The 105,967-nt window shown below is 37.2% G+C and overlaps 2 protein-coding genes across 13 annotated transcripts; one reads left to right on the top strand and one right to left on the bottom strand.

Annotated features, from left to right (window-relative positions):
- Positions 1-6,620: 6,620 nt before the first annotated feature.
- TRMT10A (tRNA methyltransferase 10A) lies at positions 6,621-30,790 on the bottom strand. 12 transcript variants are annotated; one of them, XM_047855762.1, is made up of 10 exons: positions 30,345-30,576; positions 27,977-28,038; positions 25,679-27,674; positions 24,496-24,701; positions 23,250-23,412; positions 22,234-22,305; positions 15,265-15,339; positions 13,243-13,392; positions 11,246-11,351; positions 6,621-10,017 (listed from the first exon to the last, which is right to left on the bottom strand). In XM_047855762.1, the coding sequence occupies exons 4-10, from the start codon at positions 24,678-24,680 to the stop codon at positions 9,749-9,751; spliced, it is 1,020 nt and encodes a 339-aa protein (XP_047711718.1). In that variant the 5' UTR covers positions 24,681-24,701; positions 25,679-27,674; positions 27,977-28,038; positions 30,345-30,576; the 3' UTR covers positions 6,621-9,748. The 12 variants fall into 12 exon arrangements, with proteins under 12 accessions (XP_047711718.1, XP_047711712.1, XP_047711714.1 ...); XM_047855756.1 differs by having other exon boundaries at positions 24,496-24,712; positions 27,557-27,674; XM_047855758.1 differs by lacking the exon at positions 25,679-27,674 and having other exon boundaries at positions 24,496-24,712.
- Positions 30,791-31,095: 305 nt separating this feature from the next.
- Positions 31,096-90,313, top strand: MTTP (microsomal triglyceride transfer protein). The gene is made up of 18 exons (XM_047855754.1): positions 31,096-31,176; positions 49,289-49,476; positions 50,782-50,925; positions 57,175-57,282; positions 58,483-58,599; positions 58,928-59,067; positions 61,070-61,220; positions 63,393-63,550; positions 68,135-68,303; positions 69,595-69,702; positions 75,337-75,549; positions 77,037-77,248; positions 79,462-79,559; positions 79,665-79,786; positions 81,378-81,605; positions 85,460-85,584; positions 87,771-87,941; positions 89,689-90,313. The coding sequence occupies exons 3-18, from the start codon at positions 50,782-50,784 to the stop codon at positions 89,858-89,860; spliced, it is 2,436 nt and encodes an 811-aa protein (XP_047711710.1). The 5' UTR covers positions 31,096-31,176; positions 49,289-49,476; the 3' UTR covers positions 89,861-90,313.
- Positions 90,314-105,967: the final 15,654 nt, after the last annotated feature.

Below are 105,967 nucleotides of genomic sequence, written 5' to 3'. Positions count from 1 at the left end.
TCCAAATTTATCTTCATAGAATTGAGGCAGATTTGTCCTAATTCTAAATTCCTTGCTCTGTTTATTCTGAGATCTCATTTTAAGAAAAAAAAATGTTTTTAACGTTTATTTATTTTTGAGACAGAGAGAGACAGAGCATGAACAGGGGAGGGGCAGAGAGAGAGGGAGACACAGAATCTGAAACAGGCTCCAGGCTCTGAGCAGTCAGCACAGAGCCTGACGTGGGGCTCGAACTCACGGACCGTGAGATCATGACCTGAGCTGAAGTCGGACGCTTAACCGACTGAGCCACCCAGGCACCCCTGAAATCTCACTTTTATGTATTTGTATTTTTTATTCAGTTAGCTAATGACTTTTTACATTTTATTGTCATTTTCAAAAAAAATCAGATGAATTTAGTGCTTTGTTCCACAATGTTCCTATATCTATTTCATTAATATCTCCTTTCATTCTTTATTTTAGTTTCTTTAGGTTAATTACTATTCTAATGTCTTGAGTTGGATGTTATTAATATAGGTATATTCATTCATTCTCATGTATTAGCATAAGTTTTTAAGATGACAAAACTCAACACCCTTCATGATTAAAATAATGAACAAACCAGGGACAGAAGGAAACTACCTCGACATAAAAAGAGCCATATATTAAAAGCCCACAGCTAACATTGTATTCAATAGGGGAAACACTGAAATATTTTGCTATATGATCAGAAATAAGCCAGGGATGCCCACTCTCACCATACTTCTATTCAATATAGTATTGGCACTTCTAGTCAGAGCAATCAGATAAGAAAAAGAAATAAAAGGCAAAAAAAAAAAAAAAGAATTGGAAAAGAAGAAAATTAAAACGATCTCTGTTTGCACATGTCATGCTATTATTTGTAGAAAACTAAAGATTATATGCACACACACACACACACACACACACACACACACCTATTAGAGCTAATAAACAAATTCAGCAAAGTTGATGATACAAAAATCAATTGCATTCCTGTACACCAATAATGACCGATTCAAAAAGAAAATTTAAAAAACCTATTTACTATCCAATTTCAATCCAATTGAAATTGGATTGAAAAACAATATTGCTAAAATGTCCACACTATCCAAAAATACCTACAGATTCAATGCAATTGCTATCAAAATACCAAAGACAATTCTTGCAGAAATAGAGGAAAAAAATTCTAAAATTCATATGGAATCTCAAGGGACCTAAAATAACCAAAAAAATCTTGAAAAAGAAAAAAGTTGGAAGCCTCATATTCCCAGATTTCAAAACATGCTACAAAGCAACAGCAATTAAGATAGGTTCTGAAATAAAGACAGAAATATAGGCCAATGGAACAGAATAGAGAGCTCAGAAATAAACCCTTGCGTTTATGACCAAGTGATTCTCAACACATATGTCAAGACTACACAATTGGGAAAGTACTGTCTTCAACAAAGGGTGTTAGGAAAACTGGATTCCACATACAAAAGAATAAAGTTACTTTATACCATATACAAAATTAACTCAAATTTGATTAAAGACATAAATGTAAGACCTAAAACTATTAAACTCTTAGAAGAAAATACAGGGGGAAAACTTAAGAACATTGGATTGGGCAATGATTTCTTGGATATGATACCAAAAACACAAGCAACAAAATAAAAAAAAGATAAATAGGACTTCACTAAACTTTAAAACTTTGTGTCAAAAGAAACAATATAGTGAAAAGGCAACCTATGGAATTAGGGAAAATATTTGCAAATCATATATTTGATAAGTGGTTAATATCTAAAATATATAAGGAACTTCTATAAATCAATAACAGAAGACAACCCAATTTAAAAATGGGCAAAGGACTTGAATAGACATTTCTCTAATGAAGATATGCAAATTGCCAAGAAGCACATGAAAACATGTTCAACATCATTAGTCATTAAGGAAATGCTTTCAAATCCATAATGAGATACCACCTCACATCCATCAGGATGGCTACTATTAAAAGAGAAAATAAATGTTGGCAAGGATGTGGAGAAGTTGGACCTTAGACATTGTTGATGGGAATGTAAAATAGTACAGCCATTATGGAAAATGCCAGAAACTACTCAAAAACTTTAAAACAGAATTACCATATGACCCAGCAATCCCACTTCTGTCTATATATCCAAAAGAATGGAAAGCAGAATCTCAAAGAGATATTTGCATACCTGTGTTCATAGCATTATTCAAAATACCCAAGAGGTAGCGGTAATCCAAACGGCAATTGACAGATGACTGGATAAAGAAAATATGGAACATACATACAGTGGAATATTACGCAGTCTTAAAAAAGGGAGATCCTGTCACATGCTACAACATAGATAAGCCTTGAGGACATTATGCTAAGGAAAGTTAGCCAGTCATAAAAGGACAAATACCGTATAATTCCACCATATGAAGTATCTAAAGTAGTCAAAATCACAAAAGTAGAAAGGTATTTACCAAGGGCTGGTGGGAGGATGAAGGTGTAATTGGTTTTTAATGGATATAGAATTTCAGTGCTTCATGATAAAGTTCTACAGAGCTGTTGCAAAACAATGAATATACTGAACACTACTAAACTGTACACTTAAAAAGAGTTAAGATGGTAAATGTAATGTTTTATCATAACTAAAATATATATATATATATATATATATATGGAAAATATATGCCTTGAACAGCACAGTTAACGAGCTTCATAAAATGAGCATTCCCTCATTTTTAATTATCTACAAAGAGTCCGTAAGATGTCCAATTTACTGGGAATCCTGGGTGGCTCAGCTGGTTAAGCGTCTGACTCTTGATTTCGGATCAGGTCATGATCTCACGGTTTGTGGGAATAAGCCCCATGTTGCTCTCTGTGCTGTTAGCACAGAGCCTGCTTAGGATTCTCTTTCTCGCTCTCTCTATGCCCCTCTCCTGGTCATGCTCTCTCTCTTTTTCAAAATAAATAAACTTAAAAAAAAAAAAAAAGATGACTACTTTACTTTTGGTATGTCTCACAGATATGCCCATAAAACATTTAGGCCTAGATTTTAAAATACTACACCAGGAGTGCTGATTCATAGGGGCATATGTACCCCAATGTTTACAGCAGCACTATCAACAATAGCCAAATTATAGAAAGAGCACAAATGTCCATGAACTGATAAATGGATAAAGAAGATGTGATTTATATATACAGTGGAATACTACTTGGTGATGAGAAAGAATGAAATCTTGCCATTTGCAACAGTGTAGATGGAACTGGAGGGTATTACGCTAAGTGAAATAAGTCAGAGAAAGATGACATATGTTTTCACTCATATGGGGAATTTGAGAAACAAAAGAAGACCATGGAGGAAGGGAAGGGGAAAACAATAGTTTCAAACAGAGAGGGAGGCAAACCATAAGACACTCTTAAATACAGAGACCAAATAGGGTTGATGACGGGTTGAGGGGGCAAAAATGGGTGATGAGCATTGAGGAGGGCACTTGTTGGGATGAGCACTGGGTGTCGTATGTAAGCAATGAATCATGGGAATCTACTTCTGAAACCAAGAGCACACTGTATACACTACATGTTAGCTAACTTGACAATAAATTATACTTAGAAGAAAAAAAATTAAAAATAAAATCTTTAAAAAATGAAATACTATGCCAGTTTGAGTTAAAAATTCTTTGGGGTTTTAAAACAGATGTACATAGGGGAAGGGAAAAAGAGAGAGAGAGGGAAGCAAACAATAAGAGACTGAACTATAGAGAACAGACAGGGTTGATGGAAGGAGATGGGCAGGGGATAAGCTAAATGGATGATGGATATTAAGGAGGGCACTTGTAATGAGCACCGGGTGTTGTATGTAAGTGATGAATCACTGAATTCTATACCGGAAACCAATCTTACACTATATGTTAATTACCTAGAATTGAAGTGAAAAACTGAAAACAAAAAAATTCTTTGGAACTTTAATTTTTTTAGGGTTATTTTGGTAATTTTAATTTAGAACTTAGTTATTTCATACGAACTTTCAAATGCATTGACATTTAGTATTTTGTAATATCCATGTTTCCAATATCCACATTAATTTCTTTATATGTGTGTTCTTGCTCTCCCTCTTAACATTTGTTTTTTTTGGTTCAATTTTGCCAGAGGTTAACCTTTGCAGGGTTGATTTTTGCCTGGAGCCTCTTTACTGTGTTTATTGCTGCTATCTTTATTTCTTTCAACTTTGAATTTATGCTGCAGTCCTCCTTTTAACTTGTTAAATGCATAGCTCAATAATGCTTCCCTTATCTGACTTAAATATTTTAGGCTGTAACTTTTCCTCTAAATGTTGCTTTAGTTACATTCCACAAGTTTTAATCCATAGTTTCATTTACTTTTAAATATTTTCTAATTAAATATCTTCTAATTTTCACTTTCTCCTGTAACCAAGTTGTTTATTTATTTATTTTTAATTCTCAAACATACAGTGTTTTTCAAACTTGTTATATTTTTAAATGATTTAATTGCATTGTGGTCAGATAATGTGATCTGTAAAAATGACCAGTTGTTTTATTTTTTTTTTAAAGATGACTTAATCCTTTTATTTTCTTGGGGGTAGTTTTGAGGGTTAGCACATGGTCAATTCCATAAATATCCCATAAGACTTTAAAAGAAAGAGAATTTTAAAGTTGTTGAACACAAATGTGCAGATATATTCATTAGGACAAACGTTATTTGTGCTGTTCAAATTTTATATACCCTTATTTTTCTTAGTGTTTCATTTATCAATTATAAAGATGTGTAATAAAATTTTCCAACTATTTTAGAGTATATTTTGTAGTTCTGTTGGTCTTTGTAATTTTTCCATTTTGATTCATATATTTTGAAGTGATGTGTTAACACAGTTTAAAATTTTATAATGAAGTCATGACTAACTTTATCTCCAACACTAATTTTTACAATAAGAACCATCTAACATTGAAGACAAAGGTACTGGGTGGTAAGACATTCCTTCTATCTCACAAGTTTATTTCCTACTATAATATATTATGAGAGAAGTTCCTTATTTCTTACATTTGGAACTTACTTTCTTTTGTGCCCTCATATATAAATACTTCTATGAACATTCCATGGGCACTGGAAAACTACTTTCAGCCTGTAGCACTTGATATGTATCAATTATAAGTTTATTAATTATAGCATTTACATCTCCCATATATTTATCTTTTGTCCACTTGAGCTACTGTGGGTTGGAAAACGTGAATTAAAGTCTCCTTATACTAATGTATTTCTCACTATTTCACGTAATTCTCCAAGTCTTTTCTCAATGAATTTTAATACTATGCTACTTAGTGCATATTCATAACCATTAAATCTTCACTAAGGGTTGCATTCTTGAACATTACAACATGACTTTCTGTTCCTTAATTGTAATGTGTTGAACTTAATTCAATGTTAAAATTGTGACTTTTTAAAAAAATTATTAGCCCAATATGCCTTTCTCTATTATTTTCAACACTGCTGAGCAACATTATTTAAATACAACATATATTTAGGTTTGGGGTTTTTTAAAATTCAATTTGGGGGGCGCCTGGGTGGCGCAGTCGGTTAAGCGTCCGACTTCAGCCAGGTCACGATCTCGCGGTCCAGGAGTTCGAGCCCCGCGTCGGGCTCTGGGCTGATGATGGCTCAGAGCCTGGAGCCTGTTTCCGATTCTGTGTCTCCCTCTCTCTCTGCCCCTCCCCCGTTCATGCTCTGTCTCTCTCTGTCCCAAAAATAAATAAACATTGAAAAAAAAAATTAAAAAAAAATAAATAAAATTCAATTTGGGTGATTTTAGACATTTATACTTGCTGATAGATTTGGTTTTGTGTAGTTACTGTTTTATGTTTGCAGTGTTTTCACTGCTTTTTAAAACATCTCACTAAATGATCTGTGATATCCATATTTTGTCTAATATGTATACATTCTGATTATTTAGAAAGCTCACATTTAAAAAAATCTTATCTAAGTCTGGGTTCCTTATCAGAGTCCGAAGCAAATATATATTATGGGGGGGGGGGGGCAGGCAATGACAAAAAAGAATGAAAACCAAGGGAAACAAGGCAAGTAATGAAGAAATGTCAATATGAGAAAGATTATGAAATTAACTGCTGCTTGGTTTCAAACCAATTGATTGCTCAACCCTAAGAAACAGGATAAAAGGAATAAAACTCCTGTTTCACGAATGAGGACACAAGGACTATGAAGGCTCAAGTTGCCCAAAGTCACAACAGGTGGCAGCGCCAAAATTTAAGCCTACTCTTCCTACTAATTGCATTATCTCTTCATTCTGACGCCGGTTCTCCCCTTCATGTTTATGAAATGCCTACTCTATGTGTCTGGCTAGGAGGCAGAAAAACAGATAGGGGTGCCTGGGTGGCACAGTCGGTTGGGCGTCCAACTTCGGCTCAGGTCATGATCTCATGGTCCATGAGTTCGAGCCCCGCGTCGGGCTCTGTGCTGTCAGTTCAGAGCCCGGAGCCTGCTTCAGATTCTGTGTCTCCCTCTCTCTCTGCCCCTCCCCCGCTCATGCTCTGTTTCTGTCTCAAAAATAAATTAAAGCATGAAGAAAAAACTTTAAAAAAAAAGAACAGATAAACATCTCTAGGTCAACTGAGATCAAAGTTTAATGAGCACCATAGGCTACTGCTGTCATTTAATCTCTGCTTTCCCTTTTGTCTTCTAAATTTTCTTTTTACAACTATTGTCTGTACATGTTCTCAGTGCTCCATGGACAATTCTTGCCTTTTAAACTGTATCATCTGTGTCCCTATCTATAACGTGAAATGATCTTTCACTTTCCTTTGTAATTGGTAGTAATTGATGAGTCTCATCATTGTTCATTCACCTTAACATTTCTTCAGAATTGCTTCCTTTTTTCTTTTCCAATCTTAAGTATTTTCAAATGCTCCAAGATGGCAACACACTGATTTCTGGAGAATCAATCTGAAGAACACTCCTTCAAGAATGAGCTTGATTTACTAATATGGCAGGGTTTTTAAAGAAGCGAGAGAAAATTTTATTATTTTAGGAGACATATCTTCTTTTGATGTGTTTATTTAAGTACTAACTGAATTCCCCACCCTTATTATTTTCCAATACAGGTGACTTCAATATTACCAAAGTTTTAAATAAGGCACCTTCATAAACCAAAACAACGTTGAGAGAAAATAATACATTAAAATAAGAAAAGAGATTACTATTATTTTAAAAAAGATTTTTAAATATCTCAGCAATTACTTATTTCTAATTGTAATCTTACCCTTTTTAAATAGAAGGTTTTATCTCCTTCTTGTCATCAACAGCCTGATAGGGACTTGTAAGGATAGAATTGTGCCTACATATGAACATATGTTGAACGTGTGAACATTGAACATATGTTCAAGTCCTAGTATCTTGTACCTGTGGGTGTGACCTTATTTGGAAATAGGTTCTTTGCAAATGTAATCAAGTTAATATGAGGTCATATTGGATTACAACAAACACTAATCCAATGATTTGTATCCTTATAAGAGGGATACAGACACAGGTAAAGAAGACTGAGGCTAGAAGCCATGTGATGACAAAGCAGATACTGGAGTGATGCAGCTGTAAGAACAGTAAAGATTGCTGGGAACCACCAAAAGCCAAGAAGAGGCTAGGAACAATTCTTCCCTATAGCCTCTAGAGGGAAGCTATAGGGACCCATCTCGATTCTATGGTTTTCGCCTCCATAATTGTAAGAGAAGAGTGTCTGTGTCTTGAGGTGCTCGGTTTGTGATAATTTGTTATGGCAGCCCTAGGAAACTAATACAGGCCTTTCATAATTACTGAAGATTGTTATATAGTGCCTGCAAGGATTTTTCCCCTTTCAGAATTAACCTGTGCCCCATTCCATATCAAATAATTTAAGTAAAAGGCATAATACAGTTGACCCTTGAACAACATGGGTTTGAACTGCATGGGTCCATTTATATGTGAATTTTTTTTGATATAGGACAGTACTGTAAATGTATTTTCTCTTATGACTTTAACATTTTCTTTTCTCTAGCTCACTATATTGTAAGAATATAGTATAAAATACATATATAGAATATGTGTTAATACACTCTTTGTTATCAGTGAGACTTCTAGTCAACGGTAGGTTATTAAGTTTTGGGGCAAAGTTATAAATGGATTTTCAACTGTGTGAGGGGCTTGGTGCCCCTAACCCCCACGCTTTTCAAGAGTCAAATGGATTTCATGCTACTAAATCATATTTACTCAGGAATATGAGCCTTTGAAAAATACAACTTAAGACATAGCTTTGCTCTTCTAGACTAGTAGGGGGTTTTCTTTATTTACATACCTTGCTCACAGATCTTATTTTAAATGGATGACTACAACAGATTACTAAACTAAAGCAACCAAAAGTAAGAGACAGTGAACATCGATACTAAATCCAATGAACTTTCTACCAAATGTGTATATAATTTAAGATGCCAATGGGTGAAAAGAACAGAAACTTAATTTATCCAAACTCAGTGAAGGCTTCCAAAATCTTACTTTAGCTGTGACAAAGAAAAATCACTACTTTGAAAATAACTGCTCTACATTTGCTGGTAGAAAACAAAACATCTCCTTATAGTCCCATCTTCCCTTGCCAATATCCTCATACAAATTTTTAGTTACAGATTTTTGTACTTTCTAAAATCCAAATTCTTAGTGTTGTTCAACACAACCATTCATGCAATTAATATGGATATTTGGCAACTCAGTCCTGTTATCATTAATAACTAAGAATCATACATGATTGTGGACAGATACATATACATACAATTATATATTTTTTTTCATACATGCTTATATGTAGAAACATACAGTTACATTAGATTGCATATTATATGCTAGTAGACAGATGCACATATAAAGTTAACTTGTTTCACTTTAAGAACAACAAATATTTTATTTAATAAAAGTACATATAGAAGGGAAGGATAACTAAGAGCTGTTTCCTTTTAAATATAAAACAAAATTGAGACTCAACAGCCTTTTAAAATAATCTAGCCTGAAAAATTAAAATTTTCAATTGAAATAATTTACCACCATTATTGAAATTAAGAAAACATATTAAAGAGATTCTTAATTCTTTAGTGATTGCTTTAGAGCCACAAAAAGGCATCATAGAGGAGGAACTCCATAGTGCAAAAGAAATAAACTGTTGAGTTTATCAATCTAATAGTTCTTCCTAAAATCACTGTATTCCTTTGAAGTAACTGAGTTATTTTTGAAGTAACTTTGAAGTAACTGAATAAAAAAGCTGCAAATAGGAGATAACCTCCCATTTAGAACATTTTGGTAGATTTACAGGAGATTTATAAATATCTATCTCCACAAATAAGTAAACAATAAATCAGAGACACTTGATATAAACATAAAAAAAAACTGAAAGGTTTGAAGGCACATTCTAAAGAATATAATCCAGTAAATAAAAGAGAATGAAGGTTTACCAAAAAAGTAAAATTCTCAAGAAACTGTTATTTGAGGCTTAGAAAACTATTTTAAAAATTAAACATTTAAATTTTATGCAAAAACAAAAAATGCTTGGGCTTTTTATCATTTAGCTGTAAAGAACGTTTTAAAAATTAACAACAGAAATAAGAGGAAATAAAATTTTCTTCCAATTAGAGTATTCTATGAAGCACCTCATTTTTTCCTAAGTTCTCCTTAAACTAAAAAAACAAAACAAAACAAAACAAAAAACAACAGATGACATTAGTGTGGTATAGAGTTTACTGTAGATTCACTGCTATTTTCTTTATCTTGCTTTTCTTCTTCGTATTGTGAATCTAGTTCATTTCTGCTATTTTCCTCATCACTAGAATCACTGTCTAATCCACCTTCAACACTGGCAGAATTCTTGTCATGCGAAGAACTTGCACAGGCTTTGTCTGTGGGAACAGCTCCTTTCCGTTGGGGTAAGATAGTAAAAAATGCTTCTTGCCAGTCTCTGGTTTCCAGATATTCCAGAATAATCTCAAACACTGCAACAAACACAAACTCCATACGTTTCTTAGGTGCATCACAATGTTGCATACTGTATTTTAAATACATTGCTTTTGTGTTAAGAATATTAAAATGTCCTAATAACTACTTTGTTGGTATCACTTCCTTGCCCCAAGTCTCTCAGGCCTGTTAGCTCTTCTTTAGCTTTTCATTAATTCAGTTCATGAACACTCAAAGATTTACCATTATCTTTCGTCAATTATAATCAATAGGCAGGAGCCATTTTCATTTCCTTCCTATTCTTCTTAATCCCTTTCACTTCTTTATCCTTTATGTACTAACATAAAAACTAAAACAACAACGAGAAAAGGTCAGCATTAATCTAAATTTCTTCTGTCTTTCCTACAGTCACTCTGGGGAGCACCTTACTTGCTTTCTTTTTTTCTTGACTTTTTTAAAAATTTCACGTTAAAGGTAAAGAATATAAATACTGTCTTCAAGGTACTCTTACTTTAATATATTGCTGAAGGTCTTAATTTGCATTACTTTATGGAAAAGTAATTTCTACTATCTATCAAAGGTCTTAGAAGAAGTTCATTCCTTGAATCAATAAGGCGTGAATCATTTCTATAATTCCCTAGAGCCTGCTATAGACAAAGTGTTTAGCACATAAAAAGAGCCCGGTAAGTAGCTGTGTACTAACAAAAATCTCTACTAAACAAAGCTTAAAAAGCAAAACTCCAGGCAACGACTCAGGTCCGAGACTACTACAATGTTATTTACAAAAGGAAAAAAGAAAAAAAAAATCAACAATAGAATAGTTACATTATTGTATATTCAGACGACAGAATATTACATAGACATGAACAATGATTCAATGACATAGAAAAATATAAATGTGTGTGGGGGGAACACCCCAAATTTATAGCATTTTATGCAACAGAGTAAAAATCCAATTATGTAATAAATATGATATACGCATAGGAAAAGAACTGGAAGGAAATACACCAAAAAGTTAATACTAAGTATCTCTGGGTAGTGAAATTCTAGCTTATTTTTCTTTCTAGTTTTCTACATTTCCATATGAATGCATATTAATTCAGTTCTATAATATGCATGTATTATTTCTATATTCAAACAAATTATAAATGATTACATTTTACAATTTTGTCTCTAGCAAGGTATATATTTTCTACTCATCCAGAGGTAATGTTATTCTTCACATTGTTTACTCAGGTATATTTTCATAATTCCTTTATAGCTTACCATGATTAATTGCCAAAACTTTTCTACTATTCATCTTCACAAAATTTCCAAGGGGGAGCTGTGCATGATCAATTCCATGATCTGATGCTTGTTTATATGTGAGTCCCTAAAACAAAGATACTATAACTTGGACTAGAACATTAGATTATTATAACTTAAAGTCTACAACAAAATAAGTACTTTTTAGAAAAGACTTCAGTGAACATTATTTGATGAAGTGTGTGTGTGTGTGTGTGTGTGTGTGTGTGTGTGTTTAGCTTCTAATTTGGAAATGTTCTTTTGACAATAAGTATAATAGGAATGTTTAGGGCATTTGCTTTAACCACTTTACAAATGAGAAAACCAAAGATATTATATTCCCTGCCCATCACAAAGCTCCTCAGTGGCAGAACCATAGGAAGACCTGGCTCATGCTTTCTGACTCAGATAGCTTTTCACTATTCCACACTGCCTTTCTCTCAGTTTAAAATACTCAAATTGAATTCCTAGAGAAGCACCATCACTTTATGAATGTAAAAGATATAAACATAAAACTTTGTTTCAATTACATAACATAAAGGGGCACAAACGGTGGGGCACCTGGGTGGCTCAGTCGATTAAGCATCCGACTCTTGATTTCAGCTTACATCATGACCTACAGGTTTGTGAGTTTGAGCCCCAGGTTTGTGGGATTCTCTCTCCTCTCTCTGCCCCTCTGCCACTATGTATCTCTCTCAAAACAAATAAGTAAACTTAAAAAAAGGAAGAGGTACAAATGGTAAAGACAAAGTAAATGAAAACCTGAATGGAAAAAAAAATTTTAATTGCCTATAAATTTTATTTTTCCTATCAATTAAAAAAATGTTGAATATAATTTTCTCCTCAAAATTAAAATCCTTAAAAGCTTGGTTCTAAACAGAACTCAAGTAGCCAAAAGTACAGGAGAAAGAAGAGCTAAATTTCTTAACTAGTAGTTTGCATATTTTGGGACAAATAAAAGCACCTGAGGTAGGTGTTTTTTAAAACAAAATCATTGTAGTTCAGAGAAACATACAACATCAAAGAAAAAAATATGGTTGTACACAAATAACAAAATAGAATTTTTCCACTAAGAAAAAAATTTAAAAAGCTAAAGATCATTCTGATAAAAACTCCCTGTAATGCTATAGAGCTGCACTGCCCTGCTGTGGCCACAACTGTGACTACTTAAGTTTAAATTGATTAGTTTCTCAATCATTCTACGCACAGGCTCTCTGCTCAACAGCCACATAGCTACCATACTGGACAAGATGATACAAACTATTCCAACGTTGCAGACAGTTCTACCTCAGAGTGATACTAGAGAAGAACCATGAATTATTTCATATTATCCTGCTGACAGTATTTCACCTGACACTTGGTGAACATGTCTTTTCTGGAGATGGGCTGAATTTAGCATGCAGCAAAGTAGCTGGCAAAGTACAACATGATGTTTTCTTTTAGAAAGTATATTTCTAATTTTTCATCCAAATGAGGGTAAGGAGGTGGTGGAAGAGACAAAAGTACAAATATAAGAGAAAAGAAAACACAGCCCATTAAAATTATATATTAAAAAACTCGTATTACCATTCTGGTATACATTTTGGTGTAAATTGTTATAAATTTTACCAGTGGCCTAGAAATTGATCAGTAGCAGCATCTACTATCAATACAACACATTGTTTAAGCATGTGGGCTCTGGAACAATCTGTCTGGTTTCAAATATCTGCTTTATCACCTACTATTGATTTTAGACTTAGTTTCTCTGTGCCTCCAGTTCCTTATCTGTAAAATGTAGAGAATAGCACTGACCTCACTGCGTTGTAGGGAGGATTAAACAAACTAGTCATATATGTGAAATGATTTCTTTGTGAAAGACGACTGAAATATACAGTAGGCAGTCAATAATGATCAGTTATCATCAGTACTATTGTTACTATCAAGAATTGGTGTATCAATTTTAAGTATAAGCAAACACAAAAATAAAAACTTAACAGTACCTTGTGATGGTTGTGATCTACTAACCCTCCAATCACATAGGCCTTTGATTCATCTAATTCCTTCAGTACATTAGGTGAGTCTGATGTAAGATAAATTAGGTCTTCTTTCTTTATAAATTCACTATAATGCTCTGGTTTGATGTGGATATCCTTTAAGACGTAAGGATAAAGATATTAATTAATAGGATTTTGTGAAAATGGGCTGAAAGAGATTATTTTCTTTTCCTTAGACAAAGTCACCCAAAAGCATATGAAGTATAAAACAATATTTTACAATGTATTATTGGAAACCTACCACTTCCATTCCTTACCACCTTACATCTCAATTATTTAAGGTGGCTCCTACTGTTCCCTGTCTCTAGCTTCAGATCCCTCTGACTCACTTCCTAAAAACTCTACTTTCAATGTTTTATCTTTACCTATAGGATAAAACTTAAATCCCTTTACCTAGTGATGCTTTCCTGAATATGGCACTAACCTAGCTTTCTCAATTTATTTCTGTTCCAAAAAAAAAATGCATTTTTTTTTGGTCACATATCTGCTCAACCTGTTCTCCAACCGAAAAATGCCTTTTCCAATTACTTCCTCTCCATCTGCATGAATCATCAAAAGGAAATGGCTAATAGATTTAATAAATTCCATGCATCTGTTTCTACAAAGATACATAGTAGAAATCTTCTTCACCAAAATTATCAGGTCAGAAGTACAAGACTGAACTACAGTTGGCAGTCAAAATTTTGCGAACTACATTCATGGAATAAGGGATGATGCATCACCAAATTCAGATGCAGATGGCATTTTGAAATTTTTAAAGAAATTATTTTAAAGAAAAAATGAAGGAGACGTCTCACCTAAAATTTATATCCTGCTAGGTAATAAATAGCCACTTTTCTGGAAAATGGTATTATAAATTTGATCGCTATGCTTAATAAGGGCCCCTAGAGAGACCTCAGTAGAGACCAGTGATCTCCCAAGTCTCTAGAAAACCGATGGTGTATATAATAAACTTAACAAGCCACAAAATAAGTAAAAGTATGCCTATTTCAATTATCTTATTTCTTAGGAAAATAGGCATGAATATAATAAAACTTGGTAAATATATTGTACTTTAAAACTTAGGAAAGCTTCTGAAAATGTTTTACACTATAGGCTATTATCAAAATAAATAGTCATTATGGGATCAGTGAGTGTGAGAGGGAAAGTTTTTCACAGTAAAAACTGGTTTTGAGAAAGAAAAAAAAAATAGGAATAACCTAGTACTTCTCTGAATAGGGTAAGGTTCCTCAGGGATTGGTACTAAAGCCAATCTATTAGTCATCTTTGCAAATGAGAATGGTTTAGTCCAATAGAAAAAACAAATTTGAGCCACATATGTAATTTTAAATCTTCTAGTAGCCACATTAAAAAAAACGAAAATAGGTGAAATTAATTTTAATACATTGCACCTAACATAATATATCCAATGTTATCGCTTCGAGATATAAATATATATATACATATATATATACTTTTTAAATTTTGAGCAGGTATTTTAATTCTCTTTTTTGTACTGCCTTTTAAATCCAATGTATATTTCACATTTACAGTACATCTCAATTCAGACCAGTCACATTTCAAGAGCTCAATATCCACATGTGGATGGTGGACACCATATGGGATGGCACAGAGTTAGAAGAAACAGAATACAAGTACATTCCCAAATTTTAAAGTTACTTCATCATAAATAATGTATAGCCAGTGTGCTAGGTAGAGATTGTACAAAGACCTTTAAAATTCTTTCTGCTTTAAAAATTTGTTTTAAAGTTGGCGGTAAAATAAGTGAGATTTAATGAGAACAGATACGAAAAGGCATTTCAGTTTCTTTAGCTTCTCTCATTAGTAACATTAGACTTAGCAACAGTGATATAAAGCTTTTGGAGACTTGTTGACTCCTATATTTGCTGATATTATGTAGAATTTAGGTAAAAATGTAGACCTTTAAGCATAAAAATACTTAGAATTGTGTTAATCTATTTTAATCACCTTCCAGTTGACCCATCCTTTGTCATTTTCATCCATGTTCTTTTTCAACTGGCCTCCATGGCTTGTCAAGTAAAACTGATAGATTGGTAGACACAGAAAGAAAGAGCAAATGACTACTGAAGTCCAATATTTTATTTCTCTTCTATACCCATCTGATCATTGATGAAACATAAAATATATTCATTCTAGAAAAAAATAAGCTCATGACATGCTTTAAACATATAAGAATAAATGTCTGCTACAAGTGACATGTTTTATGTTTCTCATAACCCACTACTTTAAGTATTCCACCTACATTTTTATCCCATTTTCCAACCGCTATCTTTGGACTTTCCCTTAATGATCACTTTTCTGCAAACTCCCTGTTTCCATGTCAAGTTTTCATTCACTTTCTTTTGCCACCACTGTTTTTTTCATGAGTCCAAAGTCTTCATAATTTCCCTTTGATTCTAAACCCTGACACCTATTTCAAGTCTAATCAAGGGTGTGAAAAATATAAAATGTAAAAATATAAAAACACTATCACTTGATAGAAAGAAAATATCTAACCAAAAATAGATTAAGAGTTTCTGGTTCTTAACATCAGTGAGCCAGTGTTAATATTTAGGTCACCTGGAATTCAAATCAAGAGTAGATAGGGTAAGAAAAAGATCCTATCTACTCTTAACAGCAGCCAATTAGCCTAAGGAAGTACCTTTCAAAACAATCATTGACTCAAAATCCTTTAGGTAGAAGCAACTTCCCCAAAAGGTACCATGGTACTATTCAACCCGGATAGTTCCCTCACTCCTGAGAGGAAAGGAATTAAGAGTGGAGAAACAGGTATGAAAAAAAATATATATCCTTTAATGAAGATGTTCAACTACATCGGAATGAGGTCAATGTGTAGAAAACACCATCACTGTGCATCGTGTGACTAAGACTGACATGTGGAAAAATGTTTAAACTATTTTAGTTTTGTAGAAAATTAAAACATTTTTCAAATAGGCATTTTGTTCTCTAATGAAAAGTATCTGTAAGATTTTTTGAAAAGGCAATTGGGATTATCTATGCCTTTTCCCAAGTAAGTTATAAAAGGAAACTGGAGGGATCCTGGGAAGATGGTGGCGTAGGAGGACGCTGGGCTCACCGTGCGTCCTGCTGATCACTTAGATTCCACCTACACCTGCCTAAATAACCCAGAAAACCACCAGAAGACTAGCAGAATGGAGTCTCCGGAGCCAACCGCAGATGAGAGGCCCACAGAAGAGAGTAGGAAGTGGGGAGAGGCGATGTGTGCTACATGGACTGGCGGGAGGGAGCTGGGGCAGAGGGGTGGCCCGCCGGCCAAGCAGAGCCCCCGAGTCTGGCTCGCAAAAGCGGAGGGGCCGGAGTGTGTTCCGACAGCAAGCGGGACTAGACATCTGAAGGTTATAAGCTAACTGCTCTGCTCGGAGAATGGGAGGGCTGGAGGACAACGGTAGGGAGAGTTGTTGAGCCCCAGAAGACAGAGCGCAGCTTGGCGGGAAGCAAAGGTGCTTGCCAGCGCCATCTCCCTCACCCATCCCCCAGCCAAAATCCCAAAGGGAACCAGTTCCTGCCAGGGAACTTGCTTGCACTGCGCAAACACCCAACGCTGTGATTCTGCGGATCCATCACTTCAGCGGGTCTGACTCCCTCCGGTGCTGCAGGGCCCCTCCCGAAGCAGATCTCCAAAGGAAAAGCAAGCTGAGCCTGCCCCTCCCGCCCCTGTGCACCTGGCCGATCCACCCCAGCTAATACCCAGATCCCAGCACCACAAGCCTGGCAGTGTGCAAGTAGCCCAGACGGGCCACACCACCCCACAGAGAATCCCGCCCCTAGGAGAGGGGAAGAGAAGGCACACACCAGTCTGACTGTGGCCCCAGCGGTGGGCTGGGGGCAGACATCAGGTCTGAATGCGGCCCCGCCCACCAACTCCAGTATTCAAGACAGCACAGGGGAAGTGCCCCTCAGTCCAGCAACAATCCAGGGACTATCCAAAATGACGAAACGGAAGAATTCCCCTCAGAAAAATGTCCAAGAAATAACAACAGCTAAGGAACTGATCAAAAATGATTTAAACAATATAACAGAAAGTAAATTTAGAATAATAGTCATAAAATTAATCGCTGGGCTTGAAAACAGTATAAAGGACAGCAGAGAATCTATTGCTACAGAGATCGAGGGACTAAGGAACAGCCAGGAGGAGCTAAAAAATGCTATAAATGAGCTGCAAAATAAAATGGAGACAACCACGGCTCGGACTGAATAGGCAGAGGAGAGAATAGGCGAACTAGAAGATAAAATTATGGAAAAAGAAGAAGCTGAGAAAGAGATAAAAAAATCCAGGAGAGTGAGGGGAAAATTAGAGAACTAAGTGATGCACTAAAGAGAAATAATCTACGCATAATTGGTATTCCAGAGGAGGAAGAGAGAGGGAAAGGTGCTGAAGGTGTACTTGAAGAAATCATAGCTGAGAACTTCCTGGATCTGGGGAAGGAAAAAGGCATTGAAATCCAAGAGACACAGAGAACTCCCTTCAGACGTAACTTGAATCGATCTTCTGCACGACATATCGTAGTGAAATTGGCAAAATACAAGGATAAAGAGAAAATTCTGAAAGCAGCTAGAGATAAATGTGCTCTAACATATAAAGGGAGGCCTATAAGACTCGTGACCGATCTCTCTACTGAAACTTGGCAGGCCATAAAGGAATAGCAGATGATCTTCAATGTGAGAAACAGAAAAAAATATGCAGCCGAGAATCCTTTATCCAGCAAGTCTGTGATTCAGAATAGAAGGAGAGATAAAGGTCTTCCCAAACAAACAAAAACTGGAGGAATTCGTCACCACTAAACCAGCCCTACAAGAGATCCTAAGGGGGATCCTGTGAGACAAAGTACCAGAGACATCGCTAGAAGCATGAAACCTACGGACATCACAATGACTCTAAACCCATATCTTTCTATAATAACACTGAATGTAAATGGACTAAATGCTCCAACCAAAAGACACACGGTATCAGAATGGATCAAAAAATAAGACCCATCTATTTGCTGCCTACAAGAGACTCATTTTAGACCTGAGGACACCTTCAGATTGAGAGTGGGAGGATGGAGAACTATTTATCATGCCACTGGAAGTCAAAAGAAAGCTGGAGTAGCCATACTTATATCAGACAAACTAGACTTTAAAGGCTGTAACAAGAGATGAAGAAGGGCATTATATAATAATCACGGGGTCTATCCATCAGGAAGAGCTAACAATTATAAATGTCTATGCACCGAATACAGAAGCCCCCAAATATATAAAACAATTACTCACACACATAAGCAACCTTATTGATAAGAATGTGGTAATTGCAGGGGACTTTAACACCCCACTTACAGAAATGGATAGATCATCTAGACACACGGTCAATAAAGAAACAAGGGCCCTGAATGAGACATTGGATCAGATGGACTTGACAGATATATTTAGAACTCTGCATCCCAAAGCAACAGAATATACTTTCTTCTCGAGTGCACATGGAACATTCTCCAAGATAGATCACATACTGGGTCACAAAACAGCCCTTCATAAGTATACAAGAACTGAAATCATACCATGCATACTTTCAGACCACAATGCTATGAAGCTTGAAATCAACCACAGGAAAAAGTCTGGAAAATCTCCAAAAGCATGGAGGTTAAAAGAATGAGTGGGTCAACCAGGCAATTAGAGAAGAAATTAAAAAATATATGGAAACAAACGAAAATGAAAATACAACAATCCAAATGCTTTGGGATGCAGCAAAGGCAGTCCTGAGAGGAAACTACATTGCAATCCAGGCCTATCTCAAGAAACACGAAAAATCCCAAATACAAAATCTAACAGCACACCTAAAGGAAATAGAAGCAGAACAGCAAAGGCAGCCTAAACCCAGCAGAAGAGAAATAATAAAGATCAGAGCAGAAATAAACAACATAGAATCTAAAAAACTGTAGAGCAGATCAATGAAACCAAGAGTTGATTTTTGAAAAAATAAACAAAATTGATAAACGTCTAGCCAGGCTTCTCAAAAAGAAAAGGGAGATGACCCAAATAGATAAAATCATGAATGAAAATGGAATTATTACAACCAACCTCTCAGAGATACAAGCAATTATCAGGGAATACTATGAAAAATTATATGCCAACAAACTGGACAACCTGGAAGAAATGGACAAATTCCTAAATACCCACACGCTTCCAAAACTCAATCAGGAGGAAATAGAAAGCTTGAACAGACCCATAACCAGCGAAGAAATTGAATCAGTCATCAAAAATCTCCCAACAAATAAGAGTCCAGGACCAGATGGCTTCCCAGGGGAGTTCTACCAGACGTTTAAAGCAGAGATAATACCTATCCTTCTCAAGCTATTCCAAAAAATAGAAAGGGAAGGAAAACTTCTAGACTCATTCTATGAAGCCGGTATTACTTTGATTCCTAAACCAGACAGAGACCCAGTAAAAAAAGAGAACTACAGGCAAAGATCCCTGATGAATATGGATGCAAAAATTCTCAATAAGATACTAGCAAATCAAATCCAACAGCATATAAAAAGAATTATTCACCATGATCAAGTGGGATTCATTCCTGGGATGCAGGGCTGGTTCAACATTCGCAAATCAATCAACGTGATACATCACATTAATAAAAGAGAAGTACCATATGATCCTGTCAATCGATGCAGAAAAGGCATTTGACAAAATTCAGCAACCTTTCTTAATAGAAACCCTCAAGAAAGTCGGGATAGAAGGAACATACTTAAACATCATAAAAGCCATTTATGAAAAGCCCACAGCTAACATCATCCTCAATGGGGAAAAACTGAGAGCTTTCTCCCTGAGATCAGGAACATGACAGGGATGTCCACTCTCACCGCTGTTGTTTAACATAGTGTTGGAAGTTCTAGCATCAACAATCAAACAACAAAAGGAAATCAAAGACATCAAAATTGGCAAAGATGAAGTTAAGCTTTCGCTTTTTGCAGATGACATGATATTATACATGGAAAATCCGATAGACTCCACCAAAAGTCTGCTAGAACTGATACATGAATTCAGCAAAGTTGCAGGATACAAATCAATGTACAGAAATCAGTTGCATTCTTATACACTAATAATGAAGCAACAGAAAGACAAAGAAACTGATCCCATTCACAATTGCAACAAGAAGCATAAAATACCTAGGAATAAATCTAACCAAAGATGTAAAAGATCTGTATGCTAACAACTATAGAAAGCTTATGAAGGAAATTGAAGAAGATTTAAAGAAATGGAAAAACATTCCATGCTCATGGATTAGAAGAATAAATATTGTCAAAATGTCAATACTACCCAAAGCTATCTACACATTCAATGCAATCCCAATCAAAATTGCACCAGCATTCTTCTCGAAACTAGAACAAGCAATCCTAAAATTCATATGGAACCACAAAAGGCCCCGAATAGCCAAAGTAATTTTGAAGAAGACCAAAGCAGGAGGCATCACAATCCCAGACTTTAGCCTCTACTACAAAGCTGTCATCATCAAGACAGCATGGTATTGGCACAAAAACAGACACATACACAAATGGAATAGAATAGAAACCCCAGAATTAGACCCACAAACATATGGCCAACTAATCTTTGACAAAGCAGGAAAGAACATCCAATGGAAAAAAGACAGTCTCTTTAACAAATGGTGCTGGGAGAACTGGACAGCAACATTCAGAAGATTGAAACTAGACCACTTCCTCACACCATTCACAAAAATAAACTCAAAATGGATAAAGGACCTGAATGTGAGACAGGAAACCATCAAAACCCTAGAGGAGAAAGCAGGAAAAGACCTCTCTGACCTCAGCCGTAGCAATTTCTTACTTGACACATCCCCAAAGGCAAGACAATTAAAAGCAAAAATGAACTACTGGGACCTTATGAAGATAAAAAGCTTCTGCACAGCAAAGGAAACAACCAACAAAACTAAAAGGCAACCAACGGAATGGGAAAAGATATTTGCAAATGACATATCGGACAAAGGGCTAGTATCCAAAATCTGTAAAGAGCTCACCAAACTCCACACCCAAGAAACAAATAACCCAGTGAAGAAATGGGCAGAAAACATGAATAGACACTTCTCGATAGAAGACATCCGGATGGCCAACAGGCACATGAAAGATGCTCAACGTCGCTCCTCATCAGGGAAATACAAATCAAAACCACACTCAGATATCACCTCACGCCAGTCAGAGTGGCCAAAATGAACAAATCAGGAGACTATAGATGCTGGAGAGGATGTGGAACACTCTTGCACTGTTGGTGGGAATGCAAATTGGTGTAGCCACTCTGGAAAACAGTGTGGATGTTCCTCAAAAAATTAAAAATAGACCTACCCTATGACTCTGCAATAGCACTGCTAGGAATTTACCCAAGGGATACAGGAGTACTGATGCATAGGGGCACTTGTACCCCAATGTTCATAGCAGCACTCTCAACAATAGCCAAATTATGGAAAGAGCCTAAATGTCCATCAACTGATGAATGGATAAAGAAATTGTGGTTTATATACACAATGGAGTACTACGTGGCAATGAGAAAGAATGAAATATGGCCCTTTGTAGCAACACGGATGGAACTGGAGAGTGTTATGCTAAGTTTAATAAGCCATACAGAGAAAGACAGATACCAAATGGTTTCACTCTTATGTGGATCCTGAGAAACGTAACAGAAACCCAAGGAGGTTAGAGTGGGAGAGAGCCAAAGCATAAGAGACTCGTAAAAACTGAGAACAAACTGAGGGTTGATGGGGGGGTGGGCTGGAGGGGAGGGTGGGTGATGGGTATTGAGGAGGGCACTTTTTGGGATGAGCACTGGGTGTTGTATGGAAACCAATTTGACAATAAACACCATATATTGAAAAAAAAAAAAGGAAACTGGAATCTGTTTTAAATTCTTCAAACATACCTGCACAGGATGCAGTGCTCGTCGATTTTCTGCATAACACCGTTGAATCTGCTTATGAAGTTTCTTAATGTCCTATAAGAAAGTGCCATTTTTAAAGCAGCATTTTGAAAATCATCTATGGCCACGCCACAATCTTAGTGGAATAGAATAAGCCGAAGAGATGACTCGATAGGTATGTTTTTTTTCTCTTGAAATACAGGTCCTTTCTGATCTTTTCTATTCAACTTCTGTACATACTAACAAAATAATTACTATGATGTAAATACCCTATAAGTGACCAATAATTTCAATTCTGTATCCACTTAAAATGCTAATTCATGATGACATTTACTCTTCTTAAGAGACAACAAAAGGAAAAAAAAACTGGTAGAGCAATACTACTGCTATTTGCATAACTTACTAATGGTTTGGAAAGTAAGTAAAGCATTCACTAGCATTGTTCAGACAACCAGTTTTCTCAAACTACCATATAAGAAATAATTCTATTTACCAATCACATTTCTTACTTTCTTCTTCTGATTGCAACAAGTAACAAAAACACTCCTGGATCTATGATTTATATGCAGTTAGTGAGTCTTGTAATCTAATGATGGTGTCTCTGTTCTATACATATAAATGAGAATAATTTTATTAGCTTAGTTTAACTTAGGGAGGCACGATCTTGAAATACTTTATTTAAGATGCATCTTAACGGGTGCCTGGGTAGCTCAGTCAGTTAAGCATCCGGTTCTTGATTTCAGCTCAGGTCATGATCTTGCAGTTGAGGGACCGGGCCCCATGTCAGGCTCTAAGCTGATAGTGCAAAGCCTGCTTGGGATTCTCTCTCTCTCTCTCTCTTCCCTCCTCTGCTCACTCTCTCTCTCTCTCAAAATAAAGTTAAAAAAAAAGAAAAAAATTAAAAAGAAAAAATATGCATTTTAATATATAAATTTATAGCCAAGTGATATAGCCTATTAAATCAATAATTATTCAGCCTACTTTACCTACAAGATTTTTCTGACAATGATTCATGATACCTTTAATACCATCAAGCTGTCAAAACTGCAGTCAATGATAAGGCGGAGTGTGCTGTGAACAACATCTCTTCGAATACGTTTTCTGTCGTTTCCATCTGAGTTCGATTCCAGTTGACATTGTCGCTCTAATTGTTTTCTCTTGCGTTTTTCCTTCCGTTTTTGTCTAAAATTAGGAATTGAAACTTTTTGTTGTTATTCGTATATTCAGACATTTACAAGACTCTTCTAACTGACAAAGAAACAACTATTTTTTTAAATTAGCAGGTTGAACCACATGAAACAGCCATTTCTGTGGATCAAATATCAGCAATTTTACATAGTCCATCTAAAAGCTTTAGATAGAAAATGAATTTGCGAAGACAATATATTTTCTACACAAACTCTTACTACTAATAATTCACTTATTATTGTGACTTTTATGTAAGACTTTATAAAATACTGAATTTTAGGCCTATAATGAATTTTTACTTTTATCATTCTCCTACATAATTTTTTTTTTTTTAAATTTTTTTTTTTTCAACGTTTATTTATTTTTTTTTGGGACAGAGAGAGACAGAGCATGAACGGGGGAGGGGCAGAGAGAGAGGGAGACACAGAATCGGAAACAGGCTCCAGGCTCTGAGCCATCAGCCCCAGAGCCCGACGCGGGGCTCGAACTCACAGACCGCGAGATCGTGACCTGGCTGAAGTCGGATGCTTAACCGACTGCGCCACCCAGGAGCCCCTCTCCTACATAATTTTCAAGGAACATTAATAGAATATAGAGAAAAAAGCAAAGTAACATTGTTAAAAAAAAAAAACCTTACAAAGCTTTTTCTATAATCTATATCAACTATAGTTTATTCTCTCTCAATAAATTTTGGCATTCTACAATAACAGCTTCAGTTGAACTGCTCTTACCAAAACCTACAATGGCTTTTCTAGCAAAATCAATGTTAGGCCCAAATTTGATCTTTCTGAGGTGGCTATTTTTGTTCTATATCTAGGACATGGATGCTAACTATATCCCTCATCTAAGTCAGTTATTTCAGAAACTGTGCTGCTACTCACAATAGGTTCTGGGTGAGAAAAATTATAGTGTAAATCCATCAAGACTGAAACACATACAGTTTTAACAGCCAGTGGACAGTGCTGGCTAACAACATGCACAGCCCCAGTGTTAACACAATTACTTTTGATGTGTCACAGGACTGTGCAAAGTCCAACATTCCTGAATGGGGTTGCATATACGCATTTTGAAACATACTTGCGGAGTTCTCGTTGCTCTTCCCATTGTTTCTGTTTAATTAGCTTCTTCATTTGTCGTTTAGATATTGGTTCAAATCCTTCACCTAATCTTGGCTTCTGGCTCTTCTCTTGTTCTTCACTTAAGCTTTGCTTTCTTTCAACATTAGAAGACTCAATAAATGCTGGCAATGTTTCAGAGGACATTATGTGATGCCTCTGAAAAAACTGAAAAGCAACTTTTGACATGAATAGGTGATTTACACACACACACACAAAGTAAAAAAAAAAAAAAAAGACCAATACATGTGATTAAAATTAAGTCATATCAATAATGAATAAAAATATAAATTTAGACAATTGAATGTCATTTACTGGCAAAGATCATTTGATGAAATGGGGTGTTTGCATTTACTATTTGTGGTCACAGCACAATTTTTCCAGAAGGTACACAGATCTGACTTTAAAATGCCATGATACCCTTTGACCTGGTAATTTATTTCCTTAGAATAAATCTCTGTAAATAGATCAGAAATATACACAAAATTAATGCAAAAGGGTATGTGTACTGCAATGTAATTTTTAACAATGAAATACTAGAAATTACTTCAATGTTAGCAAAAGGTGGCTGTAAATAAATTACAGTTCATCTATAACATGGGCTGGGAATACTAAGCATGTTTCCCAAAATTATTTAGTGATAAAAGGAAATGGCTAAGTAAAAAAATAGAAACAATATGTACATTATGTCCAACTTTGTTTTAAAGAGAATACACACACACAAACATGTTTAATTCTTACCAATGGTTTTTTGCATTTTCTGTATTTTATATAATGAAAATATATTGTTTTATAAAAGAAAAAATGTTTTTAAAAAAGAGATTGGAAGCACTTTTTTTAGTTGTCATTAATGCTACAGTGCAAGGGACATGTTACTTTCATTATCTGGGCGTACACTCACATGATTTTTGACAAAAGATATGCTATAGATTTATATACTTTGGACAGTGCAGAAAACAAATTTGGTTGCCTCTCAGTATATTTCATTGTAAATATGTAATTATAGATATCCATATTAGTTATGGCTAAAAAACAACATGTAAGATGATCCTATAATCAGTCATGGAATACTTAGAACCATCTCAAACATTTTTAATTGGATTAACAACCCACATCCTTATATCTATGTCTAGAAATGAACTTACCTTCAGATTAGGAAAGGGCTAAAAGTACTGAGATTTCTTTTCTTTAATAGATTACGAACACCACAGCTTAAAAATTTATTTACTTGTCCCTACCAAAGACTAAGCATGAGGCTTGCAAATGTTCTCTTGGCCTTAAAGAAAATTCTATGATTATTCCTTCTTAAAGAAACAGCTAACAAGTCTATGCAGAAAAGCTAGTATCTAAGAGAAAAATCCTGACAATTCAGAAAAAGGAAAGTACTAAACCTTTGCAGAACATAATATGAACAGTAGCTTTATTATATGGTTCTTTCTTTCTTTAAAAGTACAATGTTGTAACAGGATACCTGGGGATAATTAAGCAAACACAAAGTTTACCAACTTTTGACTGAAAGATGAATTTTAAGATGTGTGCTTTAGGGGCTACAGCAAAAGCCCTAACATTTTGCTAGGTCACAAATTACTAAAGGTAAAGAATCATCTGGTAATCCAAGTGAGAGTTCACAAGTTTTCCTTATACCACGAACCAAACAGTATCCTTAGTTTGGGGGAAGTATCTCCTAGAAATGACAACCCAAATTTGATTTTACACTGGAAACTGCCTATGAGCATGGATGATGTCTGCTTTTACCTAACATTACATTGCCACATTAATTACATTACTAACACAGTGCCTGGCACTTAGTAGATGCTTATTATAAATTTGTGGAATAAATAAATGAGTGACTATATCACAAAGGATTTTAAAAATTAATGAAAGTGGTTATGATGAACATTTATTAAATACTGTGCTAAGTAAAGAATGTATTATCTAATTTAATCCTTAAAACAAACCAGTGAACTAGACAGTATCATGCCTACTTTGCAAAGAAAGAATTACAAATTACAAAGAAAGAATGCCCCAAATTACAAAACTACTAAATAATTCCCAAGAAATAAGGCACCTAGAACAAATCTAGGACAAAGCATGTTCTCAAAATACTTGCTGAATGAATAGACAACGAATAGACAAATGAAATAATGGAGCTAAGATTCAAACCCACATCCAACTCTACTCTCCCAGAAATCCAAAATCTTATTTAGAAAATGAGGGTTTCCAAGGAATGTAAAAAAGCTGTGTTGTTCCAACCCTGCTGTGGGAGGGCTCTGAGAACACTGTGTCACTGAAAGAGACAAAAAATAGCTCTAGTTCTATTCCTATGCCACTGAATATAAAAATGGGACAGACTTCCTAGAGATAATTGCCAGAAGTTCATGTCTTAAGATACCCCGTCTCTCAATCTTGAAATACATGACAATATTAGATAAAATATAGAAAGGGGAGACAAAAAAGGTATAGCCTCTCTCAAAACCAAAAACAAGAACTAGAACAGATATTGTTCCTGCTGGGTCTGCTGTGTAAAGGCAACTGGGAGTTTTCCTAGCTTTAAAGAAGATGGGAGAAAGACAGGAGCTAGTTGAAGATGAACCCTTAAACTAGTGTCAGGGGTGGGGTTCCTCTTTCCATGAAAAAGTCTGAAAACAGGTGAAATTTAGACTAATAATGGCTTATACCACACTGAATACTTGGGGGAAATCTGACGGAAGTAGACACGGCTTCTTGGCTACAACAAGGGCCAAACCATGCAATGACATATAAACTCAGAACCCTACAGGATTAAGGGGTGCCTGGGTGGCTCAGTTGGTTAAGCATCTGACTTTGGTTCAGGTTATGATCTCACGGCTCATGAGTTCGAGCCCGCATCAGGCTCCACACTGATAGTGTGGAGCCTGCTTGGGATTCTCTCTCTCCTTCTCTCTCTGCCCCTTCCCAGTACACACTTAATCTCTCTCTCTCAAAATCAATAAATAAATAAAAAAAAAAAACCAGAACATTACAGGATCAGAATTCTAACCCACCTATGTAAGCTGTGCTGTGGAATGAAGCACTGAACAGGGTCATGGGTAGAAGCAACCACAGAATCACCAGTAGATAGAGAGATGCTTGGGGGAGAAGTGATAATTCCATTCAAGAGAACTATGCAAAGTTAAAAAAAGAGAGAAATGATGAGGAAAAAAAACAATAAAATCAACAATCAGGAGACAAATTCACTCTTCACAAATTGAAAATAATAGCACAATGTGAAAATGACTTTAAAATAAGTCTGGTTGGAATCTTTCAGAGGTCAGATGAATAAGAATCATAAAAACAATACAGGAAAATGGAACACAAAAGCAGGCATAAAAAAATAAAAACCAAAATCCATGAAAAAGAACCTATTTGGAAACTAGGAAATGAAGATATAAAAATTTCAACAGATGAGATAAACTCCAGATTACCTGGAATCCAAGAGGTAATGGATGAATTAGAAGACATCATGACAATCTCAGAATTCAGAGAACTAGAATGACAAAATATGTCAGAACAGTTAAAAGACTTGAATAATAGGATGAGAGAAATACAAGCAAAAAGTTAACTGAAAATAAATGTATAACCTTGAGTGCGTTCATTAAAGAGTGTTTTTAAAAAGCTGTAAAATAAGCATTCAGCTTAAGAAACAGGAGACAGGGGAAACTCAGTAAGCCCCAAAAAATCAGAAGAAAATTTTAGAATATATATTGTGATTCCCAGAATCATTTTTACTTCCTTTCCATACATAGTGCATTAAATAAAAGCCAGCAATGCATATATGCAAAACGATACATGGTAGAGAAAACGTATAAGCTAGACCTGCCCAGTAAGCTAAACCTGTAAACTTAAAAGCACAATTAAAATCCACAGGAGACAAATTGCTTTCTTCATGAAACAATGATTAATATTACAAAGGACGGGGCACATGGGTGGCTCGGTTGGTTAAGCATCTAACTTCAGCTCAGGTCATGATCTCGCAGTTCATGAGTTCGAGCCCCGCATCAGGCTCTGTGCTGACAGCTCAGAGCCTGGAGCCTGCTTCAGATTCTGTGTCCTTCTCCCTCTCTGCCCCTCCCCCACTCACACTCCATGTCTTTCTCTCTCTCACGCGCGTGGGCGCTCTCAAAAATAAGTAAACATTAACATTTAAAAAAAATATTCCAAAGGAGAACATTTCTGTTCATAGTGGCATTATGTTTTGTGCTAGTTCTTTATTCTGTTAAAAAGCTGCAAGTGTTGATTGGCTCTATAATGTGAAAAATTTTAAAAAGCAATATATAGATAACAATGTTTTACAGCTCGCACGTACACCAGGGGGAGCTTTTGCCCTTCCTATCTAAGAAGTCTAAGTTAATTTTAACTTGGCCTATCATTGCATACTAATGTTTTTAAACAGGCTATCATATGCAAAGAAAGGTCATGAACTGGTCGACTTTATCATCATTATTTTTAAAGCTATTCGCAATTAAGAAAATGCACTGCAGCAAGTGAATTTTCTTAAGCTTTGATAAGCTACATATAGAGAGGCACAAAATAAAAAAGTAATGATGCTAGCTTAAGGTCCAATATATTACTGCTTACATCACACTTTACACACAAAGATGTGTACCAACTCCCACTTCCCATACAATAAGCATTTCACTATGTACTAGCTTGTTCAGGTTAGCTGATAAAATATGGCATTTTACTACGTATATCCGCTTTTTAAAGTTTTTTTGCTCGTTTAGAAGCCTCACACCAGTTTTGTGTTCTTCCCTCCAGAGAAGTGACACTCACAGCATATTTTCGTTTATTCAACCACGTTCAACAAATATGTAAGAACAATATATTGTAACCATTATAGAAATATTTGTGTGAACGTTAGTTTAACACAGAAGTTGTAAAAGGTTGGTTCATTTAGTCACAGAAATAGGTTACCAGGTGATCTGATAAAACTAAGAACTGGATAAAGATGACTAAGCCCATTTGGTGTGAAACAAAGAAGCAAAAAAAAGAAAGAAAGAAAGAAAGAAAGAAAAAGAAAAAGAAAAACGTCTCAATCTTCCTTGTATTTCCACTTCTTAGCACCGCTTCCAGCAGGGAACACAGATATCACACATCAGTGAATTGCCAAAATAAAAAATAAAAATAAAACATAAAAAACCCCACCAACTTTCATGGATTGGGCTAAATAAAGTCTTCATAATTTATGACACTGCCTCCCTTCCTGAAAGATACAAACGAATGTTGGAAGAACTGCAAAATGAAATTAAATGACCTGACAGTGACAGGGAAAGAAAGAATACCCTTTTTAAAATGCGCCAGCCTGATGGGCAGTATCGAAAGCGCTTGGTTCAGCTCTCAGGCCCCTTGGGAGGATTTGGCTGGGATAGGGAGTGGGGAAGAAATTACAAAACAACCCAAACAAAAAGTGAGAAAGTCATCTGATGCTATCCTCTTTATATCTCCAGAAAAATTCCCGCATTTTAACACTGAAAATATTTCACTGAAATCAAGTTAACACAGTTTTCTTAAAAACCATCCTCGGCCCACCACCATGGGCTTAAGAGCACTTGCAGCAACTCTGTCCTGGGCTCTCCACATTTCAGAGCGCTCAGCCACGTCAGCCCCTCGCTGGAGAAATGAGGTAAGGCCGATTTAAACAGGTAAAGCGACGGCTCACGGTCTCTAGCCACCAAGTGGCAGAAGCACAACTCGTTTTCCAGCCCTTCAGAGTCCAGATTTCCCTCTCCCTTCATTCTTTGGGAGCTCACACTCCTCCCGTACTAAGGACCGGATCCCGACCCCCAAACAAACCTCGGCCGTAGGCGGCCCCACTGGGGGTGGGCAGAACCTCACCCCACTCTCCCTCTCTAGACCACCCGCCTGCGGCCGCACTCGAGGAGGGATTAAACCGCAGCCAGCGAATCAGGGAGCTGCTTGGCGCCGGGGACGCGCTCTAGCTGACATCACTTCCTTCGGGAACTGGGTCCAGGCGCGGCTTCCACGGCCCCACTCCCCTCTCCGCCGGAAGCCCTGATGCTAGTCGAGGATGGCACTTACCAGAGCCCCTTTTGCGCCCAAAGGAGACCAGAGGGGAGGCAAGGGCCAGCTGCAGTACCAGGAGACTTACCGAGCTCAGGAGTTGTCAGGGAACCGGGAACACCAACACAAAGCCTTCTCTTAATGATCTTGATACTGCTCGCGAGTCTTCCCCGGGAAACTTCAACTCCCAGAGGCAGGGACGGTCGCTACGCGTAGGAGGCTGCGCGCTTACGTTTTAGCGTCATCGAACTGCGCCAACTTTGGACGCGCAGTGGAAGACAGGGGGAGGGAGTTTTACGTTGGGCGGGGTCTAGCGTTAGGGTTTTTGGAGAGGGACATGCTTATAGTGGTGTCTGTTTTTCCACCTCAAGGCAAATGTGTACTTGGCGGGCATGTATCCATTTATGTATTCCTGTGGGGATGGAGGAGGGGTGTTAAGGCATACCTAGTGTTACAAATTTTAAATGCGAAAACACTGATGGAGGGCTCTTAATTCTCTGCTGGAGATGAAAGGAAAGTGTAGCTCGCCTCAGCCATAATTTGTACGGAAGAAGGTTGCATCACATAATTTCACACAACTCAAATGGAAAATCACATTTAAAGAGTGAGTCAAATTCCCAGTAAGGTGCGTTTAATCTAGAATGTTTAAACTTATTTTCATCATTGTAGCCATAAATCTTAGTCTCCATTCATTCCTTGAGCTATTTTTCCTACGCTATTTTGCAAAATATCATGTGGCATTTCATTGTTTATAATACGTGACCTTATATGATCTTCTTTGCTATATATAGACCCAGTCAACAGAGGGAGAACTGAAACATAATCTAATAGACTCATTTTCTATTTAGTTTTGCTTTTGGCCTACTTCTCATAGGTGATAATTGCAGAATTTGAAGATAAGAATGAAGTTTGAATTGATGAATAGAAGACTGCCAAATTGGTATGGAAAGAATTGTGAAGTGAATAATTCTTGATATTTGAAAGCATATTTGAACATGTTTAAAGGTTTTAATGACCAGAAAATTAAATTCAGAATTTGAGTTTTCTAGTCACAAAACTGAAGTCATTCTTGCTTTCAACCTTCAAATTTTACTTGAAAAACTATGTCAGCTGCAACACTGCTGTGGGTCATTCCTTGTTTGTTCCTCATCTTAAATCGAAAAGATCTTTTAACTGAACATTGACAACAAAGTCTGGATCCATTTCTGATGTTAGTAGGGCATCTTTTTTCAGCTGCCTCTGTATCAGGGCAAAGAGTAGCTGAGGAAGGATTAGTAATCGGATATGTAGCCCTTCACATGTAGGTCATTAAACTCAGGCTGGCATAGTGATGTGCCAAATTTTTCAACAGCTGTTCAGTGCCCCTCAGGATTCTGTTTATGAGTAATTATATATTTTTTTCAGTGTTAATACCTGGCATCCTTAGCTATTTAAAGCATAACTTTTAAGTTACCTTAAAATCCCTTATATTGTCATGGTGGAGTCAATAAGTTTTCTTTTGATACAGCCATTTAACGTTACAATCATATGGTGCACAGTTTTAAATGATTCTGTTAATCCAAAGCAAGCCCCCAAAAAAGTACCAGCAAGAAAAAGGGGGGAGGTTCAATCTTTAACCAAAGATTGAAACATAATATAGAAAGTACAGGAAGGTAAATTCATGACATGAAATAATCTCATTTTCATTGATTTGTAAGATTCATGTATTTGTTTTTTGACACATTTATTGAGTTCCATGTTTTTGTCTTAGTACTGTTGATACAGAGATAACTAAATCATAATCGCTGCCCTGGTAAGGACTCCATAGACTACTGGGAGAGTAAATAAATACCATACAACATATAATGTACTTGAGATGGCTATACATGGAAAAGAGCAACTAAATGCTCCTGGACACAGGGGATGCAGTTTTAGAAATTGGATAATTTTGCTTCGTCTTGGAAAGTAAGTGGTTTTCCCAGATATAAAGAAGGGAAAGGTATTTAAAATATTGGGAGCTATAAAAGCAAAGATATGTCATAATTTGGCATATGATTGAGAAGCTGTGGGTAGGATGAGGAAAAAGGATGAAAGAATAACCCTAAGGGTTTTTTAATTTGGACAACTGTAGGAATATAATTATGTTAACTGGGTCATTTAAAGAATAGTGGAAGGAAATTACATTTTGAAAAAAATAGTTTGATATTGAATATGTGGGTTCTGGGGAGTATACAGGATGTCTAAGTAGAAACAGATTTAGAAATCATCAGCACATATCTGGTGGCTTAAGCCAAAATAAGAGTTTGAAATCAAAGAGACACTAGTTCATGCGTTGCAAATCTATAATGTCTATGAGAACTGGGTGGTAGTAAATAAGAGAAACTATCTGGGAGAAAAGTATCACAAACTGGAGACAATATTCTCTGTTTAGTCAGGGCACAAGTTCTAAGTAGGAATATGGGCTTAATTACACCAGATCTCAATTTTTAAAGAGCAGCCAGGAAACTGGATTTTTATGTGAAATCTGGTTTTTAAGTGTTGGCAACTCTTTTGTTTGTTCATTTTTTAAATAGTGAGCAGGCTAAACAGAACATGTGGACCACAATCAGATAATTGGCAGTTTGTTAAATTGGATTGTATACCATAGAGTGAGAAAGGGGCTACAGATAGAATTTTGTAACAACAATAACAAAATGGTAATAAATACAGCTATGAGCTCCTCCAAATGTTTGGCCTGAAAACATTGGGCAGTCATCACAAATTCCATTATTTTAAGCCTAGTTCTGGTATTTCATTAAGTCTGAGAGTATTCTTCAGCAAGCTGGAAGTGGGAAGGTATGGGAATAGAGTAACACTCTGGAGTATGTTAATTTCAGGCTAAGAAAGCAAAACAAATTAATTTTAAAATTACTTGAAAGCTATCTAAAAATCAGAATCAACCTATTATAATAATTTCAACTTGTATTTTGATTGATTTTGAAAATATAGAAAAAATTTAAAAACAACAACAACAAAACAAACAAACAAACAAAAAAAACTTATCCCCTCTCCCCAAGTAATACATGAATAGTGAAACTCTAGGAAGATGACTATGGAGGCATTGTAGTCTGAATTTACTCATAAAAACAGATAGACTGTCTTGGATAGCAAAACAACAACAAATTCAGGTCATGGCAATAACATAACTAAGTGAAAAAGAATCCTTATAAAGCTCAAAATGTGAGCAGGTGGGAACAAACCATCAACTTAGCATCTGTGTAGGAGGAAACAGTGGGAAGACCACAGAGCATCTGAAGGCCATGAGAGTGGGAGGACCCCCAAACTACCAACAGCTATTTACTGAAAAGCAAGGGAGACTAGTATGAGATCAGAAGTAAAACTGGTTGACTGTAATTTCAGGGTGAGTAACAAAGGGAGGAGCAGGAAAGTCTGAGAATGCTAGAGGGGTATAGAGCTTATGAACTCATCAAACTTAATAAAGCTGAGGTCCATTCTTGGACAAAGCCCAACAGTAAGAAATTTCTGGGAGTAAAATCCAAATTGAACAGGACAGGGACAATAGAGGAAAAGAAAAATGCAGGTCAAAATAAAAGTAGAGGGAAGAGACAGAGCTCAGAAATGACAATGATATATAAGTCATTTTATGAAAACATGAGAAAAGGAAGCTTTAGAACTATGAGGCTAGAAAAGCTATGATACCTGCCTCTCTTTCTTAAAGGTGAAGAATAATTCACTTAGCTTAAAAACATATGACAAAAGGATCATTATTGAATCCTTTTTAAATTATTATAATAGAATATGAAGTAGAAAAAAGCATATGAAAAATATAACCCAATATTTCAAAACAGGAAAAAAAATTTTAGAGATAAAAGGTAAAACAACATAAAACAAAACAAAAAACCCTGAGAAATAAAGTGATTGGAGAAGAGATGTGAAGAGTGACAGAACTCAGAAAGGAATACAGAATATTAAAAGTACACATATATATTCAACCATCTTACTGGAAGTCCTAGTTAGTGCAATAAGAAAAGAAAAAAACTTTTCTTAGAGACTACTAGAACAAGTATGCCAACATATTGGAGAACCTATAAGAAATTGATAGATTCACAGAAATATAGAACCTTGTAAAACTGAATCATGAAGAAATAGAAAAATCTGAATAGACCAATTACAAGTAATGAAATTGAATCAGTAATTTAAAAAATCTTTAAAAAACAAGGACCAGGCAGCTTCACAGTTGAATTCTACCAAACATTTAAAAAAGAGTTAGTATCAATCCTTCTCAAGTTATTCCAAAAAAATTGAAGAGGGAGGGATACTTTCAAACTTATTTTATGATGCCAGCATTACCTTGATACCAAAATCGAAGACACTGTCAAAAAGAATAATAATAATAATAGCAATAATAATAATAGTAATAATAGTAATACAGGCCAACATTTCTGATCAAAACAGATGCAAAAATTCTCAACAAAGTATTAGTAAACCAAATTCAATAATACATTAAAAGGATCATAATTCATGATCAAGTGGAATTTATTCTAGAGATGCAAGGATAATTCAACATCTACAAACAATGGAATATACTAGATTAATAAAACAAAAGATAAAATCCTATCATCCCAATAAATGCAGCAATTAACAAAATTCAATATCAATTTATGATAAAAATGTTTAACAAAGTGGATATAGAAGGAACATACCTCAATATAATAAAGGCCACATATGACAGACTCACAGCTAACATCATACTTAGTGTGAAAAACTAAAACTTTTCCCTCTAAGATCAAGAACAAGATAAGGAAGCCCACTCTCACCACTTTTATTCAACATAATACTGGAAGTCCTAGCCACAGCAATCAGACAAGAAAAAGAAAGAAAAGGCATCCAAATTGATAAGGAAGAAGTAAAACTGTCACAACCTGCAGATGTCATGTTACTATATATAGAAAATGCTAGCACTCTCAACAATAGCCAAATTGTGGAAAAAGCCTAAATGTCCATCAACTGATGAATGGATAAAGAAATTGTGGTTTATATACACAATGGAGTACTACGTGGCAATGAGAAAGAATGAAATATGGCCCTTTGTAGCAACGTGGATGGAACTGGAGAGTGTGATGCTTAGTGAAATAAGCCATACAGAGAAAGACAGATACCATATGTTTTAAATCTTATGTGGATCCTGAGAAACTTAACAGAAACCCATGGGGGGAGGGGAAGGAAAAAAAAATGAGGTTAGAGTGGGAGAGAGCCAAAGCATAAGAGACTCTTAAAAACTGAGAACAAACTGAGGGTTGATGGGGGGGTGGGAGGGAGGGAAGGGTAGGTGATGGGCATTGAAGAGGGCACCTTTTGGGATGAGCACTGGGTGTTGTATGGAAACCAATTTGACAATAAATTTCATATATTAAAAAACTGCTAAAAGTTTTTTTGAGCAAAAATCTTTTAAAACTAATAAATTCAGTAAAGTTACAGGATACAAAATTAATATGCAGAAACCTGTTGCATTTTGTACATTAATAACTATCAGAGGAATTAAGAAAGTCTCATTATAATTGCATCCCCAAAAAAAAGATACCTAGGCATAAATTTAACCAAGGAGGTGAAAGACCTATACTCTGAACCCTATAAGACATTGATGAAAGAAATTGAAGATGACATGGATAAATGGAGTGATATGCCATGCTCATGGTATGGAAGAATTAATATTGTTAAAATGTTCATACTACCCAAAACAGTCCACAGATTCAATGCAGTCCCCACTGAAATATCAATGGCATTTTTCACAGAACTAGAACAAATAATTCTAAAATTTGTATGGAACCACAAATGATCCTGAATAGCCAAAGCAATCTTGAAAAGGAGAACAAAGGCAGAAGTATCACACTACCTGATACTACAGTACAAAGCTACAATATTCAAAGCAGTATGGTATTGACATGGAAACAGATGTATAGATCAATGGAATTTAATATACAGCCTAGAGATAAACCCACACATACATGGTCAATTAATTTATAACAAAGGGGGCAAAAATATTCACTGGGGAAGAGATAGTCTCTTCCATCAATGGTGTTGGGAAAACTGGACCACTATCTTACACTGTATACAAGATAAATTAAAAATAGATTAAAAGCTTGATTATAAGCCCTGAAACCATAGAACTCCTAAAAGAAAACACAGGCAAGAAGCTTGTAAACATAAATCTTACCAATACTTTTTTTGGACCCATCTCCTGGTCCAAGGACAACAAAAGCTTTAAAAAAAGGGGGGGGGGGGGATTACATTGAACTAAAAACTTTGTAACAGTGAAGGAAACCATCAACAAAATGAAATGGCAACTTACTGAGTGGGAGGAGATATTTGCAAGTCAAACATCCAATAAGAGGTTAATACCCAAAATATATAAAGAACACACACAAATTAATATCAAAAAAAACAACCTGATTTAAACATGAGCAGAAGACTTGAGTAGACATTTTTTTTCCCATGAAAACATACAGATGGCCAACAGACACATGAGAAGACCTTTTTCATCACTAATCATCAGGGAAAGGTAAATCCAAACTGGAATGAGATATTGCCTTACAGCTCATGCGCAGCAAATGCTGTTTGATAGCATTTTACCCACAATAGCACTTCTTTCAAAATTGGAGTCAATCCTCTCAAACCCTGCTGCTTTGTTAACTAAGTTTATGTAATATTCTAAATTTTTTATTGTCATTTCAACAATCTTTACCAGGAGTAGATTCCATTTCAGGAAACCACTTTCTTTGCTCACCCATAAAATGCAACTTTTCACCTGTTATGGTTTTATCATGACATTGCAACAATCCAGTCACAAATCCAGTTACATCTTCAGGCTCCACTTCTAGTTCTCTTGCTGTTTCTACCATATCTGTATTTACTTCCTTCACTGAAGTCTTAAACACTTCAAAGTACTCCCTGAGGATTGGAGTCAACTTCTTCCAAACTCCTTTTGATGTTGATATTTTGATCTCTTCCCATGAATCACAGATGTTCTTAATGGCATCTAGATTGGCGAATATTTTCCAAAAGGTTTTTAATTGGCTTTGTTCAGATCCATCAGAGCTATGGCAGCTATAGCCTTATGAAATGTATTTCTTTTTTTTTTTGAATGTTTATTTTCGAGAGGGGGGGGGGAGGGGGAGAAAGAGAGGGAGACATAGAACCTGAAGCAGGCTCCAGGCTCTGAGCTGTCAACACAGAGCCTGACGTGGGGTTTGAACCCATGAATCACGAGATCATGAGCTGAGCCAAAGCTGGACACTCAACCGACTGAGCCACCCAAGTGTCCCTTATGAAATGCATTTCTTAAATAATAAGACTTGAAAGTTGAAATTACTCCTTGATCCACAGGCTGTGGAATAGATATTGTGTTAGTGGTGATTAAAACAACATGAATCTCATTGTACAGCTCCATCAGAGCTCTTGGGTGACCAGGTGCATTGTCAGTGAGCCATAATATTTTGAAAGGAAGTCTTCTGACCAGTAAGTCACAATAGTGGGCTTAAAGTATTTAGGATACCATGTTTTAAACAGATGTGCTATCATCCAGACTTTGTTGTTTCATTGATAGAGCACAGGCAGAGGAGATTTAGCATGATTCTTTATTTTTTATTTTTATTTTATTTTTTTAGCATGATTCTTAAGGGCCCCAGGATCTTTTGAATGGCAAATGAGCACTGGCTTCAACCTAAAGTCACAAGCTGCGTTAGCCCTTAAGAAGACAGTCAGCCTGTCCTTTGAACATTTGAGATGATGATTAATATGGCATATTCTGCTTTTTCCACATTGAGGATCTATTATTTAGTGTGGCCACCTTCATGAATTATCTTAGCTACATCTTCTGGAGAACTTTCTGTAGCTTCTACATGAGCACTTGCTGCTTTACCTTGCACTAATGTTATGGAGGTGACTCCTTTCTTTAAACCTCATGAACCAACCTCGGCTAGCTTCAAACTTTTCTTCATATTTTTCTGTTTTAGCTTCAAATTCTGCAGTTTCCTCACCTTTCTCACCCTTCAGAGAATTAAAAAGAGGGCCTTGCCCTGGATTAAGCTTTAGCATGAGGGAATGTTGTGGCTGATTTGATCTTCTATCTAGAACACTCAACCTTTCTTCATATCTGCAAGAAGACTGTTTCACTTTCTTACCATTCGTGTGTTCAGTGAAATAATTTTAATATTAATTTCCTTCAAGAACTTTGCCTTTGCATTCACAAGTTGGCTAATTGTTTGGCACCAGAGTCCTCGCTTTTGGCCTATCTTGACTTTCAACATGCGTTTCTCACTACGCTTAATCATTTGCAGCTTTTTATTTAACATGAGAGACTTGTGATCCTTCCTTTCACTTGAACATTTAGAGGCTGTTGTAGGGCTATCATCTGACCTAATTTCAATATTGTGACTCAAGGAATAAGGAGGCCAAAGGAGATGGAAAAGATGGAGGAATGGCCAGTCAGTGGAGCATTCAGAACACACACACATGTTTATTAAATTCTCCATCTTATATGGATGTGGTTTGTGGTGCCCTAAAACAACTACAAGAGTAACATCAAAGATCACTGGTCACAGATCTCCATAACAAATATAATAATGAAAAAGTTTGAAATATTGCAAGAATTACCAAAATGGGACACAGAGTCACAGAGTGAGCAAATGCTATTGGAAAAATGGCACCAGTTTGATCTTCAAAGCACAGTAAGGTGAAGTGCAATAGAATGAGGTATGCCTGTATGTATTTTAGTTAATAATAATGTATCAATATTGTTTTTTTAATTAACAAATCTACCACAATAATGTAAGATAATAATAGGAATGCCTTGGTATAGGCTATATGGGAAATCTCTGGACTGTCTTGGTAATTAAAATCAGTCATCATGATCCAAATTTAAATTTTGTTGTCTTTTGGGGTGCCTGGCTGGCTCAGTCGGTTAAGCGTCCGACTTTGGCTCAGGTCATGATCTCACAGTTTGTAAGTTCGAGCCCCGTGTCGGGTTTTGGGCTGACAGCTCAGAGCCTGGAGCCTGCTTCGGGTTCTGTGTCTCCTTCTCTCTCTTCCTCCCTCACTTGTGCTCTGTCTCTCTCTTTCAAAAATAAATAAAAACGTTAAAAAAATAATAAATTTTGTTGTCTTTATAGTAGTCTACTGAAAGAGAGTCATCAATTCTCTCCTTTAAATGCTAGAAATTCCGGGGTTTTGTGGCTAAAGATAATGTAAAGTTAGATTCCCCTCTGGGTGACTGTTATTGACACTTAAAGATTTTGTTTTTGTTGTCAAATATGTGTGTGTCTGGAGGTGGGGATGAAGGTAAAGTTTGTTTAATAACTTCATTTTGGAAAAATTGCTATCCTTTTTGGAGATTTCAAATGTTTCAAACCTAAGTCTCAAGTTTATTCTTGTTAAAGAAAGGCATTTAGTGTTAGGCACTTCGGTTTTTATTTTTTCAAAGAATTCTTAAAGTATACCTTTTAAAATAGTTTATATACTCTCCTATAATTTTGCATTGGTATAAAAGAGATCATCACATCATAAGAGTATTCTCAATCTAACAAAATTATTTTATGCAGGATCTTGAAAATTCTAACTCCGTCACTGAATCGAAAATGCTGTTAGACTTTATTATGACCACTTTGGGGTATTTGAAGTGTCCTTTTACGGTTTTTTCCCATTAATGCCATGGTTTTTTTCTAAGAACAGAGTAAAGTGTTATAATGTTATAAAGACTTTCCCCCCCTCTAACAGCTTTCATATAGCCTGACTTACTGTATCTATATCTGGTAGGGTAATACATTTCCTTCCAACCTCTAGCGTGTGAAGTTCATTTATCTTCCAATCTATGAAAATGAGTTAACTCCTAACAACCTCTGATACTCAACAGAAACACAACTGCACTTTGGAATTAGTAATTCATCTTTATGTCATAGTTTCTTATTTATCACTGCAAAATAGGTGTATAGCAGATATTCCAGTGTCAAGTACTACCAATAGAATTTCATTGCAAGAGAATTGTTTTAACATCTATTGTTTGATTTTTGGTCTCGTTAGCACAGATCAGTTTTTTCCCCTGTATGTTCAGGCTGGAACATTTAAACACAACAATCAAGTGCCCTGTTAGCCTCTGTACAAAATTGTGGTGGATTTACCAAAGTTAGTGACAGTCCCAATTAATAATTCTCTGTCATTCTTAAGAAATCAAGTTTTCTGCATCCTATCTTTAATATTTTTAAAGGAGAACAATGATTAGGTTTTAGGGTTTGTTTTTCCATATTTCTTAAGTCATTTTTACCAAATTAATCCAAGCCTCATTTTTCTAATATGTAAATTGATTGTTAGGATGTACAATAAAAAATCTAAAGTGCTCAGCATAGTTTATTATACATAGTAATTGTTTCATAGATGATAGCTCTTGTTATTTTTATACTGTGCTATGCTCTGGTCCTGCTTCACATGCATGTAAAATAAGAGATGAGTTTGGGGAGATACCTTCCACATGTATTATACTATGTTTGCTTTACTTGATCAACCGAGCTATAGAGGAGTGTGCCTCTTCTTCGGTATACAGAATTCACCGAATATGGAAAGAGTTTGGCATTCTTACTTTATTTTTGGTGAAACAACCTTAAGTCTTTCAGATGTCTTTGTACAAAGTGAAAGTTCTAAGCAAAATATAGAACGATGATATTATTTATTACCGGCAGAAACAGGCTTCTTTGAACATTCTATGCTGAAATGACTATTTAATAGTGTGATTCATAGAAGCGTTCTAGTCCAAAGCAAATGCTTGAATGAAACAGCATTTATTTTATTAGGCAATAGTGATGTGTCTTTTATTGGTTGGACTCTGGTAAACGTTTGACAACAAATGGTACTTTACCCAAAGAGACACGTATCATGCATCACATAGTCTAACCACAAACATTAAAGGTCTATGTAACTGTGAGCCTCAAATGGAAATACAAAAGACAGTTATCATAGAATCACATATGATTTAAACCAGTCTTTTATATAAATAAATAAATATAGCAAGTTTAGGTGAGTCTAAAGGCTGCATATCACTATGTATGTAATGCAGAAATTGTGGAGCACATAGAAATCTATTTAAATGTAAAGCAACAAAGCATTTCCACATTACCTTGTGTTTAGAATTCCTGTTATTCATAAAAACTTATTTTTTCAACAAACATTTTTCTAAGAATGGCCTTTTCTGTTTACCCCAGGAAAACTTAATATTTATAATTTTAAGGCGATAGTCACAGCCAAATATTTTATTTTTGAAATGTTTATTTTAAACATTTAGCCATTATTTATATATGAAACTTATGGTAGCAAATAAAATTCTAATCGCAATAGATGATAAAGACAAACAATTTTCATCTCTCAGTTCTTTATACAAAAATAGATTTCAAGAGGTAATATGCTTAGCTTCAGAGATGTTTAAAGTTTATATTTCATTTTGTGACTCTATTAAGTTAGTTGTCTCTTATCTGAGTTGTCTAAAAGATGTAAGCTTAAGGTTAGAATTCTAGAAAAGGGTTTTGAGAAAGAGGATAGAAACTTTAAGAACCTGTTTTATACTTAAACATGGCTGTAAGTATTTTCATATACTTACAATATTTACTTACTTATAATATTTTCATTCAAATAGCCCTTCACAAGTATTTGATTCCCTGCCAAAACATCCCCATAATGCCTCCCAAAACCACCTCATTTTAGTAGATTTTATTCCTAGCAGGTTTCTCACAGGAGTTTTCAAGGACAAGAGTTAGTTCAGTTAGTATGGTCATAGCCATACTAGAATATTCACTTTAATTCTAGAAAACTTTCCTAATGAATTTTCTGTAGCAAAAGTGCTAAGGGCTGGAATTCCCCCTCTGAATTTCTTCCTAGAAATGAGATTCAGAAAGCATAGGGGACTCCAGCTAGCCAGTCTGAGGACTTAGACAAGTGTTTCTTGTCACAGAAATAGCTAGATGTCTACTGTAATATCCTCATTTGATAGGCTCACATGTTAATGATAGACAATGCTGATTTGCTACAACCCCATTAGTTTCACATATAAAAAGAACCATCTAGTTTTCAAAACTGAAAGTTCTATGTACTGTAACATGATTTTTGAAGTGATTGGTGGTGGTACAACCTAAAAATGTTTAAATAAATTATAAAATTCAGAGTGATTTTTAAATAACAGCATACAAATAGTATAAAAAAATTCCAAGATGACCATAAAAGACATAATAAAATTCAATTGAGTTTAGCTTAGTTTGAGAATCCTTGTCCCCCTCCCACACAATGTGGCCAAATGTACAGATAAGCACTTAATATAGGCATGATGATTATTGTGTATTGAGCCAAAAAGCATCACTACCAGTTGTTCTCAAATGTCCTTAAGCACTTCTGAATTTATAGGAAGGCAGACTGGTTTAGCTCTCAAAAGTGAACATTTTCTTGATTTTCCTTCTTGAGTAAAAAAAAAGTAAAAAGAGTGAGAAACTGAAAACTGCAGCCCACCTAAGTTTAATCATTAATAGTGAGTTCTTTGGTGAACTTAGGTCCTCATTTTGGAGTTTGGAATCTGACCTTTCCCCAAAGATAAACACGCTTGTTGCAGGTTCTGAGGAGGGTCACTCCCTCATTGCCACCAGAAGAGTCCACTTCTCAGTGACTCCTGGCTGGGAACTGGATGCATTAGAGGGTAGCTAGTCAATATGATTCTTCTTGCTGTGCTTTTTCTCTGCTTCATTTCCTCATATTCAGCCTCTGTTAAAGGTAAGTTTGTGTCACCGTTTGCTTAACTATAATTTTAATCACTGAGAGGAAAAAGTGTGTGTGTGTGTGTGTGTGTGTGTGTGAACAGTGAAAGAGTTTCTAACTAAATCGTCTTCAAAACTACAAAACTTTGGAATACTTGTGAAGGCATGACTGGATTGGAATGAAAATCAAATTCAAATTCCTACATACATTAAGGAAACAGAGGTCCCTTTTAGTTTCAGTCCCTTAGACTAATGTGCTCCTTGCTTCAATGTCTCATTCATGGTCTATTTTTAAAAGGGAGAAAAGAAATGCCAGCTATTGTTACCTGCTGCTGTTGGTCACTCACTGAATGCAGCTCCTTCATTTGAATTGTAAAAGAGGATTTTAAAAAATCAGTTTTTAAATTTTCTTCTAGTTGCTTAGCAATGTGACATCAAGAAGCATTAGGCTCAAGGAAACAGGCATTTGATTTGCCAAAGAATTATGAATGAAATAGTAAAGTATGTATTTAATTGCATTGCCATTCAAAAGTGAGGATTATCATAAGTGGTGAATTAAAGAAAATAAAACTACATGGTATTGATTTAAGAAATAAGACTTATTGTCTTTGGATTAATAGTGTTGCTAGTTGTAGTTTCTACTTTAAGATAAAGTTGATTTTTAAAAATACATATGAATTGTATACCTTTCAGAACAAACATATTTTATGATGGTTTATCAGATGGTTTATGATGGTTTATGGGATGATTTCTAAAAACTGAATGAAATGTATTATTATGGAATCTTCTTTTAAATCAACCAGAATGTAAACAAACTCCTTGGATTTCTAAATGTTGCACCTGTAAAATAAACACTTTTAGAGTCTCTTACGAGGATACACTGTCAAAACCAGTTGATCTAACACATCACTTAGCATGCATGATAGGGTCCAGTTTTAATAACTATGTATACTAAGTGATACAAAACAATTCACATTAAACTTCTAAAGCCCTTTTGGGATAATTATATTTTCATAAGTGAAATTTGTCTCAAGATTTCTCGTGTGGAAAATTTCCACATGAGGAGAGAAGACAGTATTTGTTATTGAAGCAGAAAAACGCAGGGCTAAATTTAAATTATTTTACTTAAGCAAATAACACTTTAGTTTCTTGAACTAAAGATTTCTTTAGTTTCTTAAAACACCAGTTTCTAAAGTGTTTAGTATTTAAAAATACAGTCCTTACTTGCTACTATCTGCCAAATGAATTGTAGAGTATTTGAAATATGAGGGATTTATACACCATAATATCAAGCCTAATACCCTTATTATTTTGAGAAAAATAATTGAACTATGGTAGTTATTATATACTTCTATTTTTTTCTACTCTATAAAGGAAAAAAAATGGATAACTTGGTGTTTTCGAATACATGCAGTTATAATGACTGAAACACACACACACAACATACACGACAATGACATACAGGAAATATGGTTTAAAATATGACAGATAGCTACCATGTGTTGTGTACAAACTCAGTGGCGAATCCAGAGTTTTAGAACCTGAAGCTTATGCAATTTAGGGGGCATCTTGAGAAAAAATTGCAAAAATACCTTACTTTTGCAAATGTTACTGAAAGAAAAGATATGGCATGTGTGCACATTGCACAAGATCTTGGAAGGAGCTTGGGCAAGTGAGGGCCCCAAAGCTTAAGCATCATTAGCTTCACAGTACAAGCTACCTATACCAAATATCATAAATAAAAAGTATAGGACTTGACAGCTCTCTCTCTACCTGAATGTGATAACTTTTTGTATTACAGTACCATGATTTTATTATAGATTCCTTGCCTTCTGTAATGATTGACATTTAAGAAACAAACTCCTTGTGAAAGTCTATTTTAAAATCAGGCCATGATAAATTTGGGGATCTCATGTATCACCTCAACACCCATGTTATATTTAATTATAAATGCAACTGTTTGGCAAATGCCCAGATCTGGGCAGATATTGAGCAGAGGTTGGACTGAGAGAAGGTGGGTGAGATTCGTACAGATGAGGGTCTATTTAGAAGAGATAGGCTGAGTATGAATGTCCTAAAGACTCAAGTTTCCCCTACTTTTTCTCAATCATATTTTGTAATGGTGTATCTATTTTCAGTGCATTCTTCGGGTGTGCTTTTACTTTTGCTAACCTAGGCATGAGCGTTCTGTTTATTAATCTTGTTATCTCTGAACACGACCGATTCCTTTACTTCCAGTCTTGCTCTCAAGTCCCTGGCCTGACCCAGGGACTTGAGTCAGGACTTTTCAGTCCATTCACATCAATCACATCTTCCAATCTTTTTCCCTTGTCCTTCATCCTACTCTTTTACATTTTGTCTTAGAGTTTTCTGTTGGAATCCTCAATTCCATTGCCTACCCTTACCACTGTTGCATGCGCCTTTAAGTCTCACCTTGAATTTACCTGTTTCAAAATACATATTTTAAGATATTTCTTTACAGGTTGAAAACCAAGAGTTTTGGTGCTTTTAAGTCACTTAAAATTTTTAAATGCATTTGAAGGGACATGTTGAAGAGGTTTTGTCTAAATTTGGTTTCAAAAAATGCCATCCCGTATACTCTATAGAGTAACATCCTGAGAAAGAAGTAAGTCAGCAGTATAAACAGAACATGCTCCCATCGCCAGTGTTGCCAGATCTCTGAATAACATGAACAGAGAAACACTAATCAAAGAGGAAAGGATAACAGGGACAATATTACAGCATGATTCACTTATTTGAATCATTTGAGGTTTCATCTCTTGTTTCAAGAGGTAGGAAAAAGATCTAGAACAAGGCCTATTCTTTCCTATGCTTTATCATTTCCACATCATAGTCAAGTTCTGATCTATTATATATTGTCTGCTATCACATTCTTTTGACTGGTAAAGTAAGAGCAAGGAAAAAATGATCAACATAATACTTTGGAAATCTTTAAAATTTAAGAGAGGCTACCTTCCTACAAACTTTTCATAGTTATTTTAACCAGAAGATATCTTTATGTAGCCCACAAAACTTGGGTCTTAGTAAATTTAAACATCAAATTCTGCATTCTATCTGCTATGTTGGGTTGAGAGCAGAGTCAGCTTTTCTCAGCTGTCTATAATGCTTACCTTTCAGAATTGCTGTGAGGATTAGATAAGACATGTTATTTCCTTTATGCCCTCTGTGGAATTCGATAGGCATGATAAAAAGAAGGCTCTCTGGCCAAAATGTCTTTCCTGATCAGAAAATCAATGTTTGAACCTGTAGCAGTGTCCCCAGTTAAAATGTGGAAGAGGTTGAGGTAGGGGAGGCAAGAGGTAGTCATAGACTTTATCTCCTCCAGGGTTTTTCCTGACTTTTTTTTATTATTATCATGAGAGAGAGACAGAGAGAGAGAGACAGAGAGAGAGAGAGAGAGAGAGAGAGAGAGAGAACATGTGAGCAGGGGAGAGGGACAAAGGGAGAGAGAGGGAGAATTTCTCTCCACAACATGGGCCTTGATCTCACAACCCCAGGATCATGACCTGAGCTGAAATCAAGAGCCAGACACTCAGCCAACTGAGCCACCCGGGTGCCCCTTTCCTGACTTTTTTTTTTGTCTTCTGTATCTTATACCTGAGGTTCTGCCTGATTTGCTGCTTGGACACAGTGTATGTTTGTATGTATACTCTTGGATACTCCCTTCCCACACTTCCTTCTAGCTTTTCTAGATCCCTGTTCCTTGTCTCTGTATCCCCTTGCTTTGAAGGTTTGTCAAAATATATAACTTCACCACCCAAAACTTTCCTTTTTGACCTCATCTTCTGTAGTGTCTTTCACTGAATTCTGGCCTCTTTGGCCTCCCTGCTGTTCCTCCATTACACCTGCGCTGCTCTCTCCTTAGGGCCTTTAAACTTGCTATTCTGTCTATGTGTGTGGAGGGCTGGGGCAGGTGTAAGCATGGAGATAGAAGGGATGCCCTTCCCACAGATATGCATGTGGCCTAAAGCCTTTGTCCAGACTATTACCTTCTCACAAAGCTCTTTCCCTCAGCATTCCCATTCCCTTTCCTGTTTCATTTTTCTTCATTAGCACTTCTAACATTTCTAATATGCTTATATACTTTTTTATTGCTCATCTCCTCATTTAAATGTAAGCTCCACAAAGGCAGACATTTTGTCTGCTTATTAATTAGTACAGCCCCAGAGCTTAGAAAAGTGCCTACCACCCAGGTGCTCAGTCCATCCTTGTTGGATGTATGAGTGAATTCCTAGCTCCCTCCCTAGGAATGGAGAAGAGTTCAACCTAAAGGTTTAGTTGTGTGTAGTACAGGCAAGAGCATGGTCTCTAGAGCCAGACAGCCTGGGTTCAAATCCCGACTCTATCACTAACTGTCTGGGTCATCTTGGGGAAAATGTATAATCTCTATGCCCTTCGGTTTCCTTATCTATAAAAGGAGACTAATAATGGTACTTACCCCACTGGGTTTTGTGAGAATTAAAGAAGTTAATGTACATAAAGCACATTGAACAGTTTATTAGAGACAATGTGTTTTTTTAATTAAAAATTTTTTTAAGGTTCATTTATCTGAAAGAGAGAGAGGGAGGGAGTGGGGGAGGGGCAGAGAGAGAGGGAGACACAGAATCCAAAGCAGGCTCCAGGCTCTGAGCTGTCAGCACAGAGCCTGACACGGGGCTTGAACTCACTGACTGAGAGATCATGACCTGAGCCGAAGTCGGACATTTATCTGACTGAGCCACCCAGATGCCCTGAGACCATGTGTTTTGACCATTTTTTTTCCTCTCAACAGGAGACACTACAGTAGATGATGGAGACAGTAGACTTCAGAAGTTTTCTTAATTTTTGGCTTTGCAAAGTAACTTTGTTTTCTTTCTCAGCTGCCTCTCTTCTGGCCTACTCATTTGAACTTCCTTTCCTCACCCTCCCTCCATACGCATATTTCCTGAGGGAAGAAAAACTTATGGTTGCTTATTATAGTTCACTAGGCAATGCAACCCCATTAGCACTGAGGAAAAATGTATACTGAAATCTTTTTTGACTATGTCCTATGAGCCATAGATAGAAAATACACAGAGGGTTTGCATGACCATAAACTTCAAATCATCTCTGGTAAAGATTTGATCCTCCTGTGTCACATTTCTTTGGGTTAAGGTAAGCTGAATTAGACAATGTGTAAACTGCCTCATATATCAATTATTTTGGCTCACTATACTATTTGACATTAAGCTGCCGATGCTAAATTAAAACTGGTACTAAAATCTTGTGTAGTAAAACATTATTTTCTTCAGGAATAGCTAATTTAAAATTACGTATGTATAACCTTGAAATGTACCTTTGTACTAAAAGTTTACTATAATTAAATAAACTATAATATTTTTACTGTAATTAGTAGAGTTAATTGCATTGGGGGGGATAGTCTTTAAATATTCAAAATATCCAATTTAAGGAACTGCCTTCTAACCCCTAAAATTACCTTGGCATTGATCTGTTGCACTGAAATGATATATTAGTTACAAATAGTTTTTATTAATTTTGTAAAGCAATTCCTGGCTAAACCTCTACCTGGAATCATATTCATCTTACCTCAATAAAGCTGGAGAGAGAAGAGAAATCACATTCATATAATTAAAAGCAATGCAATGACATTTCCTTAAAAAAACTGTTCTATAGTTCAACCAGAGCGATATTTAGATCATCTGATTATTGATAAAGGATACAAATTAATGTCTGTTCTGAAATGGAAGTTTGTTTGTTAGTTGTTCTTTTTGTTGTTGTTCAAGTCAGTGATTTCAGCAAATGGAGAATAGAACCATCTTTCATTTAGCAAATATTACTAAGTTCCCACTAGGCAGCACTATGCTGGACAAGGAATGCATTGATGGCAAGATAGCACACTCCATGGCATGACAAGTACCTTACAACTGAGATTTGACTTGTGTCACAATCTTTATGCAGGTCACACAACCGGTCTCTCATTAAATAATGACCGTCTGTACAAACTCACATATTCCACTGAAGTTCTTCTTGATCGGGGCAAAGGAAAACTCCAAGACAGTGTAGGCTACCGAATTTCATCTAATGTGGATGTCGTCTTACTGTGGAGGAATCCTGATGGCGATGATGACCAACTGATCCAAATCACAGTAGGTATTTTCTACCAGGCATGCAAAGATTAGATGTCAGCAAAGTCTTTGAGAAATGTTATCATTTGAGAGCAATTGTTTTGTGCTCTTGGTTATATATCCCTTTACTTTGTTATCTATCACTAAAATAAATAGATCTACAGTTTTGGAGTTTTTGCCAATAAAAAGTAATCTGGTCTTTCTAAGTTGTTGAAGCAAGCAAAAGAAGGCATATGCTAGTGAGTAACTATGGTATGATGTCCAGGTCTATATTTCTCACTAATAGGCACATTAAACTATAACCAGTTGAAATGTTCTAGGAGTGAGGAGTCTAGAATCCATGTCATGTGAAAAACAATTAAGACTACTTTCACTGAAGGAGGAGATAATATTGGAACCTCTCAATTTTCCTGAGTGCCTCCATATAACGGAAGTACCAATGAGGAAGTGAACCCATTCTGTGTTCTTCCTGAGGAAAGAGCCAGGTGCTCTCCTGCATGGCCGTATTTGGTCAATTATGACAGTTTAGATTTATGTGTTGAGAAAGGAGGTCAAATCATATGGTCTCTGAGACCTCTTTCAGTTTTAATATATGGTGATTCCATATTTGCTTTCAAAGGCCTAAAGGCAATAGATTTCTCTAGTAAAGTCTGTTATTCTTCTACGTGTTGGTGTGAAGCAGGTACACGGGACCAAGATTTGTTCCATTATAACTGATAAGTAGTTGTTGATAAACTTTATAATGAGGTGTCATTGCAATACATGTATCAAGTGATCTTTGCTTCTTTGGATGTCTCTAATAGCTGTTGTGACTTCCAGGTTGGCTCAAAACTTCATCATCCACCTCTCTAAACCATTTCTTAATAGAACAGTAAACTATTCTGCAGAAAACATTATGTACCTCCTTGTTCAGTAATCAGACTGTTCATCTTTGATTTTGTATATACAAGTGAAATACAATGGGACAGGATTCCTTTCCAAAAAATGGTAAAGAAAGTGAGGAGACCAGGCAGACAGCAATAGTCAAAATGAATAAGGAAAGTGACAGTGACAAAAAAGAGCTACCTTTCAGTCATGATTATTACAAACCTGAATTCACAGATTTATTAAAGTATCAGTATTTTTACCTAATTCAAAAACCTAATTTTCATGTGACTTCTCCATTATTTTAAAGTTAATGGCTAAGTCCTATGAATCATGAATTGAAAAGCAACAGAATAAGTTATGGCCAACCCTGTTTATTGCTTTAGCATTTTATTTTCTAAAAGACTATGATGGAAATAGAGATAGCAAGTTTTTCTAACATGTTTCTTTCCATGTTTCCAGATGAAAGACGTAAATGTTGAAAATGTGAATCAGCAGAGAGGAGAGAAGAGCATTTTCAAAGGAAAAAATCCACCCAAAATCATAAGAAAGGAAAACTTGGAAGCTTTACAAAGACCTGTGCTCCTTCATCTAATCCATGGAAAGGTAAAAGTGATTTTGGGGGTCCCACATCTTTTTTCTCCTACTTCAAATTTTTCCTTCCTTCTGTAGTTATTACATTGAAATGATCATGATATCACTACTTTTATAGTAAATGGAATTTTTTCAAGAACTGATAAGTAGAGGTTGCAAACTAAATGCTTCAGAAGTCAATCAAGGCGTTGAATTCACTTATATTTTCTAGCCATTTGTTTCTTATTTTTATGAAAATTTTTAGAATAGAATCAAGTATTTGTTTATTGAGAGGCACTATTAAAAGGTATATTCCTTATTAGGAAGGATTAGAAAGATATTGTAACACATTAGGTCATCACAGATGATTGTGTACATCATTCAGGAAAGCAGACAAATTGTGAGAATGGAATGATCTAGCTTCATTTGATAAATGATATTAACTCATGAGACTATCAGTATCTGGCTAATGCACAAAATTGAAGCTTTTGAAAGGGCATGTCATTCCTAAGGTAGAGTTGGTGTTTTAAAAAAGTACTTAGAGGTTATTTAAAAACAATGACTTTGAAAAGTATTTTATATATTAAAGAATGAACACTATAACATCCATTTGTAAATTTGCTCAGAAAATTCTGTAAGTGTGCATTACTTATGGTTTGATTGTGATCTATTACAATGGTCTTAATATGTTTGTAACTGAGAAGAAACTGTGATCAGTGAAATACTAGGCATGACATATGTGGGTTTATGAAAAGTAGAGATATTATATTGATGTACATAAAAATGTATCTGTAAAGATGTACACTCAGTTTTAGTTACCAAAGTAGAAAAACAGAGGGACCATTATAGTTAAAATTCTACACATCTGCAAAATGTCTCTAGATTCAAAATTTTTAAAGGTGAAAACAAATACTTTAAAATAATATAAATTTCAGACATGTGATATATTGCTAATCATGATCTGCATTTTTATATAAAGCAGTAAAAGGAATTCTTATGTTGTCACCTCTCCTACAACCAAATGTGAATCCCCATCTCAAGGATGCTTCTCTTCTCCTCCACTTGTCAAAATACTTACCATGCCCTAGGCATTGCTCACAGGCCCTTTCTTTTATAAAGTTCGTATCTTTCCAGTCAACTGGAAATAATCACCTCTCTTTAGAACCCTCTTAGCACTTTGTAACTCACTCATGGCCCTTATCACTGTCCTTTTGGTCATTTGTGTCCATTACTAGACTTTGGGTTTTGGTAGAGAAAATTCCCATTCCTCTTTGTATTCTAGCCCCTCATACTCCCCTTCATGCCTTTCCACTCCCTTCCTCTGCAAAACACCCAGAACCATGCCTTGTACTGACTGACCTGGTATTCTAAGAGACTTTCCCAACATTCTCCCAAACCCCATACTCCTTTAGGCTTATTTCTATTCAAGTGTTTATCATAGATGTTTAAATCCTCTCTTTGTCTGCAGTCAGCATTCAGAGTAAGCTCATAGGCAGCAATTGTGTCTTTCACTCTGTATTTTCAGTGTCCTGCTCATAGTGGGGTCTCAATGAATGTAAATTAAAGGAATGAACACATAAAGTTATATGGGGCTAAAATGAGTTGAACTTTGAGAAAGTCTTGGGCTATTGTTTGCTGAATATTAGCTAAATCATATTGAGCACTTCATGTGCACCAGAGGCCGAAGGCATTACATTAGTGATCTCTTTTATCCTCATGACAGCTCTGGGAAGCAGGTGCTGCTTTATCGTCCTCTTGTAATAGATGAGGAAACCAAAGTTAAGAGCAGTAAAGAAATTTGCCTAGGGTCACACAACTGGCAAATGGTGGAGGTGGGATTCAAACAGGTCTAATCTCAGAGGCTAGGCTGGAAACCTCCACATTATACTGTTTTCTAATTGTGAAGTATTTGGGGAAGTACCACCTCTTTGGTTGACTTGCAATATTCCTACTTTATCCTTCAGTATATCTATTAACTCATTTGATTTTCATATGGCACAACAACATGAAATACTATTTTCTTCCTCTCTGACCTTCTAATGTGGAAAGACACTTGAGCCCATAAAATATAAGTTGCATTTATAATCTTAATGACAACCTGCCATTTTATAGCCCCTTGGGTAGCAGTTGAGTACAAAGTCTTTTGTTACACACACAAAAGAACTCAGTGCCCTCACTGTTCAAAGGCTGGGATGGAGCTGCCACATCATTATTTCAATGACTCCAACATGCCAATTCTACAGGAGCTGTGATTGTGATGGTTTACGATAGCCTCAGGTTAAAGTGCACTGTGGTATCTATCAATGATATGATAAAGTACCTGTTGGGAAAAAAAATGACCCTGGAGACTAAGAAGCCATGTGGAGTTTTCAGCCACATCACTGTCAGAGAGATCATTATTTAAATGATCACCTCAGCCTACCATGAGAGGAATTAGGGAAGCAAGGGCTGAGCTCCTGATTGGCAGTTTTATTGAAAAATATTTTCCTCTCCAGGCTCAAATTAAGTTTTACTCCCTGAAATTTCTGTGATTTCAGGGATGCTCAACAGCATGTATTTTTTGTCCTTCCAGAGCCCCCTGTTTTAAGCTCCCATATTTACATGGTAAAGGAGAGCCCATTAAAACACTCAGGTGCATATTTATTGCACATCATCCTTTTTCCATGCCCACTCATCTTCCCTATATAAGTGTTTGGGCATGGCTCTGGTTTTGTCTACAGATCATAAGTGATGTTGGACATATGACAGTTTTCTGGTTATGTTGATTAACACTGACAAGCAAAAGATGCCTCAAGTTACAGCATGGATCCTTTTTTGGCCTGAAATGCTAAAACAATTAACTGGATAATTACCAGATTTCCATTTCTGGTTTTTTCTGTCAGTATTGATTAAATGAACCTCATGGCTGCCGAGTTGGCCCTTTATTTTGTGTTGTTTCTGGGCATTGATTTGTTCTCTGAATCTGGCAGTATGGCTCCTTCACACACACTGAACCTCCGAAAGAAATATGACACCTTGAAAACCTTCAATTCTTCAAGTATATCTTCACTTGTCTGTTTTCCATTGTGTCATTCCCTAGCTATACTCTCTGTTAGATATATATCAAAGATATATTTAAAGACATAAGTCAGCTAAATAGACTAAACAAAATGATAGTCTGTTTGCTAGGATTCTTTTTGTTTATTTTTGCTGTCTGGCCAGTTAATGCAATTTTGCTTTCTCTTATTCTTCAAGAATACATACATTAAGGGGATGGATAGAAGCATTTTTTTTCCCTAAGGAAAAAATACAATGAATCTCGACTGATTCCACGGTGAAATTAGCCCTCAAAATTTAGCAGGAGACTTTCTATTCTATTCTAGAATAGAATCCTTTTCTCCTTTTCTGCAACTCACCTATCTTCTCCTATGTTTGGTTTCCTTGAGTTAAAGACTTAGTTTGTAACTAGGTGGTGTCACTGTTGCTCTCCGGAAGCTATGTGAGTTTAGATAAGAGTCCTGTGGTTGCAGATGTTCAGAGCTCATTTCAGAACTGGATGAAGTAAATCAGCTTTATGGCATGAATATAATAAAACTTACTTGGTTCCTGTTGTGAAATAATGAATTTAAGATTATTGCTGTGACAGCCACACGGATTGAACTGCAAAGTTCTGACTTACTGTTTTGTCAATTATGGAGAGCCTGCTCAATTCTAATAGTTGACATTTAGCTAATATGGATACCAGAGCTGTTTTCACTTTGGCTCACAATGGTCTGCACTTAACAGAATTTAGGCCTCAAAGATAGCTGTCATACAAGTGAGGAAAAACAGATGTGTCCACTTTTCTAATTTTAGGGAAATGATAGAAATTAATAGAAAACTGAAAAAAAAATCTCTTTGTTTTCTGGTTTATTTTGTTTGTTTATTATTTTGTTTGTTATTTATTTGGTTTGTTTATTAGGGAAAAAAAGTTGTGAACACCATTTTCTTAGAGACCTGGTGGTCGAGATCAAAACTTGATCCGTACACATGGGCCATTGATAGATGAGTACTTAATCTTTTGTGTAGTTCAAAGATTAAATTGGAGAACTAGGTTTCCTGAAATTTTAGGTGAAACTTTATAAATAGTTCAGGTACATTTTATAGCATGGAAGGAAAGTGAGGATACTAATGATAATCATACAAGTATTTTTACCACTTAATGACTCCTTTTTGCTTTCTAAAGTACTAAAGCCTTGCCAAAAACTCACAGACCATAGGCATATGTGTATTGCCACTAAATGAGTCCTTCTGACTGTATCTGGGTTCAAGAGACCCACTTATGAACTTTTAAAAGTCATGATATCTAGAGATATACTCCCAAATATTTGAAAAGGAGGTTATGCTGTAATTCCTAAAAGGAAAGAAGACCCAGTTTACAAAATAGAACATCAGAAACTCAGCCTTGGATCTGAGAAATTGCCAGTGATTTGAGAATATGATACCATGGATTTTCAGACGCTGAGGTCACTATTCCAGTTCCTTTTTAACCTGGACAAATACATTTCCAACATTTATAGGTTCGTTTAGTGTAATGACTAAAATTGATTGCTGGATAAAATACCTAGTAAATTTGTCACTAGGCAGAGTATATGCAGAAAATAAAAATAGAGATTTGAGACACTTGTTTGGCTAATCCAGACAAAATAGTCCCTTCTAAGGTGTAAGAGTTTCCGTATAGATCGAACTGTGTTCAGATTGGCATTAATTGAATTCATTGCCAAATTACTGAGCATTCGGTTTTACTTGAGAAATCATGGTTGATTTTAAAGAGAATAGTAAGACATTCAGGATATTTCCAGTAGGAATGCTCGGCTATAATTAGCATAGACCTTGGGAATTTTGACAGGGAAGCTATATCCATCCTCTATTTCTATCTTTTTAAAAAATTTTTAGAGAGAGTATGCACACATGTGTGCATGCATGCAAAAGCGTCAGCAGGGGAAGGGCAGAGAGAGAGGGAGAGAGAGAATCTTAAGCAGCCTCCACAGTTAGCACAGAACCCGACGTGGGGCTCGAGCTCAACTGTGAGATCATGACCTGAGCTGAAATTAAGAGTTGGACGCTTAACCAACTGAGCCACCCAGGTGCCCCCAGCCTCCATTTCTTTTCTTTTTTTTTTTTTTTAATTTTTTTTTTCCCAACGTTTATTTATTTTTGGGACAGAGAGAGACAGAGCATGAACGGGGGAGGGGCAGAGAGAGAGGGAGACACAGAATCGGAAACAGGCTCCAGGCTCTGAGCCATCAGCCCAGAGCCCGACGCGGGGCTCGAACTCACGGACCGCAAGATCGTGACCTGGCTAAAGTCGGACGCTTAACCGACTGCGCCACCCAAGCGCCCCTCCAGCCTCTATTTCTAAATTGTGTGATGTGTTTGGAGTTAATACTTGGTGAAAAGTGACACAGGCCTTCCAGGAAATTCCCTTTGTATTTATATTCTTGTTTCTTAAACATGACCTAAATTATCAAAATGGTATGAGACATTGTTATCACCCTTGTGCCTATAAATATCAAGGATAAAACAAAGCTAAGATAAGATGTTTGCTATTTCAGCCAAATCACAGTCATCCCCTCATTTCAACCTCTCTTCCTGCCTTCTAAAGGGACTCAAAGCAGCGCCTGCATCAGGCCATGTCATGCTAGCAATCTCAACCTCAAATCCTCCAACCTTCTTTATGTCCTTATACCCAATGCCAACATGGATGCTCTGGAGAGCCAGAGAAAGTCACCCCTGTGGAATTTTGTCCATGGGCATTATGGTCATGTCTAGGCCCTTGTCACAGCCCTTAGAGGCTATGCTAACTCATGGCTGTCAAGTGTAATTGCCATTCTCTTTTAAGCACCAGTCTCTTTGTCATTTTAAACATTGGTTAATTTTTGTTTCAGGCAGAGTTCTAGGTAGAGAACATGTTGATGTGTTCAAAGAGAATATTCCTGATTTCTCTTCCTTGGGCAATCCTTCATGTTTTCATAGAAATCCCAGTCTAAATCCGTGCACTGTTTCCTTCCCTATACTATTCCCATCATGTTCACAGCCTTAATTATCAGTCTCCCCAAATTTCATGTTCTCATGGTCTAGCTTCTTAGACATTTAAATAGCCTCTTTTCACACACAAAAAAGAAATCCCAGCTTTGGAGTAAACAGATCTCTATTTCCCAGATTGATAAGGGTGAAAATCTGAACTTTCATGCCACTTGTTTAACCAAATCTAATAAATGATGCATTTTTGCTTCATTTATGTTTGTCTTTCTTTCTCCCTAGGTCAAAGAGTTCTACTCATACGCAAATGAGCCGGTGGCCATAGAAAATCTCAAAAGAGGCCTGGCTAGCCTATTTCAGATGCAGTTAAGCTCTGGAACCACCAATGAGGTACTTACTAATATTATTAAGAATCCAGAATATTATTTATCAATAGTTAACAAAATTGCTTATATGGATTTCTATTTGTAGAAATTCAGTAAAAAAGTTACTACTATGGTAATGCTCAGAAAAGGTGAGTAGGGTGGTTAAGTCTCATTTACATGTGAAACAGATTGCTGTTTACCCCAATTTGTACCCAAATACAGGGTAAAGGAAATTAGAATCCATTATACTAAGGGGACATATAGAATGATTGAATGACAGAGATGCAGAAAACCTTGGGGAGCATGTCAGTGGCATCACTGTGCATCACTATCTCATGGGGAGCTTATTTAAGATATAGATTCCCTGGATTCACTGTGAAGATTCTGATTCAATATATTAAAGAGGACCTGAGCATCTGTATTATAACAGTTTTCTCAGATAATTTGGATACATTATCCGTTTGGAGAACCAGTGGTCTATACCAACAACCCCCTTCATTTTACAGATGAAGAAACTGAGGTTAAAACTAGAGAAGTTAAGTGGTCCTCCCAGTGTCATACTTTGAGTCAAAAGCAGAACTGAGTCTAAGTTTCCTGTTCTGAATTCAGCCAACCCACGAATGGGCAAGAAAATCTAATCACAGGGCGGGGCTGAGGGAATATCCGTTAGTTTGCTAGAATAAAAGTTGGGTGTGATGCTGGCAGAGACTTGGAGGGAAGGCTCAGAGAAGCTAAACGGTCTGTACTGGCATACATTTGCCCACACTCAAATTGTTAATGTGACTTATGAGCTGAATTAATCCCACAGGTTTTTAAGGATTTCTGGTTATATTCATCTAATCAAAGAACACATGTACACACATTCACATCTAGATACGGCATCAAAAGTCAAATCCCCTTCCCACACAATTACCCCTTTTCCAGAGGTTTTGATTATGACCAGGTCATTTGTCCAATTCTCATTAAACTTTAGAGAAATATAGGAAATCCTTTATTATTCCTGGGGCAATAAGAAGGTGCTAGTAAGACTCAGCAAAAGAGGATGGAAAAGAATCCACATGTTATGGGAAGCATTGAGTTCTTCCTGTCTTACCATCTTGTCAGCTTGGACAAAAGGTAGTCCCCCATGGCATCTCAGGAACCCCAGTTTTCAGGCTACTTCCCACTGGAATTCAAATGGTTCATGGGAAAATCCCAAACATTGTATTTTTACTTTTCTTTTTAGGTGGATATTTCTGGGGATTGTAAGGTGACATACCAGGCTCATCAAGACAAAGTGATCAAAATTAAGGCCTTGGATTCATGCAAAATAGAGAGGTCTGGATTTACAACCTCAAATCAGGTATGATTGATATCACTCTCTTTAAGGCATTCAAATAATTACATTTTTATAGATTAATTTAAAATAGTAGAAGAATAAGGTAACAATATAATTTTGGAATATTTGTGATTTTTAGTTTAGGGTATTGTTTCATACAATGTCAAATGAAAAGGTTTGTTTTCATATGTTGTAAGTTTGGGCGGTGAAGGGAAGATATTAAGGGGAAGCTCTTTTGAACATCAAAAGACAGTTTGCTACTTGACTTGATTCAAAGATAAAAAGCTTATTTTTACAACTACAAATATCTATCTATCTATCTATCTATCTATCATCTATCTATCTTATTTAGGTCTTGGGTGTCACTTCCAAAGCCACGTCTGTCACTACCTATAAGATAGAAGACAGTTTTGTTATAGCTGTGCTTGCAGAAGAGACACATGCTTTTCGGATGAATTCTCTACAAACCATCGCAGGCAAAATAATATCAAAGTAAGATAATGCTGGAATATAAATTTTCTTTCCTATTCTTTTATATATTATCATATTTGGTTTTTACATATATATGTTAGACATGTTAAATATATATATGTTTTATGTATATTTAGTGCTTCCTCATTTTGACTGTTAGCTTCTTGAAAACTGTGATTACATCTTGTTCATCTTTATTTTTTCACATCATCTATAATAATGGGATATATTAAATACTTACTGTTTATTTAATAGAATTTCATTTAAAAATTGTATCAATTGTTTATTGAATAGAATTTACATTTAAAAAAGGCAAACTACTTGATAAGTTCTGGTTTATTTTCTCATTTCTCTGTCAGAAGTTTACAATGATAAGGTTAAAAAGTGGTGACGTTTGCATGTTCTCTCCTTGAGATTTTTTTTTTGTTACTGTTGTTAAAAAACACATAAAAGATTCCATAGTAAAGTGATATGACAGAATTTTTGTATATGTGATATGTAACTGTGATATGACAGATTTATAGTACTTACAAATTCAAGCCTGTTATTTCAATTTAAGAAGATTTCTCTGATCAGAAGTTCTCACAGGCTTAAGAACTAAAATTTTCAAATCTAAGAGTATGTGTTCCTTTAAGATTTTAATTTAGAAAAAGATTTTTCTAGCATTAAATGTATTATATCTTATACCATTGCTTGTCAAATGTTTTCTCTGAAATAGCTCCAATATCAGAGATCAGTGGATGCAAAATCTTGGGAGAAGCGCCTCAAACCATAAATGCTTGAAGTATTTTTGAAGTCTCATCTGGATAGAATTTTGCATTTTACTTTGTACCATATTACTTTCATCTATTCTCGTACAAAATAAATATTTTAAAGTACGTACCAGGTCTATCAGATTTCCATTGCTTTATAGCAAACCACTCCAAAGTCAGTGGTGTAAGAAGCAACAATCATTTTATCATTCTCTCATAATTCTGAGTCTTGCGTTGGTTCAACTAAGCATGCCTTGTTTGGCATCTATTCTGCAGTTGCAGACAGGCACTGACCAGAGCTGGTTCAAAGGTTGCTCCCTTGCCTATTTGGTACCTGGGCTGGGAAGACAAACTACTGAGGCTCCCCAGGCATTTCTCTTTTATCAATATGTGGCCTCTCAAAATGGTAGGTTTGGGTAGCCAGACTTTGTACATGGCGGCTCAAGTCTCCAAAGGTACAGGTGCTGCTAGCATTCCAGATGAAGGCTGAATTTCCTTTTAAGATTTATCCTTAGAAGTCACACAGTGTCACTTCTACTGTCCCTTTCTTAGTTGGGGAAGTCACAGAGTCCTGCCCAGGCTCAAGGATAGGGATGCAGACTCTACCACTTGACAGGAGAGAGACACGGTTCTGAAAGAGTATATATCAGGCAAAAATATCTGTGAAACCATTTTTAGTAAAAAAGGTTTCTTAACTGTCTTAGTTAATAAGTGGTGTGTGGGGGCGCCTGGGTGGCGCAGTCGGTTAAGCGTCCGACTTCAGCCAGGTCACGATCTCGCGGTCCGTGAGTTCGAGCCCCGCGTCGGGCTCTGGGTTGATGGCTCAGAGCCTGGAGCCTGTTTCCGATTCTGTGACTCCCTCTCTCTCTGCCCCTCCCCCGTTCATGCTCTGTCTCTCTCTGTCCCAAAAATAAATAAACGTTGAAAAAAAAAAAAAAAAAATAAGTGGTGTGTGGTTGTACTGATGCTATTATTTGCAGAAAGTAGGGCTAAATTCAAAAGAGGTGACATCACATATCTTGTTCAGCATCCAGGCAAGTTTTTTTCCCTGTATTCTCTTAAATCCAGACTTAAATTTTCAAATCTTTGAATAAAATTTTTGCTTCAAAAAGACTTCATAATTAGCTTGAGGTCTGTTACTGAGATATTGCAGTTTGAAAGATATGAACTTCCATAGTGTGAATAAATTGTTTGCCAAGAGAATGGTAATTAGTAGCTTGTTCACTCAAAGGAAAACTGCTTATGTGGTATTTCTCTTTCTTGTTGTACAGGCAGAAATTGGAGCTGAAGACCACTGAAGCAGGCCCAAGACTGATGTCTGGAAAGCAGGTTGCAGCCATAATTAAAGCAGTTGATTCAGAGTACAAGGCCCTTCCCATTGTGGGACAGGACTTCCAGAGCAAGTGTAAAAGATGCCCTTCTGTAAGTGTGAACAACTGCATTGAGTGGTCGGATAGGGGAATACTCAAGGCTTAAAATTCCGTTTTCTTTTTGTTTCCAATGGAAGCTTCAGTTAATTCTTTGAAGAAAGTTTATAAAGAGCTACCAGCCACCACTGAATTATAATGGCACTATCTTAACAATATGCACCTGAGATGATGTGTAATCCAATGATATTTAACAAATAATTATTATCCACTCATCTCAAGTTAAAAATGTTATGACTTAAGTAAGGGCAGCTTCTGAATAGTAGCACCTAGAATACCTGGGGGGATAAAGGCCCTAATGAAGTTAGGGGAAAGCATATAGTGTCAAGAGCATGGACAGGATCTGAATCCTGAAAGTTTTCGCCACTTAATAGCAATAAGTCTTTAGGTGAAATATTTTGCTGAGCTCAGTGTTCTGAGTATTGCTTTGAGGACTAAAAAAGGATGCCAAGCTCTCTTCTAAATTAGGAAACATTTTTCTACCATGCCCCAAACTCCTCTACAATTATAGGCAAAACAAGATCTCACATCTCCCAGGCAAAGGATAGGTCATCTTATAACATTTTAAAATCAGCAAAGAGAAATTTCATTTATTACACGAGTCAGTTGTGATGATGGCTACAGATGTGACCTTAGGATCTAGCATTTCCTAATACTAAACCTCTTGTCAGGAGAGCAAACCCTGAGCGTGAACAACAGAGCAACATGCTCCATTGGTAGCTACCAGAAGATTCTGTTCCCTTGGGTTTTATTGGTATTCAGAGAAGTAGAATTATCAAGAACGAATACCATAATTTGCTTAAAGTTCAAGACACTATTCCTTGCTAATTTCAAATTTATCAAAATTGAACTAAAGAAAAAACAGAAAAAATAATTCTCAAATTTTGTTTTCCCTTTAATTGTTTTTCTTCCATATATCATTTAATATTCTACTGTGATTTTCTAATGTGTCATATGGAGGTGGAAATTATATAGGAAAGTGACTAATGAAACCAATCATCTTTTTTAATACTGTGACTTATTAATTTGTCTCCCCCATGGTTATTAAAAAGAATAAGCTGTTTAAGATTTTTGATAATTACTTCTTCATTATCATAGGAAGCGTTGATGTCTTTGAGCAATTGCTTTTCCAATTTCCATATACTGTCACCATTGCAACCCTTCAAAGAAAAAAAAATCTGAATTCACACTAGTGTTCTTTCTGCCCTCAGAAATGACCCAGTAAATATTTAGCTAAGAATAGCTAGAATTTTGCTTTGGAATATCCAAATTGAGTGGTCGGATAGGGGAATATCCTCTTAAGATTAGATAACCAAAAAGAGTTTGAAAAAGAGAAAATATGTGTCTATTTCTTATTAAAAGGACTGAATAATTTAAAAAATCGGTAGCATGCTGATTACCTCAGAATTAGAGAGCTGGAGGTGACTAATGGGATTAAACACATTATTTACAAGTAGGGGAAAAGTGGCAAACTATGAAAAATCAGTTATTTAGCTTATTTCAAAGCCAGAATATATCACTAGTTAGAATTATTTACTATTTTTAAAACCATAGTAGAAAAACAATAGTAGGAGAATTACTTTTATCTAAATAATACTCTACTAAACATTTTAAGTAATGAGCAGTTCAGACCTCAGTGTAGTTAAACATTGCATTTCATAAAAACAATAAAAGAAAGTTGGAATGGGGAGCTCACGTTATTACAAATACTGATTTTCAGTGAGTTCCCTGTAAATAATAAACCTGACACAATTATTCAGCAGTTTTGATTTATTCCCCCTCCAACATATCCTGCTGTTAACGAAAATTCTGCATAGTTCTAGTATGGTAGTCAAAGCCCGGCCTCACACAGAATTTCCTTAGGGTAACCATGGAATGACCTTCTAGGCCCAGAAGCCTGATTTCTTTCGAGCTAAAGAGTAATAGACAAAAATGGTGCTCCTGAGAAAGAATCATACACAGGGTCGACAGGCCTCAATATTTGTCTCCGTGAATCCCAGGAATGTGATACTGGCAGGTAGCAATCTGGCATATTGAGGTGATACAAAAAGCTTCTTTTGCTTGTCAGATACAAGGAAAAATTTGTTTCTGGGGAGAACATCCCTTGTCAATGTGGATGTTCAGAATTATGAATGGGGTGCGAGCCTGTGGCCATGTTTTCTTGCAGCTCTCGGAGCACTGGCAGTCTACCAGAAAACACCTGCAGCCTGACAACCTCTCTAAAGCTGAGGCTGTCAGAAGCTTCCTGGCCTTCATTCAGCACCTCAGGACTGCGACTAGAGAAGAGATCCTCCAGATCTTAAAGGCTGAAAACAAGGAAGTATTGTAAGTTCCCGAATACTGTGTGGCATTGTCTGTAGAAAAGCATTTCTTGGTTATTAGCTTTAATTAAGCAAGAAAGATTCCTTTTATTTATTTATTTATTTATTTATTTTTATATTTATTTTAATGCTTTTATTTATTTTTGAGATTGAAAGCCTGAATAAGGGAGGGGTAGAGGTGGGGGGGGGCAGAGGATCCAAAGCGGTGGCTCTACATGACAGCACAGAGGGGCTTGAACTCACCAACTGCAAGATCATGACCTGAGCTGAAGTCTGCGCTCGACTGAGCTCCCCAGGCGCCACAAAGAAAGACTCTTTTTTAACCAACTGCCCAACCTCCAAATCAATTCTTGCGTTGTTTTCCATTTTCATCAAACAGTTATGCTTCAATATGGTAATTTAACAGTTACTTGACCAGAAATGTAGTAACAAGGTTTTAACAGTGACTCAGAATGAACATATTTTGAGTGTTTATGAGTTTAAATCAGGTCTAAATTGGTACATACATAAGGGAGGGGAGGGCTTCATCTTGATATGTGCTGCCTCCTGTTTTTGGACCTATTAATTTACATTTGAAGAGATTGCAGAGTTGATTATAAAAACAAAAAAAATATGACTTTTTCGATTGAAAAATGAAAAATTTTATTAGAGATCCAATGATCATCCCCATCAAAGCCATGTTTTATATAGAAAATTGAGAATGGAGGTAAATAGTCAAAAAATATAGAAAAAGACATCTGTATGCTACTTGAATGTTTGGTGAAAGTATGATTCATTGCACACACATAGTGAAGAGTTGACTTAATTCTCAAATTAATTTTGTAGATGTAAATGTTTTATTATTTTTTAAATTTTTTTTAACGTTTTATTTATTTTTGAGACAGGGAGAGACAGAGCATGAACAGGGGAGGGTCAGAGAGAGGGAGACACAGAATCTGAAACAGGCTCCAGGCTCTGAGCTGTCAGCCCAGAGCCCGACGCGGGACTCGAACTCACGGACCGCAAGATCATGACCTGAGCCGAAGTCAGCCGCTTAACTGACTGAGCCACCCAGGCGCCCCGATGTAAATGTTTTTTGTCTGTAATATAGAATTTGTAAATACAAATTCAACTATATGATACTAATTACCCTCATGATACAGAAAATAGCTTAATTAATTTGACTGTCAAAACTATCCATTAACATAATCAAAAGTGGAAATTGGCCAACTTACACACACACACACACAGCAACAGCAGCAGCAATAGCGGCAACAGTAGTCACTGAGTACAAAGGACTCAACTCAATTCTCTAAGAAGATAATTTAGCTTTTTTTTTTTTTTTTTTTTTTTTTTTTTTTTTTTTTTTTTTTTTAAGAATTCTGTTTATTCTTGAGGCACCTGGGTGGCTCAGTTGGTTAAGCGTCCGACTTTAGCTCAGGTCATGATCTTGCGGTTTGTGGGTTTGAGCTGGCATCAGGCTCTGCACTGGCATTGTGGAGCCTGTTTTGGGATTCTTTCTCCTCTCTCTGCTCCTTCCTGACTTGTGTGCACCTATGCATGCATGCTCTCTCTCTCAAAAATAAATAAATAAATAACTTAAAAGTAACAAAGAAGTCTGTTTATTCTTGATTGTATTTGTTATTTACTTGCCTTGAGGACATTTAAAAAAAATGATAGGAACTCCATATGACTAAACAGAGTTGGTTGCTCTCTTCAAAAATAAATATTTAAACCAGAAATTGAAAAATACACGAAATAATAAATTCTCAGACTCATGTTTTAATCATAGAACTTTAAAAAATATTTGTAGGGTGATTTTTCTTTATAGGAAAGGCAAAGATACTGACCAGAAAAGTTTAAAAATTAGCTATTAATTTAGAATGGAGATTGTATGACACTTTAACCTTATGTGAGTCCTAGAAACCTTCAGGTGGCAACAATTTGGATGATTTCATGATGTATTTTCTAAATCAGATTACAGGTTTCTCCTGCTATCCAAAAGTGGAGACTTCTATGAAACCTTTTGTAACCCGCAATTGTGCAAAGCAACGAATTACCATTAATTTACGTGGCAAATCTTTTGACCATTTCCAGACCCCCAAAATAACTTCTTTTAGGTTTTTCTGATACCTTAGGCCATTATCTTGCTAATGGATGTACACAATACATTGAGAGAAAGCACAGATGCTCACAGATACAGTTCTAGGCTATCGTGACTTGATTGTAAGATGCTGAGTGTGCTTCCCAGGGAAGGGGCTTGGTGGGGCTACCCTCACTGCTCAGGGTCCACACTGCCTCTATAACAGGCTTGCTGCAAAACACGTTGAATGCTATTTAGCTTTTAACCTTTTTTTGGTAAAAGCAAAATTCCTCTTCAGGATTTCTTTTGGTTAGCAAAAACAAGTACTAATGTAGGTCTTTTGTAAAAGCAAAGTAGCCTAACACAAACTTTGGAAAAGCAGGAGATACTTGTATTTACATAATATTGTGCCATATCATATGTAGACCACATGTAGCATAGTGTAATGGAAAGGAAGCTAGGATGAACTAAAATCAGAAAACCTCGTTTCTAATTTTGGCTTCCAACAGCATATAACCTTTGAGCAAATTGTTTACATTTAGCTTCTCCGAGTTTCACTTTCAACATCTGTAAAATACAGAGAATAATTTTTTCTGTTTATGGTAGGATAGTGCAAGTCAGGGTGGTAGAATATAACATTTCCCAAAGAGTCCATTGTGTGTATCCTGTAATTTGCAGAATACTAGCAAGTATGGCAAGAGGAAAGGATTCTGTGAGCAACTGAGTTAGAAGAGCGTGGGGTGAAACCAAATCAAATAGTTTTCTTGGCTGTAGAAATTTTCAGCATATTTAATCATATAATATTAGGTGTAAGTTTCCTTAAACATTTTCTAAACTTAAACAGCCTTGAAGATCCCTTTGCTTACAGCATGTTGTAGGACTAGAACCACATGGACAACACTTTGGGAAACACCAATGTATTTAAAAGATCATGGGGGTACCTGGGTGGCTCAGTCAGTTGAGCATCCGACTTTGGCTTAGGTCATGATCTCATGGTTTGTGAATTTGAGGCCTGCGTTGGGCTCATTCCTGTCAGTGCAGAGACTGCTTTGGATCCTCTGTCTCCTTTTCTTTCTGCCCCAACCGCCCCCCTCAAAAATAAATGAGCATTTAAAAAAAAATTACAAAATAGGGGCGCCTGGGTGGATCAGTCGGTTGAGCGGCTGACTTCGGCTCAGGTCACAATCTCGCGGTCCGTGAGTTCGAGCCCCGCGTCGGGCTCTGTGCTGACTGCTGGGAGCCTGGAGCCTGTTTCAGATTCTGTGTCTCCCTCTCTCTGACCTCCCCCATTCATGCTCTGTCTCTCTCTGTCTCAAAAATAAATAAACGTTAAAAAAAATTTTTTTTTAATTACAAAATAAAAGATCATGGATACCTGAGACACCTCAGGTCAGAAAAACCTTGAGTTCCAACTCCAGCTATATGCTTAACACCTGTAGGGCCTTGAAGTCTGTTTCTTCATATGTAAGGGGGATATTAGTATTAAACTGACAGAGATGTTTACTCTATTAAGTGAAGTAATTGTTAATAGCAGTGTATTTTTATTGAGTATTTACCACATGTCAAACACTATTCTAAGTGCTCTGCATAGATTATGCAGTCCAGTTCTCCCCAAAATTTGAAAGTAACCACTATTTTTAACCCCATCTTACAGACGAAGAAGTGAAAGCAAAAATTGCATATTTAAAATTTATAGTGCAATACTTACATAATAGGCACCTAATAAGTATTATCTCTCAGTGTCTGCTTCATTCACTAGGTTTTTTGTTAGGAACAAAATGATACAGTGCAAGTATATCATTTTTTTTTTAATAGTATAAAGCACTAAACACATGTACGGTGTGTGTATACAATGTGGAATATACTTACATACATGATATATTCATTAGCATGACAACTAGTTTCAGGAATTTTACCATCCCAGACTCAACTAACCAAAGATTCTTGATGACTGGTATATCTAATGAGAACTTGCCTATAGGGGTTCCATTCTGCCCACACATAATCATTATGGTTGAACATTGGGATATACCATGGTACTTTTTATTTTTAGAAACAATGGGCAAAATCTTCTCCCTTGGATATAAATTAAAGTTAAAAGAATTTCCTAATAGCACCTGAGTTAAATTAGGCATTTAAGAAATGTATATATTTGTCGAGATCATTAGAGAAAGAGAATCAATATTTGAGACGATAACTCTGATGTATTACTCGTAGAGAAAAGAATTTGAACCTAGTGTATAATTTTTTGACATACAAATTTCCAAATTATGTTTGACTTAGGCTATTATGTGAAGTTAGTTTATATATTCTGAGTATACATTGAGCTAGAGAGCGAGGAATTAAATGGGAGGTTTAAAACAAAATTAGGGGGTCTTTTTGAGGGAATTATTCATTTTTTTGTTTATATAAAAATTTCACTTCTTTATGAAACTTAGATCAATGGAGAATCTGTGAATGGTAGAGATTTAAATAATTCCTTAAGCACGCTAAAAATTGATATCAATGACTCCCCCTTTTTTGTAGACCTCAACTGGTGGATGCTGTCACCTCCGCTCAGACCTCAGACTCATTAGATGCCATTTTGGACTTTCTGGATTTCAAAAGTGACAGTAGCATTATCCTCCAGGAGAGGTTTCTCTATGCCTGTGGATTTGCCTCCCATCCCAATGAAGAACTCCTGAGAGGCCTCATTGTAAGTCAAATGAACACTGTGAAAATAAAGTTTGTCAGCTGCTAAAAAGTTCATAAGACTCTAAACAGGAATTGGGCTATCTTCCATCCATTAATCATTAACTGTAGTACACTATTTCACATAATGTCTTCTTTGCAATTCCTCTAAATAACATAAACTATACCATATAGAAATATAAAGATTGTATTCACCCATCATATAATGTGACATGGGATAAAATTTCAGAGGAGATGAGTCTTGGTTATGCTTCAAAATTTTATTTTATTTTATTTGTTTTTTAAGTTTATTTATTTATTTTTGAGACAAGAAAAAGAAAGCATGAATTGGAGAGGGGCAGAAAGAGAAGGAAAGAGAGAGAATCCCAAGCAGGCTCCACGCTGTCGGGGCAGAGCCCAATGGGGGCTCAAATCGAAGAACTGTGAGATCATGACCTGAAGTGCTAAACTGACTGAGCCACCCAGGCACCCCCCAAAATTGATTTTAAAAGATTTGTTTTGAGTTCAAAAGTCTTCACAGCATTTAATATACAATACATTGAAGAGATACAATTCTTCCAATATTAAAAAATTTATATTGGAAATAAAACTAGACTTCTCTTGGGTCCAAGATTTAAAAACAAAATGTGCACTTATCTGCTTATGATCTAGTGGAATAACTCATAATCTTTTTGGAAAGTGAGATCGTTTAAGAACCTGATAAAAGCAATGAAACCCCGGGGCACCTGGGTCGCTCAGTTGGTTGAGCATCCAACTCTTGATCTCGGCTCAGGTCATGATCTCACAGTTTGTGGGTGCAAGCCCTGCATTGGGCTCTATGCTGGCAGCAAGGAGCCTGCTTGGGATTCTCTCTCTCCCTCTCTCTGCCCCTTCCCCTCTTGTGGTCTCTCCTTCTCTTTCTCTCTCAAAATAAATAAATAAACTTTAGAAGAAAAAGAAAAAAGCAATGAATCCCCTCTTCACCCATACACAACATTTTGCAGATCTCTTTTTTTTCCTTTTTTGTTCACTAACCCAGTGAGCTCAATCCATAAACCTCTCAGGAGTTCATAGACTTCCTGAGTTTATAGTTCATATGTTAATAAGACTTGCATAGGAGAGATTCTATAAACTCTTCGATTCAAAGTTAGGTAGTGAATTTGCAAGTATCCCCAAATCAAAATTTTGAATTTGCTCTCTAGGAACATAAAACATTTCTCTTAGACATTGGTTATTTTGTGTCTTCATTTCTAAAAATGTCCCTCAGAAATGTTTAAATATTTTGATAACCTATTTTATCTCTGTTTGGCTAATAGAGTAAGTTCAAAGGTTCCTTTGCGAGCAACGACATTAGAGAAACTGTTATGATCATCATTGGGGCCCTCGTCAAGAAGTTGTGTCAGAATGAAGGCTGCAAACTCAAAGTAAGTGTGAATCCAATCTTGTGTGTTATATAGTTCCAGATCATTCTATGTCTTACTGAGCTGCACACCACTGGCCCTCCTATTTCCCCTTACCTTACGCCACTTTCTTTATTTCATAGCAATTATTGTTATCTAACATACCTGATATAATTCCGTTATTCATTACATTTATTGCTTATTTTTGTCTTCTACTGAAATCATAAGATCTATGCATAAATGGATCTTTGTCTTGTTAACGCCAATTGCTTAAAATAATATGTGATGCATAATGTTCAACAAATGCTTGCTAAAGAGTAAATAGTCTATTAATCCCTCACCAATTGTATTTACTAAGTGCCCACTATGTATGCAGCCTTCAATGGCATGTATGGTATAGTTCTTATTCTTAGAAAAAATATTAGACTTTAGGGCTATCTCCTAGAGGAGAACTTTATAAGTGTGGTTTGCAGTTTTGAGTTTTGATGGTGTGAATTTAGTTATTTCTAATTACCAAAAACTTTACATTTTATTTTTAATTTCATTTGCTCAAAGTTTATCCATTTGCCAGAGTGGACTATCAACTTTGACACCTTTCTCATAAAAAACCAAAAACTCACTTTGTAAGCTTAACTAGATGTAGAAAATCCAAATAGATTAGTATCCAATATAGCCTATCTTTCTATAATGCAAATAGATTGAAAATGTTAAATATATAAAAAGTCTTTTTCTGTCCACATTTATTATATAGCCAGCTCATAGTCAGCATTTTTCTTCTATCTCAAAAAAGACGTCACTGTATTATTTTGCTTACAGAATGCTTGCTCTTAAAAATAATAGAGAAAACATTCTTGAAACCAAATAGTTCCAAAAGAGGCAACCCATAATTAGAATGTAAGCTAAGTGTGAAAAAGATTACTAAAAAAGAAATGGCATTGAAAATGTTTGAGTATCAGCTTAGTAAGCTCAGGCAGAGATCAAATTTGTACTATTTCTATGACATCAAAGAACTATAACTTCTTATATTTTCCAATTTCCATGATTATTTGAGTAGCCAATTTACCTCAGTAATCCTGTATCAAATATCTTGGCTAAAGACAAAGCTCATACCTGAAAATGTCCATTCACATAATTTAATGAACATCTACTCTGTGCTAGATGTGATCTTAATCCCTTAATATAAAAATGCATAAAATATTCTACCATCCTCAAAGATCTTCCACTCCATTTCTCAAATACAAACAAAAAATAATATTGAAATATAAACGAAGTGCTCTGAGAATATGGAATATGTAGCAAACTATTCTGTTTGGGGGTGCTAGGGAAAGTTTCACCAAAATAGTGATATTTGAACTTCGTATAGAAAAGCTCTTTAGGTGAAGAGATGGTAGTATGGAATGAAGGACATTCTAGGAGAAATACAACAATGCATGAAAAGGCCCAATGTCAAAATGGGTCTGGTATGCCTGAGAACATGAGAAATTCTGTGGGGCTGGAAAACAAAGTATTCATATTTATGGGGCAGATAGATGAGAGTGGAAATACAGAAAAGAGGATGTTTATTAATGAGAAGCTAACGAGTCTGGCCTTCATTCCATAGAGAGAAGGGAGAATAGTGCGTTTTTAGGCAGGTGAATGATATGCTTAGATTTTTTTTTATTTAGAAAGAAGCAGAGTGTATGGACCAGCTGTGGACTGGATTAGAGTCAGCAAGATTTGATTGGAAATATTTGCAACAACTGGGCAAGAATAAGTAAAGGTCTGAATTAACATAGAGGCAGCAGGTAGAGAGAAGGAGACAGCTTCAAGAGCCATTTAGGAGGTAGAGTTAATAGTACCCAGTGACTGATGGGATGTGGGTGGGTAGTGTGAAAGAGGTAAGAAGCTGGGTGACTATTAAGCTTCCAGGGTAGGATACCAAGTGTGGTGATGTCAACCACTTAAGCACAATTTATAGAACCCAGTTTGGGGGTTGGGAGGAGGGTAGAGCTATGAATTTGTTTTGGTCATGTTAAATTTGAAGTCCTTTGGGCCACCAAGTTGAGTTGTCCAAAAGGCAGATGGCCATATCCACCTGCAGCCCAGAAGAGGAGGTAGGGCCAGGAACAGAGAGTGGCTGCAACCTTGAGAGAGAATAGAATAGCACAAGAAGGAAACTGAACAAAGGATTAAATGTAAAGTTTTGCTGATAACAGGGGAGCCAAGTTCTACTCACATCTTTAGATTTACCTTGTAGGTAGCTCAAAACTATCCACTATCACTGTCATTCAATTCTGTTAATGTTTTTGAGCAACTTTTAAAACAATGCATCTTTGAAGAAAATTAGTCACCAGATAGATTGTTGTAAATGCTCACATTTTCTTTTCAACGTTCTGCTATGGAATATTCATCTATCTCCAGCCCAAATCACAGACATATGAATAGGAAGAAAATGATGTACTCTAAGCAAAAATTTAAGGTATCTCCTTACAAGGCATACAATACTTCTACTGCCCAAATGGTACCTGCCATCTGATAGACTACTAAAGATTTTCCAGCATTTGCTAGCATGAAAGCTCCCACCTGCCCTGTGGCAGTCCAAGTGGCAGCTGGTCAAGTTTACTCATTGAGTACAAAGCCCCCTATTTCTTTTTTCTATTAGTTTTTGGCGTACATTTCAACCTCCTTGCCTCCTAATTTTGTTTTTCCTCAAATTTGCATTTGAAAAAATTCAAACCTATAGAAAAGTTGTAAGAATAGCACAATTCCACAAACATCTGTGTACCCTTCATCTAGATTTGCCAATTTTCAACATCTTGCATATTTCCATTATGTCATTCTGTTTTATTTCATTTTATTTGTACTTATATTGAACCATTTGAGATTGAGTTGCAGATATCTGGCATTTTACCCCTAAATGCTTTACTTCTAATTACTTGAGTGCTATTGCAACTTGGCCCTTAAGATGGACAAAATACGTATATTTATATTTATATTTATCATATGATGAGTGCATACTGCTGTCTTTAATTCCGGGCCAGTATAACAAGCTTCTTTTTCTCCTTCCATGCCATAAATTTATCTTCCTTCTCCTATAGTGAGAACCTTAGTGTTCTAGAACATCAACCTGTTGATTCATTTGCTCAGGCCTAAGACGCACACAAAATAGTTTGTGAATTGCTACACCGATATTGCTAGAAAAATCAGACTAAATAAAGGTTAAGACTTCATCACAGCTCTTTTGTTTTGGAATATACTAAAGATAGACAGCCAGATGGGGCACCTGGGTGGCTCAGTTGGTTAAGCGTCCAACTTTGGCTCAGGTCATGATCTCATGGTTTATGGGTTCGAGCCCCTTGTCGGGCCCTGTGCTGATAGCTCGGAGTCTGGAGCCTGCTTTGGATTCTGTGTCTCCCTCTCTGTCTGCCCCGCCCCTGCTCATGCTCTCTGTCTCTCTTTCTCTCTGTGTCTCTCAAAAATAAATAAATGTAAAAAAAAAAAAAAAAAAGAGATAGACAGCCAGGGGTCCATATTCAGAAGTCTCTGTTATTCTTTTTTGTTTAGTTATGTTAGCAGTTTGATACACATATACATTCCCTGCTGTTTGAATTCACTTTTAGCAATCTTCCATCCTTGCTGATTGAGTTGTATTTCTTGAATATGTGAAATATTGACATGGTTCAAAAGTCAAAACTGCATTTTAAAAGCATTCTCAAAGGGGTCCTGTTCCCTTTCTTACCCCTTCCACCCATTCTCACCAGCCTCCTCCACGTTAACCAGTGTCAGTTTTTGGTTTCTCCTTCCTGTGCTTCCTAAGCAAATGTACACACACATTTTTACTTATTTTTTCTTTCACAAAATATACACTCTTTTGTGTCTTATTTTGTCCTCCTAACAACATACCCGGGAAGTCATCCCATACTGTTCTCAGGGATCTTCCTTGTTCCTTTTAGCAGCGCTTAGAACTGCATGTGTCAGCATACCAGTGTCCTCAGCATCTCCCGCCTGTGGTCAGTAGGTGGTTTCGACCATTTTGCCGTTACAAATAATGCAGAGATGAATAATCGTGGGCACATTTTTTTCTCGTTTTTGGAGACATAGCCTCAGGGCTAGGGTTGCTGGAACAAAATGCAGATATGTTAGCTTTTGCCAGTTACCTTCCTTAGGAATTGTATCATTTTATGCGTCCACCAGTAATGCACGAGAACGCCTATTTCCCCATAGCCTCAATAGGAAAGCATCTTATCAAACTTTTGAATCTTTTAATCAATCTGATAGTTGAGAAATGGCATTTCTCTTATTACCTGTGAAATTTAGTGACTTTCCTTCCATTTAGAGACCTTTTATATCTTCCCCCCCTCCTATCCCTCTCTCTCTGTCTCTCCTCTGGGGTGTGTGTGTGTGTGTGTGTGTGTGTGTGTGTGTGCTTAATTTCATATTTCCAAATCTTACAGATGGATTAGATTTTAGGACTCTTTAAAGATGAAACTGAAACCCCTAAAACATAGATAGTCACAAAAACCAGAATCTAGGTGTCCCTATTTTTACTTTGCTTTTCCATTGACTTACTAATTTATACTCAATCATTTTTTCCCCTAGGCCAGGAAAAGGGGCCTTTTTGATTAAAGAACATATGTGAAAAGTACCTAGCAAAGTATCTGCCATATAGAAGACATTTTTTTGAAATATTTTTTGAGCTGTATGGCAGCATTAATCAAATTTTGATTCAAGTGGAAACAAGCCCTTTTTAAACATTGAGAACAAGACCTTATGGTCAAGTTCTAAGTATTTTCACCAAATTATTACTTAAGAAGTATGTGGCATCACTTAGGTGCCATTTAATTGTTGCTTTAGAAATTCAATGAGTGGATAGTTTTATGAATAATCGATCACAAAGGAATTTTAAAAATGACTTTATACATTCAGAATGTGTTCAAAAGTAAATATACCTATTTTTTTTTAGTGTTTACTTATTTACTTTGAGAGACAGCAAGTGCGCATGTGCACACAAGTAAGGGGCAGAGGGAGAAAGAGAGAATCCCAAGCAGGCTCTGTGCTGTCAGCATAGAGCCTGATGCCAGGCTCAATTCCACAAGCCATGAGATCATGACCTGAGCTGAAATCAAGAGTCGAATGCTTAACTGACTGAACCACCCAGGTGCCCTATATACCTATTATTAGTTGTATAAATTGCTTCTTATGAATATGTTAATTTTTGCATTTCTTAAAAAACAGAACACCTTTATAAAGTATACTTATTCATTTTTATTGTGTGTCTCAGTCAGGCAACTAGTGCAAAACTTTCTAAAACTTTAGGCTGTTTTTGGAGCGCCTGGGTGGCTCATTCGGTTGGGCATCTGACTTCAGCTCAGGTCATGAGCTCACAGTTTGTGGGTTCAAGCCCCACATTGGGCTCTGTGCTGACAGCTCAGAGCTTGGCGCCTGGTTCAGATTCTGTGTCTCCCTTCCTCTCTCTGTGCCTCCCCTGCTCATGCTCTGTCTGTCTCTCTCTTTCTCTCTCTCTCTCTCTCAGATAAACATAAAAAATAAAATAAAAATTAAAAAAAATAAATAAAACTTTAGGTTGTTCTCTTAGGTCCAAGAGTGAAGCCAGTGTTGTCCAAGCCTTGTGTAATTTGTGGTTGTATGTATGTTTGAGGTAGTATGTGATTTTTTTAGGCAGTGGTAGAAGCCAAGAAATTAATCCTAGGAGGACTTGAAAGAGCAGAGAAAAAAGAGGACACCATGATGTACCTATTGGCTCTGAAGAATGCTCTGCTGCCGGAAGGCATCCCACTCCTTCTGAAGTTTGCAGAGGCTGGAGAAGGGCCCGTCAGCCACCTCGCTACCACCGCTCTCCAGAGATACGATGTCTCTTTCATAACTGATGAGGTAAAAGAATATTTGTAACATAAACAAAAGAAAAGAAGCATGCCTAAACTTGAGTCAAACGCAAAGTTCTCTGAAGTCATCCTATTTTTTTTTTCCAAACTGAGGATCTCTCTTTCCTGTTTAGAAATAACTCTTAAATTGAATTTAAGGCTATTTTGAAGCAGCCTCACATTTTGAATAGATAATGTCCCGTATCCTGAAGCATAAATATTGAAGCACATTCTCTTATTTTAAGAAACAAACTCTTTCCAGAAATATCTTTACTTCCATAAGTTTTAAGATGCTGTTAAATTTTCAACACTGAAATATCCTGGCTTAAGGATTACTGCGGTGGTTCCTATAGCTACATTTTCAGGAAGCCATCTAAATTAAACTTTTCTAAGAGCGGAAAAGTCTATAAGCCTCAAGATAAGCTGTCTGCTGAGAATGATATTTCCGGTTTGCAGCTGAGAACCCTCCCACTGCTTTTGTGTCAAAGTCGGTAGGCTGCAGAGCATGATGGCTAGGGCCACAAGTGTTTGAGACAGACAGACCCACAAATAAATTCTGGCTGTTCCTTCCCAGTTGTTTTGCTCAGGTGAGTCATTTAACTCCTATATACCTGAGAACAAAGCCAAGATTTAGGGGAAAAAAAAAAGCAGAGGGAAATGGGAATTGAAAGAACTGTTCAGAAATGCCTAGTGCAGAGCACCCCCACCTCACTCCATACCACATAATGCTAGTAACCAATGAAATTATTCGTTGCCACAGAATGCCATTATTTTGGCAAGTTTTCTTTGGTGTGAATATTTTATTTAAAAAAAAAAGTCCCTAATGTAGCCTGTGGACTCCGGGTGACAACGATGTGGCAGTATAGGTTTTATCAAATGTAGGATGCAGGATGTTGATAGAGGTGAGCTTGTATGTGCTGGGCAGGGAGGAGCCTGGAAGCAAGGGGTATATAGGAACTCTCAGCTCAGTTTTGCTGTGAACCGAAAGTTGCTCTAAAAAACGAAAGTTTTATTAATTTTAAAAAAGGATAAAGGGAAGATCCTGAGAGACTCCATTGTAAGGAAATATCAGCTAATATAGCCATTGCTCCCCAGAGATTTATTGCTATGTGACAGTAGTCTTTAAAAGTCAATATTAGTTGGGTAACACCATGATAAGCTGCAATAACAAACGAGCTACAAAATCTCAGCTTATCAAAAGTTTATTTCTCATTCATGCTATGCCTAGTGTAGGTAAGGAAAATGTGGCTCTAAGCCTACTAAAGTAGTAATAAAAACAGAGGGAGAAGGCACAGCAGCTCTTAACTGTCTCAGTCTAGAAGTTTTCCATGGCCGTTCTCTTCATAGTCCATTAGCTATAATTACGGCCCCAACCTGACTGCAAAGAACCTTGGGAAATGTAAGAACACACATATGTTTTAAGAGCACTAACTGTTCCTGCTACAATATCAATTTAAAAAATCTAGATGTGCACTAAGTTTGAACATCTTTGAACAGGTCAAGAAGACTTTGAACAGGATATACCACCAGAATCGTAAAGTTCATGAAAAGACTGTGCGCACTACTGCAGCTGCTATCATTTTAAATAACAATCCATCCTACATGGAAGTAAAAAACATTCTTCTCTCTATTGGGGAGCTTCCCAAAGAAATGAATAAATACATGCTCACTCTTGTTCAAGACATCCTACGTTTTGAAATGCCTGCAAGGTATGATAGAGTGCACCTGTCTCTCCGTTTATTTAAGCAAGCTTATTTTATTTGTTCAAGCTTATTTGTATATTGGTGTGGTACACATGTGGCTGATAATAATGGTATGGTCATTATGCTAGTTTATGTTGCATAAAACCAAAGTTTGCCAAATTTCCCATGAGAACTATTTAGCGGGCCAAATAAAACAACTTCACTCTGGCACTATGATTTGAAACCCGGTGTATGATTGTTACTCTGGGTCTCCTGTTCAGTCTGTAAATATATATTGCCAAATGTTTATAATGTTTTACAACCCAACTACATCTTTAATAGGATTGTTTTTATAAACAGCATAACAAAGCGATGTAAATTCTCACCAAATGGTCTTCCATGTTAACTTTCCAAACGTTAGTGACCTAACATTGAAACCTCATCTATCACAGATCAAATGAATTTGCCATTTAAGTTAAATACCTTAAGCATGGCTCATGTTTGGGGACTCTTCAAGGTATGAAGAGTGGGATCAGCAGACTTCCTCAGGCTCAGTAACTCTTACTGTATTCATCTTCCTTCCAGTTCCTGGGTCTCTTCCTCTTCATTCACTGATGTCTCCCTTCAAAGTGGGAGTTCCCTCTCTGCACTTCCTTACTGAAATGAGAGGGCTGAAATAGAAATTTCCATTTCCCCTGAGTTATTTGCACGGCAGTATCCCCAGGAAAGATCAAATTTGAGTATTTTAAGTTGAAAAGGAAAACAGGTATGGGGGGGAGTGGGTGTTGGAAAATGGATAAAGAGAAAGGAAAAAAAAATAAGGCAGTAAAAGAAAAAAGGTGTGAGAGGAGTGAGTAGACAGGAGAAAAGAGCAGGGACAGATAAGGAAGAAGAAGGAGCAGATGAGTGAGGGAGGAAAAAGCAGTCTATCTACAACCATGTGTTCCTAGTAGAATGGATTTGACTTCTATTTCTTTGTTTATTTTTATGAGACTCTGAGAAGGAGATCCTGAGTGGGTTTTCTGTCCTTGTCTTGTGAACCTAGTGATGCAGGGGATGGTAAAAGAGGAGGCTGTGGGGTAGAGAGCAGCAGGGAAAGGCGAGGAGACCATTGGAAACACTGAGGTTCAGATTCTCACGACCGGAATGGTTCTAGTTGGAAAGGACATCACAGGCCACTTTGCTTGGCTTCTCTCCAATGTGCGGGTCTAGTCTCCTAGCAGGGAAATCCAGTCTTTGCTTGCACCTAGCCAGTGGCAGGGGGCTCACCTCCCCTGAGGGAACTTGTGTCATTATTCACAGTGTCACTAGGACTTCTTTGTGTAACTGAAAGCTTCCCATTGGCCCTATTTGCCCCAATCCTTGGAGCAAAGCAGAGCAGGTCTAATCATTTCATCCACCCCCAGGCCCTTTGAATATTACAAAACAGATATCATGGTGTCCTCAGCCCTTCTCCAGGCTAAATCTTATCACCTAGTGATATTGGGTGGTGGGGGGCACCTATAGGGTCACCATTTCCACCTCTCAATAAGTTTCTACCTCAGGTCCAGATCCTAATTTCTTGAGTGGATTATTTTGATATTTTTTGTGGTGGTGTCATAATTTTATTATTCCTGATATGATTAGTGTTAAGTAGTCAAGATTGGAAAGATCTCAACAGTCCTTAGATAGTAGACAAGATAGAGGCATAGGGCAAGGTTTAAGACTTACTTTAGAGGAGATGATCATTTAAAAATGGGTTTTACTGAGATGTCTCTTTAATTGAAAACTACAGAAATAGAAAAAATTCCTGGAAATTAACTGTGATATGTCATCAGCCACTGGTATCATTAGAGAGTGTAGGAAAATATTTAAAGAAATATTGGGCAACTGCTCCACCATCCCCTGTCTGGTACAGCTTTCCTTGCAAGTATATACTATTTAATAATACAACCATAATGATTCTTGGAATATGTGTTTTCCACTCCTGAGGTGTGTCCATCAGGTAGTTTAAGCCATTCATAGCTGGGCATCCTCGTCTTGCTTTCATTTTGATACCAAACCAAATTTCAAATATCTGAAGAATGAAGGGGAAAGCCCTAACCCTGATGCTGGCCCTCCAGCTGGCACCTCCCCAGTCTTGGAGCAGCATGGGGAAAATTTGGCCCCTCTTTTTTCCACTGAGGATTTGTTTTTTTTCCAAATCTGACTTGGGAAACAGCCATTACAATGAATGTGCTTTTTCCTTTTACGTGTTGCAGCAAAATGGTCCGTAGAGTTCTGAAGGAAATGGTTGCTCATAATTATGACCGCTTCTCCAAGAGTGGATCCTCTTCTGCCTACACTGGCTACATAGAACGTACGTAACCCAGAAAGGGGTTCTCCCTCTCTGCCCTTCCGCAAGTTGGTATCGTGGGAACTGTTACTAAACTACAAGAGTTGTTTTGTTTTGTTTTGTCATTAGGTACTCCCCATTCAGCATCTACTTACAGCCTTGACATTCTTTACTCTGGTTCTGGCATTCTAAGGAGAAGTAACCTGAACATCTTTCAGTACATTGGGAAGGCTCATCTTCACAGTAGCCAGGTAACTCATTTTCCATTAATTTTGCTTCATAAATATATAAGAAATTAGTCTGAAGTAAAATAAAAAACATACTGATGGTAACACTACAAAATGCGTAAGTTAATGGTGGCTTCTGTTTTAAGTTGCTCACAATTCCATCATTTGCAGGAAGCTATATGGTTTATAATGCCAGAGAAAGTTTCAAGCATGAACTTGAAACCTAAGTAATTTGATTTACTAGACTCGTTAAACATCCATTCGTCATTTCAAAGGCAAACATATTCACAAAGTTGAAACTGTGCTAATATTTTTCAGATATGTTTAAAAAATATTTATTTTTATTCATAGATATATTCGTTAAAGCCCCACTCATCTAACTCTGGAATATATTTTCCTTCTCTGGTTGTTTCTTAATTTTTTTTAATGTTTATTTATTTTTGGGAGAGAGAGAGAGACACAGAGCACAAGTGGGGGAGGGGCAGAGAGAGAGAGAGAGAGAGAGAGGGAGACAGAATCTGAAGCAGGCCACAGGCTCTGAGCTGTCAGCGCAAAGCCCGACACGGGGCTTGGACTCGCTAGCTGTGAGATCATGACCTGAGCCACCCAGGCGCCTCCCTTCTCTTCCCTTCTCTGGTTGTGTCTATGAACAGATTGATTCCCCATAAGAACTTTGACTCTCTAAAGAGCCCATCTATATTTTTCAGTACCATTAGGAGAGAAAAGAATAAAGGGTAGGCATGTGATGACTGACTGAATTCCATCTCTTTAGTCTTACACAAAATTTGGTTATAATCTATAAAGTCTTCCTAATTATGAAATATACTTCTTTTTATGCATATCAAATTATAGCCTTCTAAATAAGCTCATTTAAGTTTTAAAAATGGTCCAGTCCTACACAAACTTGAGTTCTTATCAATATTATATTATACACCCTTTGGTAGGACGCTAGTCAGAATACCTCTATCCTGAGGAATTGCCATCTGTTTTCTGATATGCATTCTGAAACGCCAAGCACCCACTGGGTATGGGGCTGGTACAGAGTACGGAGAATATGTAAGATTCCTAGGCATGGTGGAGATCTTGATGTGAGCCTCCATCATCTTTTCTTTCAGCTAGAGAGAAAAGTTTGATAGGAAGGGTGTGAGTCATGCCTTGGAGTGTTCCATATCCTCTTGTAGCAATAGCCTCAAGGCAATTGTCCCAGCATTTCTCCATCTCCTTCTTGGGGCTCTGCCAGACAGCTGATCCATTATGTATGACAGTCCTGGAGGGATTAAGAGTCTCAAGGATGACACCACAAAAAGGAAAGTTCATGGCATTGGCAGTCACACAGAAGGGGTTTGAGTTGTGCCTCTGCCATTTGAATTTTTTGTTTTTAGTTTTTGCCTCTACAAAATGGATCAATGGGTGTGGGAACTAAGGGAAGAAAATGAATTCACCTTATGTTCAGGCACAGAGATGTGGTTTGTTTTGTTTTGTTTTGTTTTTGTTTGCCTAGCTGCTGCAGATACCTCAGGTTTTGGAAAGTTCTAGCAATAGCCCAGGAGCCTCACCGTCACTTACGGAATAGGCAAGGAGCTTACGTCATGAATGTGATCTGCATTTCCCCTAGGTAGTCATCGAAGCCCAAGGCCTGGAGGCCTTGATTGCGGCCACTCCCGACGAGGGGGAGGAGAACCTCGACTCCTACGCAGGCATGTCAGCCATCCTCTTTGATGTTCAGCTCAGACCTGTCACTTTTTTCAACGGATACAGTGATTTGATGTCCAAAATGTTGTCGGCATCTGGTGACCCTATCAGTGTGGTGAAGGGACTTATTCTGTTGATAGATCATTCCCAGGTAATCCATTCATTCTGCAAATATTTATTGAATCCCTAGGGTGTTCTAGGCACATTTTAAATGTGCTCAAAGCTTGGAGAACACAAGACAAAGTTGCACCCATCTAGGAATTCACATTCTAAGCATCCACCCTAGTGGTATTGCCGCTCGCCCTTCATCCTTTTCCCCTTTGTTACAGGTAAGCAAGGTTTTCTCTCAACTTCATTAGCCCATGAAGACATCTCACTGTTGAGGCAAAAGAGGATATAGTCAATATAATATGAGTATAATAATGCCACATATATCTCAATAAAACTGAAAGAAAAAAAAGACAATACTGATGCTGACAGAAACAAAGAAATTAATGGAGAAAATAACCAAGGCTCTTTTTGTTGTTAATCAAAACTGTGTCATATGGCTATCTCTAGCTTCAAGGAAAACCGGTAAATGTAGTTTTTCAATGGGTGCATTGTCACTCCGAACAAATGAAGAGAAGGACACAGGATCTGTCATATCCCTTAATCCTCAAGGTCACATATGAAAAAACAAGTCTCAAATTATATCACAATTTTACATTGCGCATACCCATTGTAGTATTGATTCTGGCGAGATGAATTCTTAATGAATCTATGAAGAAGGCGTAAGAGTGCTGAGTAAGTGGTCCACATTTTAAGACACAGGAATAATTATGGTTCAACACCATCTGTGTGTATTCAACTACCTTTCAACAGTCTGATGGTCAGAATTGGGGTGTGAAACCTGATAAAAACAGTAATCTAGATCAGGCTCAGCAGACAGTTTATGTAAGAGGCAGAAAGCAAATATTTTAGGCTTTGTGGGACATATGGTCTCTGTTGCAACTACCTAACTCTGCCACTAGAGTGGAAACAGCCATCAGCAATATATTAACAAGTGAATATGCTCCAATAAAATTTTATTTACAAAAACAGCAAGTGGGCCAGATTTGCCTGCAGGCCATAGTTTGCCAACTCCTGGTCTAGATTATCTTTTAAAGTTCTTCTGTTCATTAAGAGAGGGCACCTAAGGCGTATTCTAAGGCAAGATCATCCTGTAGCTATTAAACGTAACCCAATGTCTGAATTTCAGATTGGAGTATTTGGCAGATCAAGGGTAACCATACAAATAGGCTCTTTGAGGCTCCCTGGCTCTGCAGAGCACTCCAGTAATGCCATCCCAGCTTCAGAGGCACATACCACTCTAGGTCAAGTGCTGACATTGAAGGAAATTTTGGCAGTGGATAGCCTGTCACAGCCACCAGGGCAGATGGAATTACTCTGTGCTTACTCTTGCTCTCTCTTTTCGTCTAATTGGATTACTCTTCAGAGAAGGCTGTCTGATAAAGTCAGCTTAATAGAGAGATCCTCTTTAGCCAGCAAAGACCATATTTTCCTGAATGGATGCAATGGTACATGTTGTCAAAATATTAGTGTTTGAACTGTAAGAAACACCTTTGGGGCCAAAGGTGCAAGATCAAAGGAGTCACACTAGCTACAAATGCAAAGCTTTAGTATCTTGTTCCTATAGTTCATAGACAATAATTTAAATAAATATGCATCCTGGGTCAAATAAGGACATAAACCTATGATCTTTTATCACAATATTTCTCAGAAGATGCTTTCTTGCACACCAGGAGACAAAAGAGAGATGATTTTGTGATAACCATGTGTGGTAATAGAAAAGAATCCGCCCTAGAGACAGTCTGGGTTTTATTCTGTCTCCACATGTGCCACCAAGCCTGAACCTCCTTTTTAATCTTCAAGATATAATGCCTACCATGGAAGATCAGTATGGGAATTAAGTGAGATACCAAATGTAGACCCTTGGGGACACAGTAGGTGCTCAAAACTGTTAGTTTCTCTTATTTTATACCCTCAAAAATTAGAACCACTGCATTATGTGGTTCAGTCCCTTTCCCAAAGAGAGAGTGGTTTGCTCTTCTACAGGGGTTAGTGCTCTGTCCTTCCACGGGGGCTCAGGAAAATTCCTCTGTGACTACAAATAAGAGTTCTTCCATGATCCCTTTGCATGAGAGAAATTGAATCTTCCAAGAAAGCCAGGGTACTCCCTAAAACCCAGACCACAATGGAAATGCTCTCTCCCCATAAAAGGCACATCGTCTAAAAGCTGTGAAATGTTCTTTTCCATGGCACTTGGTGTGCTTTGATATCTACTTAATGTATGGCCAGTGGGAAAGCTAAAGTCCACATCAAAGACCTTTTTTTGATTGAGTGGACTAACAAGATTATAGCTTTCAAATTGGGAAGAGATCAAAAGATCCAAGGAAACACTTTTAAGATAGGGCACACAGTAGGATTCATTTGGGAATAATCACAACCACTGTGCAACTACAGAACTCTGATATCTGATATTCTGTAGTTCATAGGCATAGGTTAAAATTTGGGCATAATTTTCTGGCTTTCCTAGGATAATTTGTGTTCCTTCATATTAGTTATGATATATGAGACAACCTCGTATCATACTACAACCACATTTTATTCTAGACTAAATGTAGCTGTTAAGTATTCTTAGGGCTCTCCTAATGTGTCCTGAGCTCTGTGTCAAGAATCTCATGCTTTCATCCAAGTGTGTTTTAGACTGAAAGTAGCTTCATGCCACAGTGAGACTTTTTTGATATACCTGGTTTTAAATGAAGGCCTTTGACTGAGATTTCTTGCCATGTTTTTCGGAAAGGGGGGAAGAATTCAAGGAGATCAATATGATCCTTTCTAGAAAGTGAAATCACGGCATTTATAGTTGGTGAAAGCATGGCTTCTTTGGTCTGAGTAGGGCAGTTACATAAGGAAGTTAGTCATGCTAGCAGTTACCATGAATCTAAGATCTTTGGAGGGATATCAAAATTAAGGATATGGAGCCTTTTTTTCCAGAGCCATTATCATTTCCAACACTGTCTCCAGTCAATCTGATTGCAATCCAGCTGAAGAACTTTTAAGCCAACATCACCTCATTAATGTACTCAGAAAATGCAAGACTTAAATGTTGACAAACAACACAAAACAGTGGGCTTCAGACAACAGCAAAATTACTTAGGATGGACTACGTTTGTAAATGAGAAGTGTCCCTCTGGAATATGCTCTTAAGTTCATGTTGGACTTGTTTGTTAATTTGATGTCATTTCAAATGTCAAACAACAAGGTGTTAAGGCTTAGTTAGATTGCCTTGCCTTCCTTTCCCAACTTTATCTAGGCAATTCCTGGAACTTGTATATTGCACCAGCAGTTTTTATTCTGCACTTACTTTGCCAGCATGATGCTGCAGCTGCCTATATTTGACACAGCACATAGCTAGAGAGGTGCTGAAGGACCACAAGAGATCATCCAGCCCAACTTCTTACCCCCACCCCAAAGCCACAGCTGGATTTCGGGTGACGATGCTTTCATTTTCCCCATTCTGGTAGTTCTCAAATTTATGTGCGTCAGAATCACGAGAGCTTATTAAAACCCACATTGCTTGGCCCCATCCTCAGAGTTTCTAATTCAGTAGGTATGGCACTTGCATTTCTAACAAGTTCCCAGATGTTGTTCCTAAGGGGAGCACACTTTGAGAACCTTTGCCTTTCCCAAAGTGAGGCAATGATTGAAAAAATCACCCATCTCAATTGGCACTGCACTTCTCTAGTATTTTAATAGACTAAATACTTGAGCAAATCAACAGTCTGTTTCTAGTGATCAAGATTAGAATAATGTGTTTCCAAGCCTAGAGAAAGACTCCAACATTAGCATAGCCCAAATGGTATTATGTATAGCAGGAGGTTGAACATGCCTTTGGAAAGGGGTAGACTAAATTTGCTTATGATGATGACGACGATGATGATGATGATATATTTTTGCTTCTAGGAGCTTCAGTTGCAATCTGGACTAAAGGCCAATATGGATGTCCAGGGTGGCCTAGCTATTGACATTTCAGGTGCAATGGAGTTTAGCCTGTGGTATCGTGAGTCTAAAACCCGAGTGAAAACTCGGTAAGCATATGTATAATATTCTATGCAATGAACTGCAGAGATATGCTTTTGGAATTGTTTAGCTCTCTGATTTTTCAAAAATCTGTATTTTCTATTTGTAATGACTAAACCATAGAGCAGGAAGAAACCATGGGAACTCATTCTTTCCATAGCTTCTTATGAGCCGGTTCGTTATCTAATCAACTCAGCCAACAATGGTCACACTTTTAAAGACGTCCACATACAGCATGCCCCATGGATGGGAAGTTCATTTTCTCTTAGTATTCCACGTTAGTAGTTGACAATGCTCTCAGGAAATACTGTCTTGAAGCAAACATTTTAGTTTATCCCTCTTGTTGGGATTTTAAATGTTCCCTCCTTTGCTGTCTTCAGTGGAGAAAAATTAAAAAGATGATCACTTGTGTGCAGAATCTATGTCTTAAATGGTAGGAGTCCTTAAGTTTTTCATTAGCGTTCATTTTTCTAAACAAAATGTCCTCAGCTCCTTTTGTTTTTCTAATATAGGTGTCAAATCAAATGAAAGTATTGTATTTTGAGTAAAAGGTGATAAACTGAACCAGTGTGATAATCAAAATAATGATTCTGTTTGTTGTAAAATCAAAGTAAAGAATATGGAAGTGCAATTGATTTTTACCTTTTTTGATATTTATTTATATTTTTAAGTTTATTTATTTTGAGAGAGATAGAGACAGCACAAGTGGGGGGAGAGGCAGAGAGAGAGGGGGAGACAGAGAATCCCAAGCAGGCTCCACACTGCCAACACAGAGCCCAGCGCAGGGCTTGAACTCATGAAACTGCAAGATCGTGGCACAAGCTGAAACCTAGAGTCGAACACTTAACCTACTGAGCCACCCCGGCTCCCCCCTTTTTGATATTTATGAATATGGTGGGGCAGAAGTGAGATAGGAGTGATAAAATTAAATTTTTGATTTATGTTAAACTATGGCTAAAGGAATTGAGAAAAATCAAAAGGCAGCACATTTAATGTGAAAGGTGACCCAGTGTTACTAAAAGGAACCGAAGAATGAGAAATAGAATGGGCCATCAGAGGGATCAGCGGTATAATTTAGGGCTTCCCAGTGAATTGGTCTTCTTTCTCCTTTTTCTGAAGTATTTTCTAGATAGAAGTTTCCCCAAATTTGACTGAATTGAATTCTTTGCAGAAACAAACCAACAACAGCAACACCAAAAATTATCTGGATTTTTAAAAAGGACACAGTATCCCTAAGAATTTACCAGTATCCACATTGTAGCCAATCTATTTTCAATTTTTCATTTGTTCATTTAAAAAATATCTCTTAAGCCTCTGTTGAGTGTAAGATATTAGAAGGTATGATAAGGGATTCAGGGATTTAAATGATACCACCTCTGACCTACTTTTACACTGACAACAACAGCAGCAGGGACTTTAATTTGCACAGCAAACCTTGATAGTATCCTTCTATCAAAATAGCAGGAGCATAAACTCAGATTAAATTGTGGAGTAATTTCCACAATTTCATTTAAAGTCTACAATTAAATTAGAGTGATCCTAGAGGTAAGCCTTCTGCTTCTTCATCATCATCCAAGCCATGTTCCCCAGTAAACCCAATCTGCCTACTCAGTTCTCAAAGCGATTACTGGAGCACCCACCATATTTGTCCTTCCTAGGGCACGCCTGTACGTGCCCCACTCTAGGAATCGTTTTTTGTGACACAATATTTTTTTCAAATATCTTGGCAACCATAGATATAGAGACCCTTTGGAGACAGTAAACAAATGGAATTGAAATAGCTACACAGAAGCCCGCAGAGAGATAGTTACCAAGAGCATTGTTACGAATGTCAACTGTCTTTGTGAGTTTAGACTTTGTTTTAAGCTAGCTCAGGTGTTTCTGACTTCCTGAGAGAATCACATTCCAAGCATGTTTTTACCCTGGCCCTTGGTATGCCCATAGCAAACAGTAGTACCTGATAGACACTTCATCCCCAGATCTAGAACTGAAGTCTGTGGGAGGGCTCAGGGGAAGGGCAGAACTTCACTGCCTAATCCCTGAAACTAGCCAGGCCCTGATTACCAGCAGAACTCTGACCACATTTAGGTCACACGTTAGTGAGTTCAGACCCTATGAAATTATAGCTGTTGGTCCAAATCAGTTAAATGTGATATTAATGGTGTTTGTTTGTTTGTTTTACCTAAATCTTTAGGGTGGCTCTGGCAATAACTGGCAGCATCACTGTAGACTCCTCTTTTGTGAAAGCTGGCCTGGAGATCAGCACAGAAACAGAAACAGGCCTGGAATTTATCTCCACGGTGCAGTTTTCTCAGTACCCGTTCTTAGTTTGCATGCAGATGGACAAGGATGGAGCTCCACTTAGGTAAGAGGCAGCGCTTGTGGAATGTTCTCGGGCAGTCCCCATTTGGCCAGGAACTTAACAGCCAGTTTTGAGCGTTTAGTTTCAGAAATTACAAGTAAATGATAAAAATACAGTGAAACATAAGTTTCCTTTCCATAATAAGAGAATAATTGATAAAGCTTTAAAAAAAAAAAAAGTCAGCTTCCAGGATACCAAGAAACTATAAGGACCAGTTCATTTGATTCTGGAGATAATATCGTATTCTAGTCCAGAAATAATTTATCAAGGTAACAAAGGGATTTGATTCACCATAAGAGTTGCCACGTAGTTTCAGCAAAAATAGTGGATGTGTATTTACTGTCAGTTAACTTCACAACTGTTTCCTGGACAGAAAGTGCAAAACAAAACAGCTGGCAATTATTTAGCATGGGTTAAGAGCCCAAATTAATTCATAATTTTTAGGGAATTGTACCATAGCAACTTGACCTTGTTTAAGTTTTGGCTCAAGCTTGAGAGTTTGGGATTTTGAATAAAAAAAAAAAATGCTTTCAGTAGAATTCTTAGTGTCTCAAATACTAAATATATGATTGTTCATGTAAGTTTCCTAGCACCTCTTCTACCCTATAGCATCTCATTTATACTGTGTCCTTTGACTCTTCTTTTTAAAAAAAATTTTTTTTTCAACGTTTTTTATTTATTTATTTTTGGGACAGAGAGAGACAGAGCATGAACGGGGGAGGGGCAGAGAGAGGGAGACACAGAATCAGAAACAGGCTCCAGGCTCCGAGCCATCAGCCCAGAGCCCGACGCCGGGGCTCGAACTCGTGGACCACGAGATCGTGACCTGGCTGAAGTCAGACGCTTAACCAACTGCACCACCCAGGCGCCCCATCCTTTGACTCTTCTAATGGTCATTTGTAACAGTACTGCCACATGGAAGTAGAATGCTTTGGGTCTAGTTAGCGCTGACTCCTCTGTTAGTTGTAGAGGTCACCCTGACACACGTTATTAACCATGAAGGCACTTTGTATGTTTAAAACAGCAAGCCACATCTTCTATCATCTCCTTCAATAAGCAGGCCAGAGTTGAGCACCTTCTTTATTTTACTGAAATTTCATGACCCATATAAGGAATACATAAATGATCTAAGTACAAAGATGAGTGGGTTGCATTTTTACAGATAAAAGATAGTAGATTATAATCAGAATGTTAAGCTATTGTTAACCCACACTAACTTATTTTTAGAATAAATCTCCATTAATGAATTAAAAAAAAAAAAATCAACCTTCCTGTGGTTGAAATGCAGTGACCACCAACTCAGGCTCACAGCTAACTGGTTTGGTTCCACATTCCACTTGGCCCAGAGCTCAAGGAATGTTATGCCTGTCAGCATTCTCAGCCTAAATCCAGTTGGACTAGCTCCCAAGGTGGGGCTCCTGGAATGATGGGTGGGAGACATAGCAAGGTCTGCAGAGCTTAACGGCATCTCCAGAAAGCTGAGAAGAATTTGGACCTTCATTCTAGAAAAATGTGTGGCAGGGCTCCTATATTCCAGGAATCTACAGTTTGTCTATTGGTATAGAAAGACATGGGAAGAAAAAATCACCCCATTCGTGGGAACGGAAACTGGTAGTCTTTGGCACTCCCATCCTTTCTCAGATTGCTTTGAAACAGAAGCTTCAAGTCTACACTCAATAATTTGCCTCTGAGGAGTGTGGGGTAACTTGAATATGTGTATAATTTTGTTATTGTTGCTGTCGTCATGCAGGCAATTTGAGACCAAGTATGAAAGACTGTCCACAGGCAGAGGTTACGTCTCTCGGAGAAGAAAAGAAAGCCTCATAGCAGGATCTGAATTCCCTCTCCACCAAGAGAACTCGGAGATGTGCAAGGTGGTGTTTGCTCCTGAGCCAGCAAGTACTTCTAGCGGTTGGTTCTGAAACTGATTGGTGATGTTTCACTTGAATCTGTCTTCCCAGAAGGGATACCATGTGACATGCCTGTGTACTTGCTCTCTGAGAGCACAGTGTTTACATGTTTACCTGTATTTAAGATTTTTGTAAAAAGCTATGAAAAGCCTCCAATGATTAAATGTGGGCCTATTCGGTATGCTCCCTATAGTGTCATTCTGAGCCAACATACGTGACACTTCCGGCAACATTCCCAGTTTTCTTGTCCCTCCATCAAATCCTGTTTGGTGCGGTGGGAAGAGGGCTGTCCTGAGAAGAAACGATTGTTTATAAAACACATGACAAAGCACGCATATGCTCGGGAGAACCCAATTTTGTTTTAACAATTTTCAATCAGTGTGTATAAAAACCTTGACAGGACCTTAAGCATGGCTCCTTTCTACCAAATGTGTTGCCCAATCAGAAAACTAAAACAAAAACGAACAAAACACCAGACCTTTTTCTTTTTTTCTTTTTTGAGGGAAAGTGGGGGGGGGGGAGGGGATATGACTTTCTAAACACTTTGGTCACAGCTTCAAGAGTGAATATTTATCTCTTTTGTTGTTAGTTTTACTAAGTATTGAGGTAGAAGGCACACAGATTTAGAACATACATTATCTTTCTGCGGACCATAAAGTCAGACTGCTAGAAGAAAGCCATTTAGTTCTCTGACTTCTGCCCTGCAAAAATACTGGACTTAGCACATAAGAGTTGGAAATACTAATTTCAGAAACTCCATTTGATTTTACTTGTGCTGTCTCTTTGAGACTGTCATGTGGTACAGTGTCCTTTATAAGGGACATCTTAATCTAGTCATTATTTTATCTTTCATTCAACTGTTTTGTGGTGAAAGTTCTAGTCTGTTTGAATACAATCTGTACAAAAACCAGAATGGCCAAAAGACTTTAACACTGCTTTTAGAAACGGATGGATTTGGACTTCTAAAATATGAGATCAAGAAAATATTGTCTTTATCTGTACAAATTGAAAGAGCCATGTTAAACATCTTTAAATATCTGTTAATAAAAACAGATATATGTGTTGATAGTGATAAACTCAAAACAGATAATAGTGCTCGTTTGCCCATTATACACACACACACACACACACACACACCATGGACGTTTAGCTAGCCCATCACTGGTTGTAAATTTTAAATGACGTATGGTGAAATAAACATATGGAAATCCTATTGAACTGCTTTTGTCTTCCATTACTTTGGACACCATATTTCTCTGTTTCTGCCACTTTCTGAGCGCAGACACATATGCAGCTAAGCTTCTGCCACTCTATAGAGCAGGCCAGATTCTCCAATAGGAGGTCAGAGCCCTTTGGAAAATGAGCCTCTGAGAATAGCCACAGTCAGAACCTGTTGAAAACAAGCTCTAACTGCAGTTTTCATAAGGCTCAGGGCCAGCACTTTCATTGTTATGTTACTGAGAAGAGAAACAGGAATCAAAACCTGGAGGGGGGGTAGTGTATCACTGGTGGTGGCATTGGTCTTGGAAGGAGTACTCTGTAAAGATACGCATGCTACAGCAAAAGCAAATTGATCTAGAGCACTAAGTTAGAGAAAGATGTCACGGACATCTCAGGAAGGAACCTCAGCCATGTGATGCTTAATGAACTACAATTGCTTCTGTAAAATGTAAAACAATAATTCACTCAAGAGTGATGACTGTGGTGTTCTGGACATTAGAGTTATAGGACTTCCCAACTGCTTGTTTGCCGGGCCGAGTCAAACGCTGCTGCCCATTTGGAGAATGGATAGTACTTAGCAACTCTAACTTGCTCCAAAGAAACAAGAAACCTGAAGCATAGAACAAACACTACCTCCTGTCTGGATGAAAAGGTAGAAATTTAAGAGGGATGGAGTGATAGTCCACATTTTGGAATGATGTATTGGAGCCAGAAATGTAACCATAAGCCTCACTTGTAGTCTCTGACTTCACTGCTTCAAACACCAGTGTCCGTAGCTCTGTCCCCTGCAAAGATGTCTTCCTGGGAAGGTGCCGTAGCTTCTTCCTGTATACCTTAGAGATTTAAGCTGACGGCTTTGCTTCCGTGAAGTGCTGCCATTCCCGTATCTCATTAGAGTATTGCCCTCGACAGGTTGCTCCCTGCCTCTCTGAACCTGACCATCGTGAAAAATAATTTTAAAGCTAACACTTCTTCAGTGCTTGTTATGTAGCAGGTATTGTAAGCATTGTATATATGTTAAATTATTTAATTGTCACAATAGCTATATTTAATAGGGAGCATTATTACTTCCATATTACAGATCAGCACTGTCCAATAGAAACAGAATGTGGGAGCGCCTGGGTGGCTCAGTTGGTTGAGCATCCGACTCTTGCTTTCGGCTCAGGTCATGATCCCGGGATGGTGGGATCCAGTCCCGCGGCGAGCGCCACACTGAGTGTGGAGCCTGCTTAAGATTCTCCCCCTCTTTATCTCTCTCCCCCTCTATCCCTCTCCTCCCACCTAAAATAAAATTTAAAAAAAGAAACATAATGTAAACCACATAAACAATTTTAAATTTCTAGTAGTGACTTAAAAAAAATAAACAGAAACGAGTGAAATGAATTTTAATAATATATTTTAACCCAATATATGCAAAGTATTATATCAACATGTAAGAAATATAAAAAATATTAATGGGATGTTTTGGGGGAGGAGGATTAGATCTTTGAAACGTGGTATATAATTAGCATACACTGCACACCACATCTCAGTTTGGATTAGCCACATTTCAAATGCTTAATAGCCGCATGTGGCTAGTTGTCACTGAATTGGAGAGTACAATTATAGATGGAGAAACTGGAACACAGAAGACATTTAAGTTCTGCCACAGAAGACATTTTCTTGGCCAGAAAATGGTAAAACTAGGATTCAAATACAAGTGGTCTTTCCCAGAATCTGCTCTCTGAATTCACTATATTTTCCAGATCATTTCGGTTTTGAAAATTTGCTGCTTAAAGAAGACAGACAGCAGTTATGAAAATGACAAACCTGGAACAGCAGCTACAAGGCTTTAAGCTGTATTACAAAGTTTTGAGTCTCAGTGCCCTTCTCTATGATTCTTGCGTCTTTTTCTCCGATATTACCCGAAGTTCTTGTCCACTCATAGACCTCTATTTGTTTCTTTGCAAGTATGCCTTTCTCCATGAAGAGTATTACAGTTTTAGCTCTAAATTTAGGTATTTGATCCATTTTGAGTTTATTTGTGTATATTGTGGGCAGTAAGGGGTCCAAATTTATTCCTTTGTATATGGATATCCAATTATCCCAGCAGCATTTGTTGGAAGATGATTCTTTCCCATTGAGTTGTTTTAGCACTCTTGCTTAAATTTGATTGACTATATATAACGGGTCATTTCTAGATTGTCAATTTTATTCCATTAATCTACATACCTACCTTTATGCCAGTACCACACTTGATTACTGTTGCTTTGTAGTATGCTATGAAATTAGGAAATGTGAGTTCATCTACTTTGTTCTTTTTCAACATTGTTTTGGCTATAGTGAGTTCCTTGGGTTTCCATATGGATTTTAGGATCAATTTGTCAATTTCTACAGAGCTAGCTAGGAATCTGATAGGGATTGTGTTGAACCTATGTATCAGTTTTAGGAATATTGTCATTTTAATGTTAAATCTCCTGATGCATAAACATGGGGCATCTTTCTACTTCAATCTTTAATTTCTTTCAACAATGTTTCATAATTTTCAGGGTATAAGTTTTGCACTTTTGTTAAATTTATTCCACATGTTTTATTATTTTTATGCTATTGTAAATGAAATTGTTTTCTTTCATTTTTGGATTGTTCATTACAGGTGTACATAAATACAGTCGATTTTTGTACACTGATCGTGAATCCTGCAACCTTGTTGAACTTACTAGTTCTTTTTTAAAAATTTTTAATGTTTATTTAATTTTGAGAGAGAGAGAGAGAGAGAGAGAGTGAGAGAGAGTGAGAGCCCACGCAAGCAGGAGAGGGGCAGAGAGAGAGGGAGACACAGAATCCGAAGCAGGCTCCAGGCTCTGAGCTGTCAGCAAGAGCCCACACGGGGCTCGAACTCAGGAACCACAAGATCATGCATGACCTGAGCTGAAGTTGGACACTTAACTGACTGGGCCACCCAGGCACCGCTGAACTAACCAGTTCTAATATTTTTTTGGTAGTTACCTAGGATTTTCTATGTAAAACATCATGCCATCTGTAAATAGAGATTGATTTATTTCTTCCTTTCCAATCTGAATTTCTTTAATTTCATTTTCTTGCCAGATCGTCCTGGCTAGAACCTCCAGGACAGTGCTGAATAGGAGTGGTGAGAGTGGTCATAGCCAAGATGACAGTGCTGGTGAAGATGGTGTTGGGGAGTAATAGCAGTAACTCCCCTTCATGACCACAGAACATAAAAGGAAGGCTCAAATTAATTGGGAATGGCTCTAGTTCTAAGTAATTGTAGTTGAAAATTCATAAAGTCTTATTTGAAAGCTTAAACACTTAAGTAATCCAAATGCCCTCCCTAATGAAATACAGGGATGGGGAAAGCAGAACTTGAAGTGTCTCTCCTGGCATTAAGAATCTTAGATGGGGCGCCTGGGTGGCGCAGTCGGTTAAACGTCTGACTTCAGCCAGGTCATGATCTCGCGGTCCGTGAGTTCGAGCCCCGCCTCGGGCTCTGGGCTGATGGCTCAGAGCCTGGAGCCTGTTTCCGATTCTGTGTCTCCCTCTCTCTCTGCCCCTCCCCCGTTCATGCTCTGTCTCTCTCTGTCCCAAAAATAAATAAACGTTGAAAAAAAAATTAAAAAAAAAAAGAATCTTAGAGATTCAGAAGCTTCACTTCTCTTTAATTGAAGCTTCACTGCTCTTCATCATTTTGGTGGTTAACTGAAAGGCAGTGGGTGTGGCAGAGAGGGAGACAGGGAGGCCTGGTTTGGAATTCTAATTCCACTGCCTACTGCTTGAATGACATTGGGTATGTGACTCAGTTGTCATCTCTAATATAGGTATGATAATCTACGTTTCACTGGGTTATTTTAAGTTGAGACAGGACATGTTAAAGTACAGTGCCAAGTATACAGAGCATTTGATAAATGTTTTTTTTTTTTTTACTATCATTAATGTTGTTTTTAATATTAGAGCTGTAGTGAACAAGTTCTTATTTATCAACAATCAGCTTTGATCTTATTTAATAGCAAAGAAGTTGGTTTGTTCTACCTTGCAACTAGTTGGAGAGCACAGTGGTTCTCTGTCAGGGCTTAGTGCAATGTGGTTTGGGTAGCTAAACCTCTTGTATGCAGCATCTGGGAAGTGGGAAGCAGGGCAGTATAGCAGTGAAGGCGATTTGGAGTGAGATACTCCAGCACATCTGAAATCTCACCTTGTCCACACACGTCTGCTTTATAAACCTCCAAGCTTCTCAGTTTCCTCATCTGTAAAATGAGCAGCCCCTCATAGGTCATTGTGAGGTTGAAATAAGGTAATGGGCCAGTGCCTGGCACATAGCATGCACTAAGTATTTGCTAATATTAACTTTTAATATGTGGTCCTATAGAACTCCTCAATTAAGCAACATTTTATATTCTGACTCATGGAGTGAATCTGTTTTCTGCATTTTCACTCGTGGGCATCATGGATTTTAGGAAGATCACCAGGTTTGCTTATTTGCTTATCGTGAAAATACTAGTTTCACATTATAAAAATCATTTGCATATTTTGTAACAACACGACTTTCACCCATTTCTCCACATTCCAGATTTCATTGATCCTTTCTTTACCAAATTGGTTTGCTTTTGGTCTCTGGGACTGTGATAATTACCAAGAGGAAAGAGTAAGTATTTTCATGAGGAAGCAAGGAATGAATCTAAAATCTAGACATAAAATAAGCGAGTTCCAGTAGAGTTTTGGGGGACAATAGTAAGAGGACTCCACATCATAAGTGAAATGGATAGCATTTTGAGAGGGAAGAAAACACCAGAAGAAGACTGCATCCCACCTCAGTTCTCATCCTTCTTCAGGACTGGAACAGAATGTCCTGCGTCTAATCTTCAACCAATTCTTACTCGCCATCCCCCTCACTGTCAGATTCTCTTTCTTTGTCAGGGACCCTGTAGAAAGAGGGTCACTGTGTGAAACAGATGGCACATCCAAACTGGGTAAGTTCAGAAGAGCTCAGTAAATGTCATAAAGGTATGAGCAGGTTAGAGGGAAGCCAACAAGAGACGGTGCATCCTGAGGCTCACAACCACAGGAAGCCTGAAAGGTCAAGGGAGAGAGTACTCACTGGAATCTAGAGAACATAAACTATGTGGAGCTATGACGTTGAATTAAAGAGCACAAGCAGCCCTCACCACATCCTCTGGAGGGAGCAGGGAAACAAACACCATACCTTGCTTTCTTTTCTCCCTCCAATCTCCTGTCTGTGGTACCCACTGGCTAGTAGCAACCAGAAGCCAGAGGCAAGAATGCCTATTGATCCAGACTATCTATAAAGGTGGGAAGGGTAGATAGAGGTTTGGAAGGGAAAATGGAAAGCCCAAGCTTATATGAGTCTTTCCAATTTATCAGTTGATTTAATCAGTCATCTTATACAACATGGTGGGTCTATTAGGAATAAGAAATGTACTAGGTTAAAAAAATTAAAATAAAATAGATTCCTTCACCTCAAGAAAATCAGTGAAGTGAGGTAAGCCATACAGCTAAAAATAATTTTAGCACAATGGTATAAATGTTGTAAAAAAAAATGGGTTCAAAATCCAAAGAGAGCATAAAAGGAAGAAAGATAAAGAAAACATCAAGGAGGTAAAATTCGAGCTAGTTTACCTGACTTCTTTACCTCTGTCCCAGCTGCTGTCAACCAAAATTGGCCTCTTCCTTTGGCTGTGGATCAGATTCCTTTACAATCCATGATACCTACAACCCCAAAGTGAAGTATGTTCTGTGTACCTTCAGCTTGAGTGCACAGATAAACGATTCTCACTTTCAGAGAACTTACTATACAATTGCATTTTCTACTTTATTAGAGTATAAAAGAATATAAAAATTTAGATCAATAAAAAGCCCATCATTGGTGGTACATTATTAGTTCACCATTTACCTACCATCAGGGGATTACAGTTAATCTAGAATGAATTTGTAATCATTTGCTACCCTCCTATTAATAAAAGTTTAATTTATTCACAGTTGACTTGGAACATCACATAAACCTGTAAGCTATTTTTATCCTTCTATTTTTACTAGAAAGATTCCTGCCATAATCTTCTAGGATTACATGTAAAAGTTTGTTCTCTGTTGACCATGTGTTTGTCTTCTTTGGAAAAATGTCTACTCAGGTCCTCTGTCCATTTTTAAATTGGATAATTTGGGGTTCTTTTAGTGTTGAGTTGTATAAGCTCTTTATATATTTTGGATATTAACTCCTTAGTGGATATGTCATTTCCAAATATCTTCTCCCATTCAGTAGGTTACCTTGTCATTTTGTTGACGGTCTCCTTCACTGCTCAAATGAAAAGATGCTTAACAACCCTAATCATCAGGGAAGTACAAGTCAAATCCACAATGAGATATCACTTTACACCTGTCAGAATGGCTTGAATAAAAAAGACAAGACATAACAAGTGTTGGTGAGGATGTGGAGAAAAAAGAACCCTGTGCACTGTTGGTGGGGATGCAAATTGGCACAGCCACTGTGGAAAACAGTATGGAAGTTCCTCAAAAAATTAAAAATAGAATTACCATATGATCCAGTAATTCCACTACTGGGAATCTCCCCAAAGAAAATGAAAACACTAATGTGAAAAGATACACGCACCTCTATGTTTATTGTGGCATTAGTTACAATAGCCAAGCTATGGAAGTAACCCAAGTATCCATGGATAGATGAATGGATAAAGGAGATGTATACATACAATGGACTATTACTGAGGCATAAAAAAGAATGAGATCTTGCCATTTGCAACCACATAGATGGACCTAGAGAGTATAATGCTAAACAAAATAAGTCAGAGAAAGACAAATACCATGTGATTTCACTCATATGTGGAATTTAAGAAACCAAATAAATGAACAAAGAAAAAAGAGACAAACGAAAAAACAGACTTTAAATACAGAGAACAAACTGGTGGTTACCAGAGGGGTGGTGGGTGTGGAGGATGGATGAAATTGGCAAAGGGGATTAGGAGTTCACTTATCATAATGAGCATTGAGTAATGTATAGAATTGTTAAATCAATATATTGTACACCTGAAGCTAATATGACACTGTATATTATCTATACTGCAATAAAAAATCTTGGACGTATTCTCTCCAGAATAGGTTTTAGGTTTAAATACCTGATTCCTGGCAGTAACTCTTTGACATTGGCCATAGCAACTTCTTTCTAGATATGTCTCCTGAGGCAAGAGAAACAAAGCAAAAATAAATATTGAGACTACTCAAAAGAAAAAGCTTCTGCACAGTGAAGGAAACAATCAACAAAACTAAAAGGCAACCTGTGGAATGGAAGAAGATATTTTCAAATGACACATCTGATAAAGTGTTAGTATCCAAAATATATTTTAAAAAAACTAATAAAACTCAATACACAAAAAATGAATAATCCAATGAAAAATAGGCAAAAGACATGAATGGACATTTTTCCAAAGAAGACACACAGATGGACAACAGACACATCAAAAGAAGCTCAACATCACTTATTATCATGGATATGCAAATCAAAACTACAATGATATATATATATATATATATATATGACCTCAAATATATCAAAACTACAATGATATATATATATATATATATCCCTATATATATATATCCCTATATATATATATCCCTATATATATATATCCCTATATATATATACCCCTATATAGATATCCCTATATATATATATATCCCTATATATATAGATATCCCTATATATATATATCCCTATATATATATATCCATATATCCATATATATATCCATATATGTGTGTGTGTGTGTGTATATATATATATATATATATCACCTCACACCTGTCAGAATGGCTAAAATCAACAACACAAGAAACAACAAGTGTTGGTGAGGAGGTGGAGTAGGGGGAACCATCTTGCACTGTTAGTGGGAATGCAAACAGGTGCAGCCACTCTGGAAAAGTGTGGAGTTTTCTCAAAAAGTTAGAAATAGAACTACCCTAGGATCCAGCAATCACACTACTACTTATTTACCTAAAGAACACAAAAATATTAATTGAAAGGGATAGATGCACCCTGAAGCTTATAGCAGTATTATCTACAATAACCAAATTATGGAAACAGCCCAAGGGTCTATCGATTGATGAATGGATAAAGAAGTGGTATGTATCTATATAATGGAATATTACTCAGCCATAAAAAAGAATAAAATCTTGCCATTTGCAATGACATGGATGGAACTAGAGAGTATTATGCTAAGCAAAATAAGTCAAAAAAGGAAAATATCGTATGATTTCAGTCACATAGAATTTAAGAAAGAAAACAAATGAACAAAGGTGGGAAAGAGAAAGAGAGAGAACCAAACCAAGAAAAAGATTCTTAACTATAAAGAACAAAATGATGGTTACCAGAAAGGAATGGCGGTGGGGGGAAGGAGTTAAATAAGTGATGGGGATTGAGGAATGCACTTGTACTACACTTGATCTTAGCCAAAAGGCTGAGAAGCGATAAGGGGTGCACTTGTGATGAGCATCAGGTGTTGTATAAAAGTGTTGAATCACTATATTGTACACCTGAAATTAACAGTACACTGTATGTTAGATAAATTTAAATAAAATAAAATAATTTAAATTAATTTAAATAAAAATTAAAAAAAATTACCTGATTCCTTTTGTTACTGAAAGTGAGTCACTTCCATTCTGTTTTAGGTTTCCTATCCTCACTTTTAAATTAAATAAAATTAACTTGAAAATTAAATAAAAACATTTTCAGAGAGAGAGAGAGAGAGCAGGGGAAGGGCAGAGAGAGAGAGAGAGGGAGACACAGAATCTGAAGCAGGCTTCAGGCTCTGAGCTGTCAGCACAGAGCCTGACGTGGGGCTCCAACTCATGAACCATGAGATCATGACCTGAGCCAAAGTTGGACACTCAACTGACTGAGCCACCCAGGTGCCCCTCCCCACTTTTTTTTGTTTTTAAATATGTCTTCCACTCAGTTTTCCTGAAGATAAACCATGTAACCACAGTCATGGAGTAAGATGTGTGAGATGAATCTTTCAAATTATTGAGCTATAAAGAGATGCTTAGCAGTGATGTTCTGAAGTATTTCTCAGGAAAGAAGACATTAGCTCTTTAATGAAATCCTAGAGGGCCATGCTGAATACAAAGCATTTATTGGGAGTAGACAATTTCTAAAAATTAACGAATTTATGCCTAACCAAAGTCTCCCTCTCTCCCTTTATTACTTATCAAACATTTTAGGTTAGGTGCACTTGTTAGGTGTCATACACGGTTCTAGGCACTTCACAGGTATCCAATCATTTCATTCTTATACCAACCCTATAAGGTAGGAACTATTACTATATACCCTTGGTATATGGAGCACGGAGAGATACAGCGACTTGTCCAAGATCTTCACAGATGGTGAAGAGCGGAGCCAGGATTTAACCTAGGGAAGCCTCCTTCTAGAGTTCAAGCATGTATCTACTGTACTCTGGACCTAACCAGGGTCCAGTCTGAGTCCCTAAGCCTGGAAATCCATTCACTCTCCACACTTAGGTTCAACATTTCATTGGGGCCTCATAGGCACTGCTCTTCTTGAACAACACACTTCCTTTTCCTGCAGCATGCACGCCCTGAGCACATCAACATTCAACTGTTTCAGTTCCTCTGCTCTCATCTGTCCCCCTGCTTTCTGCCCAAAGGGATCTTAGCAAGCCCAGCTCCCATCACATTTCCTGGGCATGGCAGCTTCCAGCTGCCAAGACACCTGCTTCCCAGGTATGCTTATTACACTTAGCACCTACTTGGGAATTAATCGTACCAACTTGGGGGACTGCCTTTCTGCATTGTGTCGTGTTATTAACAAATTACTTTCGTTATGTAAATATCTTATTTTCCCAAATAGGGTAAGAGCTTCTCAAGCTCAGGGCTACGTATACCGTCCTTAGAATCCTCCATGCAGTGCATGATGTTCAGTAACTACTGAGCTGTTCCCTATGGATGTCACTGCATTTGTACCTTTCAGGATGGCCAAAGAGCCATTTGAAGCAGACAGATTTCAGTCAGATCCTCTGAAACAAGTCATTTTACTCCCCTTTAATGATCCAGTATTCTTACACTCCCCTCAAAATAAAATAAAATAAAAATGCAAAAAAAAGTAATTTTGCCAAAAAGTAAAGAAAGTAAATTAATTTTGCCAAAAAGTAAAGAAAGCAGTATTTCTTAAGCACTGTCTTTTTTAAATGCTCACAAAGACCCTGATGCAGACATCTGTTATCTCTGTTAGAAAAAAAAATCATTGAGAAAAATGAGGATCAAAATGAGATTTACTGGGGGCTAGTATGCCAACATGATGGTTCAAGAGCAGGGTTCTCTACTCAGGGACAGCAAACTTCTTGCTTCCTTCCAAGGGGTCAGCCTGTGGTCATCAGTCAACTGTGGTTCAGAGCAGTGGTTCCCAAAACTGTGTGCATGAGAGTCATCTGGAGGGCTTCTGAAAACACAGATGCTGTCTGCCACCAACCCCCCTCCCACTCCCACCCCCATTGCAGATTCAACTATTGGCCTGAGGTAGGCCGAGGATTTGCATTGAAAACAGATAATGTTTCCTAGGTGGCATTTCCTAGTTGAAGCCCTTGCTGTTGGTATGAGCACTGCACTTTTAGATTCTTGCTCCTAGAGAAGGAGGAAGACACTTCATATCCTAGTAAGACCATGGATCTCTCCTAACATTTGTAAATTGGGGTGGGGGGAGTGGGAGCTGGGAGGGACGGTGAGAAAGTAAGTCTGTGGTTTCAGCAAATCATTAGGAGCCTCTCACCCCTCCGTCTTTAGGATAATTAAAAAAAAATTTTTAACGTTTATTTATTATTGAGAGACAGAGACAGAGCATTAGCATGGGAGGGGCAGAGAGAGAGGGAAACAGAATCTGAAGCAGGCTCCAGGCTCTGAGCTGTCAGCACAGAGCCTGATGCAGGGCTCGAACTCACGAGCTGTGAGATCATGACCTGAGCTGAAGTCAGATGCCTAACCAACTCAGCCACCCAGGCACCCCTTTAGGATAATTTTATTTATTTATTTATTTATTTACTTATTTACTTATTATTTATTAATTTAACGTTTATTTATTTATGAGAGAGAGAGAGAGAGAGATTGCGAGCAGGGGAGGGGCAGAGAGGGAGACACAGAATCTGCAGCAGGCTCCAGGCTCTGAGCTGTCAGCACAGAGCCTGACTCAGGGCTCCAACTCACAAACCTGTGAGATCATGACCTGAGCTGAAGTTGGACACTTAACCAACTGAGCCACCCAGGCGCCCCTAGGATAATTTTAAACAAGTACTCAAATATGAAGTTTGTAGATGGTGAGTTTTCATGTTACGGGGTGGGTGTGCAGAACTGGGATAAAGGAGGTAGGGAGACATCTCAAAATCCCATGTGTCTCAAGTTTTAAGAATGGTCATGTCCTTTTCATTCAGTAATTCCACTTAGAGGGCTTTATCTCAAGGAAATAATCAGAGATGCTTGAAAAGATTTGTGTTCAAAGATGTTCACTGAAGTATCATTTTCACAGCCCAAAGCTATAAAAACCAAGTACTTAAAATATGAGATTGATTAAACAAATTATGATGCCATCTGAGGAAATAAGATACAGCTGTTAAAAATTATTCCTCTAAGGATATGGGAAGATAAGGAGGTAGGTTTCGAGGTGCCTGGGTGGCTCAGTCAGTCAAGCTACTGACTGTTGATTTTGGCTCAGGTCATGATCTCATGGTTCATGAATTTGAGCCCTGCATTGGAGTCTGCACTGATGGTGTGGAACCTTCTTGGGATTCTCTGTCTCCCTCTCTCTCCCCTTCTCCCACTCTTGCTCTCTCTCTCTCTCTCTCTCTCTCTCAAAAATAAACATTTTTTTAAAAAGGAGGTAGGTTTATAATTTTATGAAGCAAAAAAGTAGACTATAAAAAAGCATATAAAGTATCAAATATACTTACAAGTATTTATTCCTAGAAAGCAGTTTATGTAGTGAGTACCTCTGGGTGATGACAAATTTTCTCAACTCTTCAGTTTCTAGAATATCCTGACATTCTCTCAATTTCCTTCAAAGAACATGCATTATTATGCTAAGTAGAACATGTCCAAATAAACAGTTTGAGTATTTTTAAGCAACCTCTACAGCAGTGAATTTGAATTTTTCAAAAGCAGAAGTGCTGTAATGGAGAGGCATAGCATAGTAGTTAATATTTCTTGAATGCTAACCTCAGGCTAGAGGTAATATAGAGTACAACATAATGTTATTTTGCAATATTGTATTTCTAGTGTGTGTCCATACACATATGTATGTAATAAAACCTGTTCTTATTCTGTATCCAGTGTACTGAAGTACATTAGCATTCAGAGAAGATTACAGTTGACGACAATCTGTTGATGAAGGTTGTAACTTCAAGGGGCAAAAGAAATCGTAGTTTTGGCTCTGTCTTTGACTGTCTTTTCACACCACTCCTGTGGGATAAACTTCCTGTCAAAGGGCTCTGGGTGTGTTGCTTCTCCTCGTGTATACCCTTTTTAGTACCGGTCTACTATTGCCCTTCAGTAGCTCCCTGCTCCCTGCACAACTACATAGCTCTTCATTTTGGGTCTCTTGCTACTGTTCTGGTTTTCCTGGTTCTCTTCTCACTTCCCCCTCTGTTCCCCGCTTGCCCCATGCTGGGTCGTTGGCTTGGATATCTTCTTTGCGGCTCTTAGCCAGGTTCCTCTTTCATTCTCCATGCCTTTGACAAGGCTTAGACCAGATAGTTTCACCAGCATATCAGGCATTCTCACCATATTTAAGGGCTTCCTGAAATCTGAACCTCTTCATGAATTAGAGCACCTGGCATATAGTAGGCATTCATTCATTCCCAAAGGATATTGAGTCCCTCCACACTGGAAACTCAACAGAGATTTCTGCTCTGTGAGATTCCAACATATACCCAACACACACACACACAGCGTGCCCACTAAACCTTGTACAGGCTGCTGTCATTCTAAATATTTTCTAGAATAATTCTAGAATCTAGAATTTTCTAGAATCTGAGCCTACACTAACCTGAAAACTGACTTTAGAATTCCTTTTATTTAAAAAAAAAAATACCTGTTTAAAAACACACCTTAATCAGCATACTGCCTTTAAAACATGTCCCCAAATTATTTGATACTCTTCCTGTTGAGAGATGGGATCTGAGTTCTAGCCTATTGAATCAGGATTCTGTGTTTGCTTGTCAAATAGAGTGTGATGAAAGTGGATGCTATGTCCCTGCATGAATTGAGGCCTTGGGAACTGGTAGTATCTGCTACTGTCTGTTGGGATACTCATTGTTGGAAGTCAGCCACCATGTTTTGAGGAAGCCCAAGCAGCCCAAGGAGAAGCCCAGGTGAAGAGAAACTGAGGCCTTGCTGAATGCCTGGCCAATAACATCAGCTTTCCAGTCATATCAGTAAACCATCATGGAAGTAGATTCTCTGGTCCCTAGTTGAGCGGCTGTGTAAAACACAGCCAAGCCTCCCATGCTGAACCCTGCCCAAGTTACAGATTCACGAGCTAAGCAAATGGTTTTTGTGGGTTTTAAGCCCCTGTTTGGTGGTGAATTGTCACTTAGCAATACAAAGCTAGAGCAATGCATGTACTTGGTTATGAAGATGGGTCTTCTGCAGATATTGTAGTGGGTCTGCATTAGTGGGGCTTCATTAGGTGGCCGAATTGCTCTGTGTAAGAAATAATAGGATGTTAGAGGATTCTAAGCCAGAAAGTAAGGAGCAGAGGAAGCAGAGGATGAAGGAGGGAGAGGGATGTCATAATAGGGAGAATGGTTGAAGTACAAGTGAAGTCAACAACCAGTGAAATCATCTAACACCAGAGACACCAGAGATTATCTAAAATGGGGATATCATTGGTTCGGATTTAAGGTATTTGCTGATGCAGCTGGCTGCCATGCGATGGGAGTACCTGCTAATCTCCAACCCATGCTCCCTAAACCTTCCTCCAAATCCTGCCCTACATATAGTTTTGAGTCTGGAATGCCCAGGATTTGATGGGTGTACTGCCTTAAACTCCATGGGGGCAATGCAGTGTTGAGTAACACCGTGAACACGATGCAAAATGGAGAATGGAATTTGAGAATTCACTGGAAACAAGACCTGGAATCTTCAGGTGACTCAGGAAAACATAAGGCTTGTAACTGTCCTCAACTCTTTCTTGCCCCATTACCCCCAACCCCTGGACATATGTGAGGGATCCTGGACATCTCTCTTTGTGGAATGTGGGCTCAAATATTTTGGGGGCTTTGATCAACTCCAGTTGATAAGTGGTTGCCTTAAAGAACTTGTTACAGCATTGATCCTCACTGTGCGCTCGGTCTCCAAAATGTGTGCCTCTAATATTTATGCTTTGAAGGGGACAAGCACAATTTCCTGGGCCTCCATGTGTGCCCTCAGGGAAACTTGTCTAGGTTGCTCTTGGGCGTCACCAGAGCATCACATACCTTGGCAGGTGCTCCTCACAATGCTACTTAATGACACAGTTAGATGTCTTCGGTTGGTCAGGTGAAATACTCTGGTACAGGGAAAGACCCATACCAGACTTCCGATCTTCAGAAGCGTAAGATGATAAATTTGTGTTGTCTTAAGCCACTAAGTTTGTGGTTACCGCAGCAATCAAAAACTAACACAACCTGGACGTAAAACATTATGATAGAGGATTTTAGTTAAGTGAAGGTAGGATACAGAAGAAAATCAAAATGCCCAAAGCTTGATTTTTGAGTTCAAATAGAGACAAACAATGCATGTTTTCTTTGCGGTTACTTTTACTGAAAAACAACAACAACAAAACATTTCTTTTTCAAACAAGTCCAAATAAAAGACCATTACACAAGATTGCACAAT

Source organism: Prionailurus viverrinus, chromosome B1 (genome assembly GCF_022837055.1).
Source record: "Prionailurus viverrinus isolate Anna chromosome B1, UM_Priviv_1.0, whole genome shotgun sequence".
Classification (NCBI taxonomy): Eukaryota; Metazoa; Chordata; class Mammalia; order Carnivora; family Felidae; genus Prionailurus; species Prionailurus viverrinus.
Note: the sequence above shows the minus strand (reverse complement) of the source record. Positions and strands in the feature narration are given on the sequence as shown.

Coding starts and splice junctions, on each gene's coding strand:
- TRMT10A (XM_047855756.1), bottom strand. CDS start 27,665: ATGGAATTATCACTTCTCCCCCAAGCATCTCTCTATCTACTGGTGATT. Junction 24,713..27,556: donor CCACAGCACAGCTTACATAG/GTGGGTTAGAAT, acceptor TCATGTCAAAAG/TTGCTTTTCAGTTTTTTCAG. Junction 10,018..11,245: donor AGTTTTGGCAATTAATCATG/GTAAGCTATAAA, acceptor TGTTTGTTGCAG/TGTTTGAGATTATTCTGGAA.
- MTTP (XM_047855754.1), top strand. CDS start 50,782: ATGAAAGACGTAAATGTTGAAAATGTGAATCAGCAGAGAGGAGAGAAG. Junction 75,550..77,036: donor TCTCTTTCATAACTGATGAG/GTAAAAGAATAT, acceptor ATCTTTGAACAG/GTCAAGAAGACTTTGAACAG. Junction 77,249..79,461: donor CGTTTTGAAATGCCTGCAAG/GTATGATAGAGT, acceptor TACGTGTTGCAG/CAAAATGGTCCGTAGAGTTC.